Consider the following 144,179-nt stretch of genomic DNA (forward strand, 5'->3'; position numbering starts at 1 on the left):
GGTTTGGGCTCTTTGTTTTGAGACCCAGCGAGGGGTCTGAACTTCAAGACTGAACTAATAAGAAACAACGGCTTTAGAAGGAAAAAGACAGGCACACTCTTGCAGTGTGCTTGGCAGGCACAGAACTCTAATATGGCAATATTAGCAGCAGAAAAGCCTGTTTTACTGTCAATAATTAAAATAAATAAATAACTTAAATCATACAATGTGATTTTCTGGATTTTTGTTTTAGATTCCATCTCTCACAGTTGAAGTGTACCTATGATAAAAATTACAGACCTCTACATGCTTTGTAAGTAGGAAAACCTGCAAAATCGGCAGTGTATCAAATACTTGTTCTCCCCACTGTATATATATAGATATAAACTCAGCAAAAAAAGAAACAGACCTTTTTCAGGACCCTGTCTTTCTAAGATAATTTGTAAAAATACAAATAACTTCACAGATCTTCATTGCAAAGGGTTTAAACACTGTTTCCCATGCTTGTTCAATGAACCATAAACAATTAATGAGCATGCACCTGTGGAACGGTCATTAAGACACTAACAGCTAACAGACGGTAGGCAATTAAGGTCACAGTTATGAAAACTTAGGACACTGAAGAGGCCTTTCTACTGACTCTGAAAAACACCAAAAGAAAGATGCCTAGGGTCTCTGCTCATCTGCGTGAACATGCCTTAGGCATGCTGCAAGGAGGCATGAGGACTGCAGATGTGGACAGGGCAATAAATTGCAATGTCCGTACTGTGAGAAGCCTAAGACAGCGCTACAGGGAGACAGGACGGACAGCTGATCGTCCTCGCAGTGGCAGACCACGTGTAACAACATCTGCACAGGATCGGTACATCTGAACATCACACCTGTGGGACAGGTACAGGATGGCAACAACAACTGCCCGAGTTACACCAGGAACGCACAATCCCATCATCAGTGCTCAGACTGTCTGCAATAGGCTGAGAGAGGCTGGACTGAGGGCTTGTAGGCCTGTCGTAAGGCAGGTCCTCACCAGACATCACCGGCAACAATGTTGCCTATGGGCACAAACCCACCGTCGCTGGACCAGACAGGACTGGCAAAAGTGCTCTTCACTGACGAGTCGCGGTTTTGTCTCACCAGGGGTGATAGTCGGATTCGCGTTTATCTTCGAAGGCCTGTACTCTGGAGCGGGATCGATTTGGAGGTGGAGGGTGCGTCATGGTCTGGGGCGGTGTGTCACAGCAACATCGGACTGAGCTTGTTGTCATTGCAGGCAATCTCAACGCTGTGCGTTACAGGGAAGACATCCTCCTCCTTCATGTGGTACCCTTCCTGCAGGCGCATCCTGACATGACCTTCCAGCATGACAATGCCACCTTCCATACTGCTTGTTCAGTGCATGATTTCCTGCAAGAAAGGAATGTCAGTGTTCTGTCATGGCCAGCGAAGAGCCCGGATCTCAATCCCATTGAGCACGTCTGGGACCTGTTGGATCGGAGGGTGAGGGCTAAGGCCATTCCCCCGAGAAATGTCCGGGTACTTGCTGGTGCCTTGGTGGAAGAGTGGGGTAGCATCTCACAGCAAGAACTGGTAAATCTGGTGCAGTCCATGAGGAGGAGATGCACTGCAGTACTTAATGCAGCTGGTGGCCACACCAGATACTGTTACTTTTGATTTTTGTTCAGGGACACATTATTCCATTTCTGTTGGTCACATGTCTGTGGAACTTGTTCAGTTTATGTCCCAGTTGTTGAATCTTATGTTCATACAAATATTTACACATGTTAAGTTTGCTTAGAATAAATGCAGTTGACAGTGAGACAGTACCAGTCAAACATTTGGACACACCTACTCATTCCAGTGTTTTTCTTTTTTTAAACTATTTTCTACATTGTAGAATAATAGTGAAGACATTAAAATATGAAATAATACAAATGGAATCATGTAGTAACCAAAAAAGTGTTTAACAAATCAAAATATATTTTATATTTGAGATTCTTCAAAGTAGCCACCATTTGCCTTGATGACACTCTTGGCATTCTCTCAAGCTTCATGAGGAATGCTTTTCCAACAGTCTTGGAGGAGGTGATTAAATCTAACCATAATGAGGTTGGAGAACACATGGCAAGGGATCTGAGACCATTCATCCATACAAAATCTCTCCAGATCCTTCAGATACTGAGCTCGCCTCATCCCACGTTTTCTATGGGGTTGGTCAGGGGACTAGGATGGCCATGGCAAAACCTTGATTCTGTGGTCAGTGAACTATTTTTGTGTTGATTTTGAGGTGTGCTTTGGATTTTTGTCCTGCTGGAAGATCTAAACACGGCCCAGCTTAAGCTTCGTAGCAGAGGCAGTCAGGTTTTGATTTAATATCTGCTGATGGAGTCCATGATACCATATATCCTAACAAGTTGTCCCGGGCCTTTGGAAGAAAAACAGCCCCACAACATCAAAGATCCACCGCCATACTTCACCGTGGGGATGAGCTACTTTTCTGCATGGCTATCTTTCTGTCTACGCCAAACCCACCTCTGGTGGGTGCTTCAGTTTGTTGTTTGAAGACAACAAAAACTTTTTTTTTTATGGCAACCCTGCCAAATAACTTGTGGTTATGTAGGTGGCGTCTGATTGTAGTTTTGGAGACTTTCTGACCCCAAGACCCAACTATCGTCTGCAATTCTCCAGCTGTGATCCTTTTCGCCCACTCTAACCATCCTCCCTCACTGTGTGTGGGGTCAATATAGACACACGTCGTCTTGCAGGCTGATTGTTAACATCTCCAGTTGCTTTAAACTTCTTAATTATTGCCCTCAGTGGAAAATTTGCATTTTCAACCGTTGAGCTATTTCCTTATAGCCATTTCCTGATTTGTACAGCTCAACAACCTTTTCTCACACATCCTTACTGTAGTCTCAGGTCTTTCCCATAGTGATGGATGACTATGGGAACTTGGCATGTGTGTCACCTCATATTTATACCCCAGTGAAACAGGAAGTCATGGCTTAACACTTAAGTGTTCCTAATCACTCAGGTGAACTTAAAGATGTAAAAATATGAATGGGAATATACTTCAGTTAGATTTTACTCATAAGAATTTTTTGGGGTGACAATAATTATGTCACACATGTTTCGGCAAAAAATATTTATTTAAAATGTATTTCTTTCAATAATTTTGCTTCAATTAAAAGGTCAGATTTTTGTAAATATTTTGAATGAAAGATGAAGAGGATAAACAGCAAATAATTTTTTTTCACTTCCTGTTTTGCTCATATTTACCAAGGGTGCCAATATTAGCGGAGTGCAATGTAGACAGGCGTGTGCCTTTCCAAATCATGTCCAATCAATTGAATTTACCACAGTTGGATTCCAATAAAATTGCAGAAACATCTCAATGATGACCAATGGAAACAGGATGCGCCTGAGCTCAATTTTGAGTCTCATAGCAAAGGGTCTGAATACTTATGTAAATAAGATATTTGTTGTTTTAATACATTTGAAATAAATTCAAAAAAATTGTTTTGGCTTTGTCATTCTGGGGTATTGTGTGTAGATTGCTGAGGAAAATGTTTTATTTAATCAGTTTTAGAATAAGGCTGTAACGTAACAAAATATGGAAATTGTCAAGGGGCCTGAATACTTTTCCGAAAGCACTATATATATATATTATTTATTTTAAAATGTATTAAAAGTTGTTTTACCCCTCATCAATCTACACACAATACCCCATAATGACAAAGCTAAAATAGTTTAGTCGTTTAACCTAATAAAAAATTATAAAAAATAGAAATATCACTTTTACAAAAGTATTCAGACCCTTTACTCAGTACATTGTTGAAGGACCCTTGGCAGCGATTAGACTCAAGTCTTCTTGGGTATGACGCTACAAGCGCGGCACACCTGTATTTGGGGAGTTTCTCCCATTCTTCTCTGCAGATCCTTCCAAGCTCTGATAGGTTGGATGGGGAGCGTCGCTGCACAGATAATTTCAGGTCTCTCCAGAGATGTTCGATCGGGTTCAAGTCCGGGCTCTGGCTGGGCCGCTCAAGGACATTCAGACACTTTTCCTGAAGCCACTCCTGCGTTGTCTTGGCTGTGTACTTAGGGTCATTGTCCTGTTGGAAGGTGAACCTTCGCCCCCATTCTGAGGTCCCGAGCGCTCTGGAGAATGTTTTTATCAAGGATCTCTCTCTACTTTGCTCCGTTCATCTTTGCCTCGATCCTGACCAGTCTCCCAGTCTCTGCCGCTGACCAACATCCCCACAGCATGATCCTGCCACCACCATGATTCTCCGTAGGGATGGTGTCCGGTTTCTGCCAGACGTGACGCTTGGCATTCAGGCCAAAGAGTTCAATCTTGGTTTCATCAGACCAGAGAATCTCGTTTCTCATGTCTGAGAGTCTTTAGGTGCCTTTTGGCAAACTCCAAGCAGGCTGTCATGAACCTTTTACTGAGGAGTGGCATCTGTCTGGCTATTCTACCATAAAGGCCTGATTGCTGGAGTGTTGCAGAGATGGTTGTCCTTCTGGAAGTTTCTCCCATCTCCACAGAGGAACTCTAGAGCTCTGTCAGAGTTACCATCGGGTTCTTGGTCACCTCCCTGACCAAGTGCCCTTCTCCACGGATTGCTCAGTTCGGTGGTTTCAAACTTCTTTCATTTAAGAATGATGAAGGCCACTGTGTTTTTGGGGACCTTCAATGCTGCAGACATTTCTGAGCACCATTCCCCAGGTCTGTGCCTCGACACAATCCTGTCTCAGAGCTATATGGAGAATTCCTTCGACCTTATGGCTTGGTTTTTGCTCTGACGTGCACTGTCAACTGTGGGACCTTATGTAGACAGGCGTATGCCTTTCCAAATCATATCCAATCAATTGAATTTACCACAGGTGGACTCAACATCTGAAGGATGATCAATGGAAACAGGATGCACCTGAGCTCAATTTCGAATGGGGTGTATTGTGTGTAGATAGATTTAATCCAATTTAGAATAAGGCTGTAACATAACAAAATATGTAAAAAGTCAAGGGGTCTGAACACGTTTCAAATGCACTATATATTAGTACCAGTCAAAAGTTTGGACACACCTTCTCATTCAAGTGTTTTTCTTCATTTTTACTATTTTATACTTTGTAGAATAATAGTGAAGACATTACAACTATGAAAAAACACATATGGAATCATTTAGAAAACAAAACAAGTGTTAAAAAATCTTCAAAGTAGCCACCATTTGCCTTGATGACAGCTTTGCACACACTTGGCATTCTCTCAACCAGCTTCATGAGGTAGTCACCTGGAATGCAAGTCCATATTATTGCAAGAACAGCTCAAATAAGCAAAAAGAAACGACAGTCCATCATTACTTTAAGACATGAAGGTCAGCCAATATGGAACATTTCAAGAACTTTGAACGTTTCTTCAAGTGCAGTCGCAATAACCATCAAGCACTATGATGAAACTGGATCTCATGGAGACCGCCACAGGAAAGGAAGACACAGAGTTACCTCTGCTGCAGAAGCTAAGTTCATTAGAGTTACCAGCCTCAGAAATTGCAGCCCAAATAAATGCTTCACAGAGTTAAAGTAACAGACACATCAACATCAACTGCATGAATCAGGCCTTCATGGTCGAATTGCTGCAAAGAAACCACTACTAAAGGACACCAATAATAATATGAGACTTGCTTGGGCCGAGAAACACGAGCAATGGACATTAGACCGGTGGAAATCTGTCCTTTGGTCTGGAATCCAAATGTGAGATTTTTGGTTCCAACCTCTGTGTCATTCTGAGAAGCAGAGTAGGTGAACGGATGATCTCCGCATGTTTGGTTGCCACTGTGAAGCATGGAGGAGGAGGTGTTATGGTGTGAGGGTGCTTTGCTGGTGACACTGTCAGTTATTTATTTAGAATTCAAGGCACACTTAACCAGCATGGCTACCAAAGCATTCTGCAGCGATACGCCATCCCATCTAGGTTGCGCTTAATGGGACTATCATTTGTTTTTCAACAGGACAATGACCCAACACACCTCCAGGCTGTGTAAGAGCTATTTGACCAAGAAGGAGAGTGATGGAGTGCTACATCAGATGATCTAGCCTCCACAATCACCTGACCTCAACTCAATTGAGATAGTTTTGGATGAGTTGGACCGCAGAGTGAAGGAAAAGCAGCCAACAAGTGCTCAGCATATGTGGGAACTCCTTCAAGACTGTTGGAAAAACATTCCAGGTGAAGCTGGTTGAGAGAATGCCAAGCATGTGCAAAGCTCTCATCAAGGCAAAGGGTGGCTACTTTGAAGAATCTCAAAACTAAAATATATTTTCATTTGTTTAACACTTTTTGATTACTACATGATTCCATATGTGTTATTTCATAGTTTATGTCTTCACTATTATTCTACAATGTAGAACATAGTAAAAATAAAGAACCCTTGAATCAGTAGGTGTGTGCAAACCTTTGACTGGTACTGTATATACTGAACACAAATATAAATTTAACATGTAAAGTGCTGGTCCCATTGTTTCATGAGCTGAAATAAAATATCCCAGAAAATGTCCATACGTACAAAAGCTTATTCCTCTAAAATGTGGAGCACAAATTTGTTACATCCCTGTTAGTAAGAATTTATCATTTTCCAAGATAAACCATACACCTGACACGTGTGGCATATCAAGGAGCTGATTCGACAGCATGATCATTACACAGGTGCGCCTTGTGCTGGGGACAATAAAAGGCCACTCTAAAATGTGCAGTTTTGTCACATAACACAATCCCACAAATGTTTCAAGTTTTGAGGGAGCGTACAATTGCCTGCTGACTGCAGGAATGTCCACCAGAGCTGTTGCCAGAACATTTTATGTTTGTTTCTCCACCATAAGATACCACAATGTCATTTTAGAGAATTTGACAGTACCTCCAACCGGCCTCACAACCGCAGACCATGTATAACTACTACAGCCCAGGAACTCCACATCCGGCTTCTTCACCTGTGGGACCGTCTGAGGGGGTGCTGAGACGTATTTCTGTCTGTAATAAAGCCATTTTGTGGGGAAAAAACACATTCTGATTGGCTGGGTCTGGCTCCCCAGTGGTTGGGCCTGGCTCCCAAGTGGACCGTGGCCTTTACCCTCCCAGGCTCACCCATGTCTGCGCCCATGCCCAGTCATGTGACATCCATCGAATAGTGCCTAATGAATTTATTGATATTGGACTGATTCCCTTATAGGAATTGTAACTCTGTAAAATATTTGAAATGGTTGCATTTATATTTTTGTTCAGTACACACACACACACACACACACGTGTACAAAATATTAGGAACACCTTACTAATATTGATTTGCACCCCCTTTTGCCCTCAGAACAGCCTCAATTCGTCACGGCATGGTTGTACAAGCTGTCAAAAGCTTTCCAAAGGGATGCTGGACTAAGTTAACTCCAATGCTTTCCACAGTTGTGTTAAGTTCTTGATACACATGGGAAACTGTTGAGCGTGAAAAACCCAGCAGCGTTGCGGATCTTGACACTCTCAAACCGGTGCGCCTGGCACCTACTACCATCCCCTGTTCAAAGACACAAATATTTTCTCTTGCCCATTCTCCCTCTGAACGGCACACATACACAATCCATGTCTCAAGGCTTAAAAATCCTCTTTAACCTATCTTCTCCCTTTCATCTACTCTGATTGAAGTTTATTTTACAGGTGACATCAATTAGGGATCATAGCATTCACCTGGTCTGTCTACATCATGGATAGAGCAGGTGTTTCTAATGTTTTGTACGCTCAGCAGTACATGGCATTTTAGCTAGTGTTTTGAGTAACTATCCACACCATACCAAATTGTACTCACTCAACCCAGCTCCTGAGCTGATGGCTCTGATGCTCCGAGGGGGATGCAAAATAGAGTGCGTGATGACATCATCACCGACTGGGCGTTGCAGGAAGTGGCAAACAAAGTTGATTTCTGAAAAGGTTAGCTGGAATTTTTCATTCAACAGCTGCATTGTAAGTTACCCTATGTTATCTATTTATTTGACAAAATATTGTGACTCAAATATGAAAGCTTTATTTTACCATTGGATTGGAGTCACGGTCTTAGTTCGTCTCACTTTGCAGAGATCTCCGATGATTGTTTACATTTCCGTTATCAAAGCTAGCCCGCTGGCTTGCATACTACTAACGTTAGTCAGCTAACACAGTTTCCAACTTCCAATTTACTGTTCATATCGTTACTATGTATGTTTGTCTGGTGGTCTAAGTATGTGTATAAGTAATTATATTGGTCTGGCAGCGAACGCACTTGAGACATTTTTATTGTTATTAGTTGCGCTAGCTAACTACTGCTAGCGCTGTCTGTGTCAACTGACATGTCCCCCAAAAACAACCTCGCTTGCTCACCTTTCTTGACATGCGCACAGGTATCGCATCAAGGGGTCATTGACCACACAGAATCTACATGCCTACCTGGGACGGTCTTGCCAAAGAGAATTACACATTTAAAAACGATGTGGTCTTGCTTACTGCTTCCCTTGGTTTATTGGATACTACTGTACTGTAGCGCAGGGCTAGGCCTGTGTAAGGCCAGTCTCATGAAATATATACGGTGTTTATATGTGTAAATTTGACTACGCAAATGTATAGGAGTTCTGTAGGATATAATGGAAACCATGGCCTGTCAAACTAATAGCCTTTGTCTCTTTTTTTTTGTTTGATTGATGGTAGCCGACTAAACTCAACTCCACAATGGGCAGTGGTGTAGTGCTATTTTTGTCGGTGAGGGATCGTAATAATACTTTTTTTAAAAGGTAATCAAAGTTTGTACCAACATATTTAGCCAATTGAATAGCCAGCTTGTCATTATCTGCCTATGCCATGTTGTCTAAAGAAAATGTTATATTTCTAATACCCTCAAACACCAAGTTAGGCATCGGTTACCTTATTTCAAAATAGGCAATCATCACTGTCAGTTGTGAATGATAATTCTTCACGTTTTACCGGTGAAACGTCCAAACTGCATCTTCATGCCAATCACTTGATTGATCTCAATCAGTTTCATGGTAATATGCATTTAGATCTTCTTGAATAAGCGAAGATGCTGTTAACAAACGATTAGCCTTAATTGTATATTGTTTTAATCAAAGCATAAATCCTGCCTAGTTGTGCGCTCTGAGTTTTGGCGCATGATAATTTTTGGGGGAATATTCAGTTTAAGCTAGCCATCCTAAAATCTCATTAGAAATTAGGTGTTTTTGGTGTAACAGAAAACTTAAAGCCCTATTATGCTAATATTCGGTTATGTTTTGAGGAATGCAAATGAATGATGTGTTCTTGCGAGACATTTGATTCAGCTTTGATATAACTTTACTAAACATCACCATTGTGAGAAGTGATAATCTGTTTGTAATAATAAGTGATGAGTATGACTATTAGGCGTAGGCAACGGATCTGGATGAGATGTCATTTTAAGCTATTGGCGTGCCCTTCATGGTGCGGAAAGGACAGTGCCAGGATCGCGCAATGATGTTAAAGAAGTTGAACTAACTTGTGGTGCTGAAGGATAGTTCTGCCATTTGGCCAGTTCAGGAACCCAAACAATAATATTCAGTACATCTAATAGGTCTACGACTACATGGTCTAGCTATTTGTAGGTTATAGCCTAATGTAAATACATATACAGTAGCTTAGTATCATTTTTATTTAGAGTAGGCATTGTATTGTGTAGCTTACGTAGTAGTATCATAAACGTTGATTTGATTAGCTTGAACACATGGTTATAATATACCCTATTACATATTAAAAGAAAACAGAGTGGTGAACTATTAATTCATATAATCTATTTGCATAGATTAAACATGCTATTAAATCAATTTACCAAGTATTGAACATAAATCATTACTATGTAGAATAGCAGGATATTAGTTTTAAAACATACATAAAATCAAGCTTTTGTTGTGGTGTATTCATGCATCTCAATACACTATAACCTAAATGCATTAATACCCCCAACTTGGCACAAAGAATTCTTACAATTGCCCACCCTGACACGCCAAGCTAGAATGGGCCCTGCGTCTCAACCAGTGGGGAACCGTCAGGGCGCTCTACGCCCTCAGAGGGCCTAAGGGTAGATGCAAATCTATATATGTTTTTAGATATTGTAATTTTGTTTTCATTGATTTAATATTTTTAGTCTTAATTATTTTTAATCTCAATTAATATCCAAGGGAGAGAAATACCCAATCAGAATTTTTCTTTGGTAGTCTCTTGGTAGAAATAATCTAGCTGGGCTCAATGCTCATTGGCTAGGGCCTCCGACTTTGAATAGAAGGCACCAGCCAATGACATTGACTTCAATTAGAGCAGCATTTTGGAATGACAGTAGAATCAACCAATCACAAATTGTCTTCTAATAGGTGGGATAAATGTATGATGCCTAAAGGCCCTCTGGTGGGCCTAAGTATACGTCACTAATTCAGAGCCAAAGGCAAGCCTTATCTTGTTTTCTCACGCTTGAGCCTAGCAATGAGTGTATGTAACGATGGCGATGGCAACTGCAGAGAGAGTAATCGAGGATGATGTGGTGGCTAAATTGTTGGCATTGCCCTTTTCAAGACTAACCTTTAATGAAAAGTTAAATCTTCCACAGGCTGGGAGACCAACTCCTGCACTGCCTGATTTGGTGCAACGAGGAAAGAAAGGCATTTTGAAGTGAATAATTATGAACGCTGTCCGTGGATAACTGGCTGTGAGCTGACAAAAAAGCTTTACTGTTGGAATTGCCTACTCTTCAGCACCAATAATAGCTCAACCTGGACAACTGTTTTCAAAGATTTTGCCTGTTTAAACTTTAGATCACTGGTTGTGTGGTTAAAAACAAAGGTAATAACGTTGCAAGTGGATGTACTGGGTACATGCCATTTTGTGTTGTGGTGCATTTTTTTTATTGTTGCATGCTGGAGATAGAACATCCAATAACAGCACACCTTCTTCTCTCTGACAACATATACTGTCCGTAGTCTTGAAACAATGTGACTAGTTGTGTGGTTGAATTTATTCCGCCACTATTTGAGTGACTGTTTTGGCAAATATTTCTTTGAAACGACGAAACCGTATTGTCTTCTAAAGGGGTTCCTGCTATTGATATTTGCAACCGTTGTGTACGTGTGCTGCTTCTGTGAGTCTCAGCTGAGGCGTGGCTAAGGACCGTTTGACTCTGTCGTCAAAGAATTGCTCCTCCTACATAGGTCTGCAAAAGAAAGGTCTCAAGTCAGGCTCTGTATACACAGGCCTCCGAGTTCTATATGTATGACGTCAGATCTTTCTCCGCAACTGAGGGCCTAGCTCCAATAGTCACCGTTCACCACTGGTCTCAAATCAATTTAGCCAATGTAGGCTAAATATCCCAAGCAAGGCTACAGCCACTTCCAGACATTGTTAGGCTCCTTGGGCTTTGCGGTGGCCACTCTGGTTTGGGTGTCCTCGGCAGAACGGTGTCACCTTAACCAAGTGGTCACACATGGGTTATGGATTCCACTACGCAGTGCACAGATGTAGCCTATAGTTCTTCATCATTCTCGCTACCGGCAGATGCGGAAGAAACCACAATTTACCTACCTCTCGGCATCTATACATATTTATTTGGTTTGTCGTTCTGTTGTAATTTCATGTAATTTTTGTGGTAATAAAATAGAATTTATTTAGAATTTATCAGAATACATTTTCCAGAAATAGTATTCTCAAATTGGAAAAAGTGAGGGAGCGCTGCTCCTCTGCGCTCTGGCTGCACAACACTTCTGACAATGGGTGCTGGTCTCAATCACTGCTGTATCCTTAGTAAACTGCTAATGCTCCATTTCTCAGTCCAACTGCGTGTGTGTTTCTGTCTGTTCCCCAAGCCTCCACTCCTACCTGTATGACACCTACAGAAGAATGTGAAATTATCATTATGAAAATGTTTGCCTGTATCAGAACATAGATAGGCTGAGCCCACAATGCACAAGGCCATTGGTCTTTCATTGTGGACAGTTACTGCAGGATTTCGCCCCATCAAAGAGAGAATGGCGCCGGAGGGGATGACTGCCGTTTTACGGGTTCCTAACCAATTGTGCCATTTTGTGTGTTTTTTCTCATTGTTTGTAACTTATTTTGTACATAATGTTGACGCTACCGTCTCTTACCGAAAAGAGATTCTGGATGGCAGAACAGCGATTACTCACCTCAAACTGGACAGATTGTTTTCATTAATGAGCCTTGACCTGAAGAATATAATGTTGCTCCCGGACAAGGCCCAAATCCCCGCCATTCGCATGAAGAAAAGAAGGAGATACAGGGGGCGCAGATCAGTGTGCCTTGTGAGAATTTGTCGGCGAGTGGTTAACCCACCTCTACCATCCGTTCTTTGGTAGAGGTTCTTTGGTAGAGGTTCTTTGGTAGAGGTGCCAACGTGCAATTGCTGGAGAATAAACTGGATGACCTCCGGTCGAGACTATCCTACCAATGGGACATAAAAAACTGTAATATGTTATGTTTCACCGAGTTGTGGCTGAACAACGACACGGATAATATACAGTTGGCTGGGTTTTCCGTGCATTGGCAGGACAGAACAGCTACGTCCGGTAAGATGAGGTGGGGGTGTGTGTCTATTTGTCAATAGCTGGTGTGCAATGTCTAATATTAAGGTAGTCTCAAGGTATTGCTCGCCTGAGGTAGAGTACCTCAAGATAAGTTGTAGACCACACTATCTACCAAGAGAGTTTTCAGTTATATTTTTCATAGCCGTCTATTTACCACCACAAACCGATTCTGTCACTAAGACTGCACTCAACGAGCTGTATAAGGCCATAAGCGAACAAGAAAATGCTCATCCAGAAGCGGCTCTCCTAGTGGCCGAGAACCTTACTGCAAGCAAACTTAAATCCGTTTGACCTAAATTCTACCAGCATGTCACATGTGCAACCAGAGGGGGAAAAAACTCTAGACCACCTTTACTCCACACACAGAGATGCATACAAAGCTCTCCCTCAACCTCCATTTGGCAAATCTGACCATAATTCTATCTTCCTGATTCCTGCTGACAAGCAAAAACTAGTGATCAGATGACACAGATGCTACGCCTCCGGACTATTTTGCTTGCACAGACTGGAATATGTTCTGTCATTCATCCAATGTCATTGAGGTGCTTCATCAATAAGTGCATCGACGACGTCATCCCCACAGTGACCGTACATATCCCAACCAATAGCCATGTATTAAAAGGCAACATCCGCACCAGGCTAAAGCCTAGAGCTGCTACTTTCAAGGAGCAGGAAACTAATCCGGATGCTGATAAGAAATCCCGCTATGCCCTCAGGCGAACCATCAAACAGGCAAAGCGCCAATACAGGACTAAGATTGAATCCTACTACACAGGCTCTGATGCTCGTCGGATGTGGCAGGGCTTGCAAACTATTACGGAATATAAAGGGAAACCCAGTCGTGAGCTGTCCAGTGACGCAAGTCTACCAGATGGGCTAAATGCAAGTGTCTTCACTGACATTTTCAGTCTCTAATACCTACGTTTCAAGCAGACCACCATAGTCTCTGTGCCCAAGAAAGTGAAGGTAACCTGCCTAAATGACTACCGCACTTTAGCACTCACGTTGGTAGCCATGAAGTGCTTTGAAAGGCTGGTCATGGCTCACATCAACACCATCATCCCGGAAACCCTAGACCCACTCCACTTCGCATACCGCCCCAACATATGCACAGATGACGCAATCACAATCGCACTCCACACTGCCCTTTCCCACCTGGACAAAAGGAACACCTATGTGAGAATGCTGGTCATTGACTACAGCTTAGCGTTCAATACCATAGTGCCCACGAAGCTCATCACTAAGCTAAGGACCCTGGGACTAAACGCCTCCCTCTGCAACTGGATCCTGGACTTCCTTGCGGGCCGCCCCAGGTGGTAAGGGTAGGCAACAACACGTCTGCCATGCTGATCCTCAACATGCGGGCCCCTCAGGTTCGTGCTTAGTCCCTTCCTGTACGCCTTTTCCCCCTAAGGAGACTGAAATGGTTTGGCATTGGTCCCCAGATCCTCAAAAAGTTCTACAGCTGCACCATCGAGAGCATCCTGACCGGTTTCATCAGCGCCTGCAATGGCAACTGCTCGTTATCCGACCTAAGCTGCTACAGAGGGTAGTGCGTACGGCCCAGTACATCACTAGGGCCAAGCTTCCTACCATCCAGGACCTATATACTAGGCAATGTCAGAGGAAGGCACAACAAATTGTCAAACTCCAGTCACCCAAGTCTTAGACTGTTCTCTCTGCTAGCGCACGGCAAGCAGTACTGGAGTGCAAAGTCTAGGTCCAAAAGGCTCCTTAACAGCTTCTTACCCCCAAGCCATAAGACTGCTGAACAATTACTCAAATGGCCACCCGGACTGTTTGCATCTGTACAGTTCTTCCACTAAATTTGTTTTTGTAACATTTTCTGTGGAAATTGTTCAAATTTGTCCTTGTTCATACAGTTTTTTAATGGTTTGTTAAACTTTTAAATCAATGGTTTTTGTTTGGCTTACATTTTAAAGTGAACTGAGTCTAAGCATAATGTTGTTACCATGGAATTGCACTACAGCAGCATATTGCTGATAGACGGTCAGTGTCTTGAAACTATGCAGATCTTTGTTACCCTAGTGCTTCAGTCTCCTTGGATAATTTTTTTTTTTATCTAAGTGAGACTTTGCAATAGCCTACATTTTGTGTAAGCTTCTTGTATGATTTTTTAAAATCTTTGATATCATCAAACTGATGTAGGCCTAAGTGTTGCAGATAGGCAAGCACTGTCTTAATTTATAATGTTTTGTTTCAGGTCAGTGTTGAGGGGGTCATGTTATTGGTAGAGGAACATTACCCCTACTGTGTTACCCTCAGAGGTGAAAGGTCAGAGCATAGACGTTGTTGATGTGTGTGTCCTCAAATACTGCACACTGGTGTGCTGTTTCAGATAGAGCAGTGGGCAAGGAGAGAGAGACTGAACAGGCAGCTTTGAACCTTTCTTCTCTACAGCTTAAGGTATCACACACTTAATGAAACTTAAGCCCTGTGTTGTTATCACACCTAGGAATACAGTATGTTAAACAACAACTGGGAAATGAACACTAACAGTAATATAGGTACTTCTCAGTGTTTCCCCTCTCTGTGCTTTATTAAAGGATCTGTTATTCTTGCATTTTGTGTATGCCCTTATGGAATAGTCACATGATTGTCAACCAATGCAGAGTAAATAGCCTACTATGCGACACGACTCTGCGTGGCTGGCTATGTGAAACACGCAAAAGGAAATAACTTACTGTGTCAGAAAACAATAATTAGGCTAGGTTGTGGATTTCGACTCATCGTTACCACTTAGGCCTACATTTAATGGGATGTGCAAATTCACAAGCATCATGCTCTCTCCCTCTGTGTAAAAAAAATAAAATAAAAAATTGACAGCGACGAGGGATCTGTATATAATGACAAAATGCTAATGTCTCTGTCCTAACGATTGGAGTCGTTGTCCCAAAGGCGGGAAGGCAGTTGACAGGTTTAAATCCAAAATAAGCTCATAGAAACGCATTGGGCTTATTTTGGATTTTTGCTGTAATTCGCTCACTGTCATCACTCACTTTGACTGACAGGCGCCTATTCCATCAATAGATCACTAGAAGATGCATATCATTCATTCTAGCAGGAGAAGGCTTGACGAACTAGCAATTTGAAACCTTTTAAAGGAAAAGTAGTGAAATAAAATGTAGCTGACTTAAAATGAGTCAGGAACCTCCTGATTAGCCGACAGCCGGCTTTATTGGAAAACACTGGCTATGACTAATGTTTAAAAAAAAAAAAAGATAAACCTTGGTTGATTGCACTGACTGTAAGTTGCTAAGGACAAGAGCGCCTACTAAATTACCAACATTTCTATGTAAATGTGAAAAATGAAAACTTGCAAAGAACACTGGGTACAATGCCGCAGCATGGGTAATTCCAGTAATGTACTATAAATTAGATTACAGTAACATTTTTGGTACTTTAAAATGTATTATCCTAAAATGGATTACAGTAGCTGTACCGTGAAACACATTTCAGTAACTTGCTGGCCAATTGCTGCCAGTAAATTGCTGTACATTTTACAGGAAATATTTTAGTGTGGGCGTGCAAGCCTATGTCAATAAGGCCTACTGTATTATTTTGAGGGATTCTTTGTGATTGACACACAGCATATCACAGGAAATTAGTGCTAAGCTGTCGCTGAGCCTCTTTCTGGTTGGAGCCTTGAAGACCCCTTGCCTCACCCCTGACTTCCACCCATCTCCCTGCGGGGGACACAGGGCTGTTTCCTGCCCCCTCTCTGGCTCTAATTGAAAATGTTGGGTGGCCCGGCCGGCCCCTGCTTGTTTGTTTTGGTGGAATGCAGTGGCGGGTTATATTTTTGTGGCACTTTCTCATCAGTGGTTTCTGCTTTAAGGAAGGGTTTCCCAAACTCGGTCCTGCAGAGGATACCGGAACCGAGTCAATGTGTGGGGGTACAGGTTAGTCGAGGTAATTTGTACATGTAGGTAGGGGTGAAGTGACTATGCATAGATAATAAACAGCGAGTAGCAGCAGTGTACAAACAAAGAGGAGTGAGTGTCAATGTAAATAGTCCGGGTGGACATTTGATCAGTGGTTCAACAGTCTTATGGCTTGGTGGTAGAAGCTGTTAAGGAGCCTTTTGGACCTAGACTTCGTGCTCTGGTACAGCTTGCCACTATGGTACCGCTTGCGCTAGCAGAGAGAACAGTCTATGACTTGGGTGACTGGAGTCTTTGACAATTTTTTGGGGCCTTCCTCTGACACTGCCTGGTATAGAGGTCCTGGATGGCAGGAAGCCTGGCCCATGTGACGTACTGGGCCGTACGCACTACCCTCTGTAGTGCCTTGCGGTCGGAGGCCGAGCAGTTGCCATACCAGGCAGTGATGCAACCAGTCAGGATGCTCTCGATGGTGCAGCTGTATATTTTTTGAGGATCTGAGGACCCATGAATTGGAGTGGGTCTAGGGTTTCTGGGATGATGGTGTTTGTGAGCCATGACCAGCTTTTCAAAGCATTTCATGGTGGCTACCGACGGTAGTAATTTAGGCAGGTTACCTTCGCTTTCTTGGGCACAGGGACTATGGTGGTCTGATTGAAACATGTAGGTATTACAGACTCGGTCTGGATTTTTTTTTTTTTGAAGACACTTGCCATTTGGTCCACGCATGCTCTGAGTACACATCCTGGTAATCGGTCTCTAGTCCTTGTTCCCAGTTCTCACGCTCATCATGAGCCATGTTTTTATATGTAAATATTAGTTACTGTACTTGTGACACGGCATTACCAAGGTTTAAACCCTGACTCCCCGTGGAATCTCATTCTATGGCTGTCTGTCTCCACATCCTAAGCTCTATAAACACCAGCCTGCATTCATGCGCCCACATTTCAAATTCGGTTTATTTAGCCAGGATTCTGAGAGGAGAAGAGAAGTCCAATTTGAGACCAACAAACAGAACCGGCCAAAGGACAACAAACGGGAGAAGAGAGTGAGATAGAGGGAACTAAACCCGGATGCCGGACCCCTTATTGCTCCATTCTGGTCCTCTCTTGGACCTTTTCACTGTACTGTGTTGGGATTGGTTACTCTCTTACTGTCCTGTAATGGAGTTGGCTGAGAAGTGCTGACTGGCCAACGGGTTTGACAACGAATGTCTGTCTGCCAAAAACATGAATACCACTGCAATTTTTTTATTTGATCTTTATTTAACTAGGCAAGTCAGTTAAGATCAAATTCTTATTTACAATGATGGCCTAGGAACAGTGGGTTAACTGCCTTGTTCAGGGGCAGAACGTCAATTTTTTTTGACCTTGTCAGCTCAGGGATTCGATCTGGGAATACATACAAAACTAAAAGCTCTCCCTTTCCACCCAGTCTTCTCTGACCATCACAACCTCTCAGCTTGACAACCACTCTGCTTCTGTTTACATGTTGGTCACCGATACAGTAAAAATAGGTGGGGGCGTGGATCAGAAGACCAGTCAGTATCTGGTGTGACCACCATTTGACTCATGTAGCGGGACACTTCTCCTTCGCATACAGTTGATCAGGCTGTTGTTTGTGGCCTATGCGATGTTGTGCCACTACTCGTCAATGGCTGTGCGGCGGTACTGGATATTGGCGGGAACTGGAACACGCTGTCATACACGTCGATCCAGAGCATCCCAAACATGTTCAATGGGTGACATACTGTATCTAATGAATATGCAGGCCATGGAAGAACTGGGACATTTTCAGATTCCAGGAATTGTGTACAGATCCTTGTGACATGGGGCCATGCAATATCATGCTGAAACATGAAGTGATGGCATGACAATGGGCTCCAGGATCTCTTCATGATATATCTGTGCATTCAAATGCCATCCATAAAATGCAATTGTGTTCATTATCCATAGCTTATGCCTGCGTTTTTAGGGTTGCACATTTTGGGGAATATTCAGAGGTGGAACATTTCCATGGGAATTAACGGGAATATATGCAAATTAATATTAATACCATTTTAAATGTAGATTTTTTTTTGCATTGGATATATATCTACCATATTATATGGAGCCTGAAACATAAACATTTTACCTTATCATAAGTAGATATAATTGCAAATGATTAAAACCTTCCAATAGGACTTTAATTAAAACCTTCGAATTGAACTTTAATTAAATGATTTGACTCTTCACATGGGATGATTTCACTGAACAACAAAATAAAGGGAATATTAAATGATCCCCAATGATCCATCACATCTCCCAAAAACGTTTTTTCAACATACATCTGTAAAATGATGGTCTAGAATCTAAAGCTTTGGTTGTCTTCCTCTCAGGCTTCCATGTCTTCTCCCTGTACCTCCTCAATGTCCACCTCTTGAACATCAGACTCTGAGGCCTCATCTTCACTGTCACTTTCCAACCTTGTTGAGGATGGCTCGTTGTCAGGCTCAAAAAGCCTCAAATTTGCCCGGATGGCCACCGATTTTGGTATTGGTCAGCCTGTTGCGCGCTTTGGTGTGTGTGTGTTCCCAAACAAGGACCAGTTACGCTCTGAGACGGCTGATGTTGGTGGGATTTGGAGGATGATGGAGGCAACAGGGGAAAGAGCCTCAGATCCACAAAGTCCCTTCCACCAGGTGGCTGATGAGATGTATTGGTACGACTTTAGATCTCCGTCCCAAAGGCCTTGCTTGGAAGTGTACTTCGCCAGACAGCCAAGAACCTTGCCCTCATCCAGGCCAAAGTGGCGAGACACGGTGGTGATGACACCAGAGGTTTTGTTGATCTCTGCACCAGACAGGATGCTCTTGCCAGCATACTTGGGGTCCAACATGTACACTGCGGCGTGTGTAGGCTTCAGGCAGAAGTCTTCACGCTTTTTGATGTATTTCAGATCTGCAGTTTCCTCTGCTTGGAGCAACAGTGAAGTGGGAAGGGCAGTACGGATTTATTCTTACATCTGCAAGCAGAGTCTGAACATCAGACAGGATGGCATTGTCTCCCTCAGTCCGTGCAATGGTTACTGCTATAGGTTTCAGGAGTTTCAGGCTGCTTACCACTCTCTCCCAAAATACATCATCCAGGAGGATCCTCTTGATGGTGCTGTACATATTGGCAGACTGTGATATGGACATTTATTGGAGAGACTCCTTCCCCTCCAGGAGACTGTCAAACATGATGACAACACCACCCCAACGGGTGCTGCTGGGCAGCTTCAATGTGGTGCTCTTATTCTTCTCACTTTGCTTGGTGAGGTAGATTGCTGCTATAACTTGATTACCCTTCACATACCTAACCATTTCCTTGGCTCTCTTGTAGAGTGTTTCCATTGTTTTCAGTGCCATGATGTCCTTGAGGAGCAGATTCAATGCATGAGCAGCACAGCCAATGGGTGTGATATGAGGGTAGGACTCCTCCACTTTAGACCAAGCAGCCGTCATGTTCGCAGCATTGTCTGTCCCCAATGCAAATACCTTCTATGGTCCAAGGTCATTGATGACTGCCTTCAGCTCATCTGCAATGTAGAGACTGGTGTGTCTGTTGTCCCTTATGTCTGTGCTCTTGTAGAATACTGATGGGGGTTGGAGATGATGTAGTTAATTATTCCTTGCCCACGAACATTCGACCACCCATCAGAGATGATTGCAATACAGTCTGTTTTCTCTACGATTAGCTTGACCTTCACTTGAACTCTGTTGAACCCTGCATCCAGCAAATGAGTAGATAAAGCATGTCTGGCTTAGTTAAATGAAGGTTAAATTAAAACATGTTAAAAAACACATGGGACCAACACTTTACATGTTGACTTTATATTTTTGTTCAGTGTAAATAAAATGTGACCGACTGGCTCGATTTGGTCTTATTAGCAACATTTGAAATGGTGTTTTTTACATTGGATAAAAGTAGAGACTCCGAGCTAGAAAATGGTATATCATACACTACAGTTGAGGAACAATGGTAAAGCTATTCGGTATTGAAAGTTGATTAACTTGTAACCGCTCTTTTGAAAAATGGCCCTTGAATGTTTTGGTACACCTACTGGAGAGCTCTTCTTTGTCTACACCCATTCAGCATCCTTCACCACCTCTTAAGCCTTAGCCCCACCCATCTCTTTAAGGATTCACATGTGAGGCCAGGTATTTAACAAAGTGAGTACGGTATTGTACTTAACAACCAAAGATTTCAAGACCTAAGACATGTCTGTAGACAGTTATCGCTGTAACATCATGTACATTCTATTGTCATCCGACATCAAACTTGTCGTTATGAAAAAGTATAAACACAAAAACGACAGGCTACATGACATCAGCAGCCTTGTGCCCCAGAATAGCATAACGGGTGTATTTTAACACCAAAACACCCATCCGTTTAAAAATGAATTTAGTATATGTCAATCCAGCAAACCAGGCAACTAAAAATTACTTTCTAAATAATGTTTTGGTTTGTTTCTAGCTTGTTAGATAGCTAGCTGACTAGCCAGTTCAAATAATGACCATGTCATAAGCTGACACTGTCTTAACTTGAACTAATTTGTATTCATTATTACAGAAAAATAAACTCACAATATTATTATTTACAAGTTAATGGTGAGCTAATTACAGAAAATAGCTTATGGTTGTATGTGATGAAAGCAGGGCACTCTACCGCAGAATTTTAGAACTTGGATATTGTCTCGTAGGCCTTATGTTATATCCTAATATGACTTTGGTGCAGGTCATGTTCTTCACATTCCCTTCTCTGGTAAACACACACTATATTAAAATCAAAGTTTATTTGTCACATGCACAGGATACAGAAGGTGTAAATGGTACAGTGAAATGGTTACTTGCATAGTGGAGTCTTTTGTTTAGACATGTAGCTAGCTAGCTAAACAATGAACCATAATCCCAACTCATGATGTTACTACCATATATAAATCTGCTGGTAGCTAAAACTAACCAACTAGGTTCAATGTTAGCTAACTAGCCAGCTAGCTAGCAAGCATTAGGCTATAACTAGCCATGCAAATAGCTCTGAGATACGAATAATATTCCTACACAGATCATACACGTAACTTTAGCTAGTTAGCTAACAGCACGCTTTAACTTGCAATAAAAACGACTTTCTGACAAAATTAGAAATGTATAGTTTCTGAAAATGTAGCTAGCTAGAATCTCTTACCCGAATACATAGATGAACACTTCTTCCTCTCTGTCATGGATGCCATGGTTGACATTAGTTTGAAGATGTAACCCAGATACAGCTGTTTTAGGCAACAGTCTTTTGTGTGGTCTCTTTTCGAACTCCCTCCGCATATTTGCAATCAAACACCAGCATTTTCTGCTTAGCTGTCATACTCTGCTTCCACCGGACATTCCACTGATTTCAAAACTCAAAGTGGAGAGCGTCTTTCAAAAAAAACGCGTTAGAAATTATTGCCTACAGATACTGAACCGCTTATGTTGTAGACAGACGTGTGCTACATGGCAGACCAATCCGAACTCATCTCTCGGCATGTCCAGCCCATCCATTATCTCAGCCAATCATGAATAGCGGGAAGGTTGCTTCCTTTTTCCGTGGCTAAACTAACTAGGCTCGTCATTTAAAGCTTGTATTTACAGATGGCATACAAGTTTGTTATTAAGGCACCTGAAAGTTCACATGTTCCAGATGGCATTTCTGTCAAAAAAAACATTCAAATGCCTCTCCTGTGAAGTAGTGACGTGCGACATACGCCTAGTTTCCTGAAACGAGTAACAAATGTTCCAATGTATTAGCCTAGTTCAGTCTTCTGAACTTGAATTGATCACATTTACTTTAACCTTTTAATGCACAAATCCGACAGAGTGTAGCCTAACTGATGCTCTCTGTTAAACTATTGGCAGCATTCTCTCTGTCCCCTGCCAGTCTGCAACTGAGAGTCAGTTCAAAGCAGTCTGTATGAGTTCTGGTGTGAGTTTGGAGTGAGGAATGGTTTCTTAAAATCGCTGGTCTGTCAGATCAGAGATCAGGGCCAGTCATACCAGGGCCGTGATGTTTGGCCAGCTCTGTGTATTCAGACTGAGGGTGCTCTTTGATGGAATCTGGTGTTTGTTTAATGTTGGGGGCTGACTGGAGTGTTAGTGTGGGGTACTGGGAGAGGCTTAGTGGTAGCAGCACTGATGGGGTGGCAGTGTGGGGGGCAGACGGATATGTCTGAAAGGGTCCCTTTGTGCCCCTAGCCCAGACCATAACACATAACACACACACACACTCAACCTAACCCCCTCTCACCTGTCAATCACTCCCACATGGGGAGCTGAGGAGAAGAGAACAAGCATAGAGCTCAGACCAGAGCAAAGGCGACCTCTACACTACCCAGTATCTGGCTCAGAATGAGCAGGACAGTTATGTGTGTAACGTGAGCGACTATCAGGATTTATTTTGTGGATTTGTTTGTAAACAGCCCAGTACTGTCTCCAGCAGGGATATCCCCCTGAGAGCCAAGGGGATGCCTCTCTGACCCTCCTCCACCCTCTCAAACCCCCCTCTACGCCACAGGTCCTTCTCACAGTGACTCATTCCTTCTGTAGCAGGAGGGGGGACTCATGTTGTAAGTCCGAAAGTTTAGGAATAGATGACCTAAATAAACAACTTTAGGGCTACATTTGGGAGCAGTAAGTACAGTCACCCCCTTTTTGTGTGAATACCACCCCCCCCCCCCCTCTCTATCCAGTGCATTAGCCTAAACAGCAGGGGAAAATCAGCCAAACCCATAAAACCCACACTGCACCCTACAGGCTCTGAGGGGGGCTAATATGACAGACTGATTATCAGTCACACTGCCTTGGAAGTTGTGGGAACATAAGTTTTTGGTTTCCCTTTGGTTCTGGGAACGAAGCCATACGTTTCCTGAACGGTAAAACTGAATGTTCTTTAAACGTTATGACAACGGAAATGAAAATTTGCCTGTTCTGGGAGCCTACATTTTTTGGGGGGTTGCAGGGAGGTTCTGAGAACGTTTTACTGGGATTTCCTGAAAGTTTTCCAGGGAGGCGTTATTAACATTTTGAGAACGGAATCAAGCAATCATTAAGATCAAGTATGGCAAATTAGTGGGTGCGGCCAACACACCTGAACACACTTAGGAAGATAGAGTTTTGTAGACGCTGAGAATGGAATGTATGTTTTTAAATAACATTCTTCGAACGTTACAAAAAATGTTTCTTGTGGCTTTTATGGAAAGTTTTCTTAATGTTCTAAAACATGACTTTAAATAGAAATCCCCACAGAAGAATGTTGTTTCTTAACGTTTTCAGAACAATTTGAGAACATTACTTTAAATAGAACCTTGAGGAAACCTGTAGGAAATGTTACGCTGAAATTCCAATAAAGAAAGATATGGTTCTCAGAACGTTATGTGCTATCTGGGTAGCTTCCATATGCCTCTTTCTGAAACAGAACAGTGTCCTGGCATCGTGAGTGTGGGGTATATATTGTTTAAAGTGTGCTGTAGTAAATGTCCTAGGGCCTAGGCTTATTTGATTTTCATCTGTTATAGTATAAATATACAGTATACTTCCTATGAAGCAAGCTATTCCTCATATTCAGCCCATTCTACAGCTGTGTTTAAAATGGCACCCAACTTCCTATAGGCTAGTGCACAACTATAGGGCTCTGGTTAAAATATATTAGGAATAGGGTGCCATTTGGAACGTAAGGCTACAGTTTTGCCTAGCCAGAGAGCTCCTTTCTCCCTGAGCCTGTCAGCTCTGGTCCTATTGCTCAGTCCTAGGCTCTGAGGTGACAGAGTTACCAAATAGAGGAGGGGCAGTCACTTTGTTTATAAGTCCCTCTCCAAGTAAAATAAACCTGCCATTTTAGCCCAATTAGAACATAAGCAGGAAGGGAGGAAGCGAGGGAGAAAGGGAGGGAGAGAATGCTTAAGCACTAGTCATGTGGCCAATGAGTAGGCAGATGTTTGATAAACAACACAGGATTTAACAACAAGAATGATCAGAAGAAACTGACAGAGAGAACGATATAGTGCCATTTACAGTACCAGTCAAACGTTTAGATACACCTACTCATTCAAGGGTTTTTCTTTATTTTTACTATTTTCTACATTGTAGAATAATAGTGAAGACATCAACACTTTGAAATAACACATAGAATCATGTAGTAACCAAAAAAGTGTTAAACAAATCAAAATATATTTTATATTCTTCAAAGTAACCACCCTTTGCCTTGATGACAGCTTTGCACACTCTTAGCATTCTCTCAACCAGTGTCACCTGGAATGCCTTTCCAACAGTCTTGAAGGAGTTCCCACATATGCTGAGCACTTGTTTGCTGCTTTTCCTTCATTCTGCGGTCCAACTCATCCCAAACCAACTCAATTGGGTTGAGGTCGGGTGATTGTGGAGGCCAGGTGATCTAATGCAGCACTCCATCACTCTCCTTATTGGTCAAATAGCCCTTACACAGCCTGGAGGTGTGTGGGGTCATTGTCCTGTTGGAAAAACAATTGATAGTCCCACTGAGCACAGACCAGATGGGATGGCGTATCACTGCAGAACGCTGTGGTAGCCATGCTGGTTAAGTGTGCCTTGAATTCTAAATAAATCACAGATTGTGTCACCAGCAAAGCACCCCCACACCATCACAACACCCACCATGCTTCACGTTGGGAACCACACATGCAGAGATAATCCGTTCACCTACTCTGCGTCTCACAAAGACTCGGCGGTTGGAACCATAAATCTCAAATTTGGACTTCCGCAGATTTCCACAATGTCTTTCTTAAAATCAATACACAAGTATATATTTTTAAACCTGCATATTTAGTTAATATTGCCTGCTAACATGAATATCTTTGTCACTTCTCTTGCAACAGAGTCAGGGTATATTCAGCGGTTTGGGCCACCTGGCTCGTTGCGAACTGTGTGAAGACTATTTCTTCCTAACAAAGACAGCCAACTTCACCAAACGGGGGATGATTTAACAAAAGCGCTTTTGCGAAAAAAGCACAATCGTTGCACGACTGTACCTAACCATAAACATCAATGCCTTTCTTAAAATCAATACACAGAAGTATATATTTTTAAACCTGCATATTTAGCTAAAATAAATCCAGGTTAGCAGGCAATATTAACCATGTGAAATTGTGTCATTTCTCTTGCGTTCATTGCACGCAGAGTCAGGGTATATTCAACAGTTTGGGCCGCCTGGCTCGTTGCGAACGAATTTGCCAGAATTTTACGTAATTATGACATAACATTGAAGGTTGTGCAATGTAACAGGAATATTTAGAGTTCTGGATGCCACCCGTTAGATAAAATACGAAACGGTTCCGTATTTCACTGAAAGAATAAATGTTTTGTTTTCGAGATGATAGTTTCCGGATTCGACCATATTAATGACCTACGGCTCGTATTTCTGTGTGTTATTATGTTATAATTAAGTCTATGATTTGATAGAGCAGTCTGACTGAGCGATGGTAGGCACCAGCAGGCTCGTAAGCATGCATTCATTCAAACAGCACTTTCGTGCGTTTTGCCAGCAGCTCTGCTGTTTATGACTTCAAGCCTATCAACTCCCGAGATTAGGCTGGTGTAACCGATGTGAAATGGCTAGCTAGTTAGCGGGGTGCGCGCTAATAGCGTTTCAAACATCACTTGCTCTGAGACTTGGAGTAGTTGTTCCCCTTGTTCTGTTCCCCTTGTCCCCCTCTTGCTAATGCTGCTTCGAGGGTGGCTGTTGTCGATGTGTTCCTCGTTCGAGCCCAGGTAGGAGCGAGGAGAGGAACGGAAGCTATACTGTTACACTGGCAATACTCAAGTGCCTATAAGAACATCCAATAGTCAAAGATATAAAAAATATAAAAAAAATCGTATAGAGAGAAATAGTCCTATAATAACTACAACCTAAAACTTCTTACCTGGGAATATTGAAGACTCATGTTAAAAGGAACCACCAGCTTTCATATGTTCTCATGTTCTGAGCAAGGAACTTAAATGTTAGTTTTCTTACATGGCACATATTGCACTTTTACTTTCTTCTCCAACACTTTGTTTTTGCATTATTTAAACCAAATTGAAAATGTTTCATTATTTATTTGAGGCTAAATTGATTTTATTTTTGTATTATATTAAGTTAAAATAAGTGTTCATTCAGTATTGTTGTAATTGTCATTATTACAAATAAATGTAAAAAATTGTACGATTTAACCTGTCTAGGATCAGCGTGGCGCTAGCGGCACTCCCCCCCCCCCCCCACTGAAAAACCAGTGCCGCGAAATTCAAAAAAAATATTTTTTTAAATATTTAACTTTCACACATTAAAGTCCAATACAGCTAATGAAAGACACAGATCTTATGAATCCAGTCAACATTTCCGATTTTTAAAATGTTTTACAGGGAAGACACAATATGTAAAGATGTACATCTATTACCTAAAAACACATTAGCATATTCCACCATCTTTTATTTGTCCACCAACACCAGTAGCCATCACCAATTCGGCTAAACTAAGATATTTATAGCCCCTAACCAACAAAAAAACTCATTAGATGACAGTCTGATAACATATTTATGGTATGGGATAGGTTTTGTTAGAAAAAAGTGCATATTTCAGGTATATGGCATAGTTTACAATTGCACCCACCATCACAAATGGACTAGAATAATTACAATGAGCAACGTGTTTACCTAACTACTAATCATCAAACATTTCGTAAAAATACACAGCATACACGAATCGAAAGACACAGATCCTGTGAATACAGACAATATTTCAGATTTTCTAAGTGTCTTACAGCGAAAACACAATAAATCGTTATATTAGCTTAGCACATAGCAATTAGCAGCCCAGCATTGATTCTAGCCAAAGTGAGCGATAAAAGTCAACATCGCCAAAAGATATTAATTTTTTCACTAACCTTCTCAGAATTCTTCCGATGACACTCCTGTAACATCACATTACAACATGCATATACAGTTTGATCGAAAATGTTTATATTTAGCCACCAAAATCATGGTTAGACAATGTGAAATGTAGACAAGCTGGTAAAGAAAACGTCCTTGCGCCACTTAGACAGTGATCTACTCTTATACATAAATACTCATAAACGTGACTAAAAAATATAGGGTGGACAGGGATTGATAGACAATTTAATTCTTAATACAATTGCGTTATTACATTTTTTAATTTATCCTTACTTTTCAATACAGTTTGCGCCAAGCGAAGCTACGTCAAAAAACATGGCGTCCTAAGCCACTAAAATGTTTCGACAGAAACACGATTTATCATAATAAAAATGTCCTACCTTGAGCTGTTCTTCCATCAGTATCTTGGGCAAAGGATCCTTTCTTGGGAGAAATCGTCTTTTGGTGGAAAGCTGTCCTCTTGCCATGTGGAAATGTCAACTACGTTCGGGATGAACTGAAAAGCGTGTCCAACTTTTCACATCGTTGCAAAAATAAATGTCCCAAAATCGCACTAAACGGATATAAATTGCTATAAAACGCTTTAAATTAACTACTTTGTGATGTTTGTAACTCCTATAACGAGTGAAAAGATGACCGGAGAAATATAACAGGCTAAACTAACGCTTGGAACAGGAGAGGGTCGGTGTCTTCCACGCGCGTTACGCAGCAAGAAAAGACTTGCTAGCTAAAGGTTTTTTTCATTTGTAGGGCCTGTGAACGAGCAATCGAGCCCGTTGGAATCGTCATCACGTAAAGGCATCCAGGGGAAGACGTAAGAAGTGTCCGTATAGTCATAGCAACGACAGAGCCCTTTTAAATGACTTCAGAAAAGTGGCCAACGTTTCTCAAATCTGACTCCATGTCAGGGAAATTGCTGTAGAATGGGCTCTGTTCCACTTAGAGACAAAATTTCAACTCCTATAGAAACTATAGACTGTTTTCTATCCAATAATAATAATAATATGCATATTGTACGATCAAGGATTTTGTGGGAAGCCGTTTAAAAAATTAGCCACATTAGCATAAATAGTCTAAACAGCGCCCCCATCCCCAACAGGTTAATCGGCATCGGCGTTGAAAAATCGTGATCGATTGACCTCTACTCTGGAGTGATGAATCGCGCTTCACCATCTGGCAGTCCGACGGACAAATATGGATTTGGCAGATGCCAGGAGAACACTTCCTGCCCCAATACAAAGTGCCATATATAACATTTGGTGGAGGAGGAATAATGGTCTGGGGACGTTTTTCATGGTTCGGACTAGACCCCTTATTTCCAGTGAAGGGTGTGTGTGTTACAGAACGGAGGGGTTTGGGCTGTGTTCCCATGTCCATGCATGGCCCCCAGAGTAAAGTAAACACAGCAGCTCTTTTCTCATCCCAGCCGTCAACAGGCTCTCCCCAGGCCCGAGCCAGAGACCACACACCCAGACCACACATATATATATATATATATATATACACACACACACACACTACCCAGACTGCTCCGCAGCACAGATCCCTCCACATGGTCTCTCACATACACACAGACCACACAGCGCCAGCTCGGCCCATCGCACGCAACCGAGCAGAGCTGTCGTTCTGTCCAGCCTCTGTCGTTGTGTCTCTTCACATGTATTCCCAAGACAGGGATATAAACACTCCTGTTGAGGTAACACAACAGTCGTAGACATTTTATGCAGAAGAAGACACACTCACCCTTATATTCCCCCTCCCTCCAACTCCCACCCTAAACATATGGGCTAGATGAATGACAGATGAGGGGCTTGTTGAAGGCCTGTTAACCTCTTATCTTCTCCATGTCAGATGCCCCTGCCCCTAGATTTCCTCTGACAAGCACAAGACAGCGGGGGTTATGCTACATGAGTTACATCCCCTTTGAGTCAAGGGTGTGTGCTTAGTCCCCTCCTGGACTCCGTGTTCACCCATGACTGTGTGGCCGCGCATGACTCCAACACCATCATCAAGTTTGCTGACGACATGACAGTGGTAGGACTGATCACGGACTACGATGAGGCAGCCTAAAGCGAGGTCAGAGACCTGGCAGTGTGGACCAGGGCAACAGCATCTCCTTCAATGTCAGCAAGACCAAGGAGATGATTGTGGACTACATCGACGGGGGCCGTAGTTGAGTGGGTTGACAGAGTTTGAAGAATTTTTTACAATCTAGGTGTGCAAAGCTCTTCGAGACTTACCCAGAAAGACTCGCAGCTGCCAAAGGTGATTCTATCGTGTATTGACTCAGGGGTGTGAGTACTTATGTACTGTACAATAAATGAGATATTTCTGTATTTCATTTTCAATAAATTTGCTACAATTTCTAAAAACGTGTTTTCACTTAGTCGTTATGGCAGGGTTTCCCAAACTCGGTCCTCTGGACCACATGGGGTGCACGTTTTTTTGTTTTGCCCTATCACTACACAGATGATTCAACTAATCAACTAATCATCCGGGTTTGATCATTTGAATCAGCTGTGTAGTGTTAGGGCAAAAACTTAAATGTGCACCCCTTGGGGCCCCGAGGACCGAGTTTGGGAAACAATGCATTATGGGGTAACGTGTGTAGATGGGTGAGAGAAAAAAAATCGGGCTTTAAAACAGCAACATGTGGAATAAGTCAAGGGGTATGAATACTTTCTGAAGGCACTGTATAAGTCCATCTCGGAAGGACACTGCTTTTCAGAGTATTGCTCTGTCTTAGTTCACTCCCTAACCTCAACCTCGTTGGTCAATAATCAATTAAATGCTCAGAAGGATTGGCTACTTAGATTTATGCTATTGTTTTTGTACCCAAAAAGCTTTAACATGGGGACACAGATGTGTGATCCACTACTTTAACTTTCTGAAGGCACTTCAGTTACCTCGTACCCCTGCACATCGACTTGGTACTGGTACTTCCTGTATACAGCCATGTTATTCTTGCTCATTATTGTTATTCGTATTCACTGTGTATTTATTCCTTGTCACTATTTATCTAAAAGAAAATCCGTCTTTTTCTTTTCATCTTCAACTCTGCATTGTTGGAAAAGGACACGTAAGCATTTCACTATTTGTCTACACCTGTTTTTTACGAAGCATGTGACAAATATTCCTATTCTTTATTTGAGTTTACAGACCCCCATCTCTTTACGCAACAAGCTCTTCACTAAACTTGTATAGAAAGATTTGTTCAACAAGCCTACACGTATGCTCTGAGATGCTGTTGCCACATCTGCTGCGTCACCCATGGTGCTGCGTCACCCATGGTTCCCTGGTTGCTTGTCTGCTCTGTTCCATGTGAATTCCTGCCTTGTTTGTGGGGAACGTGTTTTGGATATAGTGTTTGCAAAGCAGTTAGGTTTTTCAACCGGACCTGGCAGCAATTTATTGCCACATGTGTTAGCGAAAAATGTAAAACACCCTCATACTGGCTTTTTAGATATTCTCACATCCAATCATAACACATCTATCCCGTTTTCTATCCCGTTATCCTCTATCCTTCCTCCCTCCCGCTTTCCTCCTTTTGATAGGCTAATAGTTGCACATTTCTTTCAGAATTGTATCTGGCCTGTGTAATTTCTCTTCCACATTGGCATATCATCTACACAGGTGATTGGCGTTTTACTGTCTATGTTCTCCCTCATTACATACACATTACACGTACCTCCTCTAGGTGTTAGGCTAGGCCTAGCTATACAGTCTCATACACACATTGAGTAGGTTATGTGGATTCGATGAGAGAGCGCACGTTTATTTATCCTTCTCTCCGAGGTTTACATTCTTCCTTTCCTCCCCCTTTTTCTCTCTCTGTCTGGTCTCGGACTCGGAGCTCCTACCCTCCCCCCTTTTCTCTCTCTTGTCTGGTCTCAGACTCGGAGCTCCTACCTGCACCTTCATGTCCTCCTGTGTGTGTAGAAGTTGTAGCCTTCCTACTTAAACTCTTAGAAACCTTTTTTAGATGTATTAAATGTCTTGTAATAATACATTTATAAAGACCTGTATGTTTATAAAAAGTAATAATTCATTGTAACTGTACATTACAACTGTCTCTCTCTCCTCGTCTCCGTGTTAATAACCATTATTGTGTGTCCTCTCCTCCCGCTGCCCCTTGGTATGTTCACAGGTTGCTGACTGATTCTTCCTGTGTTCCTCCACACGTGTGACGATCAGCGTGACCTACCATGTCTCGTGTTCGCCAGCCCCCCCTGGTCACGGGCATCTCGCCCAATGAGGGCACCTCATGGACCAAGGTCACCATCCGAGGAGAGAACCTGGGCACGGGTCCCGCTGACCTCGTTGGTACGACACACACATGTATACATGAAAGCACAAACTTGCACAGACACTTAGTGTGTCTATCAAGCTGTATATGTTTCCTCCTCTTTCTAACTATCTTTTGATGCGCCACAATCAGCAAATCCGCTATATGCGCAGGGGCTGGGTGCGGATAGGAGAAAATCTTTGAAGGTCTATAGGGTGGGTGTGTCCACTGCACTTCACCTCTGGCCTTAATATTGCTACAGTAGATCGGAGGAGTGAGGTGAAAATGTTTTGGCTCTCATAGCAAAAACAAAAAGTAACATCCCATATTTGGGTACATTTTGGTTTCAAACTTAACGACCATGGAGAACCAGATGACTTGGACTAACCTGTTTGCAGACACCAATAAATGTCTCAAAATACAACACTGCCCCTTTAAGACAAAAAAAAAAGCTCTTTACCTGACTCGCTTTTCAAAGCAATTTCAAGGAAATGTACATGTTTTGTGCTCTTGTAGGAAGCAATCAGTCCCCTATTGCTGACTACAAATGATCTATAACCGGGCTAATAACTCATTAAATAGCAAAGAACATGAACAAAATGTGCACACGTGGCTACATGCAGCTCTTGCTTTGATCTCAAAACAAGCTCATCTACTCACGACCGCAGCTGTAAACACAGTCCAGTTCAAAGTAAATGGCACATATCCATATATGGCAATGATCTATTTGAATATAAGCCTACTGCAGCTCTAATTGGTTATGCCACACCGGTCTGTGTTGAGTCTTGTGCAATAGAATCATACTCCGATGCGTTCTGCCTACAACAAAATCTCTTGCATAGTTTGTTTTGTTTCTGTATGTTGCATTGAAAGTGGCTAATATTGTGTTGATTCAATCACAATTGCCACAGTAAAGGGTAACATTGATAGTGTTAACTAACAGGTACGCTCGAGCTACTGCGCGCAGCTTAGAGGGAACATTGGTCAAATTTAAATATGAGTCTTTACATGTGCCTGACAGTGAAACTGGACACTGAAATCCCGCTGATAAGTAACAACCTACATGCCGGAATCCCACACAGCCGACAACCTGGCGAAAGCCTGCGATCGGGATGGCTAGACTGGGCCCTTCATGAAAATAAACTGTCTTGTATCACCACAGACAACGGGGACAACATTGTGGCTGCAGTGAGGCAACTAAACTGGCCCTGGCTAAATTGCGCCGGCCACAATCTCCATCTCATCGTCACCAACGGCGTGAAGCCGCAAAAGCGCACGCACAGGCCGGGCTCTAGGCCTATGTAGAACCCTGGTGGGCACTTTTTGCAGATCTGGGAAAAAAAGAGGGCCCTACTGAAGGCTGAGATGGAGCTGAACCTCCCAAATCACAGCCTCATGCTGGTGAGAAATGAGCCTATTCGATGTTTAAAGAATAAGCTATGCCAGGGATGGGCAACTGGCGGGTCACAATTTTGAAGGCCCTAGGAACACACACAAAATATATATATATATATACACTGCTCAAAAAAATAAAGGGAACACTTAAACAACACAATGTAACTCCAAGTCAATCACACTTCTGTGAAATCAAACTGTCCACTTAGGAAGCAACACTGATTGACAATATATTTCACATGCTGTTGTGCAAATGGAATCGACAAAAGGTGGAAATTATAGGCAATTAGCAAGACACCCCCAATAAAGGAGTGGTTCTGCAGGTGGTGACCACAGACCACTTCTCAGTTCCTATGCTTCCTGGCTGATGTTTTGGTCACTTTTGAATGCTGGCGGTGCTTTCACTCTAGTGGTAGCATGAGACGGAGTCTACAACCCACACAAGTGGCTCAGGTAGTGCAGCTCATCCAGGATGGCACATCAATGCGAGCTGTGGCAAGAAGGTTTGCTGTGTCTGTCAGCGTAGTGTCCAGAGCATGGAGGCGCTACCAGGAGACAGGCCAGTACATCAGGAGACGTGGAGGAGGCCGTAGAAGGGCAACAACCCAGCAGCAGGACCGCTACCTCCGCCTTTGTGCAAGGAGGAGCACTGCCAGAGCCCTGCAAAATGACCTATATATATATATTTGTATTTTTATTTTATTTAACTAGGCAAGTCAGTTAAAAACACATTTTTATTTACAATGACGGCCTACACCGGCCAAACCCGGACGACCTGGGCCAATTGTCCGCCGCCCTATGGGACTCCCAATCACGGTCGGTTGTGATACAGCCTGGATTCGAAACAGGGTGTCTAGTGATGCCTCAAGCGCTGAGATGCAGTGCCTTAGACCGCTACGCCACTCTAGGGCCACTTATAGCCACTCAATTAGGCCATGTCAGCATTTTTGGGGGGGATTTGTAAATTAGTCGAGCAGCCAGCTATCTATTTTAAGTAATAATGGTTGAATTACTGCCCTGGTGCCTCCGTTGATATTTTTAGTCAGTCTCACTCATATATTATATTAAAATCTGCAACCAGCAGATTTTCCTCTCCGTCCAATGGCAAAATGAGTAGAATTGCACGAAATTAGTTGTAAAATTGCAAAATCTTCTCTCTGCCAAATGGCAAAACATGTAGAATTGCAGCAAACTTGCTTTAAAACTGCTACATAAAAAAAAAAATCTGCGCTGTTAAGAAGGGGGCTGCTAAAATGTTTTATTCGCAATGTGATGGGGGGGGTTGCTATGTGAGTACGCAGACGCACGAGCATCTGTGGCCCCTCATGATGAGTTCAGACTGTCCCCCACCCCAGCAAAGTTGCCCATCCCTGAGCTATGCTATGTTAAATTATTGTTCACGTAGAATTATGTTATTCAGATGCACTGAATAATTATTTTTTTCTCCAAACATAAGCTATTTTCATTGTGAAAATACAATTGGCTTATAGTAATGCAACATTGAATGATACCGTAGGCCCATTGTTTTTTAATAACAAAAATTAGCCTGTTTGTTTTATTCTTCCAATCAAATGTTTTCTTCCAAGGCATTGTTTAACTAGGTGGGGAACCAAACCAAAAATGGTAGAGCGGGTTTTGGAGCAAGCACCAGCCATTGATCGAGTCCTGGTCTCGCATCGTAAACATAATCACCTCATCCTAAAAGGCAGGATAAAGACATCTTGCCATCTGTTCAAGCAGCACTGAAACCTGTGGCTGACTTCACTGATGTTCTCTGGGTTGAGAGTTACGTCCCGTCTCGTCAGTGGAGCCTGTGTTCCAGTTACTGAGGGGAGATCTGCTCATGCCAGCCTCTCCAACGACCAAACACAAAGCCTCAAAAGGAAGATGTCCAGAAGATGTTCTCGAGGACAAGTACCGCCTACCGGAAATAAAATGGCTTTTATCCTTGTCTTCCCTCCTCGACCCAAGATACAAAGGGGATGATTTGAACGAGATGAGAGATGCACTCTTCAAAGAGATTGTGGAAGCAGGGGGCGACGGAGCCGGGGGTGGTGGTGCTACTGCTGCTATTGCAACTGAGGGAGATGATGACTCGAATGATGGTGCGAGTGCGCCACCGTCTGCCAAGAAAAGGAATTTAGGGGATCTCCTCCAGAAGCGAAGGGTCCAAAACACTGCCCCTGTACCCCTCAGAGTCCGTGCAGACACCGAACCTACTAACTACCTGCAGGAACAGCGTGACCCAACAGATAATCCCCTGACCTGGTGGTGAGACAACCAGACTCGCTATCCATTGATGTCGAAGCTGGCGCGCAGATGCATGTGTATTTGCGCCAGGAGCACCGCATCAGAGCGAATATTCAGCACTGTGGGGATACATTGTTAACCCTGTCCGCTTGTGCTCAAGCCGGACAAAGTCAATATGCATAGTTTGCATTTTACAAACTGTCGCCGTTTGCTATAAAATAGCAAAACATTTTATTCTATATTTATTTAATTATTTGTGTTTTATTATGCCCCTATAGATATACTGTTAATATTTGCTCTTACCTATTTATGTTGCTGCTGTTAGTGGTAATTTATGGTAGAAGCGCTAGCCTATGGCACTTTAGTAGACAAAAAAAGTTTGTGTAGACTTTCTATAATACAATGCAGGTTTTTATTGATTTATGTTAAATAAATGTCTCTTAAAAAAGAAGGTTGGGTGTCTGTGTGTCTGACAATTAATTATTCAAGAGCAAGACAGTTAGGCCCATATCTGCTAATGTTGTGCTGATAACTGTGCACATATGACACGCCAACCAAGACACCTGAAATTCCATGACCATCACAGCACTAACTCTGTTATTTAGATGTGACTTCCAACAGTCAAATCACTTCCTCGAAGATTAGCCAGTGTGTGAATTAATTGGTGCGTTTGTTTTTGACGCATACAATTATTCTGTTTGTTTATGTGAATGTTCTCACTGGTATTTGATGATGTGTGTGTGTGTGTGTGTGTGTGTGTGTGTGTGTGTGTGTGTGTGTGTGTGTGTGTGTGTGTGTGTGTGTGTGTGTGTTAGACAGAGTGTATGATAGAGAATGTGTAAGTAAGTCTGTGTGCAGTAGAGTTCATGACGTTATGACCCGTCCGCGGTTGGACTCAGTAACTCATTTACCCAGAGCCTGGCTAGAGCCTTACTAGCCTACAGTCTACCACAGAACTCACTGGACCAGTCAGCGATGGTCAGGCTCTGCTTACATTACACGGACTGTTTGTTGATGTGTATCAAATGTAATGGTGTTCATGACTTTATGAAGTGGAAAACACATTTTTATGAATCTAGATGAAATTACTTTTTGTTTCGTTTAACCGAATGAATTTAAAACACCCAAGATAACGAGTTTTAATCAACATTGGTTAAGTGAAAAAAGAAATACTATAACATTTTAGAACATCATTTAACTAAATGTGTACATTAAAATGTGATTTTATATGCTAAATCAAATTATTAGATATCTGAATCATATTGAATTGGATGCCTTTGGCAGAGATTTTTCTGCCATTGTAATCCTTGGGCAGGCCACCTAAGCATGTAAAAATAGAATAATATTGTTTTAAATACATTTTCGGCATGGAAAAACTTAAACTAAAACCAGATATAAACTATGTATGAAAGATAATAGACCTATATATTTCTTTAGTCTTTGAGAACTAAAAATCACCAAAATGAAAGCTAGGGAGTATTGGAAATTCCAAAAGCAAGAATTTAGCAGTATTGATTTTGTTATGTTTGTCCGTATGAACACATATTTAGCCATGGCAAAATGCATAGAATTGCATAAAATTTGCCTTAAAACAGCAAAATGTTGTCTCAGCTCTATGGTAAAATGTGTAGAATAAAAACACAACACTTTTTTTTTTTAAACTAAACATCTGTGGCCACAATTTTTACTTTGCAAAAGAGTAACGCTAGTGAAACAAAAATAAACTCCACTATTCCATGTCTTGTTGCTGCATTTTATGGACATAATGTATTTCAGTATACATTTATTTTAATAGAAATGTCCAACTTTTTTATATTGTCAAAATGTCACCAATTAGAATATGCCTAGAATTTCAGTGTGTTATTTTCAAGAATTAAAATCAAGACGCCCGCAAATGAAAGACATGGCCTCACACATACTGCTGTGGACTTGGCAGGCGGAGTCCTGGCCAATCATTTGGATCTATTTCTGACCACTAATGTCCCCATAGCCTAGAATTAGCCTTTTAATGTATATGTTAGATAGCAACAAAAAAAAAAGTGTTTTGTGCATATGACCAGTACAGTACAGAGGCAGGAAATGTGCTTTAATTTAATGGCCATATTATTATTATTCAGTTTGTTTCAAAGGTTATTTTTTGTATCATCTCTCACAGGCTTTTATGATGTTTGACTACACATGTCCGACACTGTCGAGTTCCATCTAGTCAGATAAATCAGAGGAAGTGGTTTTGCTCTTTTTTGCTATCTCTCGCTCTCTCTTTATTCCAGTGTTCACACTGACAAGGAGAAGGGTCAGATAGAGAGTGTAAAAGTACAGTAAATAGATATTTATTGAGCCACTTAGCATTGAAGTGACAGCACTCTGTGTGGACAGAATGATGAAGCTGTGAGAGACTCATGTCAGGGCCACCCACAGGACTGACTGGACCTGGCCTGAACTTTGACCCCAAATGACAGGTTTATTAAACTGCTGTTTGTGTCAATGTGTCATGCCTTTTCTCTCAGTGTGTCTCTTATGTTATTACTTGGCTGTTTGTCCTGTTGCTGTTAGCTCGCCTATATATTTGATTGGCCTCACTTCTCTCTCTTTCTGCTTCTCTCTCTCTCTCTCTCTCTCAGGTCTGTCCATATGTGGTCACAACTGCTTGCTGACGGCTGAGTGGATGTCGGCCAGTAAGATAGTGTGTCGTGTGGGCCCAGCCAAAGACGATAAGGGAGAGATCATCGTCACCACCAAGTCAGGAGGCCACGGCACCTCCACCGTCTCCTTCAAACTGCTCAAGGCTGAGAAGATCGGTAAGATACTCCTTCTGCCCTCGGCGACCACGGCAGTTCTAATTTAAGTCTACAAATACATCTCTCTTTGTCAATCATCAGAGGAACTCTAGAACGACTACTCCGTTGCACAAGGACAGACAATCTGCCTCAGTTTTTCCAAGCTCAGGCTACTAGGAAATAGAGTATGGAAACACACCCCAAACCCATACTCTATTGTCCTGTGTTGCTTTACAAACTGTATAGTAGCTCTGTCAGGTACTATAATTGAGTGTGTGTGATCTGGGCTGTCCTCTCAGCGATGATGTGTTTCCTGTGTGTCTGTGCTGTAGGTATCCTGGACCAGTCTGCTGTGTGGGTGGATGAGATGAACTATTACGACATGAGAACCGACCGCTACAAAGGCATCTCCCCCCTCTCCCTACGACCCAGCAATCCGCTAGGCATCGACTTTGACAAGTAGGGACACACACACACATACATACATACACACACATGCTTAAGTCATTGAGTCTAACAAACAAACAGTCCCCATGTGGAGATGTTTGAAATGTTATGCCAACACAGCAATGGCTACAACTGGCTTTAACCGCTGCACAAAGGCACTGGAAACACCATAATTGTGTTTAAAGGAGAGGGAAGGAAAGAAGAGAGGAATGAGTTGAAACGAAAGAGTTGAAAAGTAAGATTGCAAGCCACTACACATGGCCTGAAAGGAAGGAGAAAGAAGAGAGGAAAAATTGGAGTAGAAAGATTGCAAGCCACCACACATGGCCATAGCAGGCAGGTCGTATGGTGTGGCTTCTGCCTCCCACGCGACTGGCAGGGAATGCACAGTCTGTAATGAAATGTTTAGTTTGTATAGTTTAGTTCTGGTATATCTGTGCTCTAGGCCCTCTGATGTTTGTTTGGTTTAGAGGGGCCAGGGGATCCAGGTGGCAAGTGATCGCTCGTGGACAGGGAGGAGAGCCCCTGACTGGGCTGCAAACCCTCCGTGTCCAGGGTCACTTTCCTGGGCCTGCTGGTAGGCTACTACAACCCTTACATCACAGTCAGTTAGCTCTAACTAAGAAACCGTACGGTCTTCTCTTCATGTTATAACCGCATAGTACAGTAAACACTCTCGAAAATGGCCACACGCAAACATACACAGTACACAATACACAAACACATCACATTAATGAATGTAGCCAATTTAGTTTTTTTCCACTTTATTTTGTGAGATTCTTCCCGGCGACTCCGGGAATGCTTGCCTTCTATGCAGAGTTGCAAAGAAAAAGCCATATCTCAGACTGGCAAATAAAAATAAAAGATTAAGATGGGCAAAAGAACACAGATACTGGACAGAGGAACTCTGCCTAGAAGGCCAGCATCCCGGAGTCGCCTCTTCACTGCTGACTTTGAAACTGGTGTTTTGCGGGTACTATTTAATGAAGCTGCCAGTTGAGGACTTGTGAGAGACGTCTGTTTCTCAAACTAGACACTCTAATGTACTTGTCCTCTTGCTCAGTTGTGCACCGGGGCCTCCCACTCCTCTTTCTATTCTGGTTAGCCCCAGTTTGCGCTGTTCTGTGAAGGGAGTAGGACACAGCGTTGTATGAGATCTTCAGTTTCTTGACAATTTCTTGCATGGAATGGCCTTCATTTCTCAGAACAAGAATAGACTGACGAGTTTCAGAAGAAAGGTCTTTGTTTCTGGCCATTTTGAGCCTGTAATCGAACCCACAAATGCTGATGCTTCAGATACTCAACTAGTCTAAAGAAGGCCAGTTTTATTGCTTCTTTAATCAGAACAACAGTTTTTGCTAAATGGTTTTCTAATGATCAATTAGCCTTTTAAAATGATAAACTTGGATTAGCTAACACAACGTGCCATTGGGACACAGGAGTGATGGTTGCTGATAATGAGCCTCTGTACGCCTATGTAGATATTCCATAAAGATTCAGCTGTTTCCAGCTACAATATTCATTTACAACATTAGCAATGTCTACACTTTATTTCTGATCAATTTTACGTTATTTTAATGGACAAAAAAATAGCTTTTCTTTAAAAAACCAGGACATTTTTAAGTGACTCCAAACTTTTGAACGGTGGTGTATATGCAAATAAAAGTGTTAATCTCCCTAAGTCTGAGGGTGGTTTAAAACTTCCAGACCTGGAATTGTATCAACTCGCCACCAAAGGCTTTTACTTGCGACATATTTGGGACGGCAGGTAGCCTAGTGGTTAGAGTGTTGGCCAGTAACCGAAAGGTTGCTAGATCGAATCCCCGAGCTGACAAGGTAAAAATCTGTCATTCTGCCCCTGAACAAGGCAGTTAACCCACTATTCCTGGGCCGTCATTGTAAATAAGAATTTGTTCTTAACTGAGTTAAATAAAGGTTAAGTCAGTTTTTTTTTTAAATTTTGTTTAATGCACTAAGGTGGAAAAATGGGTGCATATTGAAAATGCGCATGCACTTCCCCAGAATCTTTTTACGTGTTTATTTTCAAAGCATTAAGCTAAGAACATTAACCACTTCATAGTTAAGAACACTATAACAATATGGAAGACAATTAAACGCATTCTACAAGTACCAATAATTTACCATATTCCCATTACCATATTCCATATTACCATATACCACAATCCTTGGAAAGCTTTTCAGAATTCACCGATATATTAGCCCACATGTAAAACTAAAGGCATAGAAACTGTAAATGGCTTGGTAATAGGAAATGCCATTATTTCCATTACAAAATAAAAAAGCCATTTTGGACTGACTAATGTAGACATTTTCAAATACATGCAAATTTAAAAGTTTTTATATCACAAAATGTTGATTTTAAGTCTAAGACATCAGAGCAATGTTGAGGGAATCCTATTTGAGTCAGAAAAGGGTATAACTATGATAAGTAAGATATATACAAAACCTTGCAGAGAGAGCCTATCCAACTGACAATCTGTTAGAAAAAATATATAAACTATTGGAACCAAGACTTAAAAATAACTGATATTGGCACATGATGGAGGGTGTGCTGGAACATAACTAAGGAAATTACAGTTAACTAAAATGTACGTTTAATCCAGTATAAACAAATGTATATTTATTATACAAGAGACAAAATTCACAAATTTTAGTCGTATTAAGTGTGATTCAATAATTCATGCCTTCTAGGAGTGCTATAAATTCAAAAAGTAATGGGTGGACTTAGAAATTTGGCTGTCAAAAGTTTTACAATGTAAATGAACTTTTAGCCTGTCTATCTGCATACTTCAAGACATGGCATATGAGGGTGCGTTGAGATACCAAACGGGTTGGACCATACTTTTCTTGTCAATCATTTTGAAAAATGTCTACTTAACTGGAAATCAAATTATCCTCCATTTGTTAAGAACGTGGAAGAATCAAATGCATTATTACTTCAATATTGAAAAGGTGTGGGTGACAGAGGAAAAGCAGAATAGCTCAATTTGAGGCCATATGGCATAGTCTTACAATCACTGGAGATAGAAGCAGTAGGAACATGTGGGTTTGGGCAGGTTTGGTATCGTTGATGTTTGGGTCTGTCTGTTTTTCTTTTGTCTATATGATTATATTGTTTGAAAAAGTATTTTTTTAAAGGAAGTCCTCTTGTTGGTCTGCGAAACAATTCATGGTTATGTCATCAACGTGTTCCTTTTTATTTTGGTCCGCATGCTACAGAGTAACAAACGCCGTCCTAGCACCGTCCAAGCCGCGATGCTCGAGTGATCATTTCCGGAGTCAGGACTGTAACTGCTTATTTTGAGTTAGCCTACTGAACTTGAGCAGAGTTTCTCTCAGCGTATACGTATGTGCTTCCTGTCCGTCTGTGTAGAGCAGAGCAGCAGAGCCGATACATGTTAAAGCAGGCTTTGATACTTTGCCAGCTTTGGAGGTGAGGGAATAACTGAAGAGACTGAGAAAGTTCTCTTTTACTCTCTCTCAATCTCTCTCTCTGTTTCTCTCTCACTCTCTTTCGAGATACATATGTACAGTTGAAGTCGGAAGTTTACATACACCTTAGCCAAATACATTTAAACTCAGTTCTTCACAATTCCTGACATTTAATCCTAGTAAAAATTCCCTGTCTTAGGTCAGTTAGGATCACCACTTTATTTTAATAATGTGAAATGTCAGAATAATAGTAGAGAATTATTTATTTCTGCTTTTATTTCTTTCATCACATTCCCAGTGGGTCAGAAGTTTACATACACTGAATTAGTATTTGGTAGCATTGCCTTTAAATTGTTTAACTTGGGTCAAATGTTTTGGGTAGCCTTCCACAAGCTTCCCACAATAAGTTGGGTGAAATTTGGCCAATTCCTCCTGCCATATCTGGTGTAACTGAGTCAGGTTTGTAGGCCTCCGTGCTCGCACACACCTTTTCATTTCTGCCCACAAATTTTCTATAGAATTGAGGTCAGGGCTTTGTGATGGCCACTCCAATACCTTGAATTTGTTGTCCTTAAGCCATTTTGCCACAACTTTGGAAGAATGCTTGGGGTCATTGTCCATTTGGAAGACCCATTTGCAACTAAGCTTTAACTTCCTGACTGATGTCTTGAGATGTTGCTTCAATATATCCACACAATTTTCCACCCTCATGATGTCATCTATTTTGTGAAGTGCACCAGTCCCTCCTGCAGCGAAGCACCACCACAACATGATGCTGCCACCCCTGTGCTTCACGGTTGGGATGGTGTTCTTCGGCTTGCAAGCCTCACCCTTTTTCCTCCAAACATAACGATGGTCATTATGGCCAAACAGTTCTATTTTTGTGTCATCAGACCAGAGGACACTTCTCCGAAAAGTATGACCTTCGTCCTCATGTGCACTTGCAAACCGTAGTCTGGCTTTTTTTATGGCGGTTTTGGATCAGTGGCTTCTTCCTTGCTGTGCGGCCTTTCAGGTTATGTCAATATAGGACTCATTTTACTGTGGATATAAATACTTTTGTACCTGTTTCCTCCAGCATCTTCACAGGGTGCTTTGCTGTTGTTCTGGGATTGATTTGCTCTTTTCACACCACAGTACATTCATCTCTAGGAGACAGAACGCGCCTCCTTCCTGAGCGGTATGACGGCTGCGTGGTCTCATGGTGTTTATACTTGCATACTATTGTTTGTACAGATGAACGTGGTACCTTCAGGCGTTTGGAAATTGCTCCCAAGGATGAACCAGACTTGTGGAGGTCTACAAAAAAAATGTTCTGAAGTCTTGGATGATTTCTTTTGATTTTCCCATGATGTCAAGCAGAGGCACTGAGTTTGAAGGTGGGCCTTGAAATACATCCACAGGTACTCCTCCAATTGACTCAAATGATGTCAATTAGCCTATCAGAAGCTTCTAAAGCCATGACATAATTTCCTGTAATTTTGCAAGCTGTTTAAAAGCACAGTCAATTTAGAGTATGTAAACTTCCGACCCACTGGAATTGTGATACAGTGAATTATAAGTGAAATAATCTGTTTGTAAACAATTGTTGGAAAAATTGCTTGTGTCATGCATAAAGTAGATGTCCTAATCGACTTGCCAAAACTATGGTTTGTCAACAAGAAAATTGTGGAGTGGTTGAAAAACGAGTGTGTGTAAACTTCCGGCTTCAACTGTATAAATGTAATATGCCACATAGCAGACGCTTTGTAAAGCGCCAAACAGTGCGGTGAGTACATTTTTAATAAGTGTGTACATGGTCTAGGAAGTCAGTCCACAACCTGTGCATTGCTAGCGAAACACTCCGTTACTCCGTTACTGAGCCACACCGTTACCAGAAGCAGCACGAGCACTTTCAGACGGAAGGGTTTCGAGAGGTTAATTGACGTTAACCTTTCATGGTGATCAAACTTGCAGTTTCACCCTCCCTCTCTTTCTCCCACTTCTTTCCCATGACAACCCATCTTTACCGATCAGCACTGAGATAGTTCTGCTCTGTGGCGTGTGTGTGTGTGCTTGTGTTGTGCATGTGTGTGTATTTATCCCCTCGGGGCTCAGTGTGTTCCAGTACAGTAGAGGCTGGGTGGGCGGTGGGTTTCATTTTAGAGTTTAGTTTGTGTAGCCCACGGGTCATTACCACAGATCAAACCTTCCTAACAACTTCTGGGTCCTCCAGGGGCGCCCAGGCGTCACACACTGCTCTTCCCATGCCCAGGCCTTCCTCTTTGGGCACGGCCTGGCCTCACGCTGACCCCGCTGGAGGACTTTATACCAACACGTCAAGTTACCTTTCACCTTATTACATTATAGAATGAAGTTCTTGTTGTTTTGTATAATGTAACTGGTGAATGTTCTTTCTTATTTGAGTAACTATGTACAGTTGTAAGCGTTCCCTCTAATTCAGTGTTGATGTAGATTGTTCAAGCTCCAGCTTTATTGTCAAAGAGGGAAATGGGTTTTGCAGCATAATAATACATGCCTTTTAGCACACACTTAACTGAAAGTGACTTTTTTATTTTTATTTTTTTATTTCACCTTTATTTAACCAGGTAGGCTAGTTGAGAACAAGTTCTCAACAAGTTCTCATTTGCAACTGCGACCTGGCCAAGATAAAGCATAGCAGTGTGAACGGACAACAACACAGAGTTACACATGGAGTAAACAATAAACAAGTCAATAACATGCATGCATACATCCATTTTACATATTGGTGGCCCCGAGATTCAAACCCCACAATCCTGGCATTGCAAGCACCATGCTCTACCAACTGATCCATACAGGGACCACTGCATGATCTTACATAGGAGACATAAAACATACATTTGAATAGGGTTTCCTTAGTAATCTCTTGTATGTGTGTGTTTTCTCCCCCAGGGGTAAGGTCCCTCTGAAAGATCTGGAGGCATTGTTTCCAGGTGTGAGTGGAGAGTTCACCAGCGAGAACTTCTCAGCTACTTGGTACCTTATCGAGAACCACTCGGTCACCAGGTAGGTCGGACCAACCAATTAATTTTTTTTACGGCCTCTGGGTCTAAGAGACACAGCCAATCAGACAGCACTCCTTCCCAACTACAGCGCCTTCAGAAAGTATTCACACCTCTTGACTTTTTCCACATTTTTGTTGTGTTAAAAGTGGATTGAATTGTCTTTTTTTTCTCCGATCTACACTAAATACTCAAATGTCAAAGTGCAAGAATATATATATTTTTAATTATAAGATTAATGACAAAACACTATCTGGATTAGATACAATAAGTTTTCAACACCCTGAATCAATAATCACCTTTGGGTAAGTGTCTAAGAGCTTTGCACACCTGGATTGTAATATATTTGCACATTATTATTTTTTTAAACTTTTCGAGCTCTGTCAAGTTGGTTGTTGATCATTGCTAGAAAGCCATTTTTAAGTCTTGCCATAGATTTCCAAGCTGATTTAAGTCAAAACTGCAACTAGAACACGTCGTTGTCTTGGTTAGCAACTCCAGTGAAAGATTTGGCTGTGAGTTTTAGGTTATTGTCCTGCTGAAAGGTGAATTTGTCTCCCAGTGTCTGACGGGAAGCAGACTGAACCAAGTCCAGGTTCTAGGATTTTGCCTGTGCTTAATTCTGTTCTGTTTCTTTTTGTCCTAAAAAAAACCTCTAATCGTTTGCCGATGACGAGCATATCCATAACATGAAGTGTGGGAGTCAGTGAAGTGTTTTGTTGGATTTGCCCCAAACATAATGCTTTGTATTCAGGACAGGAAGTTCATTTCTTTGCCACATTTTTTGCAGTATTACTTTAGTGCCTAATTGCAAAGTTATTGCATGTTTTGGAATATTTGTTCTGTACAGACTTCCATATGTGGACTCTGTCATTTAGGTTAGTATTGTAGAGTAGCTACAATGTTTTTGATTCAACCTCAGTGTTCTCCTATCCCAGCCATTACACTCTGTAACGGCTTTAAAATCACCATTGCTCGGGTTTTATTCCTCTCTGGCAACTGAGTTAGGAAGGACGACTGGGTGTATTGATACACCAACCAAAGCGTAATTAATAACTTCACCATGCTCAAAGGGATATTCAGTGTCTGCCTTTTTAAAAATTGTACCCATCAACCAATAGGTGCCCTTCTTTGCGAGGCATTGGAAAACCTCCCCTATCTTTGTGGTTGAATTTGTGCTTGAAATTCACTACTCGACTGAGGGTCCTTACAGATAATTGTATGTGTGGGGTACTGCGATGGTGTAATCATTCAAAAATGTTATTAACCACTAATATTGCACATTAGGTCCATGCAACTTATTATGTGACTTGTTAAGCAAATCTTTACTCCTGAATATATTTGGGCTTGCCATAACAAAGGAGTTGAATACTTATTGACTCAAGACATTTCAGCTTTTCATTTTTTATTAATTTGTAAACATTTCTAAAATCAAAATTCCACTTTGACATTGTGGGTTATTCTGTGTACACCAGGGACACAAAATGTAAATTTTAAATTCAACCTGTAACACAACAAAATGTTTAAAAAAAAGTCCAGGGGTGTGAATACTTTCTGAAGGCACTGTAACTTCTTTATGAACGTCAGCCCAAACAACCAAACTACTAGTCACAAACATACACATGAATCCTAGATGTTTTCTTTGTCAGCAGCATAGTTCAACTTTTGAAACTATTGCTGTGACTTGAGACAAGAGAACCTTTTTAATGTTGTCTTTTACATGGTTCTCAGCCCTTCCAATCTATCCCCTAACCCAGAGACAGATTTAGTCTGTAAACAAATACAATCTACCTCCATTCCTTCTTGATCTTTGACCCAACAAGAAAACGTTGGACATGTGAAGGAAGTGTCCTTTCTCTTGTTGAACTCTAACCCCTGGTCTTTGTCATATTAGGACAGTGTTTGTCAGCCTGTCTGTCAGGTTATTATTAGTCTATCCTGGTTTCCTTTCCGTCATGGTTCCCCTCCAACTAACCCCAGTCTAACGGTTGGATCCTGCCGAGTCCTGACTAGCTACTGCAGAACTTCAGGGTCCGTTGGGTTGTTTTTGGTTGACAGGGCATGTGTTTCTTCCTCCAGAGGAAACCTCCATTCACTCCCAGGAGACACACACACACACACACACACACACACACACACACACACACACACACACCCTCCTGCGGACACGCAAGCTCACACTCACTCAGCTACGGCGCACATGCACTCTGTTCCACACACAAAAGAATACGCACACACAACTCCTCTGACTGATGGTACCCCCCCCCCCCTCTTTCTCTCTCCCCCCTCTCAGTTTCGACCAGTTGCGTATGGCAGCCAGTAACCTGAAGAAGCAGGCCACTAAGAAGAATGAGGGCAGTCTGGCCTATGTGAAGGGAGGCCTCAGCACCTTCTTCGAGGCTCAGGATGCTCTCGCAGGTAAGATACAGTACACCAATACTACACAGAGAGTGTGTGGTACACAGTACGCCACTACTACACAGAGAGTGTGTGGTACACAGTACGCCACTACTACACAGAGAGTGTGTGGTACACAGTACGCCACTACTACACAGAGAGTGTGTGGTACACAGTACGCCACTACTACACAGAGAGTGTGTGGTACACAGTACGCCACTACTACACAGAGAGTGTGTGGTACACAGTACGCCACTACTACACAGAGAGTGTGTGGTACACAGTACGCCACTACTACACAGAGAGTGTGTGGTACACAGTACGCCACTACTACACAGAGAGTGTGTGGTACACAATACGCCAATACTACACAGAGAGTGTGTGCTACACATCGTACGTGTGTTATTACACCGAGAGAGATGTTAACACTGTTAAGATATTGAATGTAAAATTGTTACAGGGTTGACGGAACTTGGCTCTCATGATGCAGGTAAGAGTTTGCCAGGCTCGTGGTGTATTGCGGTGCGTGTAAGACTAAGCCAGGTATGGTTCGGGATAAGGTTAGTAGTCTTTTGCAGTGGGCATGTAATCTAATGACTGAGTAAACACCCAACCATTTCTCAGAACTCTGGTGTGAGCGTGTGTGTGAGCGTGTGTATCATCACACGACCGTGCGGTGTGGTCTAGCAGTGGTTGATTACAGTGGAGTGGTGCTCTGTGCTTCAGTGTACTGCAGTACGGCTAGCCAACCACATCACGCCTAATTCACTTTCATTAAAACCACGTCAGCTCTCAACTGTCAATCACACTACTTGCACGGTAGCAGGCACAGGCAGGGCCATGAGGCAATCTGTACTGCTGCGCTGCTGCGTCCTTATAGACAGCAGGTAGCCTAGTGGTTAGAGCGTTGGGCCAGTGAACCGTAAGGTTGCTAGATCAATTTCCCGAGCTGACAAGGTAAAAATCTGTCCTTCTGCCCCTGAACAAGGCAGTTAACTCACTGTTCATAGGCCGTCATTGTAAATAAGAATTTGCTCTTAACTGACTTGCCTGGTTAAGTAAATGTTAAAATAATACATGTGAAAAAAGAACCTTAGAGTGGAGTGTGCTGATTTGCATTGCACAAATTATAATTGTAATTGTACACACTTACATTTGCCTCTCACTATACACACAAACACACGTACGGAACATGCACATACTGGACAGACACGTTTACTAACGCACACGTATACTGACCCCCACCCCACACACCCCCCACCCCACACACACATAGCCTTTATGATCCACTCTGTGAAACCTCTGAGGTAACATTGTGACTGCTGTCACTCTGCCAGTTCAGTGAAATCAATTGTTCAACTGTATCATTCATATTTTTGTCTGTTTACTCTTATTTCCCCTCATAACCACTCAGTTACTTCCCCTTACTATTTATATGCCTCTGTCATTATTATTATTGCTTTCCTAATGTAATGTTTGTGCCCCGGTAGGAGCGCGGTGGGGTCCGAGGCAATGTTTTCATTGTTGGCAACTGAATCTAAATAAATGGAGCAGGGCCACACAATGCAGGCAAGAGTAATCGCGATGATAACGGTCCTAACGTGACCGAGGGGAACAATACAGACCCTTTCTCACGTTCACTATACTAATCATGCCCAATATGAACCCAATGGGAAGCACAAGTCCTCAGTGACCCAGGAAGTAGTGCTCATTGATGGACTCCAATGACCTGTGAGTCAGGAAGCAATGGACCATAAGATGAAAGTCAATTGACCTTTGACATTAGGATGTACTTCACTGTACAGGTTTGAGAGTATATTCTGACTCTTTACAGTATTTAGTCCTCTGATTATGGCTGTTTTTAGAAGGATGCTTCTCAGAGGCCCTGTTTTGCTTGGTTATAAAGAATATCTGAGTGCTACCCCAGCATATGGTAAGGGTAAGCTTTAGTAATGTGCCAGAGCCAGACGGCTCTAGGCGGCTCCAGCAGTCGCTCATTGCCAGGCCCAGTTAGCACAGCTGTCTGTGTAACTGTGAATCCTTTCTTTGTCTCTCTCTCTCTCTCTCTCTCTCTCTCTCTCTCTCTCTCTCTGTTTGGCAGGTCGTCTCAGTTGTAGTCATTCCAAATTAGCTACTCCTTTAGGTGTTGCTGTACAAATTGAAAGGAAATAAAAAATGACGCGTGTTTGCATGCGAGTGTGTGTGCTCTGTGGTCAGAATGTATTGCATTAAAAGTGGCACGGTACTAATTGCTGTTTAGCCTGTGGTGCTTCCAGTTCACTCAATCACCGTTTTAATGCCTTTACTTTTTGTCTCCTCCGTTTATTTTCTCTTCTGCCTGCATGTGAGAATTGTATTTATGGCTATCGTAAAAGCCTGATGTTTTATTGATAAGAGCGAGTAGGGGACTGGGGATCGCAGTGTGGAAATGAGGAAGGAATGTCTCTGCGTGGGCCAAATCTGGAACATTTAAATGAGTTCTGTTCAACAACAAAATGGTTCAAACAAGTGGTGTGTTTTGAGAATCCATGGGTTTCTTCTCTTTCTCCTGTTCTCTTTCTTGGCTTTCTCTCTCTTGTCCCGCCCTCTCCGATCCTCAATCTCACCTCATTCGTCTCCTCCAACAGAAACCGAGACGTGTATGACCACGGATGTCTCTCAATAATAATGGCCTTTGTGTTTCCCTGCTGGGCTTCAACACAGTTTAGCACCAGCCGCTAAATGGCTAACCTCACCCTCATCCCAAAGCACATTTATATTACAACCTCATAACACCCTTATTACGCTGTTCCCCTTCACTGTTTGACTGACGCTTGTACCTGCAGGGTACGTGTCTGCATTGAGGGGTTACATGAGGTCGCAGAGGTCAAATTACCTTGAAGTCTGGGGTCACCCATCCAGTGGGCCAGGAGCTGGGTAAAAAAGAAAGTGAAGGAACAGTTCTCTTAAATTTTTGTGACCCAGACAGCTTGGTGAAAGGCATAGGGGTTCATAGTCATGCTAGGGGGCTGTTTGGTTAGGCTGATCCCCCTGACAAATTGAACCATGTTCCACAGGGGTCTTCTGAGACCTGGCTGACTGACTACCTGGCTAACAGACTGATAGAGAGGCAGGGTTTTTTTTGGGGTGGGGGGGCTCTGAAAAATGTACACTTTAAGTTTTTTATTGTTGTGTGAAAAGGAAGTGGCCCTGCAATACAGGAAACAGACTACGGCTACCGTGTTCCAAAATCCAAGATTTCCCAGGGCCGTATTCCCAACGCTCCGAACCTCCGACTCGTCTACAGCAGTCGGGAGTCAAAACATCTCCAGCTTTAGAATCAGTGGGTTCCAGGAAGCTGAGTGGGGCTGCCTGCGTCTCTTCCTCCGCTGCTCTGTGTGTGTGTGTGTGTGTGTGTGTGTGTGTGTGTGTGTGTGTGTGTGTGTGTGTGTGTGTGTGTGTGTGTGTGTGTGTGTGTGTGTGTGTGTGTGTGTGTGTGTTTGTTTTATCCGGCGCCTGACGGGTTGTTTAGGTTAGCCGTGACGTCATAGCCACGGCAGCGAGAGTGCGTGACAGACGGAGAGGACTCACAGCTGGCAAGGGGGCACAGGGTTCTCTGCGGAGACGAGAACCAGAACCCTCAGGCTGTGTGTGTGCAATGCATGTGCGTACTCATCAGTCCTGTCCCCCTATAGATATGTCTACAGAATCAGGCCAGAATCCTTTATAACTGTGTTGTTTAGACCGTACAAAGACTTATTGTAGACTTTTCTCTACTCTATCCTTTTCAGAGCAGAGGCAGATGGCATTCTTCTTCCATAAAACCTCTGGTCTCCCTGTTTCTGCTAATAGGCTAAGTCTATGGTTCCTGCCCTGGTTCTCTGAATGTCCTCTACCAGACCATGGGACTGGTGTTCTAGCCATTATTCTTGCTGTGGTGGTCCAGTGATGCTTGTGCCAATTAGGCAGCCATGATATGATGGCATGTTTGATATAGTGCATTCAGAAAGTATTCAGACCCCTTGACATTGTTTGTTACAGCCTTATTCTAAAATGTATGAAATTGTATTTTTTCCCCTCATTAATCTACACACAATACCCCATACTGACAAAGCAGAAAGTTTTCAAAATTTGTGCAAATATTTTATATATATTTTATATATATTCAGACCCTTTACTCAGTACTTTGTTGAATCACCTTTGGGAGCGATTACAGCCTTGAGTCTTCTTGGGTATGACGCTACATGCTTGGCATACCTGTATTTGAGGAGTTTCTCCCATTCTTCTCTGCAGATCCTCTCAAGCTCTGTCAGGTTGGATGGGGAACGTTGCTGCACAGCTATTTTTAGGTCTCTCCAGAGATGTTCGATTGGTTTCAAGTCCGGGCTCTGGCTGGGCCACTCATGCATATTCAGAGACTTGTCCCGAAGCCACTACTGTTTCGTCTTGGCTGTGTGCTTAGAGTTGTCGTCCTGTTGGAAGGTGAAGGAATCTCTGTACGGCCGCTGAAAAACATCCCCACAGCATGATTCTGCCACCACCACACTTCACGGTAGGGATTGTGCCAGGTTTCCTCCAGACATGACGTTTGGCATTCAGACCAAAGAGTTCAATCTTGATTTCATCAAACCAGAGAATCTCTTGTTTCTCATGGTCAGAGTCCTTTAAGTGCCTTTTGGCAAACTCCAAGTGGGCTGTCATTTGCCATTTACTGAGGAGTGGCTTCCGTCTGGCCACTCTACCATAAAGGCCTGATTGGTGGAGTGCTGCAGAGATGGTTGTTTTTCTGGAAGGTTCTCCCATCTCCTCAGAGGAACTATAGAGCTCTGTCAGAGTGAACATCGGGTTCTTGGTCAACTCCCTGACCACTGCCCTCCTCCCCCTCATTGCTCAGTTTGGCCGGGAGGCTAGCTCTAGGAAGAGTCTTTGTCATGCCTGCTCCCGCTCACCCTCTCTGGCGCTCGAGGGGCCCATCATTACGCACACCTGTCACCATCGTTACACGCATAAGCGCTTCATTGGACTCACCTGGACTCTATTACTTTATTGATTGCCTCCCCTATATCTGTCACTTCCTCAGTTTCTTCTCCGTGTCTACATTAATGTCGTTTTGTTCCTTGTCCAGACGCTGTCCTTGTTTTGTTTCATGTCCATTATTTATTACATATTCACTCCCTGCACTTGCTTCTCATCTCCCAGCGTCTGTCCTCACAGAATGCAGACTCCAATATTGGAAGCATCAGGGAGTTTTTTTTGTTTTTTCGTTGGGGTTGGTGATGTCGGGTCCGGGAGCCGCTGCCGAAGGAACTGGGGGTGCCTCAGCTGGCTCGTCGGGCTTCCATGCCTTTGCTGGCTCGAGAGGTTTTCTTGTCCCGGTTGACTCGGCAGGCTCCCATCACACGTCATGCCTCAGTCGGTTTCTCCGTGTTTGCGTTAATGTCGTTTTGTTCCTTGTCCAGACGCTGTCGTTGTTTTGTTTAATTTCCGTTATTTATTAAATATTCACTCCCTGTACTTGCTTCTCGTCTCCTAGCGTCTGTCCTCACAGTCTTGGTGGTTCCAAACTTCTTCAATTTAAGAATGATGTAGCCCACTATGTTCTTGGGGGCCTTCGATGCTGCAGACATTTTTTGGTACCATTCCCCAGATCTGAGCCTCAACACAATCCTGTCTCAGAGCTCTACAGACAATTCTTTCGGCATCATGGCTTGGTTTTTGCTCTGACATGCACTGTCAACTGTGGGACCTTATGTAGACAGGTGTGTGTGCCTTTCCAAATCATTACCAGAGGTGGACTCCAAACAAATTGTAGAAACATCTCAAGGATGATCAATAAAAACAGGATGCACCTGAGCTCAATTTTGAGTCTCATAGTAAAGCGCCGCCTTATCTCAGTTCACTGGTCACGATGGCTACACCCACCCGTAGCACGCGCTCCAGCAGGTGTATCTCACTGATCATCCCTAAAGCCAAAACCTCATTTGGCTGCCTTTCCTTCCAGTTCTCTGCTGCCTGCGACTGGAACGAATTGCAAAAATCTCTGAAGTTGGAGACCTTTATTTCCCTCAACAACTTTAAACATCTGCTATCTGAGCAGCTAACCGATCGCTGCAGCTGTACATAGTCCATCTGTAAACAGCCCACCCAATTTACCTACCTCATCCCCATACTGTTTTTATTTATTTACTTTTCTGCTCTTTTGCACACCAGTATCTCTACTTGCACATGATCATCTGATGATTTATCACTCCAGTGTTAATCTGCTAAATTGTAATTATTCGCTCCTATGGCCTATTTATTGCCTACCTCCTCATGCCTTTTGCACACATTGTATATAGATTCTCTTTTTTTCCCCTACTATGTTATTGACTTGTTTATTGTTTACTCCATGTGTAACTCTGTGTTGTCTGTTCACACTGCTATGCTTTATCTTGGCCAGGTCGCAGTTGTAAATGAGAACTTGTTCTCAACTAGCTTACCTGGTTAAATAAAGGTGAAATAAAAAATAAATAGCAAAGGGTCTGAATACTTATGTATTTCTGTTTTTTATTTGTAATACATTTTAAAAACCTGTTTTTGCTTTGTCATTATGGGGTATTGTATGTAGATTGATGAGGGGCAAAAATGTATTTAATACATTTTAGAATAAGGCTGTAATGTTACAAAATGTGGAAAAGGTCAAGGGGTCTGAATACTTTCCAAAGGCACAATAAGTGAGGTTCAGGAATACCTCAGCCTCTCTCTGCCTCCCGTCTGTCAGAAGGAACATACCCACATTTATTTACAGAACTGTCTCCTCCTCTTTTTCCTTCCCTCTTTCCTTCCCCCCCTCCTCTTTACCTTGTCAATTTCTCTCATCTCGTCCGCTCCTCCTCCCCCTTTCGACCCTCTCTCCCCCTCTTCCGTCCTCTATCCCTGTTCTATCAATAAACCCACACTGCCCCTCTCAGCACCCAGCTGCCTAACTACAGCCACAATTTATTTGTTCATGTGAGAGGCCCTGACGCGCGCTCTCTCTTCTCTCTCTGTCCCCCTCACTTATTTCTCTCTCTCGCTCTCTGAAATGAATATCTTTCTGGTCCACATGTTCAGATCTATTCTGATCTCCATTTCCTCTCGTCCTCTCACCTTTTACATCCTCTGCCTTTCATCTACTTCTCCTTGCCTTACCTCACCAGCACTATGTCCTACTCAGTGTTGATATTGGAATGTGCACCCTGCAGATCTTTCTTTCTTCATTAGCCTTGTATAGTCAAGCTGACACTAGCAGCATCCCTCTCAGCAGTAGAAATAGTGCTCTCCAGTCTTTCAGCTATCCTCACCCAAGTATTATTCCTCCAAATGATAAAACATTAGAATTTGCAAATTTCCTCCGGACTCTGTCTTTGGGTTTAGAGTGTGTACTGTCTATGCTCCATTTGGAACCGTCTTTCCCCTAGAATAGATTAGTTTCCAGTTTGGGTCTCCAAAACAACTTTGCTAGTAGGGAAAATACTAATTTGGAGTGGATTTTGGGTGGTACTGCTGTTTCGGTCAAGCCAGGTCAGGTGTATTGATGCAGTACAGTTATTGTGGTGACCGGGTCAGGTCAGTGGTTGGCGTGGGAAAGCTTGAGAGGGAGGTGTGGTCAGAGTCTGACAATAGTGTCTGTAGATGGAGGGTCACGCAGGTTACCTCTCATCTACCAATGGGGCAGAGAGGCTGTTTATTGTTTTACCTTTGGTTCCTTAAATTGAAAATGTTCCAGAATCTCAGAATTAAGCATGTTAGATTGAGCAGCAGAGGCACTCTGTCTGATTTGTTATTATAGAACACACAGAGATCTTAAAATAACTCTTTCTCTGTATTTCTGTCTTGTTGAGTATTTCTCTATCCCCGATTATGTGCCTCTTTAATTCAGCTAATTTTCACTGTGTTAATTTTTTACAATTTATTTTTTAATTTAACCTTTGTTTCGAGTAGGTGTCATGCTGATACCAAGGTCTCTTTCTCAGATGAGCCCTGCATACACATCAGTACCAGGCCTGTCAAAGTTAACGTGTTAATAACGCGTCCAATGCGTGACATTTTTTTATGCGTAAAACATTTTTAAGCCGTTATTCGCACCCCTGTTTCGTCACCACACAGACCATTTGAAGCTTAACAAACAACACGCTCTTTGCAGTGTGCACTCGTCTTGGTAGCGCTGTCTGTCTCTATTGTGGTACTTAATAAACATCCACTATGCACTCAGCTTTGACCAACAATTTTGAAGGAAAACTTACAGAAAGTTCAACCATAAACACATTCCTAGGCGTTTCTATAGATAACAGAAAAAAAATGGAATTGGCACAGCATTAGCTAGTTAGTTATGCTAATGTTAGCTAGCTAGCTAACCAAAATAATGTTTACAATGCCATGGCTGAATTCGTCTTTATTCAACTAAATTAATCAACAAACTACATCATACCTAAAAACACTTTCTTCTAACGTAAAAATGTTAGCATGACTCGCATGGAATGTAAATCACGATTATCAGCCAAAAAGCCGATTCCAACGGACTTTATTCAATTAGCTAACTAACCCTACTTTTAAGAGGCCGAAAAGCTGTTGCATACTGTTTTGTTAAAACAATGGTATGAGAAAAGACCACCAAATTCAGTTTCATCACCTGCCCAAGTACAAGGTTAGGCGTTCATCATTGTTTCATGCTTGATGATGATGTGAAGTTGTGGGCTCCGGTTACTCTATACATGTATGTGTGTTCAAACACTTAATCCGCGGTAAATTGCTTTGTATAAAGCTTGCTAGTTCGCTTGTAGTAATGACTAGTGAGCTGTATCTGTCCAAATAACAGCTATAATAACCTTCTGCATTTGGATATTTATGCAAACTTGGAGATTCCACCAACTAGGTGTAGATATCACCATAGGCTACTTTGTTTTGGTCCATTTGGTAGGGTTGTGTCCCCAGTTAGTCTCCGGAAAGTTGAAAGGACATATAGGCCAAACAACTCTAGACCGTTCAAGAGTAGGCAAAGACTGGAAGTAGTTACGCGACATATCGCAGACAAGCGAATTAGATTGAGATTAATTTCTCTCGCTAACATCAGCTAACCGGAGAAAAAGCTATGGGGAAACAAACCGTGACGTAAGTATAAGTGTTAGCAGATCGGGTAATAAATTAGTGGCAGAGTAAGTATCATACAAGTAATTTGTTGTTGTGACAGCCAAGTATTTTAATAACGACACTTGATGCTGCTGAAAAAGTTTATTGAAACTACAAAAAAAGTGTCAGTAGTTTGTTTAGAATGACGCCAAAATTAGGCTAATTATATGGCAGTAACGGTAGTACCCTACTCGGGGGTGTGGTCACGTTAAACCACGCCTCGCCATATGTATCTATTCTAGTATTAACAGTTTGTGACTAGTGCACGTTGAAGAACATGGAAAAGCAGCCTAGGCTCGATCTAATAGCTGTATATTTACATGAACTCAGATTTGGCTAATCTGTGGAATTCATGACATTGTTGGACAGGTTTAAAAGCTGTTTGTTCTTTGTAGCCATAGAGACAGTTCTTTTTTTTGTGTAGTCAGCCCTCCAATTAGAAATTGGGAGAACACTTATTTAGAATGCCTAAAGCTTTAAGTTGTGTGTGTGTGTGTGTGTGTGTGTGTCTGGCCCAACGCTCTTAACCACTAGGCTAACCTGCCACCCCTATTCCACAGGTAAATCTGCTTTTCATTTCTTTGCATCTTACTTAACTCTGCGATCTCCAGAGTTAGCCATCCCTGAGACCGGGTCTGGTATCTCCTACAAGTTATCTTCTATAAGTTAACAATGAAGTAAGGTACAATGGAAGTTAATGCATGCAGGGCTTTATAAAAAAAGAGGGCCAGCCTACTTTGATTGAACTGAGCCGTTATCATCACAATCTTTCACATAATTGAATAAAACTGTATTGTTCTGTTGCAGCTATACACCAGAGGTTGGAGTCAGACGGGACAGAGAGGGTGGAGGGCTCCATGACACAACGCCTGGAGAATGTTCTCAACAGTAAGCATCTTTCATCCATCTATACAGCTATCTGTTCATTCATCCAAATTTCCATCCATTAATTTATCCATCCTTCTATCCATGTACGAATGATCATCTATCAACCCATCCATCGACCAATCCACCATCCATCTGCATTTCTCTATCTTGCCACTTCTTGCTATTATCATGTAGTGTGAGCTGAGCGCAGACATCATCCCAGGTGCCATTGGTTAATATCCTCTTTCCACTTCTGTCTTTATTGGAAGTTCAATTACTAGGACGTTTCTTTACAAGCTCACACACACACACTCTCATACACACACCACGCCGCGTGTGTTCGTTCTTCCCTGTCTGGAGAGTAGATCTTCCAGCCGGATCCTCTGTCCGCCCCTCTCATCTCATACATGATAATGCGTCTCCTACCTATCATGGAGGGTGAATAAACGGAAAGGTTTCCTCCGGGTTGAAGGTTAATAAACCTCTCAGCCGGACGCTGCTTTCATCCCCACAGCGCCTCGACCCAAGACCCCTGTCTTCTTCCCATACACCCCCTTAACCTCCACCCCGCCCGTCAAACCCTCAACCCATCAGCTAATCACAAACAGCCCCTTGAAGTATCAAACACGTGACATCTCGTCAGTCAGAGCATAGAGTCGGGAGCGAAGTGTTTTAAATCTCAATGTTTTTCCTTTTGAGATTTGGTGGGGTTGGCGGACGCCTGGCAGGCTTTTTTTCTGATTTAAATTAGCGAGTCCTTGTTTTTTTCTTTTTTTGCCTCCACTTCCGAGGCCACCCAAGAAGCAGGAGAGTACTAATGGCCCAGAGAGAAAAAGAGGGACTAGAGTAAGAGATAGCTGTCATACTCCTTGACTCTTTTTCCACCCCTCTAAGTTCAGATAATATAACACACACATGCCATCACCACAGAGGAAAACCAGGTTCTCTATGTCAGAGAGATATGTATTAATAGTGAAATATATTTTTTTATCCTTAACTTTTTCTTGATGTCTGTAGTACTCACCCTCTCTCTCTCACGCTCGCGCTTTCTCTCCATCTCTCTCCCTTCTCCCCTCTTCTCTCTATTTTCTCCCTTTTATTCCCCTCCCCCTTCTCCCCCCACTCCCTCCACCCCAGGAGCCAGTGATACAGCAGACACTCTGTTCCAGGAGGTGTTGGGGCGGAAGGATAAAGCTGACTCAACGCGGAACGCCCTCAACGTCCTGCAGCGCTTCAAGTTCCTCTTCAACCTACCGCTCAACATCGAACGCAACATACAGAAGGTATACACTGAGTGTACAAAACATTAAGAACACTTTCCTAATGTTGAGTTGCACCCCCCCCCCCTTTTTGCCCTCAGAACAGTCTCAATTCATCAGGGCATGGACTCTACAAGGTTTCGTAAGCGTTCCACAGGGATGCTGGCCTATGTTGACTTCAATGCTTCCCACAGTTTTGCCATGTTGGCTGGATGTCCTTTGGGTGATGGACCATTCTTGATACACAAGGGAAACTGTTGAGTGTGAAAAACCCTGCAGCATTGCAGTTCTTGACACACTCAAACCAGTATGCCTGGCACCTACTACCATACCATATAAAAATCCTTGTCTCCTCCCCTTCATCTACACTGATGGAAGTGGATTTATCAAGTGACATTAATAAGGGACCATGGCTTTCACCTGGATTCACCTGGTCAGTCTATGTCATGGAACACACGCACAGCATGCACACCTCAACCTGTTGCTCAAACTCCAGCCCGGCATCCAGAAGGTGGTGCTAGAGAAGCTAGAATGCCAAAGTGTCGTGTTCATGTCCAGTGCACTGTACACACAAGTGTCTCCACGTATGAAATAAACCCCTGTCAAATAAAATATCAATAAACATTTTTTTTAAATTATGAACCATTTGTGATATTGTTGTCTGTGAGCTGTCTTGAGAATTGTATGTGTTCTCCTTCAGGGAGATTATGACGTGGTGATCAATGACTATGAGAAAGCCAAGTCTCTGTTCAGCAACACGGAGGTCTCGGTCTTTAAAAAAGGTAGGGTGGGGTTCTTGGAAGAGGGGTGATGTCCAGTTTACCGTGCTGTCAACAAGACTAATGACAATGTTCTCTCCTGTCTGTGTGTAGTGTATGCCGAGGTGGAGACGAGGATCGGGGCTCTGAGGAGTCTGCTCCTGGACAAGCTACTGGAGACACCTTCAACCCTGCATGACCAGAAGAGATACATACGGTCTCACTATGTTTACACATACTGCACTGTAGAGGGTTAGATGTCACGCAGTGCAAAATTAGTAATGTCTTTATGCTTTTAGTGTATTACATTTCCCATATTCGTTCTGTTCTCTGTTCTTACTTTCTGTCTCTGGCTCATTGTTTGCCTCATCTTTAGGGCTGGCACGTTAATTGTATAATTGTGTAATGGACCGTGTTACCATGGATACGGACTCAACCGCACGCCGGCTGCAGCCATCTTCAGTGAGCTGTTTGTTCCACAACACAAAACCCTAAAACTGCGTCCTCTCTAGACATTTTTAGAATTTTGTGTTGTGGAGCAAACAGCGAACTGAAGATGGCTACCATTTCCGTGGTAACCAGGAATCTTTAAAGCGCGATGAAACGTGGTTGCTTATTGTTTCAGCAAGGGGTTGTAGCAAACAAGTCTTCATTTTATTTATGTTTTTTTACCTTATGACAGTTATTTTATTTTCCTGACGGTCTTCCCCCGTAACTCTGCGTTGACCGCGGTCATTTGGCAGAAAATGTACTTTTAAAATAAATCTTTCTTCATGTCTTGTTCTTTCTCCCCTCTCTCACTTTCTCTTTCTCGCTCACTTCCCTGTCTCTCTCTATCCTTGTTCCTCTTTTCCCCTTGGTCTTGTTCTCATTCTCTCCTTCTTTCTCCCCCTTTCCCTACATCCTGCATAGTTGTGGTCTTGGCTGGTTTATTATTGCTCAGACTGACTCGTCAGAACGAGAGAGTGCAGCTCTAGACTACAGCAGCCATCTTTCATCCTCCTACATTACATTATAGCTAGCTAGCTTTAAACGCCCACCATACCCCCAGTTTACCTTACACACATTAAGGGGACTAGCAGGCTGTGTTGGGGGTGAACTTGCTGGTTGGCTGGCTGGGGGGGCTGTGGAGGGTAGGCTAAACCAGACCTGGGTTTTTACATAACATTTACATTTTAGTAATTTAGCTGTGGCGTTACTGGTGACGCGCTTCCAATTTCTGACTCGTCCTCTCTGTCCCAACTGACACGGGAACTTCTACAGACGTGTTAAGCTGGCGCATTGGTACAATGTCTACAGAGACGAACCACATATCACAGTAAAATGGTTCCATGTATGTTCTTTTAAATACTGTGCTTGATTGAACTTGCCTGGTCAAATTTAACCAATAGAATATTCCCCAAAGTGTATACCAAAACCCACCCATCTGGTACTCTAGGCAATGAAATGTCCAAAGTATTTGGAAATACTGCTTGAACCCAGGTCTTGTGGGGGCATACTGTAGAGGCTGGCTGGCTAGGGGTTCAGAGGGATCTCCTGTAATGAGGAGCAAATTAGTCTGGTCTGCCTGCTATGTGATGAAGCCAGCCCAGAGCCACAGTCAGTGACTCAGACTCATTTGTGATGATCCCACAGAGTACCGAGTGCAGCTGTACAGGGAATGTACTGGGGAAGAGGACTGTGGGTATGGGATGATGATTTTGGGGAGGAAGTTAGGCTGAGGGAGATCGACGGCACAGGGTTTAGATTTTAACGGGTGTCATATTGAAGTGCTGTTTACACCCATTTCTCACCTGAGTGTGTCAGTATCACCTGTGAAGTGCTGTGCCCACATTTTCACCCTTGCCTGTGTGTGTTCCTTCCAGGTACCTGTCTGACCTGCATGCATCAGGGGACCCTGCCTGGCAGTGTATCTCCGCCCAGCACAAGTGGATCCTCGGACTCATGCAGAACTGCAAGGAGGAGTTTATCAATTGCCAGAGAGGTGAGTGAAACACACACACACACACACACACGTTATATCTATGTATACATGCACGCACACACAGATTCACACACACGCACGGAAGATAGAAAGAAAAGCCCCCCGTTTTTCAATTTCAGTCAGACTGGTTAGGTTGCCATTTGTCAACACGCTCCCTCCTGTCATCTCTCTCGGTGTTGGACTTGGGTTTCAGGGCCCGACATGTTACAGTACACACACGCACACACAGACACTAGGCTGCACAGATGGATTGGAACAATTAACCCCAAGGATGCTGTTTCTCTGTTAAATCAGTACCAGGAATAATGTGAATGCGAAACTGTCTGCTCAGGATGAGGAGTAGAGACCCATGCTCACACATATGCACAGACACGCACACACAAATGTACATATCACCCCCCCCAAAAAAATGCTAGCGACCCCTGTTATTAAGAACACCTGCTCTTTCCATGGCAGACTGACCAGTTGAATCCAGGTGAAATCTATGATCCCTAAGTGATGTCACTTGTTAAATCCACTTCCAAATCCAATGTAGATGAAGGGGAGGAGATAGGTTAAAGAAGGACTTTTAAGCCTTGAGACAATTGAGACATGATTGTGTTTGTGTGTCATTCAAAGGGTGAAGGGGCAAGACACAATATTTAAGTGCCTTTGAATGGGGTATGGTAGCAGGTGCCAGACGCACCGGTTTGTGTCAAGAACTGCAATGCTGCTGGGTTTTTCACGCTCAAAAGTTTTGTGTATCAACAATGGTCCAGCACCCAAAGGACATCCAGCCAACTTGACACAACTGTGGGAAGCATTGGAGTCAACATGGGGCAGCAACTCAATATTAGGAAGGTGTTCTTAATGTTTTGTACACTCGGTGTCTATATAAGGGTGTGCATAGACAATATGGACATTATTGTTCTAGTTATATAGGATGAGCCATGACTAGAATACAGTATATACAGTGGGGAGAACAAGTATTTGATACACTGCCGATTTTGCAGGTTTTCCTACTTACAAAGGATGTAGAGGTCTGTAATTTTTATCATAGGTACACTTCAACTGTGAGAGACGGAATCTAAAACAAAAATCCAGAAAATCACATTGTATGATTTTTAAGTAATTAATTAGCATTTTATTGCATTGCACTGTCACAGGTGATTCTAACATGTATTGTCTCAAGGAGTTGAATACTTCTGAATATTAACATTACATGCTATTTTGTGTATAAAAGTATGTGGACACCTGCTCGTCAAACATCTCATTACAAAATCATGGCCATTCACATGGAGTTAGTCCCCCCTTTGCTGCTATAACAGCCTCCAATCTTCTTGGAAGGCTTTCCACTAGATGTTGGTGGACCATTTCTGCGGGGACTTGCTTCCATTCAGCCACGAGCATTAGTGAGGTCGGGCACTGATGTTGGGCGATTAGGCCTGGCTCGCAGTCAGTTCCAATTCATCCAAAGGTGTTTGGTGGGGTTGAGGTCAGGGCTCCTTGCAGGCCAGTCAAGTTCTTCCACACTGATCTCGACAAACCATTTCTGTATGGACCTCGCTTTGTGCACAGGGGCATTGTCATCCTGAAACTATTGCCACAAAGTTGGAAGCACTGAATTGTTTAGAATGTCATTGTATGGTGTAGCATTAAGATTTCCCTTCACTGGAACTAAGGGGCCTAGCTCGAACCATGCAAAACAGCCCAAGACCATTATTCCTCCTTCACCAAACTTTACAGTTAGCACTATGCATTGGGGCAGGTAACGTTCTCCTGGCATCCGCCAAACCCAGATTCGTCAGTCGGACCGCCAGATGGTGAAGCGTGAATCATCACTCCAGAGAATGCGTTTCTACTGCTCCAGAGTCCATTGGCGGCGAGCTTTACACCACTCCGGCCGACGCTTGACATTGCTCATGGTGATCTTAGGCTTGCAGACAGAACACTGCGTGGGTGGTGGCTGTCGTATGTAGTGGAGTCAGAGTATAAACAGCGCGAATGCTAAGGGTAACAGTGGTTTCCGGGGCTCCGTGAGTATGGGGGGTTATTGTGCTCTCTGTAATGCTCTTCACCTTGAGCTACAGAGCTGCATCACTCATCTCTGGGATCGAGTTAGTTACACATCGCTACAGGCATGGACACTTGGACACAGCTGTCAGACAGCTGTTAGCCTATACGGAGACAGGAAGTCAAGTGTCTGTCTGTGAATTTGGTTAGGGCTCGGAGTGCATAGGCCTACTGTATGCAAAGTGAGTCTGTAATTCAGTACATGGATGACACCAGTCACTCAGATGCACTTATGGCATTATTTAAAGAAATCATTGAATATCAAATGCACACACTCAGCAGCTGTCTCCTGTCCCCTGTCTTATGAGCTCAGCCACTCTACGCACCTGGCAGCCATTTACACTCCTAGACCACATCCCCGCTCCCCTCAGCCCCCCCCCCCCCCCCCCCCCCCCCCACACACACCAAACCCAAAACCAGTGCTTACCAAAAGCATCCCTCAACAGTAGCACCCACTGCCCCAATCCCACCAAGACCACATCCACCTAGCTACACCTGAGGCCAGTATCTCTCAAACCTTTCCTCCACCAGCCCCACTCACTCCTCACATCAATCATCGTCATTAAATAAAGGTTACATATTTTTATTTAAAAAAAATTTTTATCATCAAACGCGCACACATACACTAATTATTATCCGGTGTTGTAGCTAGCAGAGTGGACCTTGAGACCTATTGTCAGAGTCACGCGTGACAGGGCAAGCCTATAGCTCTTCTATTTATTGGTAAGTGTTGTAGTTTTCCTCTCATGTCTGGTATAGCGGAATGTTCCAGAACGTGAAGGATCGGAAGCTCATTCTAGTGTGTTGTTATGACTCTAATAATTACCTGTGAAAATACCCTAAAATGTGTTTTCCTTTTGTTTGAAACCCAATTAATCACATTTTTGTGTGTGGTTGGTTGGTTGGTTGATTTGTAGCGTAGCAGCGAGCAGGGCAGCGCTAGCAGTCAGTTGCTTCTCTATGTCTAAAAGCTCCCATTTTATTTGTCTTATCTCAATCGATTTCTGCCCAATTCAATTACAAACTGTGTTGCTTTTAGTTCCTGAACAATACACACCCTGCCAACGAGAAATACAATTAGCAGCAATTGTGTTTGTAGGAAAATAACGTTGTCAATCGGTTAAATGATTAGAAGGCCAGGACACACTGACTGGTGCAGATCTTCACTGTGCAGTCTTAGGGTATTTATTAGGCAGTGTTAGGGTATTAAGAAAAAACATGAAGGGGCAATTTCAAACTCGCCTGAATCTCTGTATTCATATCAACAGCCTGGTAGTTATGTCATTTGAACAGCTCAATGTAAATACAAGATAAGGAAACATGGACAAGAAGCAGAGAGAGAAAGCAGCCACATATACTAGAGTATGTCGACACCTGCTCGTCGAACATCTCATTCTAAAATCATGGTCATTAATATGGAGTTTGTCCCCCTTTGCTGCTATAACAGCCTCCCCTCTTCTGGGATGGCTTTCCACTAGATGTTGGACCGTTGCTGCTGGGACTTGCTTCCATTTAGCCACACGCATTAGTGAGGTCGGGCACTGATGTTGGACAATTAGGCCTGGCTCGCAGTCGTCGTTCCAATTCATCCCAAAGGTGTTAGATGGGGTTGAGGTCAGGGCTCTGTGCAGGCCAGTCAAGTTCTTCCACACCAATCTGAAGCGTGATTCATCACTCCAGAGAACGCATTTCCACTGCTCCAGAGACCAATGGCAGCGAGCGTTACACCATTCCAACGTCACGTGGCATTGTGCATGGTGGTCTTAGGCTTGTGTGCTGCTGCCAGGCCATGGAAACCCATTTCATGAAGCTCCTGACGAACAGTTCTTGTGCTGACGTTGCTTCCAGAGGAGTTTAGATCTCGGTAGTGAGTGGCAACCGAGGACAGATGATTTTTACGTGCTACATGCTTCAGCACACGGCAGTCCCGTTCAGTGAGTTTGTGTGGCCTACCACTTCGCAGCTGAGCCGTTGTTGCTCCTCGACTTTTCCACTTCACAATAACAGCACTTACAGCTGACCGGGACAGCTCTAGCAGGGCTGACATTTGACAAACTGACTTGTTGGAAAGTGGCATCCTATGACGGTGCCACTTTGAAAGTCAATGAGCTTTTCAGTAAGGCGGTTCTACTTCCAATGTTTGACGATGAGGATTGCATGGCTGTGTGCTCGATTTTATATACCTGTTAGCAACGGGCTGAAATAGCCGAATCCACTCATTTGAAGGGGTACACATACTTTTGTGTAAATATAGTGTATGTAGAGTGTGTTAGTCCTTTACAGGATCACTGGATATGTATCTTCTGTGTGTGTGTGTGTGTGTGTGTGTTTAGACAGAAAGCAGTGTGTGTGTGGTCGGGGTTGCGACCCAGTGGGGAACAGGAAGTCGTGCGACCTGCAGGGTAGAGAAGGAAGTGAGCTGCACCGCGCTGACAGAAGACACACAGGGTCTTCAACACACACACACACACACACACACACACACACACACACAGAGAAGGAATTAACTTTCTAATCTTACACATTAAACACACAACACACAAGATACTTTGTAACACACTCTGTGTATGGCCATACCCTATAAACACACACACACACACACACACACACACAATGGGCACACAGACACACACTCTGCACATATGGAGCTGCTTTCTCTCTCATTCTTGTCCATGTTTTCCTATCTTTCTTTTTATAGAGAGAGGGATGAGAGCTGCTGCTGTTGATCCAGGTGTCGGGTGAACCCTTTCCCATGGTGTTCTGTGTGTCTGTGTGTGTGTGTGTGTGGTTGTGTGTATGCCTAAATATGTACTTCCAAACATATGTGTTTCTACTTACTGTGTGTCTATATATGCATGTGTTTGAAAAACCGTGTCTGGTCTGTCTGACTCACCTTGTAGACTTTCCTCACATTTGGAGATGGAAAGGTTTGATCTCCTGTACAGTAAGCCTGCTGCCCAAGCAGTCTGGGGGTTTCACCAAAGCTCATAGATCGCAACATACACAAGAGAATGAGTTTGTGACTCACTGTGTGTGTGAGTGTGTGTGTGTGTCATATGTTCTGGATTCTTCTCAATGCGTTTACAATAAGGATCTGTAGGCGTGCTATTTAAGCTCTAGCGGTGTTGTTGTATTAGTGCTTTACCCTGAGTTTCTATCATAGTCTTATCAGTGCAGGTTTCATTTTCATGTCAAAGACCAAAGTTCACGGGGCTGACCTTTCACCCCATCCAGGTTTTCTTTACCAAACCTCTCCCAGTGCCCCACAGGAGTGCACTATAAGCCAAGTGCACTGGAAGCAAGGGTGCAAGATAACCGTGCCATCAGCATAAGAGTGCCAGTCAGCCAGTCATCCCCTTGCTGCAGGACCACTGTAGCTCTCTATCACCATCTAGTGGAGAGCAGTGAGCGGCCTGATCAGGCCAGAGTAATCTGACCCAGAACCGAACAGACATCACTGTGCCCAGTGTGGCCCGGCTAAACCCAGTTCACCTCTGCCCTGTGCAAACCCACTGCCCTCTCTTCAGCTCCCCTTTGCTCGCTTGTCCTCTGCTCATCCTCCCCCTTTACTTTTCTCTTTCACCCTGAAACAACGCGGCAGTCTGTTACTGGCCAGGGGAGAGGTGGATCAGAAGACAAATAAAGAACGGAGGAGAGGAGCAAGGGAGGGATTGTTTGGTGTGAAAGCCTGCTGAGATTATTGAGGAATGGGGAGTTATTATGAAAAAAGGTTTATTTAATCTCTCAAGTATGTGTTCCTGTGGGTTTATTTCTCTTTTCTCTCTCCCCCTCTCCTCCTATCTTTCCATCTCAGTGGGCTTGGGGGCCATAGCCCTGGATCTAGAGGGGGACCCTCGCCCATCGGCTTTCAGTAGGATCAGGGACACAGCTCCTCTGAATAAGGGGGGCATCTTGCATACCCCTCGCCACAGCAGTGAGTAACCCTACTATATTACAGTACAGTATAACCATATACACTCTACCAGACATTTTCAACCTGGGAGTTTTGAAAGGGTTGTGGACATGTTTCCCCCCAAAAACATCAGCACTGTGTACATTTGTAAAGTTTAATTGTGAACTATTCTATATTTGTATGTACAACACTATATTACTCAGCTACTTTCGCTTGTCTGTCTATAACCGGTCTGTCTCCTGTCTGTGTGTGTTGCAGCCTGGCATTATGAGACACCCCAGCAGGTGCAGTTTGTGGAGAAGCTCTCGGACGTGGTGATTGGCCAGCTGCCCAACTTCTGGAAGCTCTGGATCTCCTACGTCAACGGCAGCCTCTTCAGCGAGGTACATAAAACAGATAGTGATTGGGTGTCATGAATGTAATGATCCAACACAGCATATTTTCACTGTTGTCAAACGTGTGCTTTTATCAGACTGGAGAGAAATCTGGCCAGGTTGAAAAGTCAAAGAAGAATGCCAGGCAGAGACAGAACGACTTTAAGGTGAGTTGTGTTGGATATACTTTTAGATGCACTTTTTACAACCATAAGAATGCCCTCTCATCAGTGTCTACAGTTTTCAGAACTAAAGCAAAATGGGCAGTGCCTTGTAATGGGTCCAAAGTGGTACTGTTGTATTGTTATTGGACTCTAGTCTGTTTCTGTGTGTCTGTATAGAAAATGATAGAGGAGGTGACTCATCGCTTGGTGAAGCTGGTGAGAGGTGCTCTGCTCCCCTCCACCCTGACAGAGCTGGAGCTGAGATTGTACGGTGGCTGGGAGAATAAGACTGAGCTCACTGGACCCTGGCTCACTCAGGTCATACACACCGTCAGGTATGGACATGTCACTGTAGTGCAGGGTTCCCCAACTGGCGGCCCGAGCACTGAATTTAGCTCGTGGGTGATTTTATTTTTTGGACATAAGACTCTAAAAACAGCAGGAAATGAGCTCCAAGTGATTTTAATTTTGGAAATCTGTTCCAAAGTATTCCCACGCATATTAGAGAAACACAGTTGAAGTCAGACGTTTACATACACCTATATATAATATATATATGTGTGTATATATATATATATATATATATATATATATATAACTCAGTTCTTCACAATTCCTGACATTTAATCCAGTTAGGATCACCACTTTATTTTAAGAATGTGAAATGTCAGAATAATAGCAGAGAGACCCAGTGGGTCAGAAGTTTACATACACTCAATTAGTATTTGGTAGCATTGCCTTTAAATTGTTTAACTTGTGTCAAATGTTTTGGGTAGCCTTCCACAAGCTTCCCACATTGTTGGGTGGATTTTGGCCCATTCCTGCTGACAGAGCTGGTGTAACTGAGTCAGGTTTGTAGGCCTCCTTGCTCGCACACGCTTTTTCAGTTCTGCCCCCAAATTTTCTATAGGATTGAGGTCAGGGTTTTGTGATGGCCACTCCAATACATTGACTTTGTTGTCCTTAAGTCATTTTGCCACAACTTTGGAAGAATGCTTGGGGTCATTGTCCATTTGGAAGACCCATTTGCGACCAAGCTTTATCTTCCTGACTGATGTCTTGAGATGTTGCTTCAATATATCCACATAATTTTCCTCCCTCATGATGCCATCTATATTGTGAAGTGCACCAGTCACTCCTGCTGTAAAGTACCGCCACAACATGATGCTGCCACCCCTGTGCTTCACGGTTGGGATGGTGTTCTTCGGCTTGCAAGCCTCCCCCTTTTTCCTCCAAACATAACAATGGTCATTATGGCCAAACAGTTACATTTTTGTTTCATCAGACCAGAGGACATTGCTCTAAAAAGAACGATATCTGTCCCCATGTGCAGTTGCAAACCGTAGTCTGGCTTTTTTATGGCGGTTTGGGGGCGCAGTGTCTTCTTCCTTGCTGAGCGGCCTTTCAGGTTATGTCGATATAGGACTTGTTTTACTGTGGATATAGATACTTGTGTACCTGTTTCCTCCAGCATCTTCACAAGCTCCTATGCTGTTGTTCTGGGATTGATTTGCACTTTTCGCACCAAAGTACGTTCATCTCTAGGAGACCGAACGTGTCTCCTTCCAGAGCGGTATCACGGCTGCGTGGTCCCATGGTGTTTATACTTGCCCCCATGGTGTTTATACTTGCGTACTATTGTTTGTACAGATGAACGTGGTACCTTCAGATGTTTGGAAATTGCGCCCAAGTATGAACCAGACTTGTGGAGGTCTACAATTTTTTTTTTCTGAGGTCTTGGCTGATTTCTTTTGATTTTCCCATGATGTCAAGCAGAGTTGTTGGAAAAATTCCTTGTGTCATGCATGAAGTAGATGTCCAAACCAACTTGCCAAAACTATAGTTTGTTAACAAGAAATTTGTGGAGTGGTTGAAAAACGAGTTTTAATGACTCCAACCTAAGTGTATGTAAACTTCCAACTTCAACTGTTTATACAAATGTAAGCAAGGTTTGAATTGATTATGTTTTAGTCAAATATTGTATCTGTTTTGCATTCTTGCGGTCAATTTGCAGTCTACAAATGATTAGTAATTATGTTTCACCCCCCCAACCGTCCACTCAAGATAAAATCGTCCCACGGCTGAATCTAATTGATGATCCCTTGTGTGTGTGTGTGTGTGTGTGTGTGTGTGTGTGTGTGTGTGTGTGTGTGTGTGTCAATGAAGGTATACCCCATATTCCTGACCCCCAATCCCTCCTCCACTTTCCCCCTCTCATTCTCTCTCTCTATTTCCTGCCTTCTATTTCTTCCTCATTTCTTACCCTCCTCTCTCCCCTCTTTTCTCCCACGTCTTCAGAATAATTTTTGAGGCTCTGGTAGCTCTCGAGATCCCCAATGATCTACTGCAGGTGATCCAGGATCTATTGTTGGAGCTGAGACACCACTGTCTACTGGTCACCCTGCACCACACCGCAGAGGGTGAGGAAAGGGAGGATGGAGATGTGGGAGGGAGGGAAGAGAGTGAATGAGGAGGGGATCTACTGTTGGAGCTGAGACACCACTGTTGACTGGTCACACTGCACCACACCACAGAGTGGAAGTGAGGGAGGGAGGGACTGAGAAGGGGTATCTACTGTCGGAGTTGAGACATCAAATTCTACAGGTCATCCTACCCTCTGCACCCTGGAAAGAAGGGGAGGAGGAAGGAAAGAGATGTAGCGAGGTTGGGGGATAGGGGAGAGGAGAAATGGAAGGGGTGAGTTATGTGAGGTTAGAGAAAGTGTTTGTGTTCAGTGAAAGGCGGTTTGTGGTTAACAAGTTTGGTTGTTCTGACAGTGGTCCTAGTTCTATAGAACATCTGGGTTGATAGTCACAACTAAAGGTGGTTTTGAAAGGTAGTTATACACTAGTTTAGAGGGTCATTTCACTTTCTACTGCAGTCTTCCTCCAAACATTGCTCACAGTCCTATTTAAAATGTAATGTGAACTGGTCATGACCATTCAGTTTTTAGCCCTCTACTACCTAGTAGATCAAAAATAATGTAACGAGTAGCCTCTAATCATTCATGTTTTTGTATGTGCTTTGTCAGATGTCAAAAGGGTTGCAGAGAAAGAGGACTGGGTCGTAGACAATGAAGGAATCACCAGCCTGGTAAAGCTATAGTTACTATAATATCCACTCCACTTAGTGATATATCATGATTTATTATGGTAAGATACAGTATGATATCAAATATGACGTGGTGTAATCTACAGTGCATTCGCAAAGTATTCAGTCCCCCTTGACTTTTTCCACATTTTGTTACATTGAAGTCTTTTTCTAAAATATATACACTACCGTTCAAAAGTTCGGGGTCACTTAGAAATGTCCTTGTTTTTGAAAGAAAAGCAAAAAAAAATTGTCCATTAACATAACATCAAATTGATCAGAAATACAGTGTAGTCATTGTCAATGTTGTAAATGACTATTGTAGCTCGAAACGGCTGATTTTTAATGGAATATCTACATAGTCGTACAGAGGCCCATTATCAGCAACCATTACTGTGTTCCAATGGCACGTTGTGTTAGCTAATCCTAATTTATAATTTTATAAGGCAAATTGATCGTTAGAAAAACGTTTTGCAATTAGGTTAGCACAGCTGAGAAATGTTGTTCTGATTAAAGAAGCAATAAAACTGGCCTTCTTTAGACTAGTTGAGTATCTGAAGCATCAGCATTTGTGGGTTCGATTACAGGCTCAAAATGGCCAGAAACAAATAACTATCTTCTGAAACTCGTCAGTCTATTCTTGTTCTAAGAAATGAAGGCTATTCCATGTGAGAAATTCCCAACAAACTGAAGAGCTCGTACGACGCTGTGTACTACTCCCTTCACAGAACAGCACAAACTGGCTCTTGCCGGAATGAGCAAGAGGACAAGTACATTAGAGTGTCTAGTTTGAGAAACAGACGCCTCACAAGTCCTCAACTGGCAGCTTCATTAAATAGTACCTGCAAAACACCAGTCTCGATGTCAACAGTGAAGAGGCGACTCTGGGATGCTGGCCTTCTAGGCAGAGTTGCAAAGAAAAAGCCATATCTCAGATTGGCCAATAAAAATAAAAGATTAAGATGGGAAAAATAATACAGACACTGGACAGAGGAAGATTGGAAAAAAGTGTTATGGACAGACAAATCTAAGTTTGAGGTGTTCAAATCACAAAGAAGAACATTCGTGAGATGCTGAAAAAAATGAAAAGATGCAGGAGTAGTGCTTGACGCCATCTGTCAAGCATGGTGGAGTTAATGTGATGGTCTGGGAGTGCTTTGGTGGTGGTAAAATGGGAGATTTGTACAGGGTAAAAGGGATCTTGAAGAAGGAAGGCTATCACTCCATTTTGCAATGCCTTGCTATACCCTGTGGACAGCGCTTAATTGGAGCCAATTTCCTCCTACAACAGGACAATGACCTAAAGCACAGCTCCAAACTATGCAATAACTTTTTAGGGAAAAAGCAGTCAGCTGGTATTCTGTCTATAATGGAGTGGCCAGCACAGCCACTGGATCTCAACCCTATTGAGCTGTTGTGGGAGCAGCTTGACCGTATGGTACGTAAGAAGTGCCCATCAAGCCAATCCAACTTGTGGGAGGTGCTTCAGGAAGCATGGGGGGAAATCTCTTCAGATTACCTCAACAAATTGACAACTAAAATGTCGAAGGACTGCAGGGCTATAATTGCTGCAAATGGAGGTTTCTTTGACAAAAGCAGAGTTTGAAGGACACAATTATTATTTCAATTAAAAATCATCATTTATAACCTTGTCAACGTCTTGACTATATTTCCTATTCATTTTGCAACTCATTTCATGTATGTTTTCATGAAAAACATTTCTAAGTGAACCCAAACTTTTGAACGGTAGTGTGTGTGTGTGTGTGTATGTATATATATATTTTTTTCTCACCAATCTGCACACAATACCCCATAATGACAAAGCATCTCGTTTTTTAGAAATTTTTGCAAATGTTTTATTGATAAAAAAACATAAGTATTCAAACCCTTTACTCAGTACATTGTTGAAGAACCTTTGGCAGCGATTACAGCCTTGATTCTTCTTGGGTATGACGCTACAAGCTTGTCACGCCTGTATTTGGGGAGTTTCTCCCATTCTTCTCACCAGATCCTCTCAAGCTCTGTCAGGTTGGATGGGGAGCGTCGCTGCACAGCTATTTTCAGCTTTATCCAGAGATGTTCGATCGAGTTCAAGTTCGGTCTCTGGCTGGGCCTCTCAAGGACATTCATAGACTTGTCCCGAAGCCACTTCTATGTTTTCTTAGCTGTGTGCTTAGGGTTGTTGTCCTGTTGGAAGGTGAACCTTTGCCCCAGTCTGAGGTCCTCAGCGCTCTGGAGCAGGTTTTCATCAAGGATCTACCTGTACTTTGCTCTGTTCATCATTCCCTTGATCCTGACTAGTCTCCCAGTCCTTGCCACTGAAAAACATCCCCACTGCGTGATGCTGCCACCACCATGCTTCACCGTAGGGATGGTGCCTGGTTTCCTCCAGACGTGACGCTTGGCATTCAGGCCTAAGATTTCAATCTTGGTTTCATCAGACCACAGAATCTTGTTTCTCATGGTCTGAGAGTCTTTAGGTGCCTTTTGGCAAACTCCAAGCAGACTGTCGTGTCTTTTACTGAGGAGTGGCTTCCGTTTGGCCAGTCTATCATAAAGGCCTGATTGGTAGAGTGCTGCAGAGATGGTTGTCCTGAAAGGTTCTCCCATCTCCACAAAGGAACTTTAGAGCTCTGTAAGAGTGACCATCGGGAAGAGCTGCTCTAGGAAGAGTCTTGATGGTTCCAAACTTCTTCCATTTTTAAGAATGATGGAGGCCACTGTGTTCTTGGGGACCTTCACTGCTGCGGAAATGTTTTGGTACCCTTCCCCAGATCTTTGCCTCCACTCCAAGACAGGATTGAGCTCTACAGACAATTTCTTCGACCTCATGGCTTGCTTTTTGCTCTGAAAGGAAAGGGAAAGGGGGTTACCTAGTCAGTTGTACAACTGAATGGCTTCAACTGAAATGTGTCTTCCGCATTTAACCCAACCCTTCTGAACCAGAGAGGTGAGGGGGGCTGCCTTTATCGACATCCACGTCTTCGGCGCCCAGGGAACAGTGGGTTAACTGACATGCACTTTCAAGTGTGGGACCTTGTATAGACAGGTGTGTGCCTTTCCAAATCATGTCCAATCAATTGAATTTACCACAGACTCCAATTACTTTGTAGAAACATCTCAAGGATGATCAATGGGAACAGGATGCACCTGAGCTCAATTTCGCGTCTCATAGCAAAGTGTCTGAATACTTATGGAAATAAGGTACTTAATTATTTTATTTTTTTATACATTTGCAAACATTTCTAAAAAACAGTTTTGCTTTGTCATTATGGGGTATTGTGTGTAGATTGATGAGAAAAAATTATTATTGTATCAGTTTTAGAATAAGGCTGTAACGTAACAAAATGTGGAAAATGTCAAGGGTTCTGAATACTATTGAATACACTGTATGTATTCGACCTGTGTGTTGTGAGCAGCCGGCCCAGTTTGAGCAGTGCATGGTGCAGATGCTGCAGTCACTCAAAGAACCCATGGAGACCAAACCTGGGGAGGTCAATGTAAGGAACCCACACACATTACACTATCACAGAATCTCATTCATCTATGTGAACTACAGGTAACTGCCAAAATTAGGGAAATGCCAGCATAAAGTGTCTCAACGGGGTGTTGGTCCAACACGAGCCACCAGATCAGCTTCACTGCACCTTGGCATAGATTCTCAGGCTTCGCTCCATAATCTCCTTTTAAGTGTTCAATTCGGTTGAGATTTTGTGAATGAGACACACACACACACACCCTTTAAACCCCCTATGCTCCTTTGAGACCCCTCTTTCAGAGTCACTGAGATTTCTTCTAGCCATGGTAGCCAAAATAATGGGCAACTGGACATTTGTATACATGACCCCTAAGCGTGATGGAATATTAATTGCTTAATTAATCAACACACCTGTGTGGATGCACCTGCTTTCAATATACGTTGTATCCCTCATTTACTCAAGTGTTTTCTTTATTTTGGTAGTTACCTGGATATGTTGTTGTATTGGACCACGTTACAGAGTGATAGTTGTTTTATGCGGTTGAGTGTCCTGTCTCACCTTGCTCTCCTCTCCTGTCTTCAGATCCTCCAGTTGGATCAGGACCAGGCCTCAGAGCTCTGTGTGGACATCATAAAGGTACTGTACAGTCACTACAGACTAGGTTTTACAGTATATTTTACCACAATAATACGGAGTAGAGATTCATAAAACAGCATCGTTCAACATAGGAATCCCTTCAATTTACTGGTAGTTTAGCATGAAGGTGACTGTCACTAGAGAATAAGTTTACTGTATATTTCACTCTGTCTACACTGAAGGGACTCCTACAGGTCACAGGTCGTCTATAAGCTACAATGCAGAAGTCCGGGTAGGCATTTAGGGACAGTTTCCAGGATACAGATTAAAACTAGTTCTGGAGTCAATGGTCAATGGAGAATCTCCACTGAGATTAGTCTATCTATGTCCGTGAAACTGGCCCTTAGATTATTGTAGACTTTTTACCTTTGTAGGATGAAGGGGCCAGGAAGCTCTGTGAGAGGATCATGAAGGTAGGGTACAAAGTAGAGTCAAGGAGTACATCATATTTCACCATACTAGTAGTTTACTGTAGGTCTTCAGTGCACAAATGCGGTTAACATTCAGTAGACATGTAGATGTTACTTTCCGAGCAGGTTCGAGAGCAAGTGGAAAAGCTCTGGAAGGACATCAATAAGGTATGGTACAGAGTAGATAAGAGACTAGGATTACACTCATATTACACCAAAGGAATCACTACAGATTTTAGGTAGTTTTACTGTAGGTTTACAGTGCAATCCATTCACCCCATTCAGAATATAGTACGCTGTTACTGTTGTCTAGGTGTGTCTGAGTAACTGATCTGTATATGTGACTGACCTGTAACACCTATTCCAGGTGTTCATCAACTGCCTGGAGCAGCTGAGCACTAAAACAGACAGAGACATCGACACCTCACAGTGAGTACAGGCAGGGACTTTACTTCCAGTGTCCTTTTGTGTGTCTGCATTGGTGTGTTTTTAAACTCTTCCGTGTGTGTTCTCAGTATGTCCGTGGACCTGGCCTCTCCAAACTTGTTCAGTGGCATTCAGGAGGACTTCTGTCCAACACTGGTACGAAAATCTTATTTTTCTCATTCTGAGACTATAGGCCTCAATCTCACTCTACAGGATTACCAATGTCAGTAAGCGTTCTCAGTGAGGGTTATTTCTCGCTCTCTATCTCTCGTACAATCTCACCCCACTACACACACACACAAACAAACAAAACACACACGCATATGTATCTCCTTCACTGGCATACCAAACCACTCTGTGTTATGATGCTGTTTCCTGGTTGTGGACAGGATGCAGGCACAACCTTATTTCCTGTAAATACTATATGTTGAGATGAGAGTGAATGGCATGGGTGTCATGTGGGGAGGGGGTGTGATGACAAAGAGGAGTGTGTGTGTGTGTAGGGTGTTTCTGGTAAAGGGAAATAGAGCAGGGGGCAGACGGGGTTTCCCCTAATCTCTAGCAGGGGTGAGATGGTGAGTCTGACAGCCAGGCTGTCAGAGTTTATTTATGAGCACCAACGCTTTATAAATAGTACATAAACCATTGTAAAGGATTAATTGCATGAAGAAATATTCATGGTAATATACTTTTTTTTAAATTTGATTATTTAACTCGGCAAGTCAGTTAAGAACAAATTCTTATTTACAATGACGGGTCACTGGGGAACAGTGGGTTAACTGCCTTGTTCAGCTCGGGGATTCGATCCAGTAACCTTTCAGTTCCTGGCCCAACGCTCTAACCGCTAGGCTACCTGCCGCGCCGAGCAAAACAAAACAAAAATATAAACGCAAAATGCAAGTGAATCAGTCACTTGAAATTAATTTATTAGCCCCTAATCTATGGATTTCACATGACTGAGCAGGGGCGCAGCCATTGGTGTGCCTAGGAGTGAATAGGCCCACCCACTGGGGAGCCAGGCCCAGCCAATCAGAATAGGTTTTTCCCCTCAAAAGGGCTTTATTACAGTCCAAAATACTCCTCAGAAACCGGATGTGGACGTCCTGAGCCAGCCGTAGTTGCACGTGGTCTGTGGTTGTGAGGCCGGTTGGATGTACTGCCCAATTCTCTAAAATTATGTTGGAGGCAGCTTATGATAGAGAAATTAACCAACTCTGATGAACATTCCTACAGTCAGCATGCCAAATGCACTCTATGGCATTGTGTTGTGTGACAAACCTGCACATGTTAGTGGCCTTTTATTGTCCACAGACACTGGACAGGATCTCTGCCTAGAACGCTAGCATCCCGGAGTCGCCTCTTCACTGTTGATGTTGAGTCTGGTGTCCAGTCTCAACGCTTTGCTCACACAAAGCCCCGGAAATAGTATTGGTTGCACTGCACAAAGTTTTCATGGGCCTTGTTCTGTGTGCACCTGCCGCAGGTGTCACATAATCTCTTTGAAGCGGTTGCGTGGCATGGTCTCTCTGAAGAAGTCCACCCCATACCTATCAGACCAGAATAACTCCACATCCATGCTCTTACCGCCGTGTGCCCCACGGACATACCAGAGTGCAATAAACGCTTTGAGTTCATCCGTAGACATGTCCCACATACTGTTTCTTTTTTCTGTGCACATGAGCAACAGTACAATCTCTGATGTGCTACATCATCTGCATGCCACATAAACTCGTCACTCTTTTCTACCCAAACCGTGCCATCCCTCCCAGACTCCTGTCTCATGGTGGCAGTTGGGATCACAGTCTCAGTTGGCTCTGTTCTGGGCTTTCCGCGGCGAGGCTCAGGCATCGGAGACGGAGGCTCGAAGTCAACATCAGAGTCAGATGGAGACTCTTCATCAGCAACGTCGATTTTCAAGCTCCATATCCGTTCCTCTATCCGACTCCAACTCATCTAGTCTGTCAGTGCGTCCATTCGTTTGGTTCGGCTTGCCATTCTGAACTACACACCTTCTATGTTACACTCAGTGTCTGATTTGACTCTCCGATGGGAAATGATATACAATTTCCAGCCTTTCATAATACAATAATTAGACAGCCCACAATTCATCAGCATTACACTATTGTTCTAAATTCAATCATCCTCTTCACCGTCATTATTCAGATAAATCTAGTTGAATCACCCTCATCATTCAGTTCATTGAAGTCACATGCACCATTATCAGTTTCTATTTGGTTTCTATCGCCCATTCATCCATTGATGACAGAATAGCATATTTAAATGTTACTAATATTTGCTTAGTAGCCACAGCAATGCTGCCACGCGAGTGGTCGTGTGCTGAAAGCATGGACAGCTTGGATATTCTTGGAAAAAGTGACATTTGTAAATAGAGCTGCACCTCTTGAATTTGAGAGTTATTTGACAAAGGTACGTGTCATAGAAGCTGCAGAATATGCTCTTTATGATAGTATATAAATCAAAATGTTTTACCTGCATGGGACTCTGATGGAGGATCTGACAAAGTGATACTCCTTTCCCTCTATCTGTCAATCACAAGGTGCGCCCGTCTCATCATGTACAATTTGTCAACTGATAGGCCTAATATTGTCACTCATCAGATTATTGTAAATGTTATTAACTCTCATTATGTGTGAAATTAGTTTTGGTATAGTTTAGTTGTAGTTTCAATGGGCCGGCTGTGCAGGCATTGTTTGTTTCCCGCTCATCAACTTGGATAGAGTCAAGGAAATGTTTTGCGGTAGACTTTCGGTCGGGCGACGTAAGAAGACGTGTTTGAGAGAGGTCCCTAATTAAACTTTTGTTTTTACGTTTTTAGACGCCGCTGTTGGTTATATTCTTTTAATCACTTTTTATGGTACCGTGAGCAAGACCAACCCGAAGAGAACTGCTACAACCGACACATCGTCGAAGGCCGTACCAATTACTCAAACACCGAAAATGGCTGCCACGGCCAGCCCTGATGCAGAGTCGGAGGCCTTGTCTATGACCACGCTTGTAGCTGAGCTAGCTGAACAAATAAGTAGCCTAAAAGAGGTTATGGCTTCTGTCATCAGCACTTCGCTGGCACCTCTCCAAACTTCCGATGATGCCTTTTGAGAAACAGTCAACACTTTTGGGCAACGCCTCACTGCACTAGAAGGTTTCTCCACTGACAACACCAAGCATATTGCCGAGCTAGAGGCAGCTGTCTCGCATATGAAAACAGCCAACACGGCTCTACTTTCCTAGGTAGATTCGTTGGAGAATTATACCAGAAGGGAAAATATCCGGATCGTTGAGACAACCCTGTGAAATTTGTCTCTGACATGCTGGTAGTAGTGATGGGAAATGGTGTCTTTTATTTATTTTTATTTTACCCCCTTTTCTCCCCAATTTTCGTGGTATCCAATCGCTAGTAATTACTATCTTGTCTCATCGCTACAACTCCCGTACGGGCTCGGGAGAGACGAAGGTCGAAAGCCATGCGTCCTCCGAAGCACAACCCAACCAAGCCGCACTGCTTCTTAACACAGCGCGCCTCCAACCCGGAAGCCAGCTGCACCAATGTGTCGGAGGAAACATTGTGCACCCGCCCCCCTCGGTTAGCGCGCACTGCGCCCGGCCCGCCACAGGAGTCGCTGGAGCGCGATGAGACAAGGATATCCCTACCGGCCAAACCCTCCCTAACCCGGATGACGCTAAGCCAATTGTGCGTCGCCCCACGGACCTCCCGGTCGCGGCCGGCTGCGACAGAGCCTGGGCGCGAACCCAGAGACTCTGGTGGCGCAGCTAGCACTGCGATGCAGTGCCCTAGACCACTGCGCCACCCGGGAGGCCGGGAAATGGTGTCTTTGACAAGCCCCCGGAGCTCGACCGAACACACATATCCCTCGCCCCCAAACCCAGCTCAGGGGAGCGGCCTAGGGCAATCATAGCCCACTTTCATCATTACCAAGATTAGGAACGTGCAATGCACTGGGCGAGGGAGCAAAATTCCGTGGCCAAGATATATGATTCTACCTGGACCTGTGTGCCAACCTCGTGAAGCTGAATTCAAGGACATCAAAACCTGTCTCTACAAGAAGGGGTCAAGTTTCAGCTTCTCGACTTAACATGTCTTTTATGAGGGAGAGACCCTTATTTTTGACACACTTGCATTCAAAATGCAATGCTAAGGCAAGGGGAACAGCAATACTTATTCAAAGACTGTATAATTTACCGTTCCTGACATAATCTCGGATCCACAGGGGCGTTTTGTGATGGTATCTAATTCTCTCTTTCACACCTTTTTGTTTTGCTTGTAAATGTTTATGCTCCCAATTGGATGATGTAGATTTTTTTTTTAACAAACTTATTTCTTTGCTGCCCAATCTCAACTCTAACACTATTTCATTTTTGGAGGTGACTTGAATTGTGTGATCCAATTCAAGTCGTTCAAACCCTAGAGCATTTTCTCCCTCAGAAATGTCCAGCGCTTTGTCTACATTTATGAGACTGCCAGGATGTGTAGATCCATGGAGATTCCTTTTTTCCAATAACAAGGAATTGTCTTTATTTTCACATTTGCACCACTCCTATTCTACAATAGACTACTTTTTCGTAGATAAAGCCCTTCTCCCATCTGTAAAGAAAGTAGAGTACTCTGCCGTTGTTGTTAGTGACCATGCTCCTCTGTCACTCGACCTCTCATTGAACTATACATATCACCCCCCCCATGGAGACTTATCTCATCTTTACTTTCAAATAATTCATTCTGCACCATTCTATCGAATGCAATTGATGTCTTTATTGAGACCCAAAAAAACAGATTCGATCTCTGTCTACACTTTGGGAAACACTTAAAGTTGTTCTTAGAGGATCAACAATGTCCTATTCCTCTCTTCTCAATTAACCACGGATAATTCAACAACAGCAACTGATCGACGCCGTTCTGAAGTTAGACCAACAATACTCCACATTTCCATGACCAGAACGTCATAAAGAAAGGCTGAGTCTTCAAACTCAGTACAATTTACTATCCACTGATAAGGCTGAGCAGCAGCTACTTCACGCACGCGGTTTTGTTTACGAGCATGGAGAAAGGGCTGGTCGACTTCTAGCTTATCACCTCAAGTTCAAATCTGCCTCACAGCTGATCCCTCAAATTCCTTGGGTGTTTTAACAGTTAGTCCCACTGAAATCAATAATGCTTTCAAAACATTTTATTCAGACCTTTAAACATCAGAGTCACTGAAGACAATTCAATTATGATTGATTTTCTTGACAATTTGGAAACTCCTACCAGAGTAGTACAGAGAGAAAATTGATCAACTTTTGCAGTTAGAGGAGATTTTTAATTCAATTACAGCAATGCAAAGTGGGAAATCCCCTGGCCCAGATGGCTACCCAATCGAATTCTACAAGTTTTCTGCCAACCTGGCGCCTCTCCTGCTGGAAATGTTCAAAAACACCCAGGACCATGGTGTTTTACCCCAAACCATGACAGAGGCGTCGATCACACTTTTGTTAAAACCCAACAAAGGTTCGTCTAAGTGTGTTTCATACAGACCGATCTCCCTTTTAAATGCAGATGTTTAAATATTTCCGAAATTGCTCTCGAATAGAGTCCACTATGACAGACGACATATCAACGGATCAGACAGGGTTTATTAACAGTTGCCATCCCTTTTCTAACATTCAACATTGGCTTAATGTGATACACTTTCCTGCGTCTTCGGATGTTCCTGAAGTAATTATCTCTTTAGATGCGGCGAAGGCATTTGACAAGGTAGAATGGTAATATTTATTCTCTCTACTGGGAAAATGTGGCTTTGGTGCGAACCTCATTTCCTGGGTCCGACTGTTGTACTCATCACCCTACCAACAAACTTTGTAAACAGTATTTCCCATTATCAAGGGTCACACGCCAAGGATATCCATTGTCCCCTCTGTTACTTGCCCTGGAAATATAACCCCTTTCTATTATGCTAAAGAACACACCCTTAATACATGGTATCTACAGATGGGGACTAGAACACAAAGTTTCCTTGTATTCAGATTACTTGCTTTTATATATCTCAGACCCCGAAGAGTGTGTCCCTGATATAGTGGACCTACTGTATGGGTTTGGTGTGTTTTCAGGTTATAAATTGAATTTAAAAAATAAAATAAATGCATGTTATCCTATTAATGAATTAGCTTTACACATTCCACGAGACACTATTCCATTTCGTATGTCCAAGTCTGGCTTTAAATATTTAGGGATCAATATCACCCGTACCTCGTCTTTCCTCCATGATGAGAACTTTATCCCCCTGATTAGCATACTTAAACTGGGCTTTCAGAGATGGAGTATTCTCCATTTTACTTTAGCTGGTTAAGTGAATTGTATTAAGAGGGAATTTATTGCCCAAATTTCAGTATTTGTTCCAATGTCTCCCTGGCTTTCTTCACAAGTCTGTAATATTTTTTTAAATGGGGCAGTCGGAATCCAAGAATACGTAAAGCATTCCTCCAGAGAGATATTACACATGGAGGACTAGCCCTTCCTAACTTGATGTATTATTACTAGGCAGCGAAATATACAAAAGATTGTTTACTGGCTTCGCACCATAGAAACTGACTGGTGTCAAACAGAAGCCAACTACTGTTTCTCTTCCTCTGTCGGCTTTAGTTACCTCCAATCTTCCTCTTTTAGCTTCGCGCTACACATCCAGTCCAATTGTTGTCAATACTCAATGTTTTACTCAATTCCGTCAACGTTTTAATATCTGTGATTTCTCTATTCAAGGTCATTTATGTAATAATCAACTCTTCTTTCCAGGCAAATTCAGCTTTTACGCTGTGGCAGAGGAATGGCTTTACTAAGTTTAATTACCTTTATATTAATGGCACCTTTGCCAATTTCGATGACCTTTCTATCAAATTGAATCTACCCCATTCAAGTTTATTTAGGTGTTTCCAAATCCGGCAGTTTATTTGCAAAGCCCCGCCTTTCCAATTCTATCACCCGGATTGAGTTTGGATTCCCTTTTGAAAACACCTTTTCAACTAAAGGGACTCATCTCCTATATTTTTTAGATAATCGTTCATGTCCCTTGATAACCCGTCACTTAATAAAATCTGATCTGAGTGGGGTAAAGGACTTGGTGGAGAGATCTCTGACAAAGTCTGGAATAGTGCCTTACTTAGGGTAAATGCAATCTCCTCTTAATCAGCCTTATACATTTTAAGGTACTTCACTGTATCCATTTCAGTAAGGCCAGATTGTCCAAATTCTACCCAAACGTTGAAGGTACATGTGACCGGTGTAAAAGCTCCTTGGCGGACTTGACTCACATGTTCTGGTCCTGTCCCTGTCTGGTAGGCTATTGGTCCACTATATTTTAAAACCCTTTCTGAAGCATTTGATATAGAGTTGCAGCCTAGTACAGAAATTGTTATTTTTGGAGTACCCTGACCAATAGACAGCTAGATGCCTTTGCCTCTCTGTTGTCCCGCAGAAGGAGTTTATTGGACTGTAAAATCTATAAATCCACCTTTAGCTTCTCTTTGGCTCAAATATTTGAGGCTGTTCCTAAAATTAGAAAAAAATGAAGTATACCATTCGAGGGTCAACCAACTCATTTTACTCCACCTGGGACCAGACGATATCCTATTTTGACTCCAAGCACTTCCTCCAGATTAGTACTCTTGGCCTCACCCCCACTCCTTGAGGTTATTATCCAATTATTGGCTGCTGATTTTAAATACGCATAACACAAACTCGTCATTACACTATTGTCTTTCTAAGTTAAATCAACCGCTTCACCCCCCTTATCATTCAGTTAGGCCTAATTTAAATTTGATTGTGAAGTAAGGTGCACAATTATCGCCCATTCACCCATTTGTCATTCAGTGAGGAGAGAGAGACACTTTAGCATCTGACTGGGTACCAACGTCCTACAGCACATTGTCTTGGCGGGTTAAGTTGGGAATAGGTGTGGAAACAAACAGTTAAAAGGCTCAAAATACTTTTCTGTTTGTGATTTCTAAATTCTGGCAAATGTGCAGTGTAAAATACAAACATTTAGGAAAAGTCAGGGAAGGAGCAGGACATAGTTTTTTATTGACAAAATCACAGGTCAGTGGCTGTTGGCCTATGACGGTTCTTGTGTTAAGATTGACCCTACCTGTTACACTAATCATGTCAGTGAGGTAGCTGTTATCATTGAACTTGTATCCGAGGGAAACCCGGAGTGTGTAGTATGCAGTAAACCATGATATCAGTCAATTCCAGTAAAACAGGGTTGGAGTCAGTGATGAGATTACTGGCAGATAGATGTTCAGAGACCACTCCAATATGACAAATCCAATGTTCTGACCTTTAATATTCTGTGTGTGTGTTTGTGTGTGTACTTGCGCGTGCATGTGTGTAGGAGCAGCGTCTGCTGATCATCCTCAGTAACTGTCAGTACCTGGAGAAACACACCTTCCTGAATCTGGCTGAACACTTTGAGAAACACGGATTCACCGGGACCGAGAAGATCACACGGGTGAGTAGAGAGGACACACACACACACACACACAACCTTGGGAAGCTGCAACTTTAGCCTTCTGTGTGTCAGAAACAACAAACAGTTAACTGGCCCCTTAGATATTTTGGTGTTTTAGTTTTTGCTGTTCTGTGAAGAAGAATGTTTGTCACCAAAGATATGATGAGAAAGACGTTTATGTTTCAGGGCAGAGCAATTACTCTCACTTTCTCTTTAAACACTTAAATGTCAGATCTCTGAGTCAGTCTCTTTCTCTCTCTCACATATTGGTTGGACCTCCCCGTAAAGACAGCTGAGCGGCCTGTAGCAATTGGTTCAAAGCCACTCAGGGCATTTTAGTGGGTTTTTGAGCCCTTGTTTTCGCCTTGGGAACTATATTGTAACTATAAGACTATCGATAATGTTACGGTAAAAGCACTTTGTGACAACTGCTGATTTCTAAAAACATGTTTTGAAATCTGCTCCCAGGTTAGTGTCTGTGTAGCTGTGTTAATTAGGTTTGTCTCTGCCTCTGTTTCCAGGTGACTGTACATGCGGTGAAGGAGCTGGATGAGAGTTTGTTTGATGCCTACATCGAGAGGAAGTCTGATCCCATCGTAGGGTCCCTGGAACCAGGCATCTATGCTGGACACTTCGACTGGAGGGACTGCAGTACTCCAACAGGTATACACACACACAGATCTATGCTGTCTACGTCAATTGGAGGGACTGCACACCTTAATCGCAGGACAGGATTCAAACAAACACAGATTAACGACCTCTGCACTGTGATAGACTTTTAAAATGCAATTTCCCAAATGTTTTCAGAGATTGCCTTCGCAATGTTGAGTTCCTGCGCCAAGCCACAGGTGTGACAGAGAGAGGGGTTTACCCATAATAACCCCTGACCTACAGTGCCTTCGGAAAATATTCAGACCCCTTGACTTTTTCCACATTTTGTTACATTACAGCCTTATTCTAAAATGTATAAAATACTTTTAAAAAATCCTCAGCAATCTACACAAAAGACCCCTTACATAATTACAAAGTGAAAACGTATTTATTTTTGCAAATGTATTAAAAATCGAAAAACATTAATACCTTATTTACTTAAGTATTCAGACCCGTTGCTATGAGACTCGAAATTGAGTTCAGGTGGATCCTGTTTCCATTGATCATCCTTGAGATGTTTCTACATCTTGATTGGAGTCCACCTGTGGTAAATTCAATTTATTGGACATGTTTTGGAAAGGTACACACCTGTCTATATAAGGTCCCACAGTTGACAGTGCATGTCAGAGCAAAAACCAAGCCATGAGGTTGAAGGAATTGTCTGTAGAGCTCCGAGACATGGTTGTGTCGAGGCACAGATCTGGAGAATGGCACCAAAACATTTCTGCAGCATTAAAGGTCCCCAAAAACACAGTGGCCTCCATCATTCTTAAATGGAAGAAGTTTGGAACCACCAAGACTCTTCCTAGAGCTGGCTGCCCGGCAAAACTGAGCAATCAGGGGAGAAGGGCCTTGGTCAGGGAGGTGACCAAGAACCTGATGGTCACTCTGACAGAGCTCTAGAGTTCCTCAGTGGAGATGGGAGAACCTTCCAGAAGGACAACCATCTCTGCAGCACTCCACCAATCAGGCCTTTGTGGTAGAGTGGCCAGACGGAAGCCACTCCTCAGTAAAAGGCACATGACAGCCCGCTTGGAGTTTGCCAAAAGGCACCTAAAGACTCTCAGACCATGATTCTCTGGTCTGATGAAACCAAGATTGAAATCTTAGGCCTGAATGCCAAGCGTCACATCTGGATTCAACCTGGCACCATCCCTACAGTGAAGCCTGGTGGTGGCAGCATCATGCTGTGGAGATATTTTTCAGAGGTAGTGACTGGGAGACTAGTCAGGATTGAGGGAAAGATGAACGGAGCAAAGTATAGAGAGATCCTAGATGACAACCTGCTCCAGAGCGCTCAGGACCTCAGACTTGGCGAGGGTTGACCTTCCAACAGGACAACGACCCTAAGCACACAGCGAAGACAACGCAGGAGTGGCTTCGGGAACAAGTCTCTGAATGTCCTTGAATGGCCCAGCCAGAGCCCGGACTTGAACCCGATCGAACATCTCTGGAGAGACCTGAAAATAGCTCTGCAGCGACGCTCCCCATCCAACCTGACAGAGCTTGAGAGGATCTGCAGAGAAGAATGGGAGAATCGCCCCAAATACAGTTGTGCCAAGCTTCTAGTGTCATACCCAAGAAGACTCTGTGGTAATCGCTGCCAAAGGTGCTTCAGCAAAGTACTAAGGAAAAGGTCTGAATACTTGTGTAAATGGGTTATTTCTGGGGGATTTTTAAATATAAATTAGCAGAAATTTATAAAAACCTGTTTTTGCTTTGTCATTATGGGGACTTCTGTGTAGATTGAGGGGTAAAAATTATTTAATCTAGGGGTCTAAATACTTTTCGAAGGCATCGTATGTAGTCTTTTGGCTTACCTCCAGAGATCCTAAACCTGACCACTGTCAGGGGAATTCAGGGGACTGTCTGAGCAGCCCTGTGTGTGTTTTGTGGTTTATATGCATGTCATATGTGGAGTATATAATGTAATGTCTCTGTGTCTGTTTGAAGTGTTACTGTAAACAGTGCTTGGATGCACTTAGCCAGGGGTTCAAATATGAGTCTACTCTATGGGCTTGATGTCTACCCTTTGTATATTTTTCCTGTCTCTCTCTCTATCTCATTGTCTCTCTATATTCTCTCTTAAGAAGTTGTTTGTTTTTGTGGGCGGGGGAGCTCCTTGTGTGTGTCATCTGCACAGTGCAGGAAATGTCAGTCATTGAATTCTCAGTGAATCTTCGTTCCATACACACACAATCTAAATTGATCTGATATAAGTAGTGACATGAACAATATATCATTATGGTCTGTGGTTTTGGGTGTGTGTGCAAAAGTCCATGCACACACAAGCACACATGCACACGGATGTGCAGTGAGACCAGGTGAAACTTGGTGGTTTACGTACCTTACGGAACAGGAAGTCAATCGGTGTGTGTGTGTTTGACATAACCCCACTCCCCCACCTCCAAAATGCTCCAAGGAGTGAAAGTGTGTGTGTGTCTGTGTGTGTGTTCTGCTAATAGTGAAACAGGAACATTTGGGCTTAATAACCACAACTATAAGGAATAGGATATGATACTTTCACTGACTTAGCGTCTATATGTGTGTGTGATTAGTGTGGGCATGTTGCATACCATTACCCGCGGAAACAGAGCAAGACAACTTTCACTGGTTTTGGTCTTGTGTTTTCTCGTGGTATTACTCTCACAGCGCCCCTTGGAAGTATTAACCCAAGCTAAAGTACCAGACACCAGCATACAACTCTTCTATTGTCTTTTCAACATGGCTTGTTAGTGGTGACTATATTTATACATTCATCCACCATTCCCCAGAGTGAATATGGGTCTATAAACCACTTTCTCATTCGAAAGACCAGGGCCATTTTTCGGACAGATCTAACAAAATGTTCAATCTAAGTGCTGACGGTAGCGCAATAGGTTCAGGGCTTTGTCAGAACTATTTTTGCTATTTTCACATCCAGAATTATGGCCGCCGTTGCTGGCTGTGGCGCCAAAGGGCTGGGTTTTGATGAATAAACAAGTTGTGGGTGTGTCGAGACTTGGCCCTTCACTGGCCAATGAGAATGTGCTCCATAGCTAAATACGTGGTTGCTTCAAGTTGTGCATTCTATGTATTGCATTGTCATCAACTCCAATTCCAATGTTAGTCCGTTATAGTTTGTTAAATAGCTTACAGAAACAACATAACATTTAGACCTATCCCATCTTTGCTAAATACGTTAACTTGAACCTGTTTACAGTCCACATTGTCCTAAGTAATTGCATGGCTTCAATATGGAAATATACACTGAGTGTACAAAACATTATGCTCTTTCCATGACTGACCAGTTGAATCCAGGTGAAAGCTATGATTCCTTAATGATGTCACTTGTTTAGGGCTGTCCCTGACAAAAAAATAACCTTGGTCGGCCAAAAGTCGTCTGTTATTTCGACTAATCAATTGGTAAAAATGTTTAAATGTGTATTGTTCCATATATAGACAAACCATATGTGTTTTTAATAAAATCAACTACAGTTTAAGTCAGGAGGTTTACATACATTTAGGTTGGAGTCATTAAAACTCGCTTTTCAACCACTCCACAAATGTCTTGTTAACAAACTATAGTTTTGGCAAGTCGGTTAGGACATCTACTTTGTGCATCACACAAGTCATTTTTCCAACAATTGTTTACAGACAGATTATTTCACTTATAATTCACTGTATCACAATTCCATCATTTCTCACTGTGTGCATATAATATGAAAACAATGCAGACTATGGAGGGTGTTACACACATCCAAACTGTTCACAGTAACTGCACAAAGAACCAATATAAAGAAAAAAGGAGAATGCCCACTCACCGTTATACTGCTGCCAAATATAATTTTGTGAACATAATCATAACCATCTAACAGATCAGATGACAATCACACTTCTCCAGAAGTTACATTGCGTGCGCACCACGGACGATCTCACAATAAAGCCAGGACAGTGAATCATTCTAATAAGTTTGGTAAAAAAATACAAAATACAAAAAAAGCAAGCTGTTTTGTTTTAAACAGCAACAACAATAAATACATGTACATTTTAATGATATCATAAAATTGCCAGGATAAAAAGTCACAACGCCGGTATAAGACCGGTAAATGACCAATCCTTGCTCAACAAAAAGTAGCAGAAAGCTGGATTTAATAGGCCGAAATTGCGAATGAATGTGTGTTTGACACTAGTGCCGCCTTAACGGCAGACAGAAACTCCAAGCTTGACACAACTATTGTTCCACACCCACTCCATTTTAGTCAGGTCTTATAGTAAAAGAAAATGTGTCAGTGTTTGGTCTGGGATCATTTTCATTTGATCAGGTTTGGGTGTTGGACTGGGTTTTGATGTCATTATGAAACTACTCTCCTACAGGTGTGAGGAACTATCTGAAAGAAGCCTTGGTGAACATCATCACTGTCCATGCAGAGGTAATTCTTGTACTCAAAGGCATGCACAACTAAAATGACTCTTTTTTTTTTTGTTGGTATTTTACTTTTTCTCCCCATATTTCGTTCTTGTCTCATCACTGCAACTCCCCAACGTGCTCGGGAGAGGCGAAGGTGGAGTCATGTGTCCTCCGAAACATGACCCGCCTAACCGCGCTCTTTAACACCCGCCAGCTTAACCCGGAAACCAGCCGCACCAATGTGTCGGAGGAAACACAGTTCAACTGGTGACCATAGTCAGCCTGCAGGGACCCAGCCCGCCACAAGGAGTCACTAGGGAGAGATGAGCCAAGTAGTAACGCCTCTAGCACTACGATGCAGTGGCTTTAGACCACTGCTTTTCTGTACAATGACTAGAACCTCTCACCGTTACTTACATTACATCAGTAGACTTACATAATTCATTGAATCAGTGGAAACCTTCAATCTACCCCTTTCTCTCTCTTGTAGGTCTTTACAGTGTCTAAGGACCTAGTTCCCAGGGTTTTGACTAGAATCATTGAGGGTGTGGCGGAAGAGATAAGTCGCCTAATGCAGTGTGTCTCCTCCTTCAGCAAGAACGGAGCCATACAGGTACACACACACTTTCAGTTTGTCTCTCGATTAAGTCAAATGGGCCAATTGTGTGGGGATTTACCCTCTTTTACTGACCACAGTAACCCCCAACTACCTCTTCCAAACCAGCTGTACTACCTACTTGTCACACCCTGATCTGTTTCACATGTCTTGTGCTTGTCTCCACCCCCACCACCAGGTGTCTCCTATTATCCCCATTATCCCCTGTGTATTCATACCTGCGTTTTATATTTGTCTGTTGCCAGTATGTCTTGTCTTGTCAGGTCTTACCAGTGTGTTTTCTTCCCGGATCTGACCTTTCTGCCTGTCCTGACCCTGAACATGCCTGCCGTTCTGTGCCTGTTTGACCTTGCCTTAGATTACGAACTGCCTGCCCTCGCCTCCGAAGAACCCCGGAAATCCTCGACGCTTGCATTCCCAAGAGAATCCAATATCACCCGAGTTCCCTCAGAAATCATTGAGGACTGTTGACTCACCTCCTACGGCGCCCATGCAACTGGACAGGGCTAGATTGTTCCCTGAGGAAAGTTTACGCAGACTGAGCTCTAAAAGCTGTGTGTATTGTGGAATTTCAGGACATTACATATCCACCTGTCCAGTTAAAAGCCCCGGCTCATCAGTAGGTACGAATACGCTGGTGGGCCATACAGGGAGTCTCCCAGCTCCCATTACTCATACTCCTCTCCGTGCTATCCTGTTGTGGGGTGACCGGTTTAAATCTCTCCAGGTACTCATGGACTCGAGGGCCGACGAGATCTTTATAGACACTACCCTGGTGTCGGAGCTGGGTATCTCCACACAACTCCTCTCCATTCCCATGGACGCCAGAGCACTGGATGGACGCTTTATTGGCATGGTTACCCACGGTATTATTCCTATTGACCTGCGAGTGTCAGGGAATCACATTGAGTCCATGAGATTCCTGCTCATTGAATCTCCTCATGCAGCCATGGTTTTGGGATTGCCGTGGCTCCAGAGGCACACCCCCTGATCGACTGGGCTACGGGTTCTATCCTGGGTTGGAGCCCGTTCTGCCATGTGCATTGCCTCAAGGCAGCGCAGCTCGCCCCATGGACGTCCTCCTACGGCATGGGTAAAGCCTTGGATCTCTCCGCAGTTCCCGTGGAGTATCAGGACCTCTGGGTGGTTTTCAACAAGGCATGTGCCACATCTCTTCCACCGCATCAACCTTATGACTGCGCCATTGACCTCCTCTCTGGCACTACACAGCCTTGGGGCGGCTTTATTCCCTGTCTGGCCTGTAGACCAAGACCATAGAAGGGTACATTGAGAACTCTCTGGGAGCAGGGTTCATTCATCTTTCTTCCTCCCCTGCAGCGCAGGGTTCTTCTTTGTGGAGAAGGACAAAACCCTGCGCCCGTGTATCGACTACTGGGGCCTTAATGGCGTCTCGGTAAAGAACCGTTACCCGCTACCACTCCTCTCCTCGGCTTTTGAGCCTGTCCAGGGGGAGACCATATTCTCGAAGTTGGACCTTCAGAACGCCTACCATCTGGTTCGGATTTGGGAAGGAGACGAATGGAAGACAGATTTTAACACAGCTAGTGGGCACTACGAGTATCTGGTTATGCCATTCGGACTGACCAACGCTTCCGCAGTGTTCCAGGCTCTGGTCAATGATGTGCTCCGTGACATGTTGAACTGGTTCGTGTTTGTCTACCTTGACAAAATCCTTGTCTATTCCCATTCGGTTCAGGAGTGTGTTCTCTACGTCCAACAAGTCCTCCAGCACCTCCTGGAGAACTAGTTTGTCAAGGCGAAGAAGTGTGAATTTCATCGCTCCACCATCTCCTTTTTGGGATACGTCATCGCTGCCGGGAACATTTAGACTGATCTGGACAAGGTGAGAGCGGTGGGGGAGTGGCCCCAACCCACGTCCAGAGTGAAGCTTCAACGTTTCCTTGGATTTGCACATTTCTACTGCCACTTCATCCGGGACTACAGTACCCTTGCTTCCATCTCTCTGCACTCACCTCACCCAAGGTTCCATTCACGTGGTCCCCAGCTGCTGACTGGGCGTTTTTGGATCTCAAACATCGGTTCACAACAGCCCCCATCTTAATCCATCCGGACCCGTCCCGTCAGTTCGTAGTGGAGGTTGACGCCTCGGACGTTGGAGTGAGGGTCGTCCTGTCCCAGCGTTCTTCCAAGGACCAAAAGCTGCATCCCTGCGCTTTCCTTTACCATCGTCTTAATCCCCCAGGGTCAAGATTAAGATTCCGCGGCAAGCTCCGGCCGGCCTCCTTCAACCACTCCCTGTTCCTCATCGCCCCTGGTCCCATATATCCCTGAACTTTGTCACTGGTCTCCCTCCGTCTGATGGCAAAACCACTGGTGGTGGATCGGTTTTCCAAAGCCACCCATTTAATCCCCCTTCCCAAGTTACCCTCAGCCAAGGAGACGGCCCAACTCATGGTACAGCACGTCTTCCAAATCCATGGACTTCCGGTCGACATAGTCTCGGATCGTGGTCTTCAGTTCTCGTCACGATTCTGGAAGGCTTTCTGCACCCTCATTGGGTCGTCGGCCAGCCAGTCCTCCTGGTTTCATCCTCAATCTAGCGGCCAGTCGAAGCGTGCCAATCAGGACCTGGAGACGACTCTTCGGTGCCTCATATCGGCCAACCCCACCCACCTGGAGCCAACAACTTGTGTGGGTGGAGTACGCCCAGAACACCCTTCCCTGCTCGGCCACTGGTCTCTTGCCCTCCGAGTGCTCCGTGGGTTATCAGCCCCGGCTCTTCCCTGATCAAAAGGAAGGTCAACATAACCTCGGCTCAGATGTTTGTCCGCCACTGTCGGCATACCTGGAAGAGGTATAGCTGGCACCGGACCCCGGCTACCCGCTATCGACTCAGGCAGAGGGTATGGCTCTACACTCGGGATCTGCCCCTCCGGGTGGAGTCCTGTAAACTTTCCTCCCGCTTTATCGGCCCTTTCCCCATCTCTAAAGTCCTTGCCCCACTGTTGTTCGTCTTCTGTTGCCCCGCACCCTCTGTATACATCCCACTTTTCATGTGTCTAGGATTAAACCTCTGTCTCACTGCCCTGTGTCTCCTGTTCCCGTTTCTCTTGCTCTCTAGTTTGTTTTTCTAGTCTTCCCGGATCTGACCTTTCTGCCTGTCCTGACCCTGGCTGCCATTCTGTCCCTGTTTGACCCTGCCTTGAATTATGAACCACTGCCTGCCCTCGACATGCCCTTTTGTATAATAAATATTCTGAGTATCGAACTATTCGCCTCCTGTGTCTGCATCTGGGTCATATCCTGACTCGTGAAACTACTATATACTGCTCACTCTACAGCCTTAAATGTTGATAATTTAAGTACCCTAAGTATATGCGTATATGCTTTTATCCATTCCTTTCTTTCTCTTTATCCTCTTTCATCCCTCTCTTTCTCTCTCTGCAGGCCCGTTTGGAGATAGATTCTCTGAGAGATGCTGTAGCCTCCTACCTGTCATCTGAGAGCCAGTAAGGCCCATAGAACCCTCATTGACACTGTACTGCAGTACACCACTACACACCTGTTTACCACACGTACACATACACTACACTTCCATACACTGTGCATACTATACAAATGTACATGAATTACAGCGATTATACATTACTCTCACTTTCATTCCTGTAAATCACATTCATCTTCTAGTCATCATCACCTGGTGGTATATGGAAAAGGAAGCGAAAGCAGAACTTTACCGGCAATCCAACTAGTTTAATCAGGTTCTGTGACTTAATATGAGTCTGTCTTTGTGTTATGGTATGTCTCTCTCTCCTTCTGTGTGTGTGTGTGTGTAGTATAATTTGTTGGTGTGTGTGTGGTGTAGTGTTAACTGTGTGTATCTTGTTTCAGCGCCAGCTTCAAACAGGCTCTGGAGGTCCTTCCCCAGCTACACAACGGAGCAGACAAAAAGTAAGTCATTCATCGAGGTCATATTTGGAGCAGACAAAAAAAGGAAGTCATTCGTCAAGGTTCAAGCTGGCACTAGAACAAGATTCATGATGAAAAATTCTAATCTGCACAGTACTGCGGGGGATGATTCTACCTCTAATTTTCACTGTATATGTCTCTTGTTGTCTTCTCTCTCCCTCTCTCTCTCTCTAGGTTACTGGAGGAGCTGCTGAATACGTTTAAGAGCAGTATGCAGCTCCAGCTCACCTGTTTCCAGCCCTCTAATGTCCAGCCTGTCAAGAGATGAGTCTGTACAACGTCTCTTCGACGTTACTCTAATGGCACTATAGTATCTCTATCAAATATGTGCAATGCCTATTTACTTGCACTGATAAACTCTCATAACTTTTTTTGTTAAATTGTTATAAGATCTAGAATGGAAACGTGCACACTAGTCTTTTTCACGCTAATCTCATTTTTAGTCTTAGATATGTACACTCATTTTCTGAGTTAATCTCACAGTTAATCTGGGCAGCCCCTCTACTGTGGAATCATGCTAATTATGCTATTGTTAGATGGCCACTCATCTAGAAATCAGCATCCAGTCCCTTGTAGGCAAGCTAGGTCATGCTAGCCTGGTGTTCGAGACGCGATTGTCTCTCTTCTACTGAGAAACGAGTCAACATATGTGGTCCCTGATTTCTGTATGTTCATAAAGAAACTGCACATGGCCATTATAATGCTCTGTCCTCTTATTACCGTCTCAATTGCCAAATAAAGACACATTTACATTATTTCTGTTCTTGTAACAGCCGCATTTGGGACAGTGAAAGAGAGAGCATATAGTCATCTCTGTCCCATAGACGGTAAGGCCTCAGCCGTTCAACAGTACGTTAGTTGCCAAAACAGTCACCTCAGGCGGTTGTTGTACTGACAGCTCATGTCTGGCACACTAGAGTCTGGGGTAGGGCCGGTTAGGGTATTGGTAGGGCGGGGCGGGGTGGGGAGTGGTCTATGTTAACTCCTTAGTTGCTGGCTATAAAAATGTTGCACAGAGATTCGGTTGTAGGTGTGAGGAGTTAGCCATAACTGAACTGCGGTGGATGGTTGCGGTTTTGAAGTGTGTGGTCGTATGTCAGACGTAGTAGTAGTAGACGAAGGCTGCCACACCCATGACTCGTGAGCTGAGTGGTGGGATTATCACAGGGCGCGTCCCTAGAACCGGCACTGTGGGATTTTATCACAAAATATTGTACCATTTTACACACGTTCATGACTGATTATGAAAACGTCACTCATTACGAGACAACTCAACACAAAACATGATGGGGACTTGAATAACCTACCAGAAATCAACTAGCTCCAACCAAAAATGCTAGTAAAAGATCATGAGATTGAAATGTTTTACAACAACATGTAACTTTTAGTTTTTTATTATTATCAGACAATAATTTGCCATATTATTCTTGGTACTAAATATTGTTTGGTCGGGGACACTTGAAAAGGGGATTTCGTCCTGCTAAATTTTGAATAAGTAAATGTTCTTATCGACAAAACAAACCCAAAAACGTGCCAATGTTCTTATTGCCACTATCGGCTGTTTCAGATAAGTCAAACCTCAAATGTCTTAATGTGGGCTACATTATCAGCAGCAGCAGCCCGTTCTTTTCTAAGGCCAGGCAGGGGGAAAGTCATTGAGACGGGGTGTTTTTGATTGTCTGTTCTAAACTTAGCTCTGTCTCTGTAGTGTCCACCCACGGATTCATTCACAACAGCAGTAGGTTCAAAGCCCTCGGGTCTCATCCTTCTTCCACCGGTAGACTGTTTACAGCAACAGAGAGGTGAGGAGGGGAGTTTTACGCCGCACTTCTGTTCCATTCGGGACACCACAGGTCCAGGCCTATCAATCAAAACATATTTACATTGATCTCATTCTCTGAAATAGGTGTTATTGACACTGGCAGTAGGTAGCGGAATTTTTGTCGGTAGATGGTGGAGTGGAAAGTGTCAGGCAAACCAGTTGGTTATCTGTGTTGGTTATTATCAAAAATCTGTTAATTTGCCATTGTATGTTTTCTCATTTATTTAAGTTGGCTGCATGTGTGCACATATTTCTGTGTGATTACATTGTAACTCCTTATGGAGGAGAAATGGCTGCCAATGTGGTATCAAGTGGCGTCATCAGCCTTGTTTACCTTATCAGACCGTGGATAAGTAACCACACAGATGTGTCACTCATTCTGGGGTTTTCACTATTCTTCCATGGAAGTTAAAATGTTGTTTGGCATGTCAAAGGCACCCCAGGAAACAGTTCTAAACCCTCTTCAGTTCTATGCCTCTCTGGGACGGAAAGAGTGGCCGACCTCTTCCTCCTCCCCTGGTGATGTCATCACCCATTGTTTATGACCGCGTTCTCCTGCGAGTGTGTTTGATTAACCAGCATCATCCTGCATCTGAACCAGGCTTCCTGTACACACACACACACAAAGGATGTCACTTCTCACAAATCCCTTATCTAACATGAGCCCTCTTTCTATTCATTTGATGTATGTCTCAAAACATGCAACGTTTTTGCCTGAAACCATTTTAATTATTCAATTACAAAACATTCCCAATGTATGACACAGTGAGCCAATCCAAAGGTTCGGCATGCTAGTACGTGTTTCAGTGTGGTCGAATCTCAGTGGTAGTCTTTGGTCATCTCTGAACTGCAGTATTTATGATTGAGAAAATGCGATACACTAGAAGTAACAGGTCAAATGTATTTACAGAAGAAAGCATGTCAACATCAGTATGGTTAACTACACACGCTCATACAATAAAATGCAGATACAAAAACACACACACACGACTCTAGAGCATGTCGATACAATCACTACAGCTGTCAGTTCTGTTGTCACAAAGTGGACCTTGCAAAACGGCAGGTCAAGTTTGAGTCTTTCAGGCCAAAGGATGGCTCCCTGAGAGTAGTTGAAATACAGTTTGATCCATAAGAATTTGGGGTGTTGACTCCCTTACAACACACATCTATACAGCATACAACTATCTGTTAGTCTCTTCAGTGGTCCCAGTGTATGTTCCTCCATGGCCTGGTTAAGTTCAGTTTGGCTTGGATTGACATAGTTCTGCTTCAGCTTTGATGGAAATGTGTGATCCAGAGTACAGTGTGACGACTCTCTCCTCGGCTCCCCAGGCTTTCCTGTCTCTCCCTCTCTTCTCCTCTCCCCATGTCCTGCACCGCAGTCTGACTGTGATCAGAGATGGTCAGATTAGTCAGTCCTGCAGGGTGTTGCTATGTGTGATGACCCTCTGGTAGTCCTCAGTTACGGAAGAGGTCATGTGTTCCGTGACTCCAGGGAGAGGGAGGTCGTAGCTGCGGTAGTAGTGTCCGCTGGTCTGCTGGTGCTGGGTGTAGTACAGGAGCTGCCTGGCAAACATGGGTTCCACCTGCAGGAGTGGAGGGGAACAGCAGGGATTACTACTGGTGTCACTGAGAGGTGGTGGTAAGGGGGTGAGATAGAAGGGGGACTGTACTATAAGTGCTATGTATTAGTGTGGGTGTTACAAGGAATCAAACTGATGTTTTGTGAGAGCTCGATGGAGGTTACGGGGTATATAGAGGGCCAGGATTAGGTGATGGGGTGTGAGTAAAGTAGAGAGGGGCATTGAAGACAGGTAGAGGTCACGTTGATGTTAGGGGATGGTTATATACCTGTACAGTGAGGGTCCTCTGTCTCTGGGGATCCAGACACTCGTCTCCGAAGCTCAGCAGCACCTGGAGACGTGGAGGTGGCCGACAGTGGAGGGCATAGCCCTGCAACTCTGGCAGACAGAGAGAAATCGAGGTTAATAGGGTCTAGATAGTTAGGTACAGAGGAGCGGCGACTGTGGAGGGAATAACCCTGCAACTCTGAGATAGCAGGAGGGAGAGAGAGGGGTGGTAGAGAAAATTGATTGTAGCTCAGAGACGGAAGTAGAGAGGGATTAAATCTAGAGGATAGGGTTGGGTAGAGAAGTTTGCAAGGAGGGGACATTTGGGTTGATAAAGGGTTAATTTAATTTTGGCCAAAGGGAATTCCTATGAACTGGTGTGGTGACTTTAGAAGTCATGTGACTGGGTGGAAAGTCCTGTGTCTATATGCAAATTAGACCAATCAGGCTGAACACATCTGTGGTAGGGCAAGGTGGGCGGGGATGAGGTCACATAACTGTGTGTAATGTCCTATTCTTAAAAGTGTGTGGTGGGAAGTATGGAGGCAATCTCAACATAATATTTACAGGAAAGGAGGACGTGTCTGCTTCCTGGCCACGACCAGGAAACAGCATGACAACAGTGTGTGGTTTAGTTTGTCAGTGAATGAGATGCGTGCACGTGTGCGCCTGCCTGCCTGCCTGCAGTTTACGTTAACTTACCTGTGAGGTAGTCCTGTGTGTGCAGTAGTTTACAGGTGTGTTCTCTCTCCAGCTTGTTGGGTTTGTCTACGTAGGATGATAACCCTCCCTCCCAGAACACTCTCTCCTGGCACAGCCGCCGGGCGTAGAGGCCATCTGGGGCCATCCACAGTAGCACGCCCCTCTCCAGGGTACAACCAGGGGGGCTGGGAGGACACTCCTCCCCCCTCCCCAGGGCTGGGAGGCTGTCCAGGGGTAGGGGTACTAGGTCTGGACCCACAGTGGGGGAATAAAGCTTTTCGTCTGGGGAGCAGGGAGCGATGCGACAGCCCTCTGGACTGGAGGTGGTCACCTCCCTCCACAGAGAGTCCCGGTAAAACACTGACACATGTAACCGCATATCTGGGGTGGAGGAAGAAGCACAGGTAAGAGAAACAGCATAAAAATCTGAGTATTTAGCAAACTCTTGGAATACAGTATCAATTTGCCTTAAATATAATGCGCAATTACGTGGACTAAAATCAAAATATTATTTGTAAGTCCAATTTGAAGTAAATAAGCATGTGTGTACTGTACCTGAGAGTGCCTCTGCTGATCTCATGCTGGTGTCCAGTGTGAAGGGGGAGGGCTGGGCGTCAGTAGCGCTGTAGGTGTAGAAAGAGCCTGTGATCTGGTACCCTGCAAACGCAGAGACACAGGACCTCAATAAGGCACGTAATTCCAACACACCAGAAAAGCATACACGCAAACATCATGAGCCTGAATCGACGATCACACATTGAGATCAATGGAAGACTTACGCAAAAAAAGTGAGTTATTTGAGCAGATGTCAAGTTAGGGTTGAGGCTCATGAGAGCTCTGCATAACTACAGATACATAACAGCTGCACAGCCTACATTAGATTCTATCACACAAGTAAAAGATATATGCTGTGTTATGAGGCCTACCGTTGTCCATGCTGGGCCCCTGGGCCCAGGATAGGCTGCGTGAGGGGTAGGGGCACTGGGCATAGGGCAGCTCAGGAAGAGAGGCCTGCTCTGGAAGATAGTCCTTCATCCAGCCTCGCTCTGTACTGGGCATGTACCCAGACATCTATAGAGAAAGAGATATCTGTCAGTCAAACAATCACCTCTACACACGGGACCAACTAAGATTCATAATATGAATGGAAGAAGTATCACTAAGACTGGGCTCATGTGATATTGTGTGCTAATCACTCAATGTGCGTACTAGTGCGTCTGTGTGCGTTCATGCCTGAAAGGGTGGGTTCTGAGTCCCTCGTCATGTGATGTTGATGACACACTCGCCAGTCCATGCAGCTGTTCTCTTCACTCTCTCACTCACTAACACACATACAGACACACACGCCACGAACAAAACCGCTAAGAGGTGAGAGTTTACAGATGACCATAATGACCTGTGGCTGCAGGGCGGGGTATGAGGGTAGCATGGGGTAACTCAGAGGACTCAGGGGGCTGCCACCATCCTCCTGTTTGGATCCTGATAGCAAGAAATCTGTTACACAGGAGTAGTAATTTAAACACACACCACATGAGTAATCACACACAGACATTTCAACGCACTCTTAAATTACGAGAGGGTAGATAGTAGTTTAATTACACATGAATAATCAAGACTTTATCATAAAAGTTCATAACGAATATGAAGTAGACAGAGAGAGCAAATGGATGGATGAAACTACAGTCTTGTGGTTTGGCAGCCTGATTTCCCAGTATACTGAAATGTTTCTATTGTTTCTATTATTTACACATAAGTCACTGGCCCCTATCAAAACCTGCTGGGGCATTCAGTGTGTGGGTGCCATCTGTGTTTCCTTCTGATAGTGGTGCATATAACAAAAACATGTATATATGAAAGCTGATTCAATAACTCTATAGGTTTTTCCACAAATTTCATCATTTGAATTAATTATAAACTGCAACGTAAAATTACAGCATGAATCCTAGGCCACTATATTTAAAGTAAATGCAAAATAAATTAAACTGACGCTTCTTGGCGCACTCCGGGATGATCCGGTAGACTTTGTAAGGGTCTGAGATGTCCAGCTGACTTCGCTGCACGAGCTCCTCGAAGTCGTTACTTTTGTTGAGCGCGCACCGCAGGCGCGTCTTCCACGTTGGCGGGTCCAGTTTGTCGATGCCCTCCCGAAACTTGCCTTTAAACAGCGCCCAAGCCTGCAGAAAAGTCACAGAAAACGAAGTCGTCAGACACGGGTAACGAATCACCGGTGCAGTTGTGCACGAGTTGGTACATCCTAAATCCTATGCGTAACCAAAGCTTAGTTGTAGTTGTAGCAATAGCTTTTATTCGTTGTAGGCCTAGTAGTTGTAAAACAACTTTATTATGCTGATAATTAAAGTTTTTTGTTGTATTATTATTATTATTTAATTGTTATTATTACAAGACCGTAGTTGCAATATTATTCTTGTTACTAAGTATTTAAAAAAAACATATTTATATTTAGACACTTGAAAACGAGATGCTACCGCTACAGCTAAGTCTGTTATCTAACCTGTTGCCTAGTCACTTTACCCCTACTTATATGTACATAGCTACCTCAATTATCTCGTACCTCTGCACATCGACTCGGTACTGGTACTTCCTGTATATAGGCATGTTATTTTTACTCGTTATTGTGCATTTATTCCTCGTGTCACTATTTCTATTTGTTATATCTTTATTCCTCTGTTATTGGGAAATTACCCAAAAGTAAGCATTTCACTGTTAATCTACACCTGTTGTTTACGAAGCATGTTACAAATAACATTTGATTTGATTCAAGTTATTTTATCCTGCACAATTTCAAATAAATAAAAGGCACGTACTTAACTCATCACTAGTCTAATTGTACTGTGTGTGGCTCCTTGTGTGGCTCAAATGTATGCGCTCACTACTGTAAGTAGCTCTGAAGAAGAGTGTGCTAAAATATTAAAATGTAATAGCCTACACATCTCTCGCACATGCAGTGCGTAAATGCAGACATTCATTTGAGGTCCCGTACCATACAGTAGCCTACCTTGAAGAGAGCGGCATCCTCGTCCCGGTTGTAGTCCTGCTTGCCCGCGTGCTTCCATGGTATCCTGAAGATGCTCTTGTCTTCGTTCTCCCAGACCAGGCCCGGGTACTTCCCGGTATCCACCTGCTCGATTAGCCACGAGCGGAGCTTTCCGTTCCCACAGCTCACCGTAGACATCCCGTAGTCCGACTCAGGGTTCATCTCTAGCCAAGATCATGGACATGGTCAGGACAGTATAGGCTATATTGGTAAATATTATAGGTACTAAGATATTTTGACTACAAATTATCCATAACACATTAAATTTGCCTAAAAATATCTGGAAAAATGTTATTGCTTGAGTTTGTGTCAAATTGCTTTCGTATACTAAACTTGCATACCAATTATGTAAATTGAATTCAAATAATTTAAGAATAGGCTACATTCACTTTTGAACACTTACTTGCATGTAAACGTGTTTTTTTGCTGCAGGTAGCCTATATATTTGAGCGGGAGCAGAGCAAATGTCCTTGACTTACCGCTGAAACTCGAAACCCCTTTGAGTTTTGAAATCAATCAGTCTCGAAAGATCATAATGCAGCGTGACAACTCAATTTAAATCAGTTGTAGATGGGGGCGGGGCGAAATGAAGTCGAGCGTGGATGCTGGGCTGTTCGCGGCTGTGAAACTTCATGCTGCGCATGCCTCCCGTAAGCAGCAGGGGAAACCCTCGCGAACGTCAGTCGCAGAAAAAGACACCCGCAACGCTGGAAAGTGAGACAATCTGTTCACCAGTCGAGAGCAAAGCAATTCTTTGAAATTACATAAACCAATGATATAGGCTAATTCTACATCCTGTCACGGAAAGCCTAAGCCTATATTATATTATAACATCTGTCTCCAGTAGGCTATACATGTAGGCTATAAATGAATAGAAGTCTATCAATCGAAATCCAACTTTCAAATAAAGACCCAACAAACTTAATCAGAGGCCAATTTTTTAATTAGTAGCCTATGTAATCATTATAATTCCTAAAGTCATAGGCTAATTGTCATTGTGATAAAGAAGATTGCCTAGTGGGGATAAAATGAAAATGTGGCTGTGCTTGGTGATATAGGCTAACTTCAACCACCTCTGTATGCATGGAAACAGTAGACACATTTTAAGTACTTTTTTATAAGTCATGGTCAAGAATAATCCATCAAAATCTCTGTTGGTCTACAAAGATACAGTGCTGCGTTTCACATAACTTTTAGGCCTATGAATATACAGAGATGTATTCCTCGTATTAGGCAAATTTGTAAGTCGCTCTGGATAAGAGCGTCTGCTAAATGACTTAAATGTAAATGTATTCACAAAGCACACACACAAACCCACACACGTCACACTCCCAGAGGGGGAGGGAGTGTGTATGGACAGGAGTGGGGGAGATGATAGAAGTTCGAGGTTTACTCTCTCTCTCTCTCTCTCTGTGTGTGTGTAATGTAGGCTTGTAATGTATCTTTCCTGGGCGTTCAGATTGACTGCTCTTGCATGTTGCTGTGACTGTTAGGGGAGAGCAAGAACCCAGTCGTACACAGGTACCACTGAGAAATCCCCTCATGACAACCTGTACATTTTTTGTAATCAACATTTTCCAGTTGGTCTAACCTACAGTTGGTTGAACTGAATAAGAAACTCAGTCCCACCAATATATATTGATGTCAGAAACAGTGATTGGCTGGCCATTGAGTGAGTGACAGCTGTCTGGCGTGGGCTGAGCAGGCAGGAGACATGGGGTCATGTGTTGCTGGTGGCTAGCTGAGCTGCCGTTGCCGTGGCCGTTGCTATGGACTCACTGATGGCCTGAGACTTCTGCCACAGAAGGGCTCTGATCTCCTCTTCATCATTAAAATGGTTCTCCTTATACCTGTCCTTAAACCATTCCCTATACTGAGGACAGAGAAGGAGACCGGAGAGAGTGTCAGAAGAGTGGGAGAGTTGAGAGGAGGAGAGAGTCATAAGAGAGGGAAAGATGAGAGGGAGCAGAAAAATAGATTGATAGAGAGAAGACCCAGGAGAGAGTAAAGAACTTGTGTGATAGCGATTGTGAGAGAAAGATAAATAGATAAGAGGAGGAGGAGAGAGAGAAAGGCAATACTCAGTGGGTTAAGAAAAGAGAGAGAGAAAGAAGACTGTCACTGACCTGTGCCACCTCTAGATTCTCAAAGTCCTCTAGCTGCCTTAAGAACCCCACGTTAGGTCCAGCACACGGCCGTACCACCCTCACCGCAGCTAAGGACTCCACCCAGCCCCGCCCAGTAACTGTCATGATGTACACCACCACCAACGTAACACTACGAGACACACCTGCCACACTGGGAACACATCAGTCAATCAATTACATCAATTAGAATGTCATCAATACATTCAATCAAATATCAATACATTTAAAAATTCTCACCAGTGGACCAGGCAGCCTTTCCCTTTGAGTCTGGACTCGTGGATGAAAATGATGCTGTCCTTAAAAAACGGGGTCCTGAAGACAGATATAAAGCTTGGACTAGGACTGCAGTTTGAGCTAATAAACGAACATTTAGGGGATATAAAGTCACGTAACGTTCATCGTTTGTTAATTAACCACGCACACGTGCACACACACCAGCGCACCTGGCACGTACACACACCTCGCGCGTACACACAAACACAGACACTTACAGGTTTTGTTTGGAGGCATCAGCAGCAGGGATGCAGAGGTATTTCATCTCCTGTGGAAGAGGACAACTGGAGCTGAACAACAAGTCAACAACATATAAAACATTGACATACCCAATTTGACATTATGCATTTGGGTCCATAAACATTGTGTCATAATGCTGTATGCCAACATACTATATCTAGTGATGAGGCTCTTTATCACTTCAGTTTGAACTCTGTGGTGTTGGGGGTCTTCTGCTCTCTTCCTCTTTCAGGTCCTAACAAGGGACAAACCCCATGCAGTAGCGCATCATGACAATACAGATTTATTCTCTCTATGTGCATGCGTGTGTGTGTGTGTGGTGGATGTGCACCTGACAGCTGATGGTGAACCATGGCCTCAGCGGGCAGAAACGAACCGTCCCGTTATGACTGCGCCTCCGCAAAAAAAAAAAAAACTCTGCGACATAGAGAGCCACGGTAGTCCTCCAACTGGACAGGTCAGACAGACAGCCGCACGCACCCCCGATAGACAGTAGAACACGGGTAGGAGTAGTCCGGAATCTAATGTTCTAATAAACTCATCTCAACTGGTCATCCAAATAATGAGTCATCACAATCAGCATAGCTACCCACAATACAACACTGTCAAGATCAATCGTCATCCTAGCAATTTGTCATGACCACAATTTACCACACCACTCTAATCAAAACTGTGTGCAACGAATTAGATTTAGAAAAATACAGCGCAATTAATACATAGAATATTAATCCTGAGAAGCATTACCAATTTCTGCTAAAAATTGCCCATGTCAACTTCACCAGGTTGTTAACTAACCTCTTCCCTCTCCAAAACCACAGAGCCATCTTTGCAGAAATCAATCAGTATAACCATACAAGTTGACTGTTGGGTATGCAAATTGACCCTCCATCTGGCTTGCCATTAGTCTGCAAAGAGCTGAGTCATAGAGGCTTGCTAAACAGTTGATCAGTTGATTTACCGGTAGAATGATAACGCATTCTCTAGTAGTGTGACGACTTGCCGACGCGTTTCAGCTGCATGGCCTTTGACAGGGAGTACTCCCTGGCCTCCCTGACACTTTGTTTCCATTGAACATGCCATACAAATAAAGGCATTTTAATTAATTATATGAAGAGTGCCTTGGTCTTCTTTTCTTTTTGATAACCAATTTAACCCTTTTATCAAAGAGCACCTTCTGTCTACCAAAATCTACTATTGTGTATCTTAATACTGTGATAGAAGTTGCCATTCTCTCATCAGCATAATAATAGTGAAAGCACACTACTGTACACACAACAACTAACTGAGATGCTGTCACAGACTGATAAAGTGTAAAGAGATTGATACATGGTTTTCAGGCTGGCTTTAAATGAGAAAATATTAAAGTTCAGAGACAATACTTGTGTGTGTGTGTGTTTGTACACAAATATGGTGTATTTAGTATTTTATTGCTTTTCAGTGCAACTGAAACAGCTGCAGTCAACAGCACTGAAGGAAAACTAGTTGATAACCGCACAGCTCATTTTAGCATTCTCAGTTTGAGGTTTGTCCTCTCCCCATCTGTACTTATCTCACACAAACACACCTTTCCCACTCTCTCATATAGAAACATATTTGAACATCCGAATGAAGCCCTATCTGAAAACCCAGATAAACATGTAATACAGTCGTGAAGAGGGCACGACAAAGCCTATTCCCCTCAGGAAACTAAAAAGATTTGTCACGGGTCCTCAGATCCTCAAAAGAGCTGCAACGTTGTGAACATCCTGACTGGTTGCATCACTGCCTGGTACGGCAACTGCTCGGCTTCTGACCGCAAGGCACTACAGAGGGTAGTATATACGGCCCAGTACATCACTGGGGCTAAGCTGCCTGCCATCCAGGACCTCTACACCAGGCGGAATCAGAGGAAGGCCGTAAAAATGTTCAAAGACCCCAGCCACCCCAGTCATCGACTGTTCTCTCTACTACCACATGGCGAGCGGTACCGGAGTGCCAAGTCTAGGACTAAAGGCTTCTCAACAGATTTTACCCCCAAGCCATAAGACTCCTGAACAGGTAATCAAACAGCTACCCGGACTATATGCATTGTGTGCCCCCCCCAAACCCCTCTTTTACGCTGCTCCTACTCTCTGTTTATCATATACGCACCGACAGACCAGTGCCCCCGCACATTGGCTACTGGGACTATCTGCATTTATATCTCAATCAGCCCGACTAACCGGTCGGGGCCTGTATATTGCCTCCCTATTGTTATTTTTCACTGTCTTTATTACTGTTGTTTTTATTTCTTTACTTACCTATTGTTCACCTAATACCTTTTTTTAACTTAAAAATTGCACTGTTGGTTAGGCATTGTAACAGTATAACTTTAAACCGTCCCCTCGCCCCGACACAGGCGCGAACCAGGGACCCTCTGCACACATCAACAACAGTCACCCACGAAGCGTCATTACCCATCGCTCCACAAAAGCCGCGGCTCTTGCAGAGCAAGGGGAACCACTACTTCTAGGTTTCAGAGCAAGTGACGTAACTGATTGAAACGCTATTAGCGCGTACCCGCTAACTAGCTAGCCATTTCACATCCGTTACACTCACCCCCCTTTCAACCTCCTCCTTTTCCGCAGCAACCAGTGATCCGGGTCAACAGCATCAATGTAAGTAAGCATTTCACTGTAAGGTCAGTGAATACCTGTTGTATTCGGCGCGCGTGACAAATAAAGTTTGCTTTGATTTGATAGAGTTGCACTTTCATGTAATTATGAAATTGCAGGCAGGTCACCTGTGATACAAGTCAGTATTCAACGTCCATCCATGTTCGAGGATGTCGGGAGATGATGTGAAAACTGACCACTAGGGGCAACAGTGAGCACTGTCACCTTCAAGTAAGTTTCGGTTTTGCTAGGGCATTGTGGATGGGCGTAAGTAGTGATGTTACGTTTGATACCGGAGCTCTGAGGCATGCGTCGAAATTGCTAGCAGTGTGCCAATGCGTGTATCACTTTATCAGAAGTACGTCATCAATGACGTCCGAAGCTTCGTTTGATCACGTGCTTTTTCAAATCATGTGTTGCAAAATGCGAGCTCCCACAGAATTTGCTGTGGTTCCAATTTATTTAGTGTAGTATAGGCTTCTGTCTTAAGCATCATAAATAATGCCTTAGGTTCAGTTTTTTTAAAGAGTGAACTTGAAAGCAAAAAAAGTGTGATAACTTTACAAGGATTATCTACATGCGTTTCAATGTTCATTGCCTTTACTTGCAAACGACAAAATAGAGGGGTACAGCCATGTAACAAAGGTTGAAAACAGGAGAGCGATACACCCAACTCAACATGAGGTAGTGTCCCGTTAATACTGTGCCAACTCTGGGTGATGACATCACAGGAGGGTAAAGGTCACGGTCAACACCAATGTCCATAATAACCATGCTCCCATGAATAGTACTAATACTATACTGCAGTTAAGTCCACCAGCTATTCAGTAGGAATTATTTATATAGTGTCCACACTATAACAAAAAGGAAGCATGGTGTAAGATACAAACCTGCTATTCCAACTGATTATAGTCTACTAAATCCAGCAATTTACTGCAGCGCCAATGTGTTATAATGAACACAACAGAGAAAAAATATCTCTATCTGATAATCACATGATACTATTTATTGCTGAACAGCAGATGTCACTAATGTGCATTACGACCAGATAATGAAGCTTTGAATAATTTACCGTTTTTAGGCAGAATTTGGTGAAAGCGCCGAAGCCTATGGAAAGCCTTGGTTTCCCATCACTACCTGTAAGCGTCTTCCTCTGATTTCAAGGTTGCATGTTCAAGTACAGCGAGAGAAAGTTGTTTTGATATTTTTGTTTTAAGCCTATCCCAAACCTTAACCCTTACACGAACCATTCGGAGTTAATGTCTAACCTTAAGAATTATGAGTTTCTGCCTAAACTTAACCTGAAACACTTCGAAATTTGACATTTGGAACAACTTCGAAATCTGACGTTTCCGAAACAAGGATGAACGTCTCATTCTGACGTGAGACTTTTAAAGCTTGTAGGAATATAGGGTTTCAAAAATGTCATCAGAAAAGGCAGAAATCTAGTTAACACATTCAGCTGCTAAATGATGTCTGCATGCCTATATTTTGATAAAAAAGTGTAGAATAATTTAAACTCACCAACATCCAGTATCAAATAAACATTTCTGCAACTCCACCTTGAGTTGCATAACATGAGGTACATTCTTTAAAAAAAAATTATATCTAGAACCTAAAAGGGTTCTTTGGCTGTCCCCATAGGATAACCCTTTGAAGAACCCCTTTTCATTGGGTTTTACATGGAACCCAAAAGGGTTCTACCTGGAGCCCAAAAGGGTTCTACCTGGAACAAAAAAGGCTTCTCCTATGGGGACAGCCAAAGAACCCCATTGTCTTGTGGGTGATACCAGAAGTCTAATACTTTCCATATACCAATTGAAAATGGGGATAGGAAAGTTTGACTTTCAATACAACTTCAGTTTTCTATTTCAGGAGTCGTAACAGAGAAGTGTGAATTGGTGACATAATGAACATCGTATGAGTATTTGACTCAGTACACAGCAAAAATTACTTATGGGTATTTTCTTTTCATCCACAACTATCTGAGAAGCATTATTATACAGGCATTGAGGCGTAGAACCTTTGACTAGACAACACTGTTTACAAAACAGACAGCCTAATATAGAAAGAACAGAACACTTTCCAACTGTCACAATGTATGGATTATATCAAGTTCAGCCCTTATATTGCTATTGGCGATATGACTGTGATCAAGTGGGATTAAGTGGGTGTTAGTTATTCAAGATCAAGCATAGCCTCCCAAGGTTATGATATAAGTAGAGTAGGATCAAAAATTATCTATACTTATCGTTCCATTCAACTACTGCAACCAGATATCATTCCATACTAATATAACAAGGCAGGCAGTAGACTGATTGGTCAGGTTATACTGCTGAGCCCAATATCACACAGGTCACAACTCTAAGGGCTGGTTGCCTGGACACAGATAAAGCATAGTCCTAGACTAATATACAATTTCAATTGAGAATCTCCATCTCCAATCCAGGACTAGGCTTAATCTGTGTCAGGGGTGGGCAAGGCATAGTCTCACCTCTAGAATGGGGGCAGCGGTGTCATGGATGGAAAGGATGTGGGTGATATTGTGCTTCGCCAACAGCTCCTTGTCCCGCGCATCTGAGAATAAAAAACATAATAATATAATATGTAATTTAGGATATGCTTTTATCCAAACCGATTTACAGTACAGTGAGTGCTAACATTTTAAGTTTACTGTAATGTACATGATCTCTGCAGGAATCGAACCCACGACCCTGGAGTTGCTAGCGCCATACACTTACCAGCTGATAAAAATCACGTAGGCCCTGTCCTCAAATTACAAAGACCCTTGGCACCCCTGTCCTAAATAAAGAGTTTTCTGCTCAACAACAACAAACAACTCCCCAAGGATCTCCAAGCAAATAAACTCTCACAAACAGGTTTTTCTTCATTTGAACTGAAAGAAAAACCGGAAAACCAGTGTTTCTAAAAGAGCACAAAAGCAAGAAACAGTAAATCTTCAAATCAAATTCTGTCTTTAAAAGGAAGCTAAAGGTTCTCTACTTAGGTCAGATGTGCCAAGGGCATGTTTTCTCATGCTGGGTTAGTTTACTGAATGGTAAGGTGATATACATATGGACTAGAAAGGACTCTGAGGAAATTAGGCCCAAGCCTGATTATGAAATGATGTCCAACCCAAACGGTGCACAGTGTAGGAGTCAGTAAATTGATGATGGCTGGTGTTATCTATTATATAATAACAATCATCAAATCAATTATTTAGAGGAAAAAGCACACACACACACACACACACACACACACACATACAGTGGGGTCCAAAATTATTGACACCCTTGATAAAAATGAGCAATAATGAATTTATAAAATAAATAATTCAAATACTGAGCTGTACTGTATCCTAAAAAAAAGGGAAATTATGTTATTTTATACTAATACTAATTGCTTAGAGAAAGAGATTTTGTTTAACAAGTAATACTTTTTTTCAAAAAGGTAGGGGTAAAAAGTATTGACACCCCTAAAGATTCTTATAAGTAAGTAGTCAGAAGTTAAGTATTTGGTCCCATATTCCTTGCACACAATGACTACATCAAGCTTGTGAATCTCCAAACTTGTTGGATGCATTTGTGGTTCATTTAGGTTGTGTTTCAGATTATTTTGTTCCCAATAGAAAAATGGTAAATAATGTATTGTGTCATTTTGGAGTCACTTATATTCTAAATAAGAATATCATTTGTTTCTACATTAATGTGCATGTTACCACGGTTACGGATAATCCTCAATGAATCGTGAATAATAAGGAGTGAGAAAGTTACAGAGGGTTAAAGATCATAGCCCCAAGACATGCTATGACCTCTCCCTCTCACCATTACCAATAACAGGGGAGGTTAGCATGTCTTGGGGCTATGATCCTTAACCCTCTGTAACTTTCTCACTCCGTATTATTCAAGATTCATTGAGGATTATCCGTAACCGCGGTAACATCCACATTAATGTCATTATTAACATTATTAACGATTCATTCAGGATTACCTGTAATCATGGTAGAATCCACATTAATGTAGAAGTGTTTAGGAACCTATTCTATTCTTATTTACAATAAAAGTGACTGAACATTTCACAATACATGATTTACCATTTATTTCTATAAAAAAAAAAATCTAAAACACAAACAAAATGAACTGCAAATGCCTTTTTCATCTTTATCAAAGGTATCAACAATTCCGGACCCCACTGTATATGCTTATTACACAAGCACACACTCTTATTAAATAAAGACACCCTCATAACTGTGCTTTAGTGGATCTGTGTAAAGATCTGGAGAACTGAACAGCAGGTGTGGGACACCCACTGCTACACACATGCCTTACACACACACACACACACACACACACACACACACACACACACACACACACACACACACACACACACACACACACACACACACACACACACACACACACACACACACACACTCACTGTAAGGGAATTACTTTACCTTTGAAGTTTCCCAGATAGAGATCAGGCAGCACCTACATGGTGAAATACATGTTTGTTCTCAAATTATTCTGTATTATTCTGCTTATAATAATAAAGAGCCCGCTAATTGTGGCCTATTTACTGCAGTCTATCTTTGAGCCATTGTATTTAACTGAATTTCGATAGCTTAACCTTTCTCACAATCAAAAGCAGATGATGTCATTCCGAGAAAGCCTCGGACACACACGTGCTCCAATTGACATAATTATTACCGCTACCTTGTTTATTCCATTCCCCATGTCCTGGGAAGAAAATATCCCTCTGCCAGACGCTTCAATCTAATGGTTAAATGTCTTATTCAAAATAGATAGCATAGTAGTCTGAACAGCCTGTTTGAAATGTAGCCAATATTTTCGGGATAATTTATCTCCCAAAAGCAGGTAGCTGGTGACAAGCCCTCTCAACAGGCAGATAGTAGTCTTTCCTTTCGTGTAGTTTTCAGGTCATTCGATCTTCTCCTGTTCCTAACTCATTATCTATTTAATGAGACCTTGGAAGTTCTGATAGAGTGTGCGTGGCACTGGGTTTGCCCGTTGTGGTTATGGCTGCAGACAGTCCATTAATCTAACTGTTGGTCATTAATAATGACGCAATATGACCTTAACCCTGCTATGTGACTGTTTTGGTATGTGGCCATCCCGTGGCCAATGCTCTCTGGGGCTAAATATATGTCTCAGTGGAGTGAAGTTGAGATAGACAGAGAGATCCAGGGGGCAGAGGAGGCAAGCCCATAGCCCATACCTACAATAGCCTACATAACCCACAGAGCTCCAACAGAGCCCCAATAATCCATCTCTCAGTTGCTCTGAACTTTTAACCGTCTACTCACCACAAAGCAAATTCTCCAGTGCTAAATCAACACTGACAATTTTCAATTTGACACTTGGCCAGTGTCTATACAGGTCCACACTTTTGAGTGTTAATATTTGTGTTGTGGAGAAAATTACCAGGCTGGATACAGGAGTACAGTTTGGTTTAGAGAAAACCTCTCGTGCTCTACAGCCCACCCCAATTGTGCGCAAGTGCATTACCGATTAGGTGTCGTAACATAACACTGCCGTAATCCATTACCGCTTAGTAACAGCATAGTAACTAATATAAACAGATATACCCTACCGGTCAAAAGTTTTAGAACCCCTACTCATTCAAGGGAGGCCATGTAGTGTAGATCACCGATACTACAGTGAGTATTTCTCCTTTGGCAAGATAATCCATCCATCTGACAGGTGTGACATGTCAAGAAGCTGATTAAACATCATGATCATTACACAGGTGCATCTTGTACTGGGGACAATAAAAGGCCACTCTAAAATGTGCAGTTGGCATGCTGGGAGCAAGAAATTGGCATGCTGATTGCAAGAATGTCCACCAAAACTGTTGCCAGAGAATGTAATGTTAATTTCTCTACCATAAGCCACCTCCAATGTCATTTTAAGACCACGTGTAACCACGTCAGCCCAGGACCTCCACATCCGGCTTCTTCACCTGTGAGATGGTCTGAGATAAGCCACCTGGACAGCTAATGAAACGGTGGGTTTGCACAACCAAAGAATTTCTGCACAAACTGTCAGAAACCGTTTCACAGAAGCTCATCTGCATGCTCAACATCCTCACATAATAGTATTTTCTTTATTGACACATGCTTCTATGTCACATTTACAAAGACATCTGAAGTGGTAGCCAATATGTTCAAACATTGATAGACCAATTAAAAACCTAAACCAATTAAACTGGTACAACACTATCACTCACAGGTGGCCAAAAATAACAAATTCAAAGCCACGCCCTTTTGAGTAATTTGTAACGTTACCACCCATGACTGCATTTGTTTGTGACCGATACAAATCGATTCAAATCAAATTTTATTTGTAACATGCGCTGAATATAACAGGTGTAGTAGACGTTAATTTGAAATTCGTACTTATAAGCCCTTAACCAACAATGCAGTTTAAAGAAAAATAACAGTTGAGAAAATATTTACTAAATTAACTAAAGTAAAACAATTATTGAGTAACAATAAAATAACAATAATGAGGATATATACAGGGTACCAGTACCGAGTCAATGTGCAGGGATACAGGTTAGTCAAGGTAATTGAGGTAATACACTGCTCAAAAAAATAAAGGGAACACTAAAATAACACATCCTAGATCTGAATGAATGAAATATTCTTATTAAATACTTTTTTCTTTACATAGTTGAATGTGCTGACAACAAAATCATGATCAATGGAAATCAAATTTATCAACCCATGGAGGTCTGGATTTGGAGTCACACTCAAAATTAAAGTGGAAAACCACACTACAGGCTGATCCAACTTTGATGTAATGTCCTTAAAACAAGTCAAAATGAGGCTCAGTAGTGTGTGTGGCCTCCAAGTGCCTGTATGACCTCCCTACAACGCCTGGGCATGCTCCTGATGAGGTGGCGGACTCCTGGACAGTCTGTGGTGCAACGTGGCATTGGTGGATGGAGCGAGACATGATGTCCCAGATGTGCTCAATTGGATTCAGGTCTGGGGAACGGGCGGGCCAGTCCATAGCATCAATGCCTTCCTCTTGCAGGAACTGCTGACACACTCCAGCCACATGAGGTCTAGCATTGTCTTGCATTAGGAGGAACCCAGGGCCAACCGCACCAGCATATGGTCTCACAAGGGGTCTGAGGATCTCATCTCGGTACCTAATGGTAGTCAGGCTACCTCTGGCGAGCACATGGAGGGCTGTGCGGCCCCCCAAAGAAATGCCACCCCACACCATGACTGACCCACCGCCAAACCGGTCATGCTGGAGGATGTTGCAGGCAGCAGAACATTCTATACGGCGTCTCCAGACTGTCACGTCTGTCACATGTGCTCAGTGTGAACCTGCTTTCATCTGTGAAGAGCACAGGGCGCCAGTGGCGAATTTGCCAATCTTGGTATTCTCTGGCAAATTCCAAACGTCCTGCACGGTGTTGGGCTGTAAGCACAACCCCCACCTGTGGACGTTGGGCCCTCATACCACCCTCATGGAGTCTGTTTCTGACCGTTTGAGCAGACACATGCACATTTGTGGTCTGCTGGAGGTCATTTTGCAGGGCTCTGGCAGTGCACCTCCTTGCACAAAGGCGGAGGTAGCGGTCCTGCTGCTGGGTTGTTGCCCTCCTACGGCCTCCTCCACGTCTCCTGATGTACTGGCCTGTCTCCTGGTAGCGCCTCCATGCTCTGGACACTACGCTGACAGACACAGCAAACCTTCATGCCACAGCTCGCATTGATGTGCCATCCTGGATGAGCTGCACTACCTGAGCCACTTGTGTGGGTTGTAGACTCCGTCTCATGCTACCACTAGAGTGAATGCACCGCCAGCATTCAAAAGTGACCAAAACATCAGCCAGGAAGCATAGGAACTGAGAAGTGGTCTGTGGTCACCACCTGCAGAACCACTCCTTTACTGGGGGTGTCTTGCTAATTGCCTATAATTTCTACCTGTTGTCTATTCCATTTGCACAACAGCATGTGAAATTTATTGTCAATCAGTGTTGCTTCCTAAGTGGACAGTATGATTTCACAGAAGTGTGATTGACTTGGAGTTACATTGTGTTGTTTAAGTGTTCCCTTTATTTTTTTGAGCAGTGTACATAGATAGGGGTAAAATGACTATGCACTTTGTTGAATTTGTTAATTCTCTGTCCTGTGGACTTCACCAAATGAGTTCTTACTGTTGTTGAATGTTATCATTACACGTTACCTGATTGTGACAATACATTACATATATCATGAGGCTTTACTTTGATGGCCAAGATTTACCCTAACACAGTGGTGTTAGGAACCTCCTGGGTTACGTGCCACATAAGGCCAGCAAGTCTGATTATGCTGGTTTACAACATGATGTGTAATTCCTATTGCAATCCAGCCAAAGTTAGGACATCCAACAGTTCTAATTTTTATACACCCACAACCTGCATTCTGAATGTCTATCATTCGGAACAGTGATGAAGAAGACTACCTAAACCATTTAAACTAGAACACCCATTTCAGTAACAGGTGCAATAAATCTAACTGATTTAATTAGTTTAGAAAAATGTATGTTATTTATCTTTGTGTAACATAAGATTAATCAATCAATCAATGTACAGGCAAAAACACAAATATTAAAAACAATCCTAAAAAAATCTAGCTGCAGTAGAGCATGCTGGGAATTATGATAATGATGGTGAAACAATGTGGTTTTCATGGTCCACAGAGTAAAACTGACCCAATCACACCCTCACACTCAACACTGATTATTAACATCAACACTGGGGTTATTTTACACAACTGATTGTTAATTCCACTGTTAGATAGTTAATTTAAATCCTGAATCAACACTGACACAAACACAGACCAATTTGCTGTGCAGATACATGCATTTGCAGTAGGTGTACAACCGCACTAGGTCTATAAATTAAAGAAAGTAAAACATTTTTGGACGTCCAGTAGGCCCCATGGTTTGGGCACAATTCTGTTTCTCACAAAAATGGACTATAAAGTTTTAATTCATTATATTCTGTTCTATTCTATATTCTTCTGCTGCTGTTGTCATTGTGGTAGGTTATTCTATGAAATGCTTTTATTCATTACAATAACCTTTGACGTTAATATTGTTTCACCTCCACTGTTCTGTGATGCCTTTTTAGCAGAGCTTTGTGTCTAGTGTGTCCATGTGTGTGGTTTGTGTGTACAGCATGAGATGGCGCGCAGCTGAGAGGAGAGACATTTACAATAAAAGAGAAGTTTCATGAAGAGAAACATTCATAGAGATATGGCGGATGTGTGGGTGTATGGTACAATGGTACTTGGGGGTGAATAACTCATGCACAGTGCAGAGGTGAAAGTAAGGGGGGGTGGAGAGGGGGTTGGACACAGTAATGAGGTCATGGAGGTAACTGTTCAAATCAACCTAAAAAAATTACTTCAACTGGTTACAAGTAAATTAGTTAGGTTCTCTCAATTGAACAAAAACTACATTTGTTGAAACCAATATATGATTCAATGCCAACTGTTACTTGATTATTTAGAAACCTATATTTCAATTTGCAACCTTTTTCTTTCAACACTCAACTTACTTATCCTCTTTGGTTAAATCTAATGAATTACAAATACAAACACCTTTTTCATTTAATTACAACTAATCTTGTTTTAAGTTAACTTTTTACTATGGAATGACCTATCTAAATTTCCTCAATTCAGTAAGAAGCAATTATAAACACTGACGGTCGAAAGTTTTAGAACACCCACTCATTCAAGGGTTTTTCTTTATTTTTACAATTTTCTACATTGTAGAATAATAGTGAAGACATCAACACTATGAAATAACACATTTGGAATCATGCAGTAACTAAAAAAGTGTTAAACAAATTAAAATATATTTTATATTTGAGATTCTTCAAAGTAGCCACCCTTTGCCTTGATGACAGCTTTGCACACTCTTGGCATTCTCTCAATCAGCTTCACCTGGAATGCTTTTCCAACAGTCTTGAAGGAGTTCCCACATATGCTGAGCACTTGTTGATTGCTTTTCCTTCATTCTGCTGTCAGACTCATCCCAAACCATCTCAATTTGGTTGAGGTCGGGAGATTGTGGAGGCCAGGTCATCTGATGCAGCACTCCATCACTCTCCTCCTTGGTAAAATAGCCATTACACAGCCTGGAGGTGTGTTGGGTCATTGTCTTGTTGAAAAACAAATGATAGTCCCACTAAGCCCAAAACAGATGGGATGGCGTATCGCTGCAGAATGTGGTTGTCACGTTCCTGACCTTATTTCCTTTGTTTAGTATGTGTTTAAGTGGTCAGGACGTGAGCTGGGTGGGCATTCTATGTTATGTGTTTCTATGTTTAGGATCATTGGTAATTAGCCTGAAATGGTTCTCAATCAGGGACAGGTGTTTTACGTTTCCTCTGATTGAGAACCATATTACTGTAGGCTGTTCACACCGTTTGTTTGTGGGTGATTGTCTTCCGTGTCAGTTTATGTACCACACGGGACTGTTTCGTTTTGTCTAGTCTGTTCCTGTTCGTGCGTTCTTCGTTTTATGTAAGTTCTCATGTTCAGGTCTGTCTACGTCGTTTTGTTGTTTTGTAGTTATTCAAGTTTGCTTCGTGTTCGTCTTGTTTAATAAATCAACATGTATTCATCACCCGCTGCATTTTGGTCCGATCCTTGCTCCTCCTCAGACGAGGAGGAGAACAACCGTGACAGAATTACCCACCTGAACAGGACCAAGCAGCGTGATTCAAGGCAGCAGCAGCAAACGCAGGATTACAGGAATTGGGAGGAAATTCTGGACAGCGAAGAACCAGGAGAATATCGCCGCCCCAAAGCTGAGCTGGAGGCAGCGAAAGCAGAGAGGCAGCGTTTTGAGTAGCTAGCACGGAAGCAGGAGAAGGATCTGGGCTATACTACCTGGGAGGAGATTGACAGGTGGGCGATCGACCCAAGGAGAGTGCCGGAGCCCGCCTGGGATTCGATGGAGCAATGTGCGGAGGGATACCGGCGAATGGAGGCAGCACGACGACGCGGTAGGAAGCCTGTAAGTCAAGCCCAAAAAATTATTGGGGGGGGATAAAGGGTCGTGTGGCGAAGTCAGGTAGGAGACCTGCGCCAACTTCCCGATCTTACCGTGGAGAGCGAGAGTACGGGCAGACACCGTGTTATGCGGTAGAGCGCACTGTGTCTCCTGTACGTGTGCATAGCCCGGTGCGGGTTATTCCACCTCCCCGCACTGGCAGGGCTAGATTGAGTATTGAGCCAGGTGCCATGAAGCCGGCTCAACGCGTCTGGTCTCCAGTGCGTCTCCTCGGGCCGGCATACATGGCACCAGCCTTACGCATGGTGTCCCTGGTTCGCCTACACAGCCCAGTGCGGGTTATTCCACCTCCCGCACTGGTCGGGCTACGGGGAGCATACAACCAGGTAAGGTTGGGCAGGCTCAGTGCTCAAGGGAGCCAGTACGCCTGCATGGTACGGTATATCCGGCGCCACCTCCCCGCCCCAGCCCAGTACCACCAGTGCCAACTCCACGCACCAGGCTTCCAGTGTGTTTCCAGAGCCCTGTTCCTCCTCCACGCACTCACTCTATGGTGCGTGTCTCCAGCCCGGTACCACCTGTCCCGGCACCACGCACCAAGCCTCCTGTGCGTCTCCAGAGTCCTGTGCGTCCTGTTGCTGCTCCCCGCACTAGACTTGAGGTGCGTGTCCTTAGCCCGGTACCTCCAGTTCCGGTACCACGCACCAGGCCTACTGTGCGCATCAGCCGGCCAGAGTCTGCCGTCTGCCCAGTGCCGCCTGCACTGCCCGTCTGTCCAGAGCCGCCTGCGCTATCCGTCTGCCCAGAGCTGTCAGAGCTGCCCGTCTGTCCCGAGCCGTCAGAGCTGCCCGTCTGTCCCGAGCCGTCAGAGCTGCCCGTCTGTCCCGAGCCGTCAGAGCTGCCCGTCTGTCCCGAGCTGTTAGAGCCGCCCGTCTGTCAGGAGCAGCCAGAGCCGTCCGCCAGACAGGAGCAGCCAGAGCCGTCCGCCAGACAGGAGCAGCCAGAGCCGTCCGCCAGACAGGAGCAGCCAGAGCCGTCCGCCAGACAGGATCAGCCAGAGCAGGACAGCTGTCAGCCAGCCATGACCAGCCAGAGCCGTCAGCCAGCCATGACCAGCCAGAGCCGTCAGCCAGCCATGACCAGCCAGAGCCGTCAGCCAGCCATGACCAGCCAGAGCCGTCAGCCAGCCATGTCCAGCCAGAGCCGTCAGCCAGCCATGACCAGCCAGAGCCGTCAGCCAGCCAATGTCCAGCCAGAGCCGTCAGCCAGCCATGACCAGCCAGAGCCGTCAGTCAGCCAGGATCTGACAGAGCCGCCAGTCAGCCAGGATCTGCCAGAGCCGCCAGTCAGCCAGGATCTGCCAGCCAGCCATGACCTGCCAGAGCCGTCAGCCAGCCATGACCTGCCAGAGCCGCCAGCCAGCCAGGACCTGCCAGAGCCGCCAGCCAGCCAGGATCTGCCAGAGCCGCCAGTCAGCCAGGATCTGCCAGAGCCACCAAAGCGGGTATTAACTATGGTGGAGTGGGGGCCATGTCCCGCACCCGAGCCGCCGCCGTAGGAAGGCCCACCCAGACCCTCCCCTTCTGTGTCAGGTTTTGCGGCCGGAGTCCGCACCTTTGGGGGGGGGGGGGGGGGGGGGTACTGTCACGCCCTGGCCTTAGTTATCTTTGTTTTCTGTAATATTTTGGTTAGGTCAGGGTGTGACAGGGGGGATGTTTATCTGTATTTGCCTCGTCTTGGGTGGTTGTATGGTATAGGGGGGTTTGGTAGAGTACATTGGTTTGTGTTTGAGTGTAGGTGTCTAGGTATGTCTATGGTTGCCTGAATGGTTCTCAATCAGAGACAGCTGTCATTCATTGTCTCTGATTGGGAGCCATATTTAAGGCAGCCATAGGCATTAGGCTATTGTGGGGAATTGTCTATGTGTAGTGTTTAGTGTCAGCACTATTTGTTTGTATAGCTTCACGATCGTCAGTTTGTTGTTTTTGTTCGTTTGTAAGTGTTTGTTTGTCTTCATTAAAGAAGATGTATTTCTCTCACTCTGCGCCTTGGTCCACTCTTCCTCAAAGTTACGACGATCGTGACAGTGGTAGCCATGCTGACTAAGTGTGCATTGAATTCTAAATAAATCACAGACAGTGTCACATGCAAAGCCCCCCCACACAATCACACCTTCTGCTCCATGCTTTATGGTGGGAAATACACATGTGGAGATCATCCGTTCACCCACACTGCGTCTCACAAAGACACGGCGGTTGGAACCAAAAATCTCAAATTTGGACTCCAAAGGACAGATCTCCACCAGTCTAATGACCATTGCTCATGTTTCTTGGCCCAAGAAAGTCTCTTCTTATTATTGGTGTCCTTTAGTAGTGGATTCTTTGCACCAATTCGACCATGAAGGCCTAATTCCCACAGTCTCCTCTGAACAGTTGACGTTGAGATGTGTCTGTTACTTTAACTCTGTGAAGCATTTATTTGGGCTGCAATTTCTGAGGCTGGTAACTCTAATGAACTTATCATCTGCAGCAGAGGTAACTCTGGGTCTTCCGTTCCTGTGGCGGTCCTCATGAGAGACAGTTTCATCATAGCGCTTGATGGTTTTTGTGACTGCACTTAAAGAAACATTCAATGTTTTTGAAATGTCTGTATTGACTGACCCTCATGTCTTAGCGTAATGATGGACTGTTGTTTCTCTTTGCTTATTTGAGCTGTTCTTGCCATAATATGGACTTGATCTTTTACCAAATAAGGCTATCTTCTCTATACCCCCCTACCTTGTCACAACACAACTGATTGGCTCAAACACATTAAGAAGGAAAGAAATTCCACAAATTAACTTTTAAGAAGGCACACCTGTTAATTTAAATGCATTCCAGGTGACTACATCATGAAGCTGGTTGAGAGAATGCCAAGAGTATGCAAAGATGTCATCAAGGCAAAGGGTGGCTATTTGAAGAATCGCAAATATAAAATATATTTAGATTTGTTTAACACTTTTTTGGTTACTACATGATTCCATATATCTTATTTCATAGTTTTGATGTCTTCACTATTATTCTACAATGTAGAAAATAGTAAAAATAAAGAAAAACTCTTGAATGAGTGAGTGTTCTAAAACTTTGATCGGTATTGTACATTCCTTGCACAATGAGAAATACATTTTGTTCAATGTGAAATAATGTTTCTAAACTTACTCTTCACCTTTACATTAAGCAACCATAACTCCATAAATAAGCAACGACTGTCTAAACACAAAAACCATATCAGGATCATTATCTTCACATGCGATTATGCAAGTATTACAATAGATGGTTAAAGTGTAAAGATGTCAGTGGATAACAAATACAACAGACCACATTAACTAGAATGACATTCATTTTCACAGGTGGGAGAAGAAAAAAAATTGGGAAGCCAGGCCCCCAATAAGCCACGCCTACAACTATTCTGATAGACTGCCACTGCTACATTGCCCCCACCTCTGTTCAATGTACTTGTGCATGAGGTGTTGAAAGCAATTTAGAAGCTTTCGTTACATTTTTTAAATCAAATTGATAGGGCAGATTCCTTATTTAATTTCAGACAAATTTAATAGAATAGGTTCAACAAACCGAAGCACAATATTCAATTTTCCATGTCAGTAAAAGCGCCTCAGATGAACAACAGCACCATCCCACATTGTACAGTGTGAGGAGGCAGAAGAGGGTATTGGGTTCATAAGATGTGAGGAAATGATTCTGAAACAAGGAAGAGGGGGCATTTTCTCTAAGAGTTGGAGGGGAATGGAGAACGGAGGTAAATGTACCACCTAGGAGTTTGTTTCAATAAATAAAGCTAAAAATAAATGTAGGCTACAGAAAAGCATGTGAGAGAGGACTGTACAACAGGCCTATAGGCTACTCGTATGGAAGATCAAACCTGCCATAATTAGAAATGAATTAATAAATAAATGCACACTTAAATCAGTAAATGAGCAAGGAAATACAAAACTACTGACCAAAATGCATACATTTTTCTCTCATACAGTATATATTTGTATTAAATGATTGATCTACTATCATCAAACATCTGTGGGTGGTATCTAACACACCATTGGTTGGTTGGTCCTAAAAGTAAACAATTGAACTACACACACACACAAATCAAATCAAATTTATTTATATAGACCTTTTTACATCAGCAGATGTTACAATAATTTCGGAGATCACTGTAGCTACAGTAGCCCAGTTCTTCTGGCAGGTTGTACGGCTGCAAGTGATAACAGAGTGTCCTGGTGCAGCACACCATAGATAATCACCCTTTGGGCAATCATAATCATACCATTTTTCAACTGGTCGTTCAGTACAGTATCGTTTCCGTTTAATTAAACATTTAACACCGTTCTGTCCTACTGAATGCACCCCAGGCAAATCCAAATTCAGCAGAACGCCCTGACATTGATCAAGCAATTGTGTGTTAGATATCACCCACATACGTTTTCTTGACAACCCCTCATTGTCATTTTGGATGAAACAAAGTAAAAATAAATAAATTAAGAAATAATATAAATAAATAAAATGAATGAAAGTGGGAATAATTACTCTATATCTGCATTTATTTATTCATGTATTTATCTATTTATGTGTGCATTTATTTATTTATTTATTTGTAATTATGGAAGGTTTGATCCTCCATAGTATGAAGGCCAAGTATTGAAGATGCATTTGACAGTAATTTGTGGAGTTTAGACTAACATTTACCAGTAATGGTAAAGTTAATTCAAAACTATTTAATCTTTTACATATTTTCATGTTATTTCAAAATCATTTTTCAAAATAAATGTTTATTTTATTAACATAGCTTATTTGCTCAATTGCAGTAGAATTCAATTATATTGTAATTACATGTTAGGCTAATTTGAGCTGGTGAAAGATTCACCTCCGTACTTTCGACAAAACGCACACTTGTGTCGAAGGTGTCGGCGGGAACTTCAAGCTATTAATTCAACAAAACAAAGTGAAAACCGTGATTTAGAAACTTTTTTGAAAATTGCTTGTTACTGTGGGGGAGAGAACTTTGCAATACAGTTAGCAGAAAAGCTATGCATGGTCCAGCTCTACTGGTAATTAAAATGCAGTGTTAGTGTCAGGAAATATGATGTCCATTCTACAGTAGCTAGCTAGCTAACTAGTTGCAAATATTGCAGTGTTCTATGTTCGTGGTTAGCAGTTCAATACCTAGAATAGTCTATGGCACCAACACAGCTGTCATGCTTGTTGTCTGGCTATCAGGGCAGTTTCGTTTAGGGACAAGAGATGATGCTGTTCACTCATCTCAGGCTTCAGTTGAGGTGTATGACAAGTAATAACAATTTGATTTGTGATACTTCTATATGTCATATATTTCCACTTAAAATACATATGAATTGTCAGTAGTATTCATCAAGTAGATATCTGTCTAATTGTTGTTCCTTTAATGTTTGTTACCGGTGTTGTGTGGGTTAAATGTTCTGTTAAGCTGTGTGTGTTCTTATCACAGGAAGTGCTCAGACTTACTTTGGGCTGCAGCTGAAGACTGTTATAGTTTGTTTCTGATTGCTTAAGCACTGTCTTTGAAGCTATAGGCTATTTTTTCAAAACTCTACACACAAGCCAGAAAACCTTACACCAAACCAGCAAAACATTATACATCTCTTGCAAAAGCAAACAATTCTTGCAAAGCTCTTCAAACTCTTTTAGAAAATTGTGTTTTGCATCAATACAGTACACACAAACCATTTGAATAAGCACACAAAGCACCAACTACGCACTGATGGTATTAATGAAAAACACTTGTGGCTTTTTCTTTTTCTGTGTGCAGGGTATAGCAGTTTGCAAGTTTTGTCATACATGAGGTAAACACACATACACACAGGTATCCAAATGTGTAAAGTATGGATGTGTATTCCGAACATTCCGAACAACACATTATCAATACAAATAAGGGGGGAAAGATTCTTGTTTTTTTCAAAATGTTCCAACACTTCTCAAACAACAATAGTGCAGAAGAAGAAAACAAAAACATTTGTACTAAAAAAAAAGAACAGACTAAAATGAGACTACATCTCGCCTTCTTCAAGAACGGAGAGTATGGAGGAGATTGAGTGCGATGAAAAGTGGGTGACTTGTGAACCACAGCAGCCCGGTGGAAACTAATATTGTCTCAGATGATAATGTACCCGGGCTCCTCTGGCCCCTGGTCATTAGGGATTAGTCTGTTGTGGAGGGTGTCCAGAAATGTGATAATGTGTGCAGTGTCGTATGGGCCTAGGATTGCATGATGGTAAGGATGCCATTTTGTCTAATAGTTATTGTTTGTCATTGTTATGTTGCTGTAACAGTTCTAATTTAGTCCGTCCCCTCGCCCATACCCGGGCGCGAACCAGGGACCCTCTGCACACATCAACAACAGTCACCCACAAAGCATCGTTACCCATCGCTCCACAAAAGCCGCGGCCCTTGCAGAGCAAGGGGAACCACTACTTCAAGGTTTCAGAGCAAGTGACGTCACCGACTGAAACGCTGCTAGCGCGCACCACCGCTACCTAGCTAGCCATTTCAAATCGGTTACATTGCCACCACGTTGTCCCGGGACGTTGATGATGACACGGTGTCCGGTGATATTTCTGCCGTGGCCCCTTGTTTTTGCAAGGTCGAAACATGCCTTGTGCACTTATATTAGCTCATGATGCACTTCTAGCTCCATGACTCTCTGAAAGAGACAAGACTAAACAATGTAACACAGTATAAAAAGACAGGGATCAGTCAATATGTCACGCCCTGACCTTAGAGAGCCTTTTTATTCTCTATTTTGGTTAGGTCAGGGTGTGAGGAGGGTGGATACTCTAGTTTATTTATTTCTATGTTGGCCTGGTATAGTTCCCAATCAGAGGCAGCTGTCTATCGTTGTCTCTGATTGGGGATCATACAGTATTTAGGCAGCCTTTTCCACCTGTTTTGTGTGGGATCTTGTTTTTGTATAGTTGCCTTGAGCACTGCAATACTGCACGTTTGTTATATTTTTTGTTGTTTAGGTTGTAAGTTTTACTATTAAATATAATGTGGAACTCTACGCATGCTGCGCCTTGGTCCACTCATTTCAACGATCATGACAGAAGATCCCACCACAGCTGGACCAAGCAGCGTGCCCGGGAGGAGATGGCATTCTGATCTTTGGAGGAGGTCGAGGAGAGAATATCCTGGACTTGGGAGGAAGTCTTGGCAAGACACGAAAGCCTGCCGTGGAAGCAGGCGGAAGCAGTGGAGGAGCAACAACGACGACACCGGGGTTCGCGGCCACGGCAGCCTCAAAGAAAAATTGGGGGGGGTGGCACACGGGATGGTTCCGGTTCTATGCACCGTGTCTCCAGTGGAAATTCAAAAATATTTTTCAGAAGTATGTAACTTTCACATATTAACAAGTCCAATACAGCAAATGAAAGATAAACATCTTGTTAATCTACCCATCGTGTCCGATTTAAAAAATGCTTTACAGCGAAAACACAACATAGGATTACGTTAGATCACCGCCAAGTCCAAAAAACACACAGCCATTTTCCCAGCCAAAGATAGGAGTCACGGGCCTCCCGGGTGGAGCAGTGGTCTAGGTCACTGCATCGCAGTGCTAACTGCGCCACCAGAGTCTCTGGGTTCGCGCCCAGGCTCTGTCGCAGCCGGCCGCGACCGGGAGGTCCGGGGGGCGACGCACAATTGGCATAGCGTCGTCCGGGGTAGGGAGGGTTTGGCCGGTAGGGATATCCTTGTCTCATCACGCTCCAGCGACTCCTGTGGCGGGCCGGGCGCAGTGCGCGCCAACCAAGGGGGCCAGGTACACGGTGTTTCCTCCGACACATTGGTGCGGCTGGCTTCCGGGTTGGAGGCGCGCTGTGTTAAGAAGCAGTACGGCTGGTTGGGTTGTGCTTCGGAGGACGCATGGCTTTCGACCTTCGTCTCTCCCGAGCCCGTACGGGAGTTGTAGCGATGAGACAAGGTAGTAATTACTAGCGATTGGATACCACGAAAATTGGGGAGAAAATGGGATAAAATTAAAAAAAAAAAAAAAAAAAAAAAAAAAAGATAGGAGTCACAAAAAGCAGAAATAAAGATAAAATGAATCACTAACCTTTGATGATCTTCATCAGATGACACTCATAGGACATCATGTTACACAATGCATGTATGTTTTCTTCGATAATGTGCATATTTATATCCCAAAATCTTTGGATTTTACATTTGCGCCATGTTCAGAAATGCCTCCAAAATATCCGGAGAAATTGCAGAGAGCCACATCTAATAACAGAAATAGTCATCATACACTTTGATGAAAGATACATGTTTTACATAGAATTAAAGGGGCAGCCCGACACCGGTACACTTATGACAACATCCAGCTCAAAGTGCAGGGCGCGAAATTCAAAATCTATTTTTTTTTAAATATTTCACTTTCACACATTAACAAGTCCAAGACACCAGATGAAAGGTGCACATCTTGTGAATCAAGCCAACATGTCCGATTTTGAAAATATTTTACAGGGAAGACAAAAAATGTAAATCTATTAGCTAACCACGTTAGCAAAAGACACAACTTTTTCTAACTCCATCAGTTTCTTACTCCATCAGGTGCTATCACAAATTCGACCAAATAAAGATATAAATAGCCACTAACCAAGAAACAAATGACAGTCAGATGACAGTCTGATAACATATTTATTGTATAGCATATGTTTTGTTCGAAAAATTTGCATATTTCATGTATAAACCATAGTTTACATTTCAGCTACAATCCGAAATTGCACCGAAAGCAGCCATAATATTTACAGACACCAACGTCAAATAGCTAATTACTCATCATAAAACATTTCTGAAAAATACATAGTCTGCAGCAATTGAAAGACAGGCATCTTGTGATTCCAAACAATATTTCCGATTTATTAAATGTTTTACAGCGCAAACAAAATGTATCGCTATATTAGCGTAGCTACAATAGACAGAAATAATTGGGCGCCCAAGGCCAGTTCACATGCACGACAGATATATGAAATAACATCATAAAATGGGTCTTACTTTTGCTGATCTTTCATCAGAATGTTGAAGAACGTGTCCTCTGTCCAGATGAGTCGTTGTTTCGATTCAGAATGGCAAATGTCCCTCTTCAATTAGCATTGGCACTAGCCGAGTGGCATAAATTTCTCCAACGTAAACACAGTCAGAGGACGGAACACGGCAAAACTCCCGAATAAAGTTTCAATAATCTGATTAAACTATATTGAAAAAACATACATTACGATGATATGGTCACATGTATCAAAAAAAAATTGAGCCGGAGACGTTAGCCGTTCGTTACCAAGGCAAAACAGAAGTCAATCCCACTTCCTTCAGAGTACCGGAAGTGGACGGTCACGTCAAAGAAATAGTTTTTTTCCCACCACAGACCAAGAGGAGCAAAAAAAATTATTCTCTGACATCCTCTTTACACCAATAGGAAGGCGTATAGAGTGTCAGCAGACTCCTAAGTGTTAAGACCATGTATAGGCATCAAGTTGAAAAGAGCATCGATTTCTGACATTTCACTTCCTGGTCAGGAAAAGTGCTGCAGAAGGACTTCTGTTTCACTCAGAGAAATAATTCCAACTCTTTTAGAAACTAGAAAGTGCTTTCTATCCAAAAAGAATAATAATATTCATATTGTACGAGCAAGATTTGAGTAGGAGGCCGTTTGAAATGGGCACGATTTCACTGGCTACTCAACACTTTGCCTTGCAGCCATAAGAAGTTTAAAGCAACCGCTGTGTCAGATTTCAAAAATCTTTACGGAAAAAGCATACAATGCAATAATCTGAGACAGCGCTCAGATATAAATTGTTGGAGTCAACAGAAATACGAAATTACATCATAAATATTCCCTTACCTTTGATGATCTTCATCAGAATGCACTCCCAGGAATCCTAGTTCCACAATAAATTGTTGTTTTGTTCGATAATGTCAATTATTTATGTCCAAGTAGCTACTTTTGCTAGCACGTTTAGTACACATGTCCTCGCGCAGATCCAGGCGAACTCGAACGAAAACTTCAAAAAGTTATATTACAGGTCGAATAAACTGGTCTAACTAAGTAGAGAATCAATCTTCAGGATGTTGTTATCATAAATATCCAATAACGTTCCAACCGGAGAATTCCTTTGTGTCTCTAGAAGTAATGGAAAGCAAGACGATATAATTTGGAATGCGCGTGACCAGGAACTGGCAATCTGCCAGACCACTGACTGAATCACCTCCCATCCGGCCCCACATCACAGTAGAGGCTTCATTCAACGTTCTACAGACTGTTGACATCTAGTGGAAGGCGTAGGAAGTGCAAACAGATCCATATCTTACTGGGATTTGAATAGGCGATGAGTTGAAAATCGACCAGCCTCAGAATTTCCACTTCCTGTTTGGAAGTTTGCCTGCCATATGAGTACTGTTATACTCACAGACATTATTCAAACAGTTTTAGAAACTTCAGAGTGTTTTCTATCCAATAGTAATAATAATATGCATATATTAGCATCTGGGACAGAGTAGGAGGCAGTTCACTCTGGGCATGCTATTCATCCAAAGTAAAAATGCTGCCCTCTATCCCTAAAAATATATATTTCAATTTATTTTTCAATCTCATGCCCCTCTTCAAAGGGGGAGACACTCTAGACCCAAACTGTTATAGACCTATATCCATCCTGCCCTGCCTTTCTAAAGTCTTCGAAAGCCAAGTTATTAAACAGATCACTGACCATTTCGAATTCCACCGTACCTTCTCTGCTGTGCAATCCGGTTTCCGAGCTAGTCACAGGTGCACATCAGCCACGCTCAAGGTCCTAAACGATATCATAACCACCATTGATAAAAGACAGTACTGTGCAGCCGTCTTCATCAACCTGGCCAAGGCTTTTGACTCTGTCCATCACCGTATTCTTATCAGCAGACTCAATAGCCTTGGTTTCTCAAATGACTGCCTCGCCTGGTTCACCAACTACTTCACAGACAGAGTTCAGTGTGTCAAATCGAGGGCCTGTTGTCTGGACATCTGGCAGCCTCTATGGGTGTACCACAGGGTTCAATTCTCTGGCCGACTCTTTTCTCTGTATATATCAACGATGTCGCTCTTGCTGCGGGTGATTCCCTGATCCACCTCTACGCAGACGACACCATTCTGTATACATCTGGCCCTTCTTTGGACACTGTGTTAACTAACCTCCAAACAAGCTTCAATGCCATACAACACTCCTTCCGTGGCCTCCAACTGCTCTTAAACGCTAGTAAAACCAAATGCATGCTTTTCAACCGTTCGCTGCCCACACCCGCCCGCCCGACTAGCATCGCTACTCTGGACGGTTCTGACCTAGAATATGTGGACAACTACAAATACCTAGGTGTCTGGTTAGACTCTAACTCTCCTTCCAGACTCATATCAAATATCTCCAATCCAAAATCAGATTTAGAATCGGCTTTCTATTTCGCAACAAAGCCTCCTTCACTCACGCCACCAAACTTACCCTAGTAAAACTGACTATCCTACCAATCCTCGACTTCGGCGATGTCATCTACAAAATAGCTTCCAACACTCTACTCAGCAAACTGGATGCAGTCTATCACAGTGCCATCCGTTTTGTTACCAAAGCCCCTTATACCACCCACCACTGCGACCTGTATGCTCTAGTCAGCTGGCGCTTGCAACATGTTCGTTGCCAGACCCACTGGCTCCAGGTCATCTATAAGTCTATGCTAGGTAAAGCTCCGCCTTATCTCAGCTCACTGGTCACGATTACAACACCCACCCGTATCACACGCTCCAGCAGGTATATCTCACTGGTCATCCCCAAAGCCAACACCTCCTTTGGCCGCCTTTCCTTCCAGTTCTCTGCTGCCAGTGACTGGAACGAATTGTAAAAATTGCTGAAGCTGGAGACTTATATTTCCCTCACTAACTTTAAACATCAGCTATCTGAGGAGCTAACCGATCGCTGCAGCTGTACGTAGTCCATCTGTAAATAACCCACCCAATCTACCTACCTCAACACCATATTGTTTTTATTTAATGTTCTGCTCTTTTGCACACCAGTATCGCTACTTGCACATCATCACCTGCTCATCTATCACTCCAGTGTTAATCTGCTAAATTGTAATTACTTTGCTACTATGGCCTATTTATTGCCTTACCTCCTAATGCCATTTTCACACACTGTATATAGACTTTCTTTTTTTTCTATTGTGTTATTGACTGTAGGCTTGTTTATTCCATGTATATCTCTGTGTTGTTGTTTGTGTCGCACTGCTTTAAAAAAAATCTTGGCCAGATCGCAGTTGTAAATGAGAACTTGTTCTCAACTAGCTTACCTGGTTAAATAAAGGTGAAAAAAAATGTTTCAATAATTTTTTTTAAATGCTGCTTTAGGTTTCGCATCTGGTGGAAGCTTTTCACGCAATCGCTGTAGAGATACGCTGGAGGCTCCTCTCCTGTCTTCTCTGTGTGTACCCTCATATGGGCGAGCATGTTGCCTTCGTAATTGAAGCGTTTGTTACATTCAACACACCTGTATGATTCCTTACCTGTGTGAATTCTCTCATGCTTTTCTAAATCGCTTGAATAGACATAGCATTTTCCGCAGACGACACACCTCTACGGCTGCCCCCGTGTGGATCCTCATGTGGTCTGTCAGTCTAGTGTTGTGGAGGAAGCATTTGCCACATTCATGAGAACAGTAGAGTTTCCACGTTGTGTGTATCTCCATGTGCGTTTTCAGGCCTCCATGAAGGGTGAAGTTTTTGTCACATTCTTTGTAGCTGTATGGTATCTCGCCAGTGTGGATTTGCTGGTGGTGTTTTAAATCACAGTCTGATATAAAGCATTTCTCACATGGAGGGCACTTGAATGATCTCTCCCATATGAGTGTGCATATGCCATATTAAGTCTGATTTCCAGCTGAAACTTTGGCTTCAATCGTTGCACCCATATGGTTTCTTTCTATTGTGAGTTTTTAGGTTTTGTCTTCGACCTGATTTAAAGGGGACTTTTTTTCACACATAGGGCACTGAATTCGTTGCCCTGAGTGACTCCTCATGTGCTCTTTTAATGTTGCCTTCAGAGTGTAGCTTTTTCCACATTCCTTGCAGCTGTATGTATGGCTTCTCTCCGGTATGAATTAACTGATGGCGTTTTTTAGAGCAACGGCTGATATCCAGGATTTCTCACACACAGGACAATTAAATAGGCTCTCCCCTCCTGTGTGGGACCTCATGTTCTCGGGCAGGTGTCCCTGACATGTGAAGCCTTTGTTACACTCAAAGCATTGGTGCGGTTTCCCTCCATTGTGGGTCTTCATATGCCTGATCCGGAGCTCCCTTGACTTGGAGCATTCTTTGTGCTTCTATGGTTTTTCATCTTTCTGAGGCATCTTTTTCGTCAAAGAAGTTCATGAATTTATCACTGCTGAAGTGAAAGCCATCCTCTCTTCGGGAATGCTGCTTTTTAGTTACCTTTGCGACAGTATCAAAAATAAATTTGGGATTGTTCTTATTTTCCTCAATTAAGTTGGAAAAATAGGATGATCGAGCAGCAGTGAGGGCTCTTCGATACAGCACTTCGATACTGAACAAGTTCTTCACGTTCAATCGTTGCCCGTTCAGGTATGCGAACTCCCCCTCAGAGTTCAACATCTTCCTGCATAAGGCAATTCCAGACGCAGCCACCAGGGGGATGATAATCTATGTGGATGACGTTCTCATAAGGAGTGAGACTTGGTCACATCACCTCAACGAGATGGACCATGATTTTACCCAACTCAGGGCAGCAGGAGCTAAATTGGCCATCATGAAAGGACAATGGTGCAGGACAAAGGTAAACTACGTTGGACTTCTGATGGGTGCTGAGGGCATCCTGCCACAGTCTAATAGAATCCAAGCAGTCTGCAACATTAAAACACTTACAAACCTTCATGAGGTGCGCAGTTACTTGGGAGTATGTAATTACTCCCGTCAATTGATCGATAACAATGTCGACTTGTCGGAGCCTTTGACACATCTTCTTCAGAAAGACACGCTGTTCGGTTGGGATACCACTCGCGACGAAGCTGTAACTTTTTTGAAAAACCTGCTTTGCGAGGCACCCTGCCTGGTATACCTCAACAAAGACAAGATGTTCTTTTTGGAAGTCGGTTTCTCAGAGCACTGCCTTAGTGCTGGGTTGTTCCAACAATACGACCAAGACAGACATGGGGTTGCTTATGCAAGCAAAACACTCAACCCTGCCGAACACAAGTACTCAGACTGTGGAAAAGTGCTGCTGTCAACAGTCTGGGCGGTCAAGCACTTCACCAGTTATGTCGGCGGACAAAAGGTGATCAAAGAAACATGTCACCAGCTGGTGACTTTTCTGAAAAGCCAACAAATCTGTGAAGGTTCTGTACACAACAGCAGAATAGCGGCTTGGCTTATGATGCTGCAGAGCCATGATGTGGTAGTCAACTACGCAAAGCAAATAACCTGTCTTTAGGCGGGGCTTTGGCGGTGTGATGACGATGAAACCGAATTTGCACCACCCCTGTGTAATGTAACTCCGCCGTTGCCTTCGAACCATCACTACTTCAAACAGAATGTGTGTCTTGGCATGCCGATGGCATTTGTGGATGGCTGTTCTTACCGTCATCTAGACCACTTGCAAGCTGGTGTGGGATTGGTATGGCACAACGACATTCCATGCAAACCTCTTCAATTTCAGTTAGGCAACAAGACCAGCTTGTTCGCAGAAGTTGCTGGCATAATTATCACACTGCAAACGGCGGTGAAACACGATTTTCATCACTAGAAATCTGCACCGACTTAAACTACGCCAGACTCACCTTCTTATGCCACTTGGTGTTTTGGAAACAAAAGCACATGACTACTTCAAGAGGCAAAGAAGTGAAAAACACAGAGCTAATTCTAGCTTGTGATGACCTCATAACCAAACACGACATAGAGGTGTATTGGAAGAAAGTCAAGGGACACTCCAAATCACCTGGTCGTAACAAACTTGCCAACGACCATGCCGACAGCACGGCGAAATCTGGTGCAATTCACTGCACCCCTTGGATGTTCGATGCTCGAGACGCAATGATCACCGAGGTGCCCATGATGTCTGCGGTAACGCGTAGCCATGTAGCACCGTGGGAAACATCTTCGCACAAACATAATGTGTTGCTAACTCATTCATTCCTGAAAGGTGAACTGGTAGCAATGCAACACCAAGATGAGTCCCTCGCCACTTTGATTGCTTTCTTGTCTGATCCTGTCAATCACCCAATGTCCGAACTGGCTTTGGCAGGCTCACACGACTTGCATTCGCTGTACGGAACTAAACAGCACCTCACACTTGTAGATTACCTCCTGGTTTATGTTTCAGAAACCAACGCCACACAAAGGTGGGTGGTTCCTAAAACACAGAGGGGGATATTGACAGCTCATGCCCAAAATGAGCCATGTGGAGGCCATAGGGGGGTCAAGGCTACATGTGAAATATTGCGACAGGTGGCCCACTGGCCTCACATGGAACAAGACGTGGCACAATCTGTGAAGGGGTGTCTAGTTTACTGCCAGTTTCAATCCTCCAAGCCACTTCACAGAGCATCATTGCGTCTTACCACTGGAGCTCGATCCAGATCGACTGGTTTGGCCCATTTGCTAGGTCGGCAAGAGGCAAATAGTATCTCCTCGCAGTGACTTGCGCATTCACCAAGTGGGTGGAGTGCCTGCCCGCAACCAATGACACAGCGGAAACCACATTTTCAGTCGTTTCGGCCTGCCAGGAGAAACTGTGGACAGCGACAGAGGAATCCACTTTTCGGAAGCTGTAATGACCAAACTGTGGCGGCTCCTGGGAGTCAGAGTTAACCTCCACATCGTGTACCACCCTAGGAGCTCCGGGCAGGGTAGAAAGGAGCACCCAGACAATCATCGGAATCCTGAGGAAATACGTGGCAGCCAACCACAAAGATTAGGATGTCAAACTCCCACTGGTACTGATGGCGATCAGAGTCACAGGCAACAGGTCTACGGGAATAACACCATTCTAGATGACGGGCCAACAAATGATATACACCAAACCCGTGGGCGTCACGACAAAGTTCCTGCCCCACTGGACGGGGCCACATGAGATTTTGGTGAAACTGTCACCTGTAGCTTATCAAATCAGAATCAGCAAAGGTCGACAAATCAACACATTCAAGTGGGTCCACAGGAACCAAATAAAGTTGTACACTCCTCCCCATGGGAATAGAGGGGGTGCAAGCCAGCACCGAATAGATAGAAACAGAGGTACTAAGAAAATTCTTAAGTATCCTCAGCTGATCCCTTCAAGGAGATCAATAAGTTGCACCTTACCTTCTCTTCCCAGCTACAAGATATACGTTCGAAATAGGGAAATCAGCAACATTTGTTGTGTCATAACATTTTCGTTTACAAAAACCAAACCACTGAAATAATCCAACAATATCTCTAATTAAGCGTTTTTGTAGGATGGAGTTTCTTTGGCTGATCCTGACACTGCGCCCTCGTCAAAACCAACCCAGCGGATGTACTCACGGGAATCGTTCTCCGCGATAATCTAGGAATCCTTATAACCAACTGCAGAGTACACACACAGAGGGTGTATTTTTACTGACGCTGCCGGCTGTTGAACTGGAGAATATCTATAGATTGAAAATAGTTCTAAATTTAGGATTTTGGCATGACAGCACCCATGTGAAAATTGCCACACCCCCAGTCCTAGCTTTTCAGGAACACAATGGGGGGTGGATGTGGGGGTTTTATGACACCTCACTCGATCATAAACCATAGGCAGCAGACGATTCCTTTTGGTGCCTAGTTTGGGTGATCGGAATGTCTGTGTGTCTTATGAAGAGTTTACTGCCCAAGAACGTCAACATCAAACAATGGACGTCGGGACAATATATTTCATCCTCCGAATGTTGGTAATTATGAGAAATGGAATGTGAAAGATTATTGTCTATTTTGTGAGGTCAATTAAAGTTAAGTTATAACAGAAACATTGTAACTTGAAGGGTTTTCGCAATGTGTATATCATGTTTACATAATATCCAGGATAAAGAGAATGTTTTTCTGGTGATAAGACTGTGATTTTAGTTCTCTGACGAGACCATAGTAAATTGTGATACCTTGCCTCGTAACTAGACACGCCTCAGGGAACCAAGAGAGCATGTCAGTGTGACGTAAATGCCCCCTTTTTAGTTAAGAATTAACATATCAGACTAGAAGGGCCACAAGCTGCAGCTGAGGTCTATGATTAGTCACAACCCCGAAATGCAACACAAGGTTGACGAAGACAAAGGAACCTCTTAACAATCAATGCTATGGTTGAGTAGCTGTACTGTATCTAAGAAGGTGAATTTAAGCAGGGCCATCTGGTTATTCTCTTCAAATCATCGTTTGTCTACACGACTTTCATCACCACTCTGGGATCATCGACACGGCTGATTAGCCGTCCTCAGGAGACCACTCTTCCAGAATGAGTGCAAGTAAACAGACAACTAAGAAGGACAGTGTGACATCTTGAGGACAATCAGAGACTTACACCCGAGAACGAAGGAGAGGGCCATCTAAAGAACAAGGCCTCCGTCGAACCCTTATCACCAAGCGTAACCCGGCCCACGAAGGGCCCAACAGAGATATCCGATGAAGGCCTTCAACACGTAAATACATGCATTACTTCTTACCCATAATAGCGGCAATTCAGGGCAAGTTATTAGGGATAAACTAAGCTTAGTTACAAATGTATCCAAGTGTTATTTCTCTTTCTCTCTCTCTTTAAATCTCCATCTTGTGTAACCAGTGTCATATTGTATTAGTCCGCTAGCGACTTGACATCAAAGAATTGTTACCGAAACCAGAAGAGAGCCGTGAGTTGAAGTGATTTAGTTATAAAAGATTCCCGTGGAAGTTTGACATAAGAATAGACGCTGTTAATGATGAACATTTAGGCCTAATTAGCCATTCAGAGGACAATAATATTACCGCAGACTACTTCTATTATTTTAGTCCCTTCCAGCCCTCATATAGACTCGATGAACACAGTAATGGGTGTCATTCTTTATTTTTATTTGTTCGTTTGTTATTGGGATGATATAAATGCTGTAAGACTGCTACATTCTTTGCTATGGTTTCATTGGTTGTATTCAAGCTATAGTGAGGGGCTGCATATAGTGAGTTATTTGTAACTTGTCACCATATACTATTAGGAAAGGTTCCACTACTACTAAGTACTGTGGTGAGGTTAAATGTGTTGGCCAACAGAGACACATTTCTGTTTGTTGCTCAACCTCCCAAGGCTGATCTGAGAAAAACCCTACAAAACCGTATTTCTTACCTGTTACATATGCTTCAGTAAGGTTGGCTTCTTAGCGTTCATAGCAATCAGTGGAGGCTGCTGAGGGGAGAACGGCTCATAACAATGGTTTTCATGTGTTTGATACCATTCCATTCACTCCGGTCCATCCATTTTACTCCATTCCAGACATTATTATGAGCCATCCTCCCCTCAGCAGGCACCACTGATAGCAATGGTTAACAACTGTACCGCAGAAATGTATCGTAAATCACATTAAATAGATGTTGTGGTGGCAGCTGCAGAGACGTATTTGGGTATACAAGAATTGAGTTAAAAGTTACAGGGTGTGTTGAGTGGTAGTGTCCCAGGCAGGCCATTGGTATGGTGCAGGAGCAGATAGGGTGAAAGTAGTAGTGGAATGGGGTAGTGGGATTTTAATGAGTGTGGGTGCCAGCTGCAGAGAAGTACCTGGGTGTATGAGATTTTACTGCAGGAGAGTTAATAGATGGTTTTCAGATGTCTATGAAATAGTGGTATATCTGTGTAGGGTTGGTTGGTGGTGCAATTATTAGATATATTATTTTCTTCCTTTTTATTTTTGTATCACAAATGTAACGTGATCGATCACACACTAACGCACAGTAGGGTTGTGGCATGCACAAACAAAATGTGTGAATGCTACGATACCAAAAAAAGTAGAAAATGGTACACCACAGGGGAGCGTGATTAGTCCTCTGTTGTTCTCAGTCATGGTCAATGATGTTAACTCTCAGGTACAGCCAGATATTGAGAGGTTGTTATTTGCAGATGATGGGGCTTTATGGAAGAGGGGAAGAAATGTGCCATACATAGTCAGGAAGGTACAGGAAGCAATTGATGAGGTAGAGCGGTGGGCATTAATGTGGGGATTCAGGTTCTCTGTAGAGAACTCAGACAGTGTTCTTTACCTGGAGGAAGGTGGATGATGAGGTATGCCTGAGTTTATATGTGAGAAACTTGGAGAGGGTGGGGGCCTTCAGGTTCCTTGGGGTATACTTTGACACTAGACTGACCTGGGCAGAACACATTGAGAGAGTTGTGGGAAAGTGTAAGGTGCTAAATGTGATCCACTGTCTGACGGGGAAGGAGTGGGGGGGCTGGCCGTTCCTCATTGAGGACCATGTACGTTGCATTGATCAGATCTGTAATAGACTATGGCAGTATACCGTATGGTTCGGCAGCCCGGACATCATTGGAAAGGCTAGATGTCATACAGGGGCAAGGACTCAGAATATGTAGTGGGGCATTTCGGGCGTCCCCAGTGGCTGCACCACAGGTGGAGATGGGGGATATGCCATTGCAGATTGCTGTTGGCCTTGTAGTGGGTGGAGGAAGTCAAGCCAGACACAGTAGTTATTTGCTCTGATTCATGCGCAGTGTTAATGAGTCTCTGGTCCTTTAGGTTACGTAGCAAACAGGACCTGCTTTATGAGGTGCTACAAACCCCTGGCAGGATTAGACAGATGGGCATACAGATAAGATTTACTTGGGTCCCAGCCCATGTGGAGGTGGAGGGGAACGAGGCAGTTGATGTACTGGCTAAACAAGCACTTAGAAGGGTGGATGTTAATGTTTTAGTTTTAATGAGCAAGGCAGGGGCAAAAAGCCTGATATGGACAGTGCTGGTGCAGAGATGGCAGGAGCAGTGGAATAGAGATACTAAGAGCAGGCATTTATTTCAAGTACAGAGGAAAGTCGGGGAGGGGAGGACGGCAGGAAGAGACAGAAGAGAGGAAGCTATTTTTACAAGATTAAGGGTGGAACACAACCTGTTGAATAAGTCCTTAAATGTGATAGAAAAGCTTCCAACAGGAAAGTGTGATTATTGCTAGGAAACAGACCGTGGAGCATGTATTGCTACAGTGTGTGCAGTATCAGAGGGAAAGAGATAGGCTGAGATCTAGTATGAGGGAGAAGGGGATACAGGAAATTAGTTTAAAGAGTATATTGAGTAGAACATCATTAGATATAGTCTCAAATATATTGTTATTTAGTTTCTCCCTGTCTCTGGCCCACACTCCACGACAGTATGTGGCGGTATTGCACCATAACGTTGGATGCCAACCACCGATAAACCCAACCTAAGAATAATACCAACGACGAAGAAAACAAGGAAGTGACTCGTTGTTTATGGACGCACATGATTTGGTTGAAATGTTTGAATAATGGTCTGGTTTCGTTGTACTTATCTTCATACAAACATATATTCAATATGAACATAGCAGAAAGTGGAGCCGTAGGCGATGCCATTACAGTCCACGATTTCTCCGAGAAGATCCTGGAGCAAACGGTTCACTTTCACGTCATAAAACTCAATGGAGGATTTTTCCTTTGGGTGGGCTCGAACCCCGTCTTGTCCAACTTGGCTGTTTCAATGGAAAGTAAATTTGTGAGTAGTCTACTGTAAATATATTGTTTTAAAGCAGACTAGCTAACCGAGATGGATTGTTAGCTAGCTTCACCGTGCAATGTTGTTAGCTAGCTACGCTACTATAACGTTATCCTAACGGCTGATGGTGCTATGTCCTATTTGTAATTTAGCTAACCTACGTATCTGTTTATTTATATATATATATATATATATATTCAGGATTCGATGCCGCTCTCTACGTTAATCCTGGGGGACCCATCGGACACCACTCCAAATTCACTGGCGCAGAGATTGAGTAAGCACCCTTTCATCCTGTCAATATCATACCTCTCTCATGAGTATTGGCTGTATCAGGGCGCAAGAGGTTTTACTCTGCCACGAATTTATGTATGGAGGTCAATTTGTGTCGAATTTGGTCAACAACAAAAATGTTATAGCAACTTTGCTAGGTGAGGCTTATTTTATCAAATAAAATGTTCGTAATGGTTAGGTTGATATGAATGTACTGATTTAAGTGGACGCACGTGGAATTTTGGCAACTTAACTTGAGGTCAACAGATTATGATTTTTCAATGCAGATACCGATTAGTGGAGGACCAAAAAAAACAGATACCGATTTGTGTGTGTATATATGCGTGTGTGTATATATATACACACATATATGTATATACACATATGTGTGTGTGTATATATATATATATATATATATATATATATATACATATATATATATATATACATATATATTCAACTGTACATACATATATGTATATATATATATATATATATATATATATATATATATATATATACATATATATTCAACTGTACATACATATATGTATGTATGTACAGTTGAAGTATGTACAGTTGAGGTCGGAGGTTTACATACACTTAGGTTGGAGTCATTAAAACTCATTTTTCAACCACTCCACATCAACCACTCCAAATCTCGAAGTATCCCTTTAAATTTACAAAATTCCAATTGGTTTATCAATGTTGAAAATGAGAAAACATTTATTTTCGAAGTAGGGAATTTTTAAAGAAAAATGCAAGGCTATCAATATATTTTGCTGCATCAGTATGTACAAGATTTCATGTCTGTAGGTCAAACGCGACAAGATATGCTTGTTCAAAGTTTTCAGTTGATTACTATAAGTTTTCAGTTGATTACTATAACCCCCCTTCGGTGTCATTTTGTAAATGCCGGATCTCTATGGCAAGACGCATCATTCACCCACGTTTTATCAGTATCAGGCCAGTGGTGTCTGAGATTGCGTGTGTCTTACATATGTACTAACGTGTACATACTAACGGATGTACGAACGGAGACAGACAGATCGATAGTTCCCCTCAATTTCATTGTGGGGCACAACAAACCACCAATTCATATACACTCACACATAAATACACACAAGCACAGTCTGTGTATGTCAGGAATTTCTAGATTTTGGCATTTGCTGAGTTAGTTTGTTCAAACTCATCCAAGTAAAGAATGGGAAGCTAGATATTTGATCCCTGATGCCTCTATTGTTACCCAACACGAGGCTACTAACATCAAAATGATCTGATGGCAATTTTAGGCTGCCACAACGTTGTTTTTCCAGTCAAATCTGTCTAACCATCAATTATATAGTGATTCCGTTGATAGCTATATGTTATTCAGAACAATAACCGAAGCTAGATGCTTAATCTACTAACCAGTATTATGTTCTATTGTTGGTGTCAGTTTTCACCATCTGAAACATCACTAACCCAGCTGTCCTCCGTCTCCTTTGTTTCAGCTAAAAGGACTAAGAAGCAGGTGTATGTGAGCTACTCCCTGCCCATGACTGACTCCAACCTGTCTCTGCTGGTAGAGAATAGGATAAAGAAAGAGATGGAAGTTCACCCTGACAAGTTTTAACCTTTTCCCCCTTTTTTTTACTAGTTTAATTGTTTTGTACCAAAATAAAACAATGGAAAGAAAAACAACATTACCTGTCTGGAATGTTCTGTCGATTGCTGTTTTAGCACTCATGAGTGAGATCTAACCAGAGGCGTCTCTGTGTAGAGGCTGCAGACACACACACGCAGACACACTATATTTTCTGTGCCCACTGCCCACAAACTCAGCCTACAGACATTTATCACCTCAGTAGTTCATTTATTGACATAATCAACAAGTTTATTATCAAAACAACATTTATGGCTTTAATATTGCAAATGCATCATATATAAAAAATAAACACTTAGAAAATATTAGTGGTTGACAATCGATCACTCATGGAAATTCATTTATTTTACCATAACATTTCATCGCTGAAAACATTTATAAATAAACAATACAAGGTGTCAAAATATGTGCCATTTGCTTCAAATATAGTTCATGGTAGAAATGTATAGAGTATACTTGGCCTTTTTAAGGTCATCTATACGTATCGTGTGACAAAATGTTCTATGAAAACTATTTGATATGCATAGTGCATAAAATGTATGATAGTCCATGCATTGTCAATGGATGGCACATTAATACACACCTTACATTTGGTATTCAATCATTTGTAAGAGTATAACATTTGTATACCAACACTCTGTCAGCCACAGCTATTCTAACTAGATCACTCTATTGCATTATAACTTCCATCTATTCTAGACACTAACCATTTCAAAACCCCTAGACATTGTGATTCATGGCATGGCCAGACATTATTTAACTGTGCTAGAGAGAGCGGTTTAAACAAGTACTAAAAACAGCAATATACAACTAACATTATTTACCAGGTGAAAATGAGCTAAACTAGAGGTATGTCAAGCAACAAGAATCCCCTTGGCAACATGACAAAAAATAAATACTGAATCACTGATAGTTTATTTTCAGTCACCTGTCCAGTTGAAATCAGAGGATTTTTAAAACTGAACAACCATTGTGATAAAGCCATTCAGAAACGGAGATGTTTCATAGTAGTAGTAGTAGACAGTCTGCATCCCAAATGGCACTCTATTCCCTATGTAAGGAATAGACTGCTATTTGGGACGCATACATACTAGTAACTAACTGGACATTAGTATTGTCCACTCAACACTCGGTGCCTTTGATTTTTCCATAGAATATGGAAATAAAAACACAATAAAAAGATTCAAAGTCCAAACTCATTTCCAAAGCCATCACAGTTTCTTTAGGTTTCCGGCTGTCATTCACCAACATTTAATGGGGGCTGCAGTACTCAGTTTTCTTATGTATTTACATTGATTATACTACTACTAAGGATAACGTGCCAAGTTTGACTTTTGACAGGGGGGTGGGAGGCAGAAATGAACCCCATCAAGTAGGCTTCAGTATATAGGCCTGACCTCTCCTTTTATTACATTTAGAGTGCAGCAGTTTCACCCAAAACCTGTGCCTCAAACGAGCTGGCTGACACAAATTTGATTACATTTGATTGAACTTTGAATTTTAGTGCAAAAAAAAGTTACACTAATAGAATTTGAAATGCATAGAGCACACATCACTGTTGAAAGACATTTCAAATGAAATATTGAATACCATGTCTGCTCTGCTGCTCTATAAGTGTCTCTCTATGTGTTTAGAGTACACCACTCTGCTTAGAACTTACAACAGACACCATGACATCCCTCCCCAGCATGGAACCATGCTGGGACCATGGTACCCATTAGACACACTGCCAACCCGTGGCAACAACTACCCTATGGGCACTAATACATGTAAGTCATTGTAATGAGTTTCTGTTAATTGCAAAGACATACACAGGTGTGTGAATAACTCCATCGTTTGTTTCAAGAATATCCTGTTCTATTGCAGGCCCTCAAATACTTAATAAATCATATCGAGTGTCTGAAATAGTACCCTATTCCCTATATATAGTGTACTATATGCAGACCCTGGTCAAAAGTAGTGCACTATGTAGGGAATATGGTGGAATTTAGAATGTAGACATAGTCGCTACTCTACAGGCTAACTGCTAATCCATCACCTCATTACATTACCACCCATTAAACCTCCTGGTAAATATGCCTTCTTGGGGTGTCTGAACAGTAATGCCTTATTTTTCATTTTGGGGTTTTGTCCAAATCTTGGATGTCCATGACCTCAATTTATGCCTTTCTCACAAACAAGACGTGGAAGGATTGTGTCACAAGACAAATGGTAATAATTTTTAATAATTTCTTGATTAAACCAAACGGAAGGTTTTTAAAGTTTTCAAAAGGAAAGAGTTCCTCATGGAAGAATCTTACAAGCAGGACTGAATGAATCAGACCAGTCATGATAGTGACCAGGAGTGGGACAGCTCAAGCTATCCCCACAGCACAGTCTTGTCCTATCCTCTGTCTGTGTGTGTCAGGGGGGAGTGCGGGTTTGCTGCTACAATGACTCTCCCACGCCAATTTCCACCATACTATTACTGATCACCTCTCCTCCGGTAGCGTACGCATAAGACGTAGGCAGTGCTGCAAGAGCAGTAGCTGCTGCTGCTGTGGCGCCGCCGGTGGCCGTAAGACGCAGCGGCGTATCATGGACGCGGGAGTATAAGTCCCTATCCCCAGGTTTGGTGAGAAGGAGGTGCTGTTCTCCAGGCCGGTGGGTGAGCAGGGGCTGGCGGGTGTAGCTCTCCCCGTCCACGAGGCTCTCTGGCAGGGGTTGGTTGCGCGGCTCGGGCAGCAGTAGCAGGCAGATGATACACAGCAGGGTGCAGGCGGCTAAGATCATGTGGTGCAGGAAGTAGCCCTTTTGGTTGTGGAGCTCCATGATAGGGGCCGTCAGCATGCCGAAACCAGCACTGGCCAGGACCAAACCCAGACCACCACCCCTGAGGAGAGAGGGAGACAAAGAGGGAGAGTCAGGTTTCAGGAACGACTAGCCAAACACTGAAACCAGACAGCATAAAAAAGATCAACCTCAGACACTATCTAGATTATCAACCTGGAACCGGGTACAAGGGGAAGGGTTAGCTAACATGCTAAGTAGTTGCAAAGTTGCTAATTAGCTAAAATGCTAAAGTTGTCCGTGATGAGATTTGAACATGCAACCACTCTACCATAATTTTTGCCTTAAGTAACCTTCTGTCTTATGTAACCATAGCAAACGTAACATATCATACTCACTTGAGTGTCTCGAACTTATGTTGTTATGTCTAGTCTACGAAACCAGGCTGATATTCTAGAACAATAGTCTGTCAAATTGCATTTATATGAAACATACATACACCACAAGATGGCGCTAGTAAGCCATTCTAACACAAACATACTTGGCGGGACATCATTTTACCAAATAAGTGTGTTATAGGAATCCAATAACTGTTGGTGTGGGTGCGGTCAGACCATACATAGTGTGTGTGTGTGTGTTACCTAATGACGGTGGGAGTGATCTCAGCGCAGAAGAAGATGCTGAGGGTGCTGACGGCGTGAGAGGAGAACATTCCGATGATGGAGAACGCCACCGAGAACTTCCTGTTTAGTGTGTCCCTCAGAACTAACCAGA

General features: G+C 43.1%; 5 protein-coding genes across 8 annotated transcripts in view; 2 read left to right on the forward strand and 3 right to left on the reverse strand.

Moving 5' to 3' along the window:
• Nucleotides 1–7,858: 7,858 nt before the first annotated feature.
• Nucleotides 7,859–94,900, forward strand: LOC129855479 (exocyst complex component 2-like). Of its 2 annotated transcripts, none has more exons than XM_055923192.1 (28): nucleotides 7,859–7,948; nucleotides 31,607–31,782; nucleotides 38,011–38,187; nucleotides 38,499–38,625; nucleotides 44,980–45,093; nucleotides 47,383–47,507; nucleotides 57,420–57,500; nucleotides 58,617–58,762; nucleotides 59,439–59,520; nucleotides 59,611–59,713; nucleotides 61,362–61,480; nucleotides 67,347–67,466; nucleotides 67,704–67,828; nucleotides 67,918–67,986; nucleotides 68,161–68,318; nucleotides 70,282–70,403; nucleotides 71,015–71,076; nucleotides 74,493–74,573; nucleotides 75,135–75,188; nucleotides 75,966–76,027; nucleotides 76,114–76,180; nucleotides 84,421–84,537; nucleotides 85,059–85,200; nucleotides 89,545–89,600; nucleotides 90,069–90,191; nucleotides 93,624–93,685; nucleotides 94,068–94,127; nucleotides 94,320–94,900. In XM_055923192.1, the coding sequence occupies exons 2-28, from the start codon at nucleotides 31,665–31,667 to the stop codon at nucleotides 94,411–94,413; spliced, it is 2,766 nt and encodes a 921-aa protein (XP_055779167.1). In that variant the 5' UTR covers nucleotides 7,859–7,948; nucleotides 31,607–31,664; the 3' UTR covers nucleotides 94,414–94,900. The 2 variants fall into 2 exon arrangements, with proteins under 2 accessions (XP_055779167.1, XP_055779166.1); XM_055923191.1 differs by having other exon boundaries at nucleotides 7,876–7,981.
• Nucleotides 94,901–95,796: 896 nt separating this feature from the next.
• irf4l (interferon regulatory factor 4 like) lies at nucleotides 95,797–102,401 on the reverse strand. Of its 3 annotated transcripts, none has more exons than XM_055923195.1 (9): nucleotides 101,978–102,401; nucleotides 101,536–101,738; nucleotides 100,507–100,693; nucleotides 99,916–99,998; nucleotides 99,446–99,590; nucleotides 99,075–99,176; nucleotides 98,520–98,900; nucleotides 97,819–97,928; nucleotides 95,797–97,553 (listed from the first exon to the last, which is right to left on the reverse strand). In XM_055923195.1, the coding sequence occupies exons 2-9, from the start codon at nucleotides 101,734–101,736 to the stop codon at nucleotides 97,380–97,382; spliced, it is 1,383 nt and encodes a 460-aa protein (XP_055779170.1). In that variant the 5' UTR covers nucleotides 101,737–101,738; nucleotides 101,978–102,401; the 3' UTR covers nucleotides 95,797–97,379. The 3 variants fall into 3 exon arrangements, with proteins under 3 accessions (XP_055779170.1, XP_055779169.1, XP_055779168.1); XM_055923194.1 differs by having other exon boundaries at nucleotides 95,798–97,553; nucleotides 99,916–100,013; nucleotides 102,054–102,401; XM_055923193.1 differs by having other exon boundaries at nucleotides 95,798–97,553; nucleotides 99,916–100,013.
• Nucleotides 102,402–102,499: 98 nt separating this feature from the next.
• Nucleotides 102,500–111,976, reverse strand: LOC129855482 (dual specificity protein phosphatase 22-B-like). The gene is made up of 7 exons (XM_055923196.1): nucleotides 111,586–111,976; nucleotides 111,327–111,360; nucleotides 109,362–109,444; nucleotides 104,213–104,262; nucleotides 103,959–104,033; nucleotides 103,701–103,872; nucleotides 102,500–103,447 (listed from the first exon to the last, which is right to left on the reverse strand). Exons 1-7 carry the CDS (start codon nucleotides 111,604–111,606, stop codon nucleotides 103,295–103,297), a joined length of 588 nt encoding a protein of 195 aa, XP_055779171.1. The 5' UTR covers nucleotides 111,607–111,976; the 3' UTR covers nucleotides 102,500–103,294.
• A 26,435-nt stretch (nucleotides 111,977–138,411) lies between these two features.
• Nucleotides 138,412–140,674, forward strand: psmg4 (proteasome (prosome, macropain) assembly chaperone 4). Its single transcript, XM_055923198.1, has 3 exons — nucleotides 138,412–138,718; nucleotides 138,920–138,995; nucleotides 140,485–140,674. The coding sequence occupies exons 1-3, from the start codon at nucleotides 138,470–138,472 to the stop codon at nucleotides 140,604–140,606; spliced, it is 447 nt and encodes a 148-aa protein (XP_055779173.1). The 5' UTR covers nucleotides 138,412–138,469; the 3' UTR covers nucleotides 140,607–140,674.
• Nucleotides 140,675–140,825: 151 nt separating this feature from the next.
• Nucleotides 140,826–144,179, reverse strand: part of LOC129855483 (solute carrier family 22 member 23) — a 37,634-nt gene continuing 34,280 nt past the window's right edge. Inside the window, exons 9-10 of the mRNA XM_055923197.1 lie at nucleotides 144,047–144,170; nucleotides 140,826–143,508 (exon numbers count right to left, since the gene is read on the reverse strand). Coding sequence (XP_055779172.1) covers nucleotides 143,064–143,508; nucleotides 144,047–144,170 — 569 coding nt within the window. The 3' untranslated portion in view covers nucleotides 140,826–143,063. The remainder of the gene's footprint in view (nucleotides 143,509–144,046; nucleotides 144,171–144,179) is intronic.

This window comes from Salvelinus fontinalis, chromosome 5 (assembly GCF_029448725.1).
Source record: "Salvelinus fontinalis isolate EN_2023a chromosome 5, ASM2944872v1, whole genome shotgun sequence".
Taxonomy (NCBI): Eukaryota; Metazoa; Chordata; class Actinopteri; order Salmoniformes; family Salmonidae; genus Salvelinus; species Salvelinus fontinalis.

Excerpts from the sequence above, each read along its gene's own strand:
- LOC129855479 (XM_055923192.1), top strand. The coding sequence starts at position 31,665 with ATGTCTCGTGTTCGCCAGCCCCCCCTGGTCACGGGCATCTCGCCCAAT. Across the intron at positions 74,574-75,134 it reads CCAAACCTGGGGAGGTCAAT|ATCCTCCAGTTGGATCAGGA; the intron begins GTAAGGAACCCA and ends TCCTGTCTTCAG. Across the intron at positions 76,181-84,420 it reads AGGACTTCTGTCCAACACTG|GAGCAGCGTCTGCTGATCAT; the intron begins GTACGAAAATCT and ends GCATGTGTGTAG.
- irf4l (XM_055923194.1), bottom strand. The coding sequence starts at position 101,736 with ATGAACCCTGAGTCGGACTACGGGATGTCTACGGTGAGCTGTGGGAAC. Across the intron at positions 99,177-99,445 it reads GGGGCCCAGCATGGACAACG|GGTACCAGATCACAGGCTCT; the intron begins GTAGGCCTCATA and ends CTGCGTTTGCAG. Across the intron at positions 97,554-97,818 it reads AGAGGACCCTCACTGTACAG|GTGGAACCCATGTTTGCCAG; the intron begins GTATATAACCAT and ends CCACTCCTGCAG.
- LOC129855482 (XM_055923196.1), bottom strand. The coding sequence starts at position 111,606 with ATGGGGAATGGAATAAACAAG. Across the intron at positions 111,361-111,585 it reads TGGGGAATGGAATAAACAAG|GTGCTGCCTGATCTCTATCT; the intron begins GTAGCGGTAATA and ends TTCACCATGTAG. Across the intron at positions 103,873-103,958 it reads AAAGGCTGCCTGGTCCACTG|TGTGGCAGGTGTGTCTCGTA; the intron begins GTGAGAATTTTT and ends ATGTGTTCCCAG.
- psmg4 (XM_055923198.1), top strand. The coding sequence starts at position 138,470 with ATGATTTGGTTGAAATGTTTGAATAATGGTCTGGTTTCGTTGTACTTA. Across the intron at positions 138,719-138,919 it reads TTTCAATGGAAAGTAAATTT|GATTCGATGCCGCTCTCTAC; the intron begins GTGAGTAGTCTA and ends ATATATATTCAG. Across the intron at positions 138,996-140,484 it reads TTCACTGGCGCAGAGATTGA|CTAAAAGGACTAAGAAGCAG; the intron begins GTAAGCACCCTT and ends CCTTTGTTTCAG.